Genomic DNA, 144179 nt, shown 5'->3' on the forward strand with positions numbered 1-144179 from the left:
TGTTGTTTCTTTTTTTTTTTTTTCATAATCTTTTTATTCGAAATTTACAAGCATACATTATATTTACAATACTTTCTTATAAAACATTTCTGTGTTCTGACCTCTCAAGGTCTGGACTTCCCTCAATCCTTCGTTCTGGTTTTCACAATATCGTTTCTTTGTTTTTATATTTATTCCATATATTATTGCTTTAATTTTCACAATCAACTTAATCTCTATTATATCATCATACAATAACATTCATTTTATGCTACAAAGCCTCCTGCTACAAACGTATTCAATTGTGTATATTTTCTCAAGTAATTAACAAATTTTTTCCAATCGTCGATAAATTTCTGATCTCGCTGTTCTCTGACTCTCCCTGTCATTTTGTCTAATTCCGCATAGTCTACACCATTTTCAAAATCCATTCCTCTTTCGTTGGTAATGTTCCTGTTTCCATTTTTGAGCCATTAATATTCTGGCTGCTGTAGCCATGTATTGGAAAAGTTTTATATCCTCTTTTTTAATTCCTGTATTAATGATGCCTAATAGTAAAGATTCTGGCTTTTTGACAAAATTATACCCTAATATTTTCTTCATTTCATTATATATTACATTCCAATAATTTTTAACTTTTTTACACTCCCACCACATGTGATAGAAAGTTCCCACGCTATCTTTACATTTCCAGCATTTGTTGTCTCCTTTGTGCATTTTTGCCAATTTTGCTGGGGTTATATACCATCTATATATCATTTTATAGATATTTTCTTTTAACGCATTACATGCTGTGAATTTTGTCCCTTCTCGCCACAACCTTTCCCAATCCGTCATCATAACATTGTAACCAAAATCTTTTGCCCAGCTTACCATAACCGACTTTACCTCCTCATCCTTCAGTTCCCACTCCCAAGGGTGTTGTTTCTATTACCAAGGATGTTGTTTCTATTCCAAGCCATTCCAATTTTAGATAAATTAGACTGTTTTAAGATTTGGCAAAAGGACTTGACGAAATTCATCTGGCAGGGGAAAAAGCCAAGAATTAATTCAAAATTTTAACGGACTCTAAAAAGAGAGGAGGCTTTGGCCTGCCAGATTTAAAGATCTATTTTGAAGCAGCAGCCTTTTGCTGGTTAAAGGACTGGTTTAAATCTAGAGAATACGGATGTGCTGGACTTGGAAGGTTTTGATAATATATTTGGATGGCACGCTTATCTTTGGTACGATAAGGTAAAGGCCCACAAAGCATTTAAGAACCATATAATTAGAAAAGCTCTTTATCAGGTTTGGATGAGAAACAAGGACTTGTTGGAGAGAAAGACTCCTAGATGGATTTCACCAGTTGAGGCCAAGGCTTACAAAAGACCTAATATGCCTGCAAAATGGCCAAGATATGTAGATATATTGCAGCAAGAAGGTGAGACATTTAAGCTGAAAAGCTATGATGAGATTGAAAAAGTCACTGACTGGCTGCAGTATCGTCAAATTTATGAAATTTTTAGAGCTGATAAAAAAAATGGTTTTCAAATTGAAAAGTCAAAGTTGGAAACAGAGTTAATTGAACCGAACTCTAAAAACCTTTCCAGGATGTATAATCTGTTGCTAGAGTGGCATACGAAAGATGAATTAGTTAAATCAGTAATGATTGATTGGGCAAAAGATGTGGGACATAATATTATGATGGAGGACTGGGAGAGGTTGTGGAAGGAAGGTGTTAAATTTACTGCTTGTAGTGTATTAAGAGAAACATTATGAAAATGATATACAGGTGGTATCTGACACCAGTTAAGATAGCTAAGATATATCCTGCAGCAAGCAATGTGTGTTGGAAATGCAAATCTGTGGAAGGGACCTTCCACCACATGTGGTGGACATGTCCAAAGGTAAAGGCCTTCTGGGAGAAGATTTAAATGAACTCAAGAAGGTAATGAAAGTTACCTTTATTAAGAAACCAGAGGCTTTTCTTTTGAGCATGGTTAATGGAGAGATACCCAGTCAGGACAGAGTGTTTTTGTATGCCACAACAGCCTAGAATTCTACTTGCAAGAAACTGGAAAGGTGAAGAGATCCCAGTGGAAGAATGGCAGATGAAGCTGATGGACTTTATGGAACTTGCTGAACTGACCGCGAGAATCTGAGACCAGAGGGAGGAGAAGGTGTACCAGGAATGGAAGAACTTTAAAGATTATTTAAAGAAGTGTGTAAAATTGAATATTTGAGCAGAATTAGCTAGATTAATTGGCTTTAGCTAGTTGACGTTAGATAAAATTGTGTATAAGAAGTATTGTTATGATCGATTTAATTGTTTAAGAATTTTAGAATATGTAGTATAAGTGATGAATATATGTGACTAATTGTTATAAGGATTTTAAGAAGTTTGGTTAATGTTTATGGGAAAAAGATACAAAGTTACCATAGTATATTGATATTAAATGCAGCCGAGTTTGCAGGGGAGGTCCCCGGTTAAAGAAGATCGAAACATGAAAGAGATAAGGATTAATGTAAGTTTGTGTTTATTTAGGTAGGTATAAGTTTTTTTTCCTTTGTTGATTGTGTTTTTCTGTTTAATTGTTTATCATGTTTTTCTTTATGTGTATTTGTGTATGTGTATTGTCTTTTTTTCCTTATACTGAAAAATAATTTTTTTATAAAAATAAAAAATAATAAAAATATATAAAAAAGTTTTTTTTATGAACCGCCCTAGTAGGGCAGTAATTGTTCCTTGATAATTTGTCACCCCCTCCATTATGGAACATGGGGTGGTCCGCCCCTACGCCCCCCTTGCTACGCCCCTGTTCCTGCTTCCATTTCTGTGCCAATAATACTCTTGCTGCCATTGTTATCTATCTATCTATCTATCTATCTATCTATCTATCTATCTATCTATCATCATCTATCATCATCATGATATGATATTTGGGGAGTCGTGATGGATGGTATGTATGTATGTATGTATAGTGTGGTTGTAAATGTATAAATGTTGTAAATGTATAAATGTGGCTGTGAATGTGGGATGGCATTCAATTTCATTGTACTACGTACAATAACAATAAAGTGTCTATATCTATCTATCTATCTATCTATCTATCTATCTATCTATTGTGGAGGCTTTAATAAGAAACATTCACTGAATGGCATTGGTAGAGTGCACTAACATCACAATGTGATTTTGTTGTTGTTTAGTTGTTTAGTCGTGTCCGACTCTTCGTGACCCCATGGACCAGAGCACGCCAGGCACACCTTCTTCCACTGCCTCCCGCAGTTTGGTCAGACTCATGTTGGTAGCTTCGAGAACACTGTCCAACCATCTCGTCCTCTGTCGTCCCCTTCTCCTTGTGCCCTCCATCTTTCCCAACATCAAGGTCTTTTCCAGGGAGTCTTCTCTTCTCATGAGGTGGCCAAAGTATTGGAGCCTCAGCTTCAGGATCTGTCCTTCCAGTGAACACTCAGGCCTGATTTCTTTAAGGATGGATAGGTTTGATCTTCTTGCTGTCCATGGGACTCTCAAGAGTCTCCTCCAGCACCATCTACATTACTCCATCAAAAAAGGAATCAGGTCTTCATAAAGAATCATTAGCAAAGCATCATCAGCATTGTCCACATGAGACAGACTCCCAGCCTCTGCTGTCTGCCTCCTCCATGAAAGTGCATCCTGACTGTACGAAATTGCAGTAAGGCTCTACCCTTCCACCTTCTGCCTGAAAATAGTGAACTCACGAAACTCAATAACTTACTTTTCCACTCACCAGATGTGTTTTTTCCAGCAACTGTGCCTAGTACCTACCTTTTGCCTTAGGCACAAGTTCAGAGATGTGATGGGGTGGGGGAGAGGGAAAGATCTTAGCTTCATGCCCTGCCCTGCCCTGGCTGGTCACTACTGGAAACAGTTGGAAGCAGAGTACTGGATTCGGTGGGGTCCTTTGGTCTGATGCACAAGGTTCCTCACATAGTGAATTCAGTTGCAACTGAAAACTAGATGCAATCAGACACCTATATTAGCCCTGCCACCACCCTAAAGTTGCAGCTGCTGCTAGCCTTGCCACCAAGGTGCCCTTCAGCATTCAGACTGTTTCTTGCTTAAATCTGTACTTCCTTGTCACCATTTTTGCACATAATATGCCTCGTTTCCATGAGTCTCCCCACTTTGCCTGGCTGTTCACAGCTCATTCCCCTGGGCACAATGTGTGTGTCACAGAGCCAGCTTGTTTGCTACACAATTGTTCATGTGCTGAGCTTTCCGTGCTCCCTTGAACCTGTCTATACAGCCAAGGCGGGAGATCCCTGGTCAAGTGCCACCAAGGTTCCTCCTCTCTCCCTCCCTCCCGCCCTAAGGGAAGAGCATCACTTTCTGCTTCGTTTCCTAGAAAGAGAACAGGACTCTTTTTACTCTTTTTTCTGTGTGCAAAAGTTGCTGTGACATTCATTACTGTGCCGGCTGGAACACAGCAAAGATGAACTGGAAGCAAGTGCTTTTTCGTTCCTGCCTCATGGCTTTCGTGGTTCTGATGGTATGTATGATTTGCAATAATAACTACAAGGAAAGGTTGAATTTCAGCAAGGAATAACAGGGCAACAAATGGCAGCATTTGTCAGTTTAATGAGATGAGAGAGACTGTAGTTTTCCCATCAAATCACCAAATGCTAAAATTTGCAGCTGCCACACCAGCAATACTGCTTTTAAGCTGTGTCCAGGATATAGACTGGACCTTAGTGCACTTGCTATCCAAGGCATGTTAAGAGGAACAATTACCTTTGCCCAGTTATAATATAAGGCTGGCATGGCTTTAGCAGGTAACAGTTTTTTAAAAATCACCTGTGACTTTCCCCAAGAATCTGCACTTACTCTCACTAAATCCAAACCTGGTTTTTATACTTCACCTTCTCTAGTTCTTGAAGAAGGTGGAACCGTGGCTGTGGAGTCCAAGAAAGCAGCAGCAGCTGGAGAACTCAGCAAGGAAAGTAAGTGGGGAGATTCAATATATGCATTAACTAGCTTTGGAAAGGGATAAGAGAATATAAACAAGACACATACTGACTTTAAACATTTTTGAAAATAAATAACCCTCATTTCTCACCAGTGGTCAGGCTCCCTTGTTTTTCTACTTCCAGGTGTTAAAAGAGAGTCTTCATGAAGGAATCAGATGCCTCCAACTTTTTCAAGAAAAGAGGCAAAGATCTACCAAGTCCAGAGATGAGCTCAATGGTGAGACTGTTTGGAAGCTGTTTACGGAAAGCTGTGATTTATTTAATGTTCCTTTAATCTCTTGTTTTTTGGGCACATTCCTAAATTGTCTGCCACGCTGTGAAAGATTTATTATCTGATCAGAGAAGATTAGAACAGGCTCCTTACTCTTCTGGTTTTCATATCGAACACACATGTATGCAGTGGTCACGACTATCCATTTATCTGATTGAATACGACTACTCTAGAGTAATAGGCAGAGGGATGTCAAAGACTGGCACATGGGTGCGGAGGAGTGATAGTAGAAGGCAGCAGGAAGGAAAAACAAGAGTTTGCTTGTGTAAGTCAGTATTTGAAAAACTCTCCGTAGCTGGGGTTTTCATTTAATTTAATATGCATATTTTTGGCTGCATTTCTAAATTAGCTAAGTTGTTGCTTTGGAAACTGAAATGTATTTGAAAGTATGAGATGTTTCTTAATTAGTTTAAAACACATGATGGTCCAGGGAGTGATTAGGAGGACGGAGTGGGAGGTGCAGGGCATCATGGTGAACTTCAGATACCTGAGTGCAATGCAGAGACCTGCTCTGTCTCCTTTTGCAGTTTAGGGAAGAAGCTGAACAAGACGCAGGTCTCAAGCACAGGCTTGGCCACATTCAGACGTTATTTAAGCTGTTAATCCTCTTTGCCCTCATTGGAATTAGACCAGAGTAGTCCACAGATAAAAGTATTTGAATTTGTATTTGAATATGGGGAGCAACTTTGGCCTTTTTGTGTTTGTCCCTGCCTTTTAATCTGTTGCCTTCTAAACTATTACGCCAGTTGAGTACCGACAGGGTGTGCGCAGATAGCTTTGCATGCCCCTTGCATTCTTAAGAAAAATCCTGACCCAAGTCGTATGCAAAACTATGCAGCCAGGCAATTGAAAATTTGCTTGTGCACTTTCCTGGTTCTGTAAAAATTGCAGGACCAATATATATATATAGACTAGACTCCATCATTCAGGAGTGTGCAGGAAATAGATACACACACATTCAGAAGTAGTGGGGTGTGGAAAGGGGAGTGACAGGAAATGACGATTGATCTACCCACTCAGGAATACAGAACAAACCATCTGCAAACATGAGTGGAGTGGTTTAGAGCCCAGTTCACCCCAATTTACTAGATTATCTCTGTTTTGGGAAAACCTGATTTTAAAGAGGGGGAAAGCACTGAGATTGGTGCTGTTTGATAGTCATGTGGACTATGCAAATTAAATGGGAACACAGCTGCAAGTACACAGGAAACTCTGGGGTGGGAAGACCCTGCAAGGCCCTCCTTGGTAGAACCGTAAACAGTGTTCATAGAAATGCACACCTGACTTAATTTAAAGTAATTATTTAAAAAGTATGGACTAAGATAATTTTTTATCTGTAGAGTACACTGGAAGCGGTACTGTCAGTTAGCGATGATTTTGCCTTCTAGCAACCAGGGCTGGCTCAAACTGTTTTGTCACCCCTGGGCAGGCAGCATTTGCACCCCTGCCACCTGCAATTTTTGTCATTAGCTTAATAACACAAAGTGAGTTGTGTGCAGCACTTTCCCAGGGCTAGCATGCGAAAACATGCCTAGAGTGCTTGGGGGCAAGCAGCCAGACTTGCACACAAAGGATATAGCTGGCACACACTCTGAGACACACACAGGCAGGATGGTACCTCCTGCATTTCATTTCCTCACCACTCCCAGGACATTTAACAGCTGGAAGTGACTGACCACCAAACATGACCCCTCTCAACATAAAACTTTACTGAGACAATAATAAAGACAATATTTCCTTGTGCATCACACTGATGGAGCACTTAAAATGCAGGAAACAAAAGCCAAACGTGGTGATCCAATGTGGCATGTCTTTCCAAAGCCAGAATTCCTTTATTGGCATCTCTCCACCACTGCTTGCTACCCTCAACTCAACAAAATATATTTTAATACTCTTAATACTTAAACTAAACAACAAAATACACAGGTTCCTTGCTTCTTGGCACCCATCAAGAGATAATGGAGTGTGTCCAGGGCTGAAACCAAACTGCTGGAAATCACAGCACCCTCTGTGGCTGCAGAGACAGGTACCTTGTAACTGCTGCCTCCCACATTGTTTTTGCTGCATTTGCAACACCCAAGTGACCTTCTGGGGTGCAAGCCTGGGCCGTGTGTATGGAGGTCCCGGGCTGCCCAGACAACAAAACCCCCCTTTCAGCCTCTCTGATGGGGTCCAAAGGAAAACAGAGCAAGTCTTTTGGTACCAGCTGGGCTGCAGGAGTTGCTGGAAGGAGCACACAAGGCGCCATCCAACCATCTTCCACAGGATCCCTGCAACCGTGTTAGTTCTCCTCTTGAATACTTTTGACTTTACAGTGCGATGCTCCTGGATTAAGGGGCAGCAGAGGGATGCAGCTGGGCGCAGTGCCTTGGACAGGTCAGAAATCCTCATCTAGTAGGATCTTCCTACAAGATAGGGCAGACTAGTAGCAAGAGAGGCAAGTTTCCATTCCTTCTTCTGAGAACCTCACTCAGAGCAGAGGCGAGTCTCTCCACTGGGCAGCTTACGCAATCTACCGAATCCAGTGTAAAGCTTTTTCTGGACTGTACTACTGCAGAATACAGGTATGGGTTTGCGTGTTTATTACTCCCCACCCTTTTTAATTAAAAACACAGCAAATGCTATCAGGGACTAGGGGAGAAGGTCAGGCTGGACTTTTCTCCCTGAGATGCTACTTTTCTACATATGGAGTTCTAACTCCCCAACTCAGAGTGGAACCACTCACACCCCGAACTCACTCACATTACCCCCCCTCACACGCCTAGAACAAATTATGTTGATATCAGAGCAGATGTGTACAGAAGATTTTGCACACCAAGAACCTCATGAAGATGAAAGTGAATAATGCAAACTAGCTGCTTGCTGCAAGCAAAATAAGGAGACTAATTTTGAGGCTATAAAACACCACCAGTTTGGATTCTTTTGCCTATTTAGTCTAAAAAACACATTAATTCTTGGTACTTCAAGGGGTGGGCTTTTGCACTCCTTTTTAGCTGGATTAACTCTTAAATAGTTGGGGTTAATCCAATAATGGATAGCATTAGTAAATGTTATTTTTCTGTTTTAAATAGAAAAGCATTTCGAGACTTGCAGGTGGCATGTGAGCTGGAGGCTTTCCATTCTTGGTCTATAGTTAAGCACTCAAAGGCTTTCAGTCAAGGGAGATTTATAGGATATTTCTATTGAGGTGACTCGGTGCAACAAGAGCAAACCATCCCTCAGTCCCTTTTCAGGCCTGCTGGCTAATACTCTGCTCATCTTTCAATACAGCCGAGACCCGCCAGATGCTGGCTGCTGACGAACAAAGGAGGGAATACTATGAGGAGCAGAGGAACGAGTTTGAGAACTTTGTTGAGGAAGAGCGTGATGGTAAGACCACAGGGTTTAGCAAAAGTGTCATGTGTTTTCCATGCTTTGAGTGCACACTTGATCACTGCAAGCGCCACACTCCACAGCGTAGAAAAACGCATGTGCTGATATCCTCACAATCTGCGGGGGACAATGGAGAAACAGCAAGGTTTGGGGAACTGCCACTGTACCCTTTAAAGCAGAGGTGGTGAACCTCTGGCCATGTCTGGATGGCTGCAGTTTAGCCACCTGTGCCCTAAATAAAACCTCATGGAGTCTTCCTTAGCTTGTGAATTCTGGCTTGCAGTGACGACAGAACTTGGTTCTTGAGAAATGCAAGAGATGTTAAGAAAGCTTTCTTTGCTTTCAGGATACTGTTGCAAAAGTCTCCATTTCATGAGATCTTATCTATAGTTTTGAAGAGAATTGTTTTTAACATGTGAGTTACTTAATACCACTAGGACACACACAACAAGCTCCTTCTTGTCTCAGGTTGCCAATTGTTCAGATTTTGTGAGCGTCGTTCAGTGAAGGACAATCATGTATTGAATGTTTTTTTTTAAAAAAACAAACAAACCCTGAAAGCATATTCAGAGGGAGGCAGAAACAGTTTGGAAAACATGTACTAAATATGGAAATTAACTTTCTAAACTATGGCACACTTGCTGCTCAAGAGCCGTTGGGTCCCTGGATCCTGTGCATAGGCTGGTAGCCTCTGTGGCAGCTCTGATTCCATTCCCTTTCAAAACAAGTATTTGGATGGAATTTTCCAATACTGTCATCTGAACGCAGCCTTTTTCAGGCCCCATAACAAAATGCTTTGCATTTCCTGCCCCCCCCGCATAGCACAAGCCCTCCAACATTCCCCTGATGAAAATAAGGACATTATTTCTACATCAGTACAACTGCTAGTTAGTTGTATTAGATTTGGGGTTTCCTTTCCCCTCTCAGGCTTCCCTAAATGCACTTCATAAGTTCAAAGATTTCTGTGCTTAAAATACTGCAGTCTTGTGTGTTTGCTCTGACCAGGAGAAAATGCTCAAGCAGTGGTTCTGATGTAGAACAGAATGCCCCTATTTTCATCTGAGAAATGTTGGAGGGTATGATAAAAATCATGCTATCAGTTCCATCTTGGTTGATGCTCAACACTGACTGAACGCCTCACAGTGGAACCTTCTGGTGGCTATATGAGGAGTCCCAGAGTAAATACAGTTGTTTTTAAATGCATAGGAAACCTAGTAGAAAAGCAAAACCCCCAAACCTGAGGCACTCAACAAATCAGGGATGCCTGTGTAGCTAAAACAGATCCTGGTGAAATCCCCAATGCGCCATCTAGTTCCCCCTTTTGAGATTGGTTTGAGGATGTGGACAGGACACATCTTAACCACAGTCCCTCTTGACCAGAGTTCTGTTGCGAGGGGACCCCCACTTCTTTGAAGGAGGCAAGCCCTCTCAGGGGGTATTCAGGGGGTATTCGCTAACTATCTCTCAATTGTGGAACTTCCCTTTTTTTTTGGGGGGGGGAGTAAGTTGCTTGAGAGGGAGGTGGGTGGACAACTGCCACTTGGATGAAGCTGAGTAGCCAGATACATTTAAGCTTCTCATTAAAATGGCAGAATTAAATTCAGCCGACTCACTCTTTTTAACAAAAGTCCAACATATGCATACCCAAGGGTGATTTCTGGCTGACTTCCTTTAAACGACCCAGTCCCATTATCTGCTTTGGAAACTTCCCTCTGTTTCAAAAATAATATGTTGTGCAGCATGTTGAGGAACGTAGTCCAAACCTTCTTCATTGCAAAGAACTTAGCAGGTCTGTGTGGTTTTTTGGATTCTGATTTAATTTAATGTAGTAACAGTTCCTCAAGAAATACACGTTACATCATGGGTTCTGGCATAACACGGAGGGGCTTCAGAAACCCTGAGAGAGTCTGAATTGTTGCCTTGTGCTGTTTGCTCGTCAGCCACAAATGAAAGTACTTCTTCCTATACATATTTTTTCCTACCTAGTAATCATGTTGCTTTTAACCATACCACCGCATCATTTCCTACCATACCACATTCGGCAGGGAATGCAAATATGGGAGGAAGTTTTCCATCAAATTTTGTTCTCTGGAATTTCAACTGCAGCCCCAACCAAATGCTGCTCTTTGCATCAAGTGTGTCTGCTGGTGTCAATAAACCCAGATATCTTTTCACAGGTGCCCTTTCCCTGTAACGGTGGACACTCCTGTCATATGCTGATACTGCCAGATTTCTAGATATTCTGAAGTTGGAAAAGGGGAGATTCATTTCACCCTCAGTTTTTACTTCTTAAACAGCACAATCCTATGCTTGTCTCCTCAGATGTAAGCTCCACTTGGTTCTGTGGGGCAGGAATTGGACATGCAAACCTTAGAACATGAAAGCATCTACATCAAATTGTAATGTCTGCTGTCCTTATTGAAAAGGATAGTTTGAACTTGGTATACAATAGTTAAAGATTATTAATAATTAGTGTAAAATCTCAAAATTGGAAGACCAGGAAATCATAAATAATCAAGAGCCTCATTGGTTTGAAGACCTACAAATAATGTATGTCAAAAAGCTGAAAGATTTCATTTAGAAAAAAAAACAAAATGTACCACTGGCATATTTTTGTATCTTTTTTCTTTTCTAATTAATATATTTCTATTAGAACTTTCAGTAAATGCAGTAAGTGAAGAATTTGTGATAAAACGAGTGCACATTTAGAGAGAAACCTATTTTGGGAATAACTTTGTACAGTATTAATTTGAAGGTAAATTTGCTACATATTATAGTAAGCTGATATAAAACACTTCACAGGTTGAGTACTGAAAGGATGCTAAATATTAGAGATCAGATATTCCATTTTAGTTAGAATAAAGATTAGGTCTATCTCTATTGGAAAAACAAACTATATCTTTGTAGACTATAAAAAGGCGCTGGATAAAATCCAGACAATGTCGGCTAAGAGAAGAGGTGTCGTTGGTATGGGAGGCAGCAGGCTTTGAGGCCTCCGCACTGCCGGAAATTTTCACGGATCCCCAACCGTTCTATCCCAGAGCTGAGATCACACCCCCCGACTCCTAATTTCCCCCCTCTACACCTCAAAAGTTGTAGTCTTCTCTGAAGTCGGAAACTTTTTCAGTGGAAGCTTGGTGGAGTAAAAATAGATCAAGTTTTTAAGTTCCAATATCTAGGGATTGTTTTTCGATATAACCTGAGCTGGAAATCCCAAGTTCAACATCTACTTAACAAGGGCAAAACTCTATCTCATGCACTTCTCCAGTTCTTTTTCTCAGACGGAGCCCTACACGTGCCCTCGGCTTTAAAGGTGTACAACGCAAAAGTTATTACCACTCTTACTTATGCTGCTCCGCTTTGGGCAGCTCTGGCAAATCCGGCCCCGCTGGAGGTGCTGCAAAATCAGTTTCTTCACCGGCTTTTAAAACTCCCTACGTGTGTTAGTAATGCAGCTATACGACTAGAATTGAAGATTCCTTCACTAGAGACTCTCTTATAGAAACGAATATTCACCTACTGGTTAACTCTTTGGCATAGATTACCCAGCCATTATCTCGTCCAATGTCTTTGGCGTGACGAATTTGCAAACCCTTGGACTGGGAAAATCCACGCCAAACTTCTGTCTTTTGGAATCTCTCCATCAGATTCGCTTAATTTAGACCCTGCTTTGGCAAAAGATTAATCAAACAAAGACTGGACGATATGGAGCTGCAGCGTAATCATATGCTGGGTGGGGGTGTCTGCTTGCCTCGGAACTTTGGAGTTACTCCAATACATCATGTCCCTCTATACCTATCCTCCCTCTCCACTGCTGGGCACCGATTCGCTTTCACCAAAGCGAGGTTTAATGTTTTTCCTTCTAATGTCCTGAGACATAGATTTTCCAAGGGCCTAGTTTCCGCCTTTTGTGATTGTGATAAAAAGTCGACGGAATCTCTCCATCATATAATCTTTATCTGTGCCTGCATAGTGAGGGCCTCGGGCAAAATTACTAAGACCAATAACTCCAGAAACTTACAGGTGCACCAGCTGAGTCACACCTGCCTTACTTCTGCAAGACAATGACTCCTATACAACCTTGCAGGTGGCAAGGTTCTAAAACTCTGTCATATCTCAAAAAAGGCGCTGTGGCCAACTACACGACCACTAATACTTTTGTTTTCTGCTCCTGGTTGCAATTTTAAAACTTGTATTGTGCTGTGGTTTGTTTCCCTATGACTCCAGGGTCTATGGTTGCTGTAACTTTATGTCATATATTCCATATTTATGTTTTTATGGGCTTATAGCCGCAATAAATTTGAATTTGAACCCCCTCATTGAATTGTCATGGATCCTCTCTTGTAGACGATCTTAGGAATATACAAAAGGAGTTTCCCCGAGGTGAACAAGCAACAAGCAACCCAAACCAAACCTGAACATGGGTCCTGTTTACCACCACTAATTGATTTAATTTTACTTCTCTTCCCTCTACAGAGCAGATGAGAGAAGCCGAGAGCAGATTGAGCAATGGCGCCAGTACCATTATGACGGTCTCTACCCACCGTACCTATATAACCGGCACATCGTCTAGAGCAGAGAGGGAGAGCGGAGAACACAAAACAATGGAAATGGGAAATCCCTGCTGAGCGTGCGATTGGCAGGACGGTCAGCAAGGCAATATAGATGAAGTCATGGAAACGTGACTGACCCCCTCTCCGTGGAACCTGTTTCACCAGGGCTTCAGCTAGTATCGAATTGGCTCATAGGTGCTGCTTTGCTTTGTATCATGAAGCGCTGGTACGCTGCCACCTCCAGTCCTTGGAGCAAAGGCCAAATCGCTGCAGGCAAAACGGGATCTTTCAGGACCTGTGCATATCTGAACAAGGGAGCAAAGGGAAGCTTAGTCCAGCACCTGCTTAGTCCAGCACCCTGGCAGGAAGACGAAACCACCTCCCTCAGTCATCAGTCTGATGCGTGGGGAGGCGATGATAACCCCTCCTCCCCTGCTGATCTGCATGGATCAGCTGCTGGGTGCTTTTGTGCTGGTTTGCGTGTGTGTCCTGAAAGTGTGTGCTAAGAATGTGGAGTGGGCACTGCTGATTGCAGCCCTGGGCTGGTCAAGGCTGCAGGTGGCCCTTGGTCCGAAAAAGGACGACCAAACTTTATATTAGAGCAAATGCATAAGCATTATTCTAAAATAAATCGTTGTATTTTGATATGAGCATTGAAAAAAAAAAACAATGCCAGCTTGTGCTGTATCTATTTCAAATGATTTTAGAATATGGAGCAAAGAACATTGTATTTGCTTATTAAAAATATATTAGCCTCTTGCAATCACTTTTCTTAGTTTTATATATTTAATTTACTATCACATTTATTTCCTGCCTTTCCTCAAGGTGGCCTGCATGGTTCTCCCCATCTTATCTTCACAGGCTAGGCTGAATTCCACGGTTCCCCAGGGTTTTCCCAGGTCCAACACTCCAGCTTACACCACTAGAGTTGCTGCCAGATAAGATTTTGCAAATAGGGTGTGAGGAATCTTTAGTTTTGCACTTCACATACTGGTGGCAGGATTAATTTAGGATGCAAATGAAGAATTTAAAGTGACTTATCACTTCTCCTAGGGGACGTGGGTGGCACTGTGGGTTAAACCACTGTGCCGCTTGGGTATGCCGATCAAAAGTTCGGCGGCTCGAATCCCCGCGACAGGGTGAGCTCCCGTTGTTCGGTCCCTTCTCCTGTTAACCTAGCAGTTCAAAAGCACACAGTGCAAGTAGATAAATAGGTACTGCTCCAGCAGGAAGGTAAACGGCGTTTCTGTGCGCTGCTCTGGTTTCACCAGAAGTGGCTGTCATGCTAGCCACATGACCTGTCTGCAGACAAACACCGGTTCCCTCGGCCTTTAAAGTGAAATGAGCGCCGCGACCCCAGAGTCATTCGTGATTGGACTTAATTGTCAGGGGTCCCTTTACGTTTACCTTTAGCACTTCTCCTACAAACTCTAGCCTAGCCTTCTCCCTGACACCCTCATTTTCTATATGCAGCGAGGTTCTCTGGATGGAGGTGCATTCTGTAACCTGCATCATAGTTCTGCAGAAAGAAAAATGTAAAAGCAGTTATCTTTGTTATACAAAATAGACACAGATTTGTTTTCAGTTGCATAATTTATGTCCTCCTCCTATGCAAGTCCCTGCAGGTCCCCAACCCCACCAAATGAGCTCGAGGGCAGCTTTGAAGTTTTGCAGGGCACATGTGAAAGCCTGTGTTTGCTGTCCTAAGGGCTGGAAAATGTCATTTATACCAAATCAAACACAAAACTCTCAGCTTAATGACTTCTGCAGCTAATGACAGAGTGCACCAATGCCTACCTAGGCCTGGGCACAGCCTGCTCAGGCCCCCAACAAAAATTGCTCCCAGCTATCCCACCCCGTCTTCAGCCATGGCTCTTTGAAAAACGAGAACCAAAAAACAGCTGACTTTAAGATGGCTGCACCATTTCAAGCAAGCAGACACAGAAGCATTCCATTTATTTCTGAAGGCAGTCTTTGATTAAGCAAACTGCTGTAGTGGAACTGCTGACAACAACCATGCGTAGGCCCCCCCAATGCCAGTGGTTTCACAGTGTCTCCTGCCAAACATCCCATCAACATGACTCACCAACAACAGCACCAGCCAAGCACGCAAAATTAGGCACTATTCAATGGGATATAGAACCGTCCTATGAAAATGTCCACCATTATGAATGCTTCAGTAGCTACATCACGAAGGTCCCACTTCAGTTAGTAATCAAAGCTGGCATGGTTTTCACACAGTGTTAGTTTTGCTACAGGTGCTTTTAGATGCTGTCTAGGCACATACCTACATTTTCAATAGACTTTTTATTATTATTTAACACTTATGAGACAGAGCAAGTGTGTGAAAAGTTAAGACTGTTAGGTGTTCCAAGAGCAACAGAAAGAAATCCACAAATCCAGGGCAACTGTGGAGCACAAATGAAAACAAAGTTGTTAATGGAAGGGTTAGGATTCATCTTTGCTTTCAATATGGGAGCTTGGCAGTTGGCGCCTGGAAAATAACCCAGTGGATAAGCAAACATTTCTTACCTAGGAATTCCATTAGCAGCTGGCCTGCTACTTCTTCCAGCAAGAAAACAACGCAGCCCCTTACAAAGCACATTTTTAACATGCTGCATCAAATTCCAGTCACGTTTATCCTAATGGTTTGAAAGAAATGCCAAGCCAGAAACTTCAAGGCCTTTCTATTACTCTCAAAAACAGGACATTGCTCTTCCTTCACTAGAACAATTCCCCCAGGCTTGAGGATCTCCACCTGCAATTCATCTCAGCACCTTGTTTTTCATGATCTCCACTCACAATCCTCTTAATCCCAGTGTCTTCTGCAGCAACATCCCTCAGGCAATTGCAACCACAAGAAGAAAATCAGAATCAATGGCTAGTGCTGAATCCTGCAAAGTGCATGACTAGACAGGCTGGAGAGCGATTTCGCCCACCTCCCAGGGCTAATTCAGTAGGTTGTTGTTGTTGTTTTTTTTTTAAATGGGTTGTAAAAGTATAGGAAGAGTCTCTCTCTCATCTCTGTATCTTCGGTGTGTGCATGAAAGGAATGGCTTTCTTCTTAGACACAAACCAAGCAGTTGCCTTAATGCTTCCTCACAGTATGATGATGTTGGATCTTGGAGAAAAGCCCTTTTTAATGATGGTGTTGCAGATTTCAGCAGATTTGCTCAGAGATCCCACCAAAAGAGATCTGACAGTCAATAAAAGATGCTAGTGGGAAACTTCTCAGCTGAAATCATTCTGCTGTGGTTATCCCTCCAAGCAGTGAATACAATTATGACTGCTGACATACATTGCCCATAAAACAACATAAAAACAAGGGCCATTCCTCCTTTCGCCTCTTCACGTTTGCTGAAGACTTGCTGCTTTTTAAAGCATGTTAAGAAGGATAATGTTATTAAATTCTGGGCAGTTAAATGTCAAACTATCAGCCAACAGACAAAAAAACCCACCCCAGTCTTCTAAAGCCATTGTGGTACTTGAGGGCAAAGCAAGTCATTTTGCCTTGTTCAAAACTTCCAAAGAAAGGGGGAGGGGAAATAAGAAACTCAAAGCACCTCAACACAGATTTTTATGAGTGTTTATTGTAAACAATGTATGTTGGGCTGTTTAGGCCCCCTTTGTACATTTTACAATGCTGCATATACACAAGGCTCCAGTACAACCTGGTGACATTTTCAATCACAGCACCGTAGTTAAAATATTTACAGTTTTCAAGAGATTCCAGTAACAATGACATGCCAAGAAATTGTACCCCAGTGGTTCACTGAACAAAATATACTAGTGATTGAAGGAAACTCTTTTGATATTCGCAGTACATATGGACACAAATGAAGGGAAGCAAATTAATTGGTGGTAACTGGTGAATAGATAAAAACGTTTCTAAGCCACATCTCAAAGTACCTATCTACATAATGTCACAAGGGAAGACAGAAGAGCCAAACTTGGCATACATTCAGAAAAAAGTCCTTTGTTTTATGAGTTTTAGCTCCATTTCACACAGCCGTATGTTCTAATTTTGGGGGATTCCATTGTTTCTTGCTGTGTTTAATAAGAAACCTTATAGCCATTTGGAAAGAAGAAATACAGGTTTTCTGACCGCTTCCAAAGAAGATCATGTTTTTGCAGCATACCATTCACAGTCTGAAACAGCCTGTACCCTCTAAACTATTGATAAAAGATTCCAGACCCAAATTTAGAAAAAAATTAAAATGGTAAGCTAGATAAAAAAGTTTTAAAAGCAAAGGCAATAAAAACAAGGTAACTTGCCTCATTAAAAATCACACAAACTACTTTCCCCTTAATAGGAAAATTATTCTAGGTGGGTATTTGGGGAAATACATTAGTGTGGAGAGCATATTACAAATATATAAACAGTCACACAGTTTGGTGTAAGTTCTAGAAAGAAAAAGGGCTATTTAATGCTGATATCACTCTCTGGACCTGGGCCTAGTCCTGGTCAATATTTCTTGTGGCACTTCTGAGGTAGTGTCAGATAATAGAGCTGAATTGGGCTACAGCTAGATTAGCAGAAACTGCAGTTTCAAAGAAGCACCCTCTAATCCCTTGAAAATGTATGTCTAACGCGCAGTCTAAGAAAATAGCTCTCTCTCTGACATCAAGTGACAAGCAAATCCTGAAGAATGACCGGGTTCACCCATTCCACATTACAGACTGAGCACAGCCAGCCAAAGCAAAGGATCGTTCAGACTCCATGAAGGAAAGATGGTTGGGGGTCTCTAGGGCTGAATCATACCACATCTGCCTCACTGAATTCAATGGGGCTTACTGCCAGGTAAGTGGGGTTACTACTGCTGCAGTCTGTGTCTTTCAGAAGGAACTCCTCATTCATTCTGAAACGCAGAGCTACTTGCACCTTACCAGATATGAGAGATAAATTCAAAAGGCAAGTGTAAAGGAGAGAAAGAACTTTTCATAGCTATTTTTATACTGCTGAGGAATCGAGGTTGTTCTTCCCCTCTTGGTAAAAGAGTTTCTGCACCAATCTTGGGACCTTTCTTCTCCTAGAAAGGAGAAACTTACAATGAGGTTGGTCCAATGTGGTAGAATAAAAGCCAGCTCAATATATAATTCTCAATAAATTATCAAGAAGCAAAACACAGGGATATAATCTTCTTCAGGTAAAAATCACCAGAAAGTTCACCTACTATGCAATCCTCATTCATTTCAGTGAGGCTCACACAGGAGAACATCCCATAAACCAATAAAGTCAAATAGCTAGTATAGGAGGACAATCCCAAAGATGGAACTCCGCTCCCAGCCTAGTCCCAATGCAGAGGACTATCAGGCTCTTCCTCACTCGCTTCCCCTCAGGCCTAATCGCTCTGCACATTCCAGGAGTTTTACTTGAAAAGCAATATATAAGATAAGTTTCTTAGGATGAGTTGCAGCCTGCAGGGGCCATTGGGGTGGGGCTATTTTCGGGAGGGTCCCAGCACACAGGGAGGCCTAATCCTTCCCTCCGCAGCTGCAATTAGGATTTCCCCCAGTGCCAATCAAGCTTGTAAAAGTTGAGCTCTCAGAAGCATCATTGGGTCCCAGGAGGCTTTTCTAAAAGCTCAGTTGCTCTGGAGCAGGAGCGAGGAGAAGAAACGCACGAGGGAAGGAGGGGAGGGAAAATGAAAAGGGAATGGATGGCCTGTGTGTGTGTGTGTGTGGTGGTGTGTGTGTGTGTGTTAGAGAGAGGGGGGTGACTGTCTCTGGCTCCAGCCTCACCCGCCACTGGTATGCCACCCCTAGGTATGTTCCTAGTGAGGGACCCTTGGGCTGATAAAAGGGACAAAGTGGGACCAAATGAAAAAAAATAAAAATAACCCACAGCTTCCTCAGCTTCTTAATGCAGGCAGACAGGCTTGGGGTTTATTCTTACCTTGAGCATTCCATCCCGTTCCCATTTAAAGAGACCACAATTGCTGAAAAGGGAAGACAGAAAAATCAGGGTTGCTTCAGTAGCTGTTGGTAGCAGTGCTGCACCAAACTGTTTTAAGGTTTCATTTCCTACATGAACGTTGCCATTTAAGTGTCCAAGAAAACCCCCCACATTCCACTGCTCTGGGCATTATCTTCATAGCCATTTCTCATTGGAAAGGACTGCCTAGACCACTGGTCTCAAACTTTTCTCTCTGGGCCACACTTTCAGAATAAAAATCTGCTCGCATCCCATCCCATGTTTTATTGACAAGAAAGACAGTTGGAAAACACAACTAGGATTGTCCCACGGTCTCACTTGAGGCTCTTGCTCTCATTTTAAAGGATATATATCCATATTCTGCATATTAAAAAAAATATTTTGATACTACACTATACTGCACTGAAATGTTAAAATGTTTCTTTTATTGTCCTTGAATCTTCCAGCCACTCTTGCCACCCTCTCCTGCCACACCAGGGTGGTATCCTGCACCCTTTGAGGGCCACTGCTCTAGACAAATGATGGAGTGAGCTCTTGCCACCAAACAAGAATAAACCACTATTATTTAGCAAGTCTTCAGAGTCTACAGTAAGGATGAGAGACGCACGTTGACAAACATTTGCAGATAAAATGCAGTAGGGCTTAGAGACTGTGCAACGGTCTGCTTGAGAAGGGGAAATGCAGCTCCTCTTACCTGCAGTGTTTTTTTGGCAGCTTGTCAAGAGATATGGCTCTATTTCCACACTGACACTTGAAAAATCGTTTTACACCATCATGCCAGTGATAGTCATGCTTTTGTTCCACACATGAATCCAGGAGCTTGAAATAGGTATACTTGCACTTGTGTAAAAGGAAGAGAGAGGGAAATAGAGTCACACACAAGTCACTGAGAGGACATCCCATTTGAACTCTCTGCTTCTGCTCCCCCGACACTGGTCCCTCTTCCTCTTCAAGACCACCTCTGCCGCCACAGTGTAAATCTTGGCAAAATGCAGATTGCACAATAGCTATCTGCATCAATGGTGAAACTCACCAAAGGATCAGGGCAGTTTAATGATGGAAAAGAGGCCCATCTTCTGCAAGTCTTAAATACAAATATGCAGCCACATCGCCAGCAATTAATACAATGAAATGCTGTTTGATGGGTTTGTTCTTGTTCTTATGGTGTATTTTGTTTTTATATTGTGTTTTCATGCTGTGAACGGGGGAGCTACAGATGAAGGGTGATATACAAATTTAATAAACAACAACATGCTACACTTGGACAGGGATGAGTTGGCCACTAAAAAGTTTGCTCTCTCACTCTAGCCTACCTCAAAAGGTTTCACTATTCTGGGTTATTTGGAAGGACAGGATACCAGTGTGAAAAATACAACCTGAATCTGCTTATCATTGTATTCAACAGGACTTGGCTACAAAGTTTTAGATGGTTATAAGACTGGAAATGCTGGACTGGGACCTAGGAGACCAAGTTTCAAAGTCCCCTCTGCCATGAAGTTCACTGGGTGGCCCTGGGCCAGGAATTATGAAAATGTAATAATAAATAAGTAAGAGTGAATATTTCTTTTTGGAGAGCAAACTGGCCTGTGCATAAGACCACAATTGGTCTTGTTGGTGGATCCAACAAGGACATTCTCCCTCCCTGGAACTTCATGTACTATCAGAGGCACAGGAAAGCTAAAGCTTGTTTCTTGGCACCAAGCCACCCCTCTAATGCTATTATTTTTTCAAATGCTATGGCAACTCATGGGAGGATCACTTTCCACTGACCTGGGGCTGCCTTCAAAACTCAGGTCATGTCATGATATGCTTGGTAGGTAATTTTAAGCCCCTAGCAGGATGCGCTGTGTTTTTGCAGGAGCGTGAGTACATGCAGTGCGGAGTGTGGAGTCCTTGACATGTCTTATTGGAATTAAGGATGGGGAGGATTGCAGTTCACTTCATATTTTGGAACATACCTACCTATTTTGCTTGCCCGTCAGACCCATGCATGGATCAGAATATAGATCTTCAGGTTAAGCCAAATAATCGATGTGACCTGTGACCCTTCAGACACTGCAGAAGTACAACTCCCATCAGCCCTGGCAAGCATGGCCAATGGTGGGGAGGATGGGAGTAAATGTCGTCCAATAATATCTGGAGAGCCACAGGTTGCTCATCCCTGGTCCATACTGCACTTATGAGATGGCCAGAAGGCTTCCTTCTCCTTTCTTTAAACATGTGGAAGCTGTAAAGAGTGCAAATACCTCCTCCGTGGCTGTGACAGAAGGGGGGGGATGGGAAGGGGAGAAGTGGTTTTAAAATGCTTGTAAGTCTACAAGGGACACTGCCATCTTTTTGACGGTACCATTTCCAGGAAAGGGACTGCATGTATGGTGCAGTCATTTCAAAGCAACCTTTTTTCTGTTCAGCCATGGAGGATGGTATTAGCTGTTCTAAGCAGCTGTAATCATTAAAGGAAAAAGGCAGCCCTGGACCCCCTCAGGAGCAGATTTCTCTAGTAAAGGTTCCTGAGGGTCAAAACGAATTTTTCACCCAACGCTGATCAAGCTGGACTCTGAGCCATCTTCAAGCGGCTGCTTCACTCACCGACTTGCATGTTGCAACACGGCATTTCACTTCTCGGATGCTCCGCATTTTATCTTCCATTTGCTCCTTCTTCACCAGAGGCTCAAAATAGCGTTCCTGCTGCTCAGCCTCAAACTGCGGCAGGAGGAGAGATGAAAGTTTAATCTAGATGTGTAAACAGCTAATATAAAACTTGTGAACACTGTAAATGAAACTTTAAAAAACCCACATATCTGAAAAAATGATTTTCAGAAGCAATAAGCAATTAATTTCAATTGAATCCTCATCCTGAAATTATAAAGAGAATAAACAAAATCAAACACACAGTTGTATTTTTTTTAGCTTGTTCAGACCCCTTCTTGAACTAACAGATTCTGATAGGCTGCTTGGAAACATTTTCAGTCGCTCTTAGAGTCAGTTCAAATATATTATGTAAAACCACTTGATCTTTCATCACTCAAAAGCCCAACATCTGACAATTTGTAGCTGAACTGTTCTCCCTCAAAAGGCATTGCACCTGAGCAAATCCGAAAGCTCTAACTGTGGTAACTAACTAACTAACTAACTATGCAATGTCTCATTTGGAGGCAGGTTGTAAGGACGCGGACACACAAAAGACCGCAGAGAATTTCCTGATGAAGGCAACTGCATTAATATACTTAAACAGGAAAACTGCAGAGTCCTGGGCTGTTAGGACTCTGCTGGATGATGCCTAAGGCAGCGTGCATTTCCAAAAGAACAGAAGGGAACTGATTCAGTGCTGACTCAGAGGAAGAGTGCCATCTACTGAACAAACAGCAAAACCAGAGGCCTTGTGAAAAGACAAGGTTCGGTTGTTCAAGATGAAAAGCATATATTGGGATATTTACTGGTACTCAAAGCTGAATAAAACAAATAATAAAATAAATCAGGCACCCGCTCCTCCCACTGCAAACATCAACAAATATGGTGAATGTCTGATAACAAAAAATGAAGTTGTGTAATCACGTTACAGTGGGGGTGGGGAACCTTCTTCAGCCTGTGGGTCTGGGAAGGGCCCCAAGGGCCAGAAAGAGCCCAGGGCCCCCCTTTGACCCCCTGGGTCTGAGCCCCCACCCCTGCTTTGCAGACTTATGAAGAACTCATATTTTTGCCTCTGTCAGAAAAATGTTTCGCTGCATTCAGACTCTTCTTTGGTCAGCAACTACATTTCCCAGAAGTCTGCTTGCCTTTTCAATGCTTGCCACATTCTTAAAGCAGACTTATGGGAAACGCAGTTGTGGGGTCAGATTTGAAGCCCACTGCAGTCTCTTCTCCTGCACTGAAAATGGTCAATGCTGAATTTCTGGTAGTGAATTCTGACACACAATGCAGGCCAGCAGATCAGATCAGAGTAATGGCTCTCTTGCAAAACTGTTAGGCATGTCTCTTGAAGGTGACACAGACCTACTTTCTGCTGCTGAGCAGGATCCTTTCCGCTTTACACGCTCCCAATAGCAGCCACATGCAGGCATTCCCAGCCAGCTCCCTTGTATGTGGGAGATCCTTACCTCCTTAAGGACACCTGTGTGTTTGGATCTAGCATTCAAGATCTCTTGAAATTCATCAGACTCCAAGTACGCAAGCTGCTGGCGTAGTTTCTTTCCGGCAGGTTCTGCACCATCAACATCTAAAGAAACAGAGGAGAAACATATACATGCTTAGCCATTATTTCCAAAGGATATTTTGCTTCAACAGAAACTAAGGTAATGCACCCCGCTGACAGGAGGTGTTGCACATAGATAGTGTGCCATACAAACTGAGATCTTTTACCTGTGCTTCTCTAAAATGTACAGAATTTCGATTTGCTTGGGTCACCCCAGACAAAAAATAGGGCACGTCTTTCTCCATCATGCCCTACCTACCAGATTCCTCAGGGTCATCTGGCTGGAAACTTCTGGAGACAAGGGCTACCCCAGATGGGCATTTGGTCAGATCCAACAGGGAAATTATTTCGAAATATACAGTGAACCTATTACATAACCTGCCAAGGTCCTTCATTTCCCCAGTCATTCCAAGGAGCAAACTCTTGCTGCTGTGGGGGTTTTTTGGGTCATGCATCTCAGCTGCAACTCTCAGGGTAAACTCAAGAGGCTTGCCACTTGACAGCCAATGACTGACAACAGAGGAAAAGGGAACGGGATCTGCTCAGAGGTAAATGGGTCTGTCAGCTAGTGGTGGGAAATGAATTTCTAAAAATGGATGAGGAAGAGAGAATTCAAAATTTGTATACTGAATATTGTATGTACAGGAATATTGAAGCCACGGAAGTTAGCAAATTATCTTGAGGGACGTTATACAAACGTTATGAATCAAGCCAGGAGAAGCCAGGAGAGCTCTTCTCTTTTGCTACCTCAATTCTGCTCGTATAGAAACCAGTTATTTCCAGCACAGAAATCTCAGGGATTTCCACAGAGCAGGCATGTAGCCCGTAACCACACATTTAAGTGAGAAAGGAAAGATGGAATCTTGCTGCCTGTAGTCTGCGCTGTTTTCTGCCCATTGTCTCAGGCAGCAACCTCAAGCCAAACCATTCAGCTTGACACCAGCTGGTTGCAACACTGGGTTGGACCCAAGCGACTTAATTGCGATCCAAGTCTGTGGTTATCTTTGTTTTGTTTTTTCCCCTTTTTATATTAAATTTTATTTACTTTATTACATCTATACAAAAGAAAAAAAGAACATTGAATAAAAAACAAACGATAACCAAAGAATAACAATGTTAAAAGTTTACATGTTGAATTCCGGTTAGGTGCCGGTCAATGGCGGACGGGAGCCTGACAGCTCCGTCCTCCATAAGGCTATAGGGACTACCGTGCCTGCGCCGCGGGTCCCTTAAAGCCACGGGAAGAGCGTCCCGTGGACCGCCTGCCTCGTGGGTCCCAGACGCGCCGTCTTTGCTCCTGATCGACCCTCGTAAGGGGGTAAATCAGGCGAGCGAAGCGCCGGTGCGGGGCTGAAGAGGTGACTGCCTTTGGAGGAACAAAGCAGCGATCCCGCCAGACTTGAGCATCCGACACTTCCGAAGAAGAAGTTTTAAAAGGAACTCTGTAAGTAGTACTTTGGAACTGATTTAAAACTTTTAAAGAATAATAACTTACAGAGGAAAGATTAAAGGAAGCCTGCTCCCTTTGAACTGTTTACCGGAGCTAGATAGCGCTAAAAGATCAAAGCCGCGACTAACGGAAAAGTTTTGCGAACTCTGCTAAACTTTTTAAAAGTGGATTAAAAGTTGTTTTAAGGATGTTTAAAGACTTAAAAATGAGAAATATGGCAAAAGAAGACACCGCTCTCCCTCAGGATTAGGATTCCGGGTCGGTAGCGGGCTGCAGTAATTTGTTGCCATTTTTTTTTTTTTTGTTACTGTGTCAGTGACTGTTTACCAGTGGAGACTTTTTAGCTATTTTGTGGCCAGTTACAACGTAAAATAAAGTCTTGGTGGTAACACTGCAAGGGAAATATAATTTCTGACTTGGATTACAAAAGGACTAACTTCTTTTTGACTGAAGACTAAGGACTTTTAAAAAATTGTGAACTCTGTGCCTAAAAGTTAAACTGCTGGATTTGTGTGGAACTCCTGGCTCAGCAGTCTCTTTGTTCTCAGGAGAGAATTGCTGGCCACCTGGTGTTTATTTTTAAGACTGTTGGCTTTCTGCTGTGAATGTCTGGGACGGTTACCACAGCAACCACAGCAACTGGAGTGACCTTGAGATTACAACTGCAGAGCTCACAGGATATGCATGAGAGCACTAGATCAAAAACATCTAGCTCTGCACAAAGAAAAGGCTCTATTTCCCTAACTTTACAAGAGCAAATGGAGAAATTAACTGCTACTGTAGCAGAAATAGCAGAAGGACTTAAATGTGTGACTGAGGGGTTGAAGCAAACACAGGCCTCAGTTAATACAATTACTACATCGGTTAATGCCTCAGTTAACTCTGCAATAGAGAAACTCCAAGTAGACCTAAAAGCAGATATAAAAAATTCTACAGATACCTTGGAGAGATCAATTGGCCAAATTGAAGAAAATGTAAGAAAGAACAGAGATGAAATAAATAAATTGGCACAGGAGGTAACAACGTTAAAAAAAGACTCTGAGGAATTTAAAGTGGTCAAAGAAAAAATTAAGAAAGTGGAACAGAAATTGGACAATATTGACTTGGAGAATTTGGAGGGAATTGGCACACGACAAAGAACTGTAGAAGAATCTCTTGCTTTTCTTCAACTCCACCAGAGGGAGGGGAACCTTCGCATCAGGGGTCTTCCAGAATTGGAAGGAGAAGACCTAAAAGCCTTTATTATACAGCAATTTTCGTCATATTGGGAATTGGAAGAAGTAAACGTCGCAGCACGCATAGTGAAAGCCTTCAGATTTGGGCCTAGAGGGTCCAGAGGGAAGAAAAGCAGCAAAACAGTCAGTGACTGCTTGCTGGTACTGCACGATAGAAACGACAGAGATTTCTTTCTGGACCTACACTATAGAAACAACCTGGTGGTGCAGTGGAGCAAAGTCATTTTTTATAAGGATATCCCCAGATTTTTTTTAGACAAAAGAATTCCATACAACGACTTGGTTGCAGAACTAAGGAGGAACAACATCTCCTTCAGTTGGGAGTTTCCAGAAGGTCTTGCATTTACATTCGAAGGAAAAAAGACAAGAATTAAATCTCTGGCTGACAAGCAGAAATTTCTAGACAAACACTTGGAAAAACTCAAGGCAGGGCTGCCTGACCCATCTGTACATAGACGTCCAGGAGTATTCCCACCTCCGGGGGTACCAGGACCAAGCGATAAAGACCCAGAAGAAGACAAGAAAGCACAAGCAACTGGAGGAGAGGACTAAAACAAAGGAATATGGCGTTGAAGCTACTGACATGGAATGTACGGGGATTGAACCAGAGACCAAAGAGACGCAGAGTATTCCATGGATTGGAAAAGAAGGATTTGGACATTATATGTTTACAGGAGACCCACATAGTTCGGCGACACAGAAGATTACTACAAAACAAAAAGTTAGGCCAAGAGTTCATCTCATCTGATAAGGTCAAAAAGAGAGGTGTGGTAATATACGCAAAGGAGAAATATAATCCAAGACAGCTATTTAAAGATGAAGAAGGGAGATACATCGCAATTGAGATTAAAACACAAGGCGAAAAATTCTTGATTCTGGGACTTTATGCACCAAATGATGGAAAGTCAATTTTTTACAAAAAAATACATGACTTGCTGTTGGACTATTTGGACTACAAACTGATTTGCCTGGGAGACTTTAATGGGGCTGTTTCCACTTTAATGGACAGATCCCAAAGAACAAAATTAACAAATGATGGGAAACTGCCCAAGACTTTCTTTGAAATGGTGGACAATTTAAATTTGGAGGATGCCTGGAGGTTGAAAAACCCCACCGAGACAGAGGCAACTTACTACAGTGAATCCCAGCAGTCATGGTCGAGGATAGACTATATTTGGATATCGAATGAATTGACATCTAAAATATATAAAGCAGAAATCGGCCCAAAGACATATTCGGACCATAATCCTGTACAGGTAACCCTTAAAATGGTTTCCAAGGGATCCTTTAGATGGAGAATGGATGACGCGTTGATGAGAGATACCAAGCTGGTAGAAAGAGCTGCGAAAAAGATGAAGGAGTACTTTCAAATCAATTGGAACTCGGAAGTAGAAAAAAGAATTGCATGGGATGCAAGTAAAGCGGTAATGAGAGGATTCCTCATAAGTGAAAAAGCGAAAAAGAAAAAACTACAAAATGCAGAAATGGAAAGGCTGTTGAAATCAATTAAAGTTAAAGAAAAGGAGTTAAGAGGTCATCCCAAATCTTCAAGAATTCAAAAGGAAATTAAATACTTGCAATCCCAGTACGCTAAAATTATGAATCAAGATCTAGAATGGAAATTGAAAATGATGAAACAAAGATCATTTGAATCAGCGAATAAATGTGGAAAACTATTAGCTTGGCAATTGAAGAAAAGACAAAAGGCCAACGTCATCGGTAATTTGGCAGTAAATGGGAAAATAGTGGAAAACCCGGAGGAAATCAGAAAGTGCTTTCAAAAATTTTACAAGCAACTGTACAAGGAGGAGAGGATAAAAGAAGAAGAGATAGACCGGTTTTTGCAACAACATGGTCTGCAGAAAGTCCCAGAGGACAGACTAACAACTCTCAACCACCCGATATCGATCCAAGAAATTGAGGAGGCAATTAAGAACATGCAATTAGGAAAGGCCCCAGGACCAGATGGACTAACTGCAAAGTTCTATAAGACTCTTAAAGACTGGCTTTCACAGCCATTGAAGGAAGTATGCAACAAAATATTGGAAGGAGATAGGGCACCAGAGACGTGGAAAGAAGCCTTTATCACGCTGATTCCAAAACCAGATACAGATAGAATGCAAATGAAAAATTATCGTCCAATTTCCCTATTGAATGTGGATTATAAAATTTTTGCAAATGTTATGGCTACAAGACTGAAAAGAGTGCTGAAGGATTATATACACAAAGAACAGGCGGGTTTCCTTCCAGGAAGACAAATAAGCAATAATACGAGAATTATTGTGGACATTTTAGAAAAACTGGAAAGAAACATAAATACCGAGGCAGCACTATTGTTTATTGATGCGGAGAAAGCTTTTGATAAAATATCTTGGATGTTTATGAAAAAGAATTTGGAAAAGATGGGAGTTGGAGAAAGATTTTTAAATGGTATTAAAGCCATTTATTCAGAACAAAGAGCTAAAATAATAATAAATGGCGTGATATCGGAGGAAATTGAAGTTGAAAAAGGAACAAGACAAGGGTGCCCTATCTCCCCTTTATTATTTATTACGGTCCTGGAGGTCCTTTTAAACATGCTACGAAAAGAGAAACAGGTAAATGGAATCAGAGTGGGAGAGAAAGAATACAAATTACGCGCCTTTGCAGATGACCTGATGCTATCCCTACAAGAACCGGAAAGCAGTGTCCCCAAAGCCTTAGAATTAATTGAACAATTTGGACGTGTAGCTGGCTTCAAACTAAACAAACAGAAAACCAAAGTTTTAAGTAAAAATATGAGTGCAGAACAGATACAAAGATTACAGGAGGGCACCGGCCTCAACTTTGTCAAATCGGTAAAATATCTAGGTATCAATCTCACAGCAAAAAATGTGAATCTGTACAAAGACAATTATGAAAAACTGTGGATAGAGATAAAAAAAGACTTGGAGATATGGACAAGATTGAAATTGTCGTTAATGGGAAGAATAGCCGCCATTAAAATGAATGTTCTACCAAGGATGCTGTTTTTATTCCAAGCCATACCAATTTTGGATAAGATGGATTGCTTCAAGATTTGGCAAAGGGATCTATCGAAGTTTATATGGCAGGGCAAAAAGCCGAGAATTAAGTTTAAGGTGTTAACAGACTCCAAAGAGAGAGGAGGCTTTGCCCTGCCGGATTTAAGACTTTATTTTGAAGCAGCTGCCTTTTGCTGGCTAAAAGATTGGTTCAAATTAGAGAATGTAGATGTGTTGGACTTGGAGGGATATGATAACATGTTCGGTTGGCATGCATACCTTTGGTATGACAAAGTTAAAATTCACAGAACTTTTAAGAGTCATATAATTAGGAAATCTTTGTACCAGGTCTGGATTAGGTATAAAGACTTACTGGAGAGAAAGACTCCTAGATGGATATCGCCAGTGGAGGCTAAGGCCTATAAGAGACCAAATATGTCTGCTAGATGGTTGCGATATATGGACATATTGCAACAGGAAGGGGACTCATTTAAGCTGAAAAGCTATGATCAAGTTAAAAGTCAAGTCCCTGACTGGTTGCAATATCATCAGGTACATGAAACTTTTAAACTAGATAAAAAAGTTGGTTTTCAGGTGGAGAAATCAAAACTGGAAACAGAACTGATCGAATCGAACTCAAAAAACCTTTCCAAGATGTACAATTTGTTGCTAGAGTGGCATACTAAAGATGAGTTGGTCAAATCAACAATGATAGATTGGGCAAAAGATGTTGGTCATAATATTATGATGGATGACTGGGAGAGATTGTGGAGGAAAGATATTAATTTTACTGCTTGCAATAGTTTAAGAGAAAATGTAATGAAAATGCTATATAGATGGTATCTGACACCAGTCAAGCTAGCTAGAATGAACTCTAAAATGTCGGATGTGTGTTGGAAATGTAAATCGTCAAAAGGTACTTTTTATCACATGTGGTGGTCGTGTTCAGGGGTAAGGGCCTTCTGGGACAAGATTTATAATGAGCTTAAGAAGGTAATGAAAATTACCTTTTGCAAGAAACCAGAGGCTCTTCTCTTGAGCATGACCAATGATGAGATACCCAGTCAGGATAGAGTGTTTTTTATGTATGCCACAACAGCTGCTAGAATTTTATTGGCAAGAACTTGGAAGGGCGAAGAGATACCGACAATTGAAGAATGGCAGATGAAACTGATGGAGTACATGGAGCTTGCAGACCTCACCGCCAGAGTCCGAAACCAGAGGGAGGAGAAGGTGTCACAAGATTGGAAGAAATTTAAAGACTATTTAGTTAATCATGTTAAAATGAATGTTTGAATGTTTGTGCAGGAATATATAAAAGAATCGGCTTTAGAAGCATAAGTAGAGTTATAATTGTTTAAGAAGATATTATTTGATTGGATAGATCTATTTGTATAAGAAGATGATAAGATATAGAATATAGGTTAAGGAATATTTTGGTTTAGATAAATTTAAAAAATATTAGAATATTGAGTACAAGTGAATGACAAAAGAAATGAAGCTACCTTAAAAGTATATATGTTTTTGAAGACAGAGGAGGGACCAGGGGAAGTCCCCCCAAGAAGTTAAAACAAGTTTAGAAACAGAGAGAAGTATTTAGCAAGGTTTGTATAAGTTTGTTTTGTTGTATGGTTTTGTTGTATTTTTGTATTGTTGATTGTTTATTATGTTTTTTTTTGGTGTTTATGCATGTAGGTTTAATGTTGTTTTGTCTTGTTTCATGGAAAAAATAATAAAATCTTATAAAAAAAAAAAAAAAGTTTACATGTTGAATTCTTCCTAAAAAACCACAAAATGCATTCAATTAATGCCTTCCTATATTCCCAATAATTCAGTTGTAAAAAGGTTCTACACTTTTAAAAAGGTTTTATCTTTGTAAAAAGGTTCTACACTTTTCATACCTTGGGACAGAGCGATGTCTTTCTCAGCTCTCTCAGAAATCTCCAGAATGTCAAGACTGGATCGTTTTCTTTTTATGCTGTTTGGGTCCACTTTGGCAAGGATCCGGCCTTTTGCACGTAGTTTATTTATAGCTGCCATCTAAAAGCAACAAAAGAAAGACCCAAAAGTCGGTGATTAAAACCAGTATGAAAAGCCAGCAAGGATCATGGGAGCTGAATGTTTGCATTTCTTAGTGCAGAAAGTATTGCTCTGATGTGTGATTAATTCAAGAGCATTCTGGAAGCCTCTGGAAGCATCTCTGTGTGAAAGAAACACGCACAAGATTCACGATGTTTGGGTTATTCCTTCAGAGAAGCCGAGTACAGCTGCTTTAAACTGGTCCTGTTATCTCTTTCTCTCAAGGTCATGCTGACTATAATAACAGGCCAGAAGGAGCCTGGGTTTCACTTTCTCTTTCTATCTCTTTTCCTTCTATACATAGTATGCTTCGTGTTAAGGTTTAGTCTTATTATATTGTAATTTTAAGTAAAGTCTGCTGAAACTGGATTTCTTATGGACGGTTCAAATCCTGAATGTATTGAATTTGTGACCATTATGCTCCATTATACTGCCTTCAGTAGCAGTAAAGCTCTGCTAGATGAAATAGAATTGCCTCCGGTCTATTTTTTTTTTGAATCCTGCAACGTGTTTAATTTTATACTCTGTTAACTATACACTGGAATCTGCTCTGGATCAATACTTTAAATGACACTGAAGACCATATAACCCCTTCTCACAACTCTACTGTGCTTGTGGAAACTAGGCCAATGATTGTTCTCTGTCACACACAAATATCAGTTACAGGTAGGTAGCCGTGTTGGTCTGCCATAGTCAAAACAAAATAAAAAAAATAAAAATTTTTCCTTCCAGTAGCACCTTAGAGACCAACTAAATTTGTTCTTGGTATGAGCTTTCGTGTGCATGCACACTTCTTCAGATACCCACAATATCATATACCCACAAACACGCCATTGCACAGATCAGACACCCCCCTCTCCAATCCTGGGAACTGTACTTTGTTAAGGCTGCTGTGACAAGTTACACAACTCACAGAATTACTTTCCTGTTTATCAACTAAATTGGCTAAAAGTCTATTACAACTGAACATACAAGTTAAAAGTTACAATCAAAATAATTAGTTTTTTTTAAATAATAAAACCCATCCTGTTATTGTCTTTTAGCACAGTGTATGTCCAGTCCTGAAAACTCCCATCTTTGTGCTGGGCTAAAAATCTGGCAACCTTGTCACAAATCTTTGACAACCCAATGGTTGGTCTCCAAGCCAATCTGGAATGATGAAGTTACAAGCTAATAGCAGCTTGACTGATCCTACAGACTGACTCTATATCCATGGGGCAGCAGTTAGGGAGAATCTGAGGAGCTGATACCTTTTTAGCTTCTGCCAAGCCATTCAGTTTGGGCACTGGAGGAGGCAAACTATCGAAGAAGAGAACATCGTCTCCTTCAGAGAAGCCTGTGCCAAGTCTCGGAATTTGGGGGCTCGACAGTTTGGCAGCTTTGGGAAACTCTGCCCCGGGAGTTGGAGAGCGCAGCACCGCTGGTCCTGAGGAAGGTGGCATTGCCGCCACAGTTGCATGACTTGTGTTTTGAAGAAACCTTAAACAAAAGGACAAAATCCATTATCATCTTGCTTGGGGAGGTGGTGCAGGAAAATAGGATTCTCTGAGCCAAAAATCCTGTTAAGACTCAGCTAGAGCAGGGGCTTTTCAGACTGTTGTGGTGAAACCAGGAGCCCTTCAGAAGCTCATCAGGGTTTCTCAGTGAGAAAACCAGTAATGACAGACAAGCTTTCCTGAAAGACAGCTGTGCCACTTGCGCAAGGAGCACCTGCACTATTAGGTGTGCTGAGTTTGGAGGCCACGCTCTTTTAATTCACACATGCTACTGAGTGCTTTGCAATGCATGGAGGTTTCATGGAAGGTGAGCAGAATATAGAAAAGGTTCAGTAAAAGCAGAAAGTTTGGAAACCACTATACTAGAGGAAGAGGTTTAAATACTCAAGGTCAAGAGACATCTTGCTTTCATACAGCCAAGGAATCTTTTGGCTTAGCCTTTTCCCAACACATGTCTATGGGGGGGGGAGTGTCAACCAAGTAGCGCATAAGCCTCAGGCCAGCTTCTATGTTCATGGCATGTAGGCAGAAAGCGACAAGACGCCCTGCCTTCCTCCTGAGCTGAAGATGACATGGTGAGAAACAGGCCTTTCCACCTCCACCACCAACTGTACACTCTTCTCTCCAAAGAATTTCATCTGCAATAATTAACAATTGACTCTAAGTAGGGAAACTTTTCCATAGCTTAGGGTCCTGATTCCCCCTCCCTCATTCTGTTTAGCTACACAAGTCTGCTGGAGCTAGCAGAGTAGTAAAAGCACAATTAGTGGTTGGCAAGCTCGCACAGCCAGGATTAAGAAAAAGCCCAGATCATGTTTGGATGGCTGTGGAATGGGCCTGGCAGTGTGCCAAGCGCCCCCAAGTGCCACTTGCAAGCCCACCCACTTCCACACCCAAACCTGAGTTTGCCAGCAGGTTTCCCTGGGCCCTGGTACTGTTTGGGGATGCCAGGAATCATGGGAGATAAACGTAGCTCCCTTTCCCCCCTGTGTACCAGACTCTGTGGATTTGTATCAGACTAGTAACTTCTGCAGACTGATCTGCAAAATATAGAACCACTGACTCTATTGCATTGTCCACAGTTTTCAGAAGCAAACAAAAATTATTCACTAAAGCACAGAGGTTTGGGATGAGGTGTGTCTTTTTAAAGCTTTCTACCAGAAGTTTTTCTTTGAGGGTTTTTTACAGATGGTAAAATGGTAAAGGTAAAGGTACCCCTGACAGTTAAGTCCAATCGCGAATGACTCTGGGGTTGCAGCGCTCATCTTGCTTTACAGGCTGAGGGAGCCAGTTTGTCCACATGACTAAGCTGCTTCTGGCGAACCACAGCAGCGCATGGAAATGCCATTTACCTTCCCACCGGAGTGGTACCTATTTATCTACTTGCACTTTGACGTGCTTTTGAACTGCTAGGTTGGCAGGAGCTGGGACCGAGCAACGGGAGCTCACCCCGTCACAGGGCCTCAAACTGCTAACCTTCCGATCGGCAAGTCCAAGCAGTGCAGTGGTTTAAACCACAGTGCCACCTGCGTCCCTTTACAGATGGTACTTGAATACAAAAAGATTGAACAGAATCCATGATGCTAAACGGGGTTGTTGAGAGAGCATCAGTCTGAATGCTGATGTTTTGCCTTCTTGAGGATCATGCCCCAAAATCAAATTGAGCAGGATAAATGTTAGAGACTCACTAAGTAAAATTATAGGGTACAGTCTATCATTAGTGCCACTGGCCTTTCTGCTTGGTAAAGGCTCTTTACTCAAGGAGGAAGTTGAACTGGTGTCAAGAATCATTGCTTTGGTAAATGCAGATTGCTTAGAGATGAAAGATGTCAGATCCTCCAACCAAAGTGGAAGTTCTCTGAGCTATGGATTGTCGGAGTTCACAAACTGAAGACAAAGTGTGATCTCCAGCTAAGTCTACGGATTTCACTGGGTCGATTCCAAGTATGACTTTGCTTGATGCCAGTGTTAAATGTAAATGGAAGTAACACAATCACTTTAGCAGGGATCCTGATTAGGGATTTTTCTCAGCACGGTAAGTTTACATCATATTCAGGTAGGGATGGAAAAGACTCAAGAGTAGCCATGCGATGTCACCTTGTCCCATCCTAGGCCTCTCTCCAAAATGTTGGATCTTGGGCCACACGCCTGAAATGTGGAAATTCCCAAGAGCAGTTGTAGACTGGGGTGGGGAACTGAATCTGGCTGCTGGGCTGGATCCTGCGTTTCCCACCCGCAACACCATTAGATCATCAGGTGTGACCCACCTTTCCATAGCCATGTGCCCAACTAGGCGGGTCCTGAAGTTCTTGACCATCAGCTCACCAGCGCTGACTTCCAGGCCCTGCTGCCTGCAGGTGCAGCTGCGCCAGAGGTCTCCATGGGGAGTCTACGCTGTGGCCCATCCCAGAGGGCTTGAGGTCAGAGCCAATCAGCCGATTGGGGGCGCCAGCAAGGCTCCCTTGCCAAAGACCCCCGAGAGCACATCTTAAGGCTCCCAATTGTGCCCTGGCTACATGTGACGACAGGTGTGGGGCAGGCAGGCAGGCAGGCGTGGTTTGGGTAAACGGCCTTGCGGGCCAAACTGGGACACGTGTTGGGTCTTATTAACCCCAATCCCTGTGATATACAATAAAGGGCCAGATGGACAATAGATCCGGCTTGATAGAAGGCAGATTCCTATGATTCAGTTCAGATTTTACTGGAGGCTTTCCCTCTTTTTGTTCATGATATGCCAACTTCAACTTTCCTTGGTATGTTTCCTTAACATGTTAGTTAGTTTGGACAATGGAAGGATATTTTTTAATGGTTTTATGAGCTTCTGCGCTGGCTCTTTTAAAAATTGGATTGTATTTTATTCTGTAAGTCATCTTGAGACATCTGCATAAAGGGACCAACAAGTTGAACAGTAAAAATAAATAAAAATGTATTATATATGCTAGATATTTAATACTGGATTTGAAATAGCATGGGGTGAGATCCACCTAAGTCTTACTCAGAGCTGACTCACTTAAATTAATAGATGCTGGATAGCTTAGTTGGTAGAGCATGAGTCTCTTGAATGTCAGGGCTGTGCGTTCAAGCCCCACATTGGAGAAAAGATTCCTGCATTGCAGAGGGTTGGGCTACATGGCTCACATGGTCCCTTCCAACTCTACAGTTCTGTGATTCTAAGTTACTCAGTGTATCACACCTACAGTGAATAACACCAAAAAAGAGGCAGTTTGGACTACTGAACCATGTCCTCACATGACCATCACGGCGTTACCTCTTCTGCATCTCTTCAGACTTCCTTTTCCTGGCTTCCAGCATTTGCTGCTTCTGTTGCTTAATCAGTGCTGAAGCAGAGATGGACTGGAATGCTGGATTTTGATTCCCAACAGATACTGGGGAGGACATAAATGAAGTTGTAGGTGAGTCAGATGTTGCTCAGCAGGAGGCAAATAGGTTGCTCCCCCCCCCCCCCCCCGCAGACATACCTGATGCACTGGCTTTGGCCAGGTGTTTATTCAGGTTCCTTGCTCCAAAAGAGGGCATTGACAATAGTTCTTTGAATTCCTCTGAACATGGCAAAGGTTGTTTTGGCAAACCTGAAACAGAACATGCAATGTAACAATGCAGCAGACTCGCAGGCTAGTCACAGGTGGTTGATGACGCCGAGTCCTGCTTGCCCCGCAAAGGAAATTCAAAACGAATTTCTAGCCCTTAGGAGGTATTTAAAACTGGACAAGTGAACAATCCCTACTAAAACTGCAGAAGCCTGTGAGACAGCTAAATAAATCTCCACTGGTTGGCAACTCTAAGGCAATGCAGCCTCAAGGAACACAACTTGTGTGTTGTGACTAGTCAAAATTATACTACTCGAAGCACACACAAAGAAGCCTAAACCTGGGATGAAAGCAGCGCACAGACTAAGAACAGCCTAGGCCAGTGGTGGCGAACCTATGGCACGTGTGTCAGAAGGTACTCAGAGCCCTCTCTGTGGGCACGCGCGCAGCCACCCAGGAGCTCCTGGCCACTTCCGCGTGGGGGGGGGGAGAGAGAGAGAGGAGGAACAGAGGAAGGCTCCCGCGACCAGCTGTTCCGCGGGGGTGGGAGGAGGAGAGGAGGGCTTGCAGGGTGCTCCATCCAAAGCCTGCGGCACCGCAACCAAACCTGACAAGCGCCTCTGGACTGGCTCCGCCTCCCTGTCATCAAGTCTGTTTGTGCCCAACCCGCCTTCCTGCTCTGCTCTTGGGCGCATTTAGAGTCGTGTGACACTGGCATGCGAGCGAAGTGCCGAGCGGGTGTGACTTTTGATGCTCCATGGCTTCTCTCCAGTCTGTTCCTACTCAGGAGTAAGCCACCTTGAGTTCAACAGGGTTTAACTCCCAGGTCAGCCATATAAAGAGAGCAGCCTAAGACAGGACTGCTAGGTTTACATGTTCGCTGGGCTTTCCCGCAGAAGCCAACAAAGAAATTCATTCTGTGGAGGCTGCGATCAAACGGCAGCTGAAGAAGTGGCAAAAGTAAAATAATAATAATAATAATAATAATAATAATAATAATAATAATACATTATTTTTAACCCAGCAGTCTGGCTGGGTTTCCCCAGCCACTTGGGGCAGCTTCCAACAGGATGTTAAAAACAGAGGAAAAACTTCAAATGTAAAATACTTCCCTGAACAGGGCTGCCTTCAGATGTCTTCTCAAAGTCAGATAGTTGTTTATTTCTTTGACATCTGATGCAAAGACAGGGCTCGAGCCTTTCTTCAGGGGAATATTTATTTATTTGTGTGTGTGCACACGCACACACACACACACATTTGTATGTGCACGCACAGACAATCATTATTATTCCAAATTAACAACTGGGAGAGGGTGGCTTTTAGTACAGCCCTCCAGTGTACACTAGTGTAGTGGCCAAAATGGTGGAACCTTCTGGAAAAAGTATATTTCCGAGGTTTGATGGCTCATACCACCACTTTTTTTGGAATAATACCAGTGCTTTTTTCTGTGGGGACACATACCCCTAAACGTTTTGTGAATTTAACAGGAGAAGAAATTCACTGTATTTATTTTTACCAATTTGAACTGTATTTTTCCCAATGGTGATTTTCTTGAGTCAAAATTAGAGTATTCCTAAACATTTTTAAAGGAAAAAGCACTGAGTTATACCATAAAATTATGTATGAATTTAAAGATAATTTAATGAAGAATGTAATGTAATAACTTTATGAAGGATTCTTTATTACTACTGTCAGGGATCCTCTTCCCTTTGGGGTTGCTCATGAGAAACGACCAGCTCTCCGGTGAGCTATAAAACTATTTATTGTTCATTAAGAATTACAGAGTCTTGAAGCATGACTGCTTAATCAGTTTCAGTTTCCCGGACTGCCGAGTTCTCCCGCGCGCGCCAACAGAGCCAACTGCTCGGCACTCTGAGATGACGTCTGCGCCTCCTCCTCCTCCCCCTCGTCTCACTCACTTGTCTGCTACTGACAATGTTTGACATCACCCCCTCCTCCGGAGACAATTCCTGATGGGGGCTGGGGGAGGAAGATGAATCTGTTTAAATTATAGGCAACTGCTCTCTATATCCCAGCAACCCCCCTTTACTGGAAGAATCGCTATCTTTTCTCCCAGCTGCAGCTTGCCCCTTTCTCTCCCCCTGCTCCTCCCGAGCAATCCCTCTTTCCCTGACAACTACAGCAGTCATAAAGAAGAAACGTGAAACACACAGAAAAAATGAGATACGTATACAGGTTAAATTGCCATCTTGGCACTTTGCGATAAATAAGTGGGTTTTGGGTTGCAGTTTGGGCACTCGGTCTCTAAAAGGTTCACCACCACTGGCCTAGGCATACTTTGGAAATTGGGAGCCTGCCTTGGAAATATACTTGTTCTTCCTTAGTCAGTCTCTGGAACATCTCCTCCCTCTCTCTTCCCTGAAGTATTAACCATGGTATCTTGCTACCTGTGAACCAAAAGTAACCGTCATCATCACCAGCCAAGTTTCATTCATGAGCCACAATTTGAAACAGGTTACGAGGAAACATGGTTAGGGTTGGCCATGGTTTGTACCAGCCTTCAAGTAACACAAAACCCTGAAGCTGACAGAGAAAGGGAGAGGGTGAAAGATTATACATTCCCAAGGCTGGCTCCCAACTGCAAACCATGGTTCACAGAGTCTTCTGCGCAACTATCCATGTTTGACGGATGCTAAAGACATTTTAAGAAAACAGAAGAGAGCATGTTACCCAGTTTCTGCTTGGTCTCCTGCAGAATTGCATCAACTCCCCTTACAACCAAATTGGACAGAGTTGTTTGGATTTTCTTCTTTGGAGCGGCTGCTGCTGCGCTGAAGAGGTAAAGCGGAGTGCAACTCAACAGAGGGAATGACATCACCCATATAAGTACTGGGGGAGGGGGAATTGCCCTGGTTGTGATTGCAGTAGTAGGGTAGTTAAAAACTGTGTCTCATTATCTGTTTTTTACTATCCAATTGCGTTCTGTGGGCCATTCACAGCATGTAGAAACCAATAAACCAACCACTAAAAACCTAAGCCACACAAAACATTTAACACAATGTGGAATAGCAGTTGAACATTTTGCACCAGCACAAGTCCACGGAGTCTTCCATACAAAGGGAAAATTTACTTTTGCCTCAGGCCTTGCTCACTGCCAATCTGTGGCCCCAGAAGGTTGCCCAAGTGAGAATGTGGTCCTCTGGCTGAAAAGGTCCCCTGCCCCCGTTTTAAACTGATCTAATAAAGTTAAATTCAGAAAAAAATGCAAGTGAACAACGTTCACAATCATCAGGAAGGGAACTTCCACAGAAGGACACTGAGATGTAGATTCTCTTACGCTGAAGCTGCATAAGCAGCTGAGGAAACCCCGCCGTAGTAAAAGCCATCCTGACAAAGCCTCTCTTTCAAGCCAAGGCTCTTCTTTGCTCTCCTTTTTGGAGCTCGGGAATCTGAGAAGGTAGACTGCAGGTCCGCCCGCTTTGAACTGAGCCGCCGGTACTGGGACTGGACATGATACTGGCAATATTCACATTCATTCTGAAGAAAGAGAAAGACAAGGGAGACGTCCTTGTGTAGTTGTCACCACAGAGCAAAGCATGAGAAAAGGAAACCTGCTTCTGTTTGCATTGGGCTCTAGCGGGAAAACCGGGAAATCAGAAGTTACCAGCAAACACTAAGCTTAGAAAAGTAAGGCACCAGTTGTCTCTGAGATGCCTTGCGGGAAACAACTAACAAAAATAATTATAATGAGGGTATTAAAATACGAAAAACTATAGCCCTTTATGGCAGACAGGAGTACACAAGGTGGCTTAAATCTCCTCCATGAGAAAAGCTTTGATCAAGTTAAAGTCAGTCATCTCTAGCGTGTGCCACTCCAAACCTGTAGCTACTTTCTGCAATCTCTCAGGTTCCCGATAGTACTCTTACCCCCAGCCTTCAAAATCTGGGTTGATGAGGTGTTTGGCTGACAAAAGGGCTATCCTACAAGCAACACATGCCTCAATACCAGCACTGCCCCAACCTTCATTAAGTTAGCAGAACTGGTATCCACGTGTGCAGAACCGGGCTGTCAGGGCAGGCGGCCTGGAGGATATATTTGGCATATCTGGGGAGACACTTGGAATGGAGATGCAGGAGGCAGGAAATGCCAAACCCACGTATTTGTACATGCAAATGGAAAAAGAGAAGAACCGCAACTGGGAGGAGTGGTATTGATCAAGGGATTTTGGCAGGCAAAATATGGAAGGGGACACATTAGGACTGAGCAGGGAAGAGTAGCTTTAGAAATCCTGTAACTGTCTTCCCCTGCCCTTTCCCATCAAAACCTGGTAAATTTTCAGTGGGGAGAAAAATAACAGGTGTGACTTTTGGCCATTTGCTGGGTGGACAGTTTGGCCCTCCAACACATGTGAGGTCAACATCTCTGCTCTAATATAAAGGGCTGCCAATATGGTGGCTGTGGGCACGTACGGTATGTGCCAATAGAGCCTTTCCTGGTGACCACAGGGTCCCCTCCCCGCTCTGAAATCAAGCTTGGAAGTAGCATTGGACTCTAGGCAACACAGTAGGTGTGGTGCCCACGTCAGCTTGCAAATGTGCCCATCAGCCCCCAAAGTCAGCAACCTCTGCTATAAATTGTGACTAGCACAATCACAAAACTAAACCGTAAGCCCTCAGGTGACACTGCACAAGCTCACACTAAAGCACAGTGTAATGTCAGATGAGCTATACATACCAGGTTAACCATCTGTGCACAGGGCTCGCCATTTTTCTTCCTCGCTTTACAGGTTCCCAAGTCCATGGCCTCACCCAGAAGTAAGATCTTCTGGGGATGATCGACAGACACACACACCTAACCAGAAGAAGTACAACACACTTCAGTATACAGAGAGACGATGGGACTCATCTCAGTCCAGGGGCATTAGCTTTCACTGGAGGTAGTGCTTTAAGTGCCATTATCAAGTGAAAATTTGTGTCTCTGTGAGAAGTCAGCAGGGGTCCACAGATTTTGACTCTGCTCAGTCACCAGTTGTTTCTAGCAGACACCAAGGCTTGGCTTTCCCATTTCCTGCTCCGAAAAGATACAGGAAAATGTGTGTTCCTTTTGTTTGCTCCCCAGCAAAGTTTTTATTTATTTATTAAAAAGATAGATAGATAGATAGATAGATAGATAGGGGAGAATGGTAGATAGGCTGTTTATATTTGTAGCAATGCATCTCCTCTTCAAGCCATGAAGAGTCCGAGCCAAGATGCCGCCTGGTGCTATTTTGAAACAGGGACTCTCTGCCCCTTTTCATTGCTAGCAAGGGTATCTAAAAATTATTTCTGTCAAAAAACACAATATTACTCCAATAGTGGACTATACTGGCAGGCACTTGCATTTTCTCCACCTCCACGCCCTTCGCCCCTGGCTTGATAGCTGCCACCAGGTGAAAAGAATGCAGCATTTCCTCAGCCTTGAATAGGATCTCATTCAACAGGGCACCTGGATGTGACTGGGATGCTCTGCCAGTAACCATATGAGATTTAGTCCGAGGACAAACACCATTTTTTTCTTTTTCATCAATGTTATCCTTTTCATACACAGCATTCTTTTGAACTGAAAATTGCCAAGGATTCCGTCCAGGGCTCGAATTAACATCATGCTATGCCAAGGGTTCTGTGCCACTTCTTCCTTAAAACCTTGAGAAGTGGTGGGAGGACTTTCCACACACAGGTGCACAATCCTTCCTCTGTGGGTCTATGACATCTGCATCCCTCCCACTGCCTCATTGCTACACATCATGGTCAGGACAACCGCCATTTCCTAACAAACCCCATACCCTGCTTAACAAAAACCTCAGCAATGAGGCTAGATCAGGTCAGGTCAGATGAGTGAGAGATCCAATAAAAGCAGAGAGTGAAAGCAACCTCTGGATCTGTTGGGCGAGGCATCTGCAAGTAAAGAGAACTGCTTTATATGATAACTGTTTGCAAATCAAAGCCTTCTGCAAACTTGTTACAGCTCTATTTTCTCTTAGTCAATCTCACCAACTTCTTCCCTCAGCTAACTGCCACCAGGCCTCATCTCCCGAACAAAATCTGAACTTGAAGCCAGCCAATGTGATCAGAGCTGCAGTGTTCAGCTACGCTATTTGCCTTTACAGAGGTTTCCAGTGATATGTACCCTCTGCAAAGGGGATACAAAGACAGAGCCCTTGCTTCCCTCATAGTCAGAGGCCCTCCATGCACTGAGCAGCCATCAAGAGAGGCAAGGGTTTGCTACTTCAAGGTGTAGTTAAAGAGAAGCCTCCAAAGACTTCCTGTGTGACAGACACAACTGTGGCCAAGGAGCAGGAATACTTATATGGGGAGACAGAGAAAACGAAGGATTTCCTCATCTTTTCTACACTGGTGTCTATGCAAAGCATGTTATGCAATATGCTTGCTAGAGTTCCCTATGGGGAAATCAAGAAACTGTATGTCAAAAAAACCAAAATCACCTGTTTTTAAATATATGTTTTATATAGAGACAGATGTACACACACCTCGTCTGATCCTTCTCTTGGTTTCATGAGATTAGCATTGAGTAGTCCTATGACCGTGCCTTGCTCTGTCTTCCAGTGATCTTTGTGAACATCACCAAACAGAAACAATGAGACGCAGCGGCTGAAGTCACGCAGGTCATTCAAGCGCCAGATGCTGAAGGTTCTACCCTGGATATGCAGAGCAAATAGAAAGAACAAAATAACTACAATCCTTCAAGTCAGCCTTAAAATAATCACCATCACCAGAGAAGTTGTTATATACACAGCAAGATGTCTGCTGCAAAGGTGTTTAATAGCACAATCCTATGCATATTTACGCAGAAGTCCCACTGTCTTCAATGGAGCTTGCTCCCTAGTAAGCGTTTAAATTGTCCCAGGAAGTGTTGATCCAATTCTACAGAGGCATCACTGAAACTGTTCTCTGTAATTCTATAACAGCTTGGTATGGTACAGCCTCCAAGAGAGACAAGAAAAGGCTCCAACGAGCTGTAAGAATTGCAGAAAGGGTAATTGGTGTTAGCTTGCCTTCAATAGAGACAATTTATACTACCCGAGTTAGGAAGAGAGCAGAGAGAATTGTAGCAGATCCTTTACATCCCGGTCATCATCTGCTTGATTTACTTCCATCTGGACGTCGCTACAGGACTTCATATACAAAATCGGCCAAGCACAATAATAGTTTTTTCCCTTGTGCCATTAAATTGTTAAATTCATAGTTGTATAGCTGAAGGGGAGGTAAAATATGGGTGGGGTTTCTTTGCTTCTTTGTATTGTGAGAGGAACAGTGTCTGTATGTTTACATTGCAATGTAGCCGAAACAAACTCCAAGTATGTTGGAAAATGTACTTGGCCAATAATAAATTATTCCTTATTCCTTATTATTACGATGACCTGCTTTGGGAAGCAGCTACTTTGAATGCTTTAACCATAGCAGCCGCTATGGTTTGTTTTCAGCCAAGCACTGTCTATACTCCATATACTGACCAATCACTATGTGCTGCATGAATAAGTACTTCCTTTTATCTGCCAACGTTCAGCTTCATCAGGAATGTGGCGAGGACAGCCACACCTGTGATGGTATTTACAGCACCAGTACTGCAAGAGGGCAGAGGGCAACATTCAAGGTGCCCAAGAGGACTGTAGGCTTATTCATACATTAAACAAAACAAGAATTTTGAGGTGGTAACCAATTTTTCACTTCAACAAAATGTCGTACTTGGGAGGACATAATATCATAAAACCATTTACATTATTGGAGCTCTGAGGCGTGGCTTTCTTTATGATGACTCCAAACGTTACCCAGTCTGTTTCCTCAAGGTTTAATGAAGCAAGCTTGTCTTGCAATTGAGAAAGTCTAATAAACTTTCGGCCTGTCATTTTTCTTTCCATCTCAACAGAGGATACACGGGGTTTTCTGCAATGAAAACAAGGAGGAAACTATTAGAATGACAAAGGGATAGGGAAACGTCCATCAAACCTACAAGGTGGAGCTCAACCAAATACCCTGGACTCAGGGCAACAAGAGGGGGCTCATCACTAGTCTGTTTCCAGCCCAGGGAAAGCAGGAGTGTGGAGTTTCAAAAATACACAGAGCTCAGGACTTCCGTTGGCGCCATTACCGATCGGCAGGGTCCCTTCCCAGTCCGGGAAGGTGCCGACGTTGCCAGGGGCGATTCGGCCCCTTAAAAACCTCAGATTGAGAGTTCTGAGGACTTGGGGATTCGGCAGATGCCCTTTGTGCCTCCTTCGCCCCCCCCCCCCGGTAAGCTCTAGTAAGAGCTGCCGAGAGCGGGCGAGGTGGTAGGCGCGGGCGCTTGAATCGACCGCTTGCCTGACACCGTGCTGCAGCATTGCCGGCGGATTAAGAGCGCTTCATCCTTCCTTTAATTGGATTGAAAGATTGGACACTGTAAGTAAAGAGCATCATTTATAAAAAATTTCAGAAGATTTGGTCCGGAGGGAGATGTAAAAATGGAGTCCGTCTCCCCCTGTTTACGATAGGACTGTAGTAACGGGACTATTAGTACAGCCGAGAACTTTTCAGAAGTTTTTAAAAGTTTAAAATTTGGAAGAAGCAAGCCCCCTGAAGGGTAAAACCTTGTGGGGGGGGCAAGAAAGTGGGACTTTAAAGTGTTTTAGAAGATCTAATTTAAAAAAGGAAGTCCTGCGCGCCCTCTGGATTACGGAAACCGGGTCAGTCTGCAGGCAACCATTGTGACATAAAGAACTGAAAGTACTGTTTGATACATTGTTTCCGACTTGAATTTACTGCTACTTTGAAACCTGTGGAAACCCTGGGAAGACTTTGAAGGGTCAGAAGGAGCAGAAAGCCACTTTGAAACAGTTTGGATTTGTACAAAAACTTTTGGTTACTGTTTTGACTTTGCCTGAAAGTGAAACAGTACTCTTTTGTGGTTAGCTACTGGAATTACAGACTGAGTGGAGAAGGTCCCTCTAGTGGCCATAAATAAATAGCACTCTGGACAGTTTAAAGTGACTTTTGGAATTCCCAGAGCCCAGAAGTACATCTGCAGCTGGGTGACCTTGAGAATGGATGATGATAAAACTACACCAGCACAAACTGTGAAGAGGAGAGATCAAAGAAAAGGCTCTATGAAAACATTTGAGGAGCAAATTTTAGCACAGTTGGCCGTCTTGCAAGCAGGTCAGAACTCTATTTCAGAACAACTGAAGCAAAATACTCAGGAGGTGCGCCAGAATACAGAGACGCTTGATAGATTGGGCAAGGAGGAGGGTTTGATGAAGGCAGAAATAAAGCAAAATAAGGAACAACTTACAGAAGTGCAAACACAAATGAATGCTATTGAAAACGTCAGACTGAGGGTGGTGGACCAACAGCAGGAGGATCTACTGATTCAGTTGGCAATGGTAGAATTGAGAGAGAGACAGACCAACTTGAGAATCAGAGCGCTACCAGAACTGGAAAAAGAAGACCGTAAAACATTTTTGATTGAGAAGTTGGCAGAATTTTGGGATTTACAGGAGGAGGAGTTGAACAAAATAGTGGTGAGAGCATTCAAATTTGGAGGCAAAAGTAAGAAAAGGAAAACAGTTAATGATTGTATGATTGAATTTCGGACCAGAGAAGACAGAGATAAAATATTGGAACTTCACTACGCAAGAAACTTGGAGATTGGTAACCAGAAGATCATATTGTTTAAAGACATTCCTCAATACCTCCTCGATCTTAGGAAGAAATATATTGACGTGACTACAGTTTTAAAGAAGAAAGGAATCTTTTTCCGGTGGGAGTTTCCACAAGGTCTCTCTTTCAAGTATAAAGAGCGGAAGGTAAGAATAAGATCGGTTGAGGAGAAGCAAAAGTTCCTGGATAAACATTCAGAGGACTTTGATGAAGGAAAACAACAAGAGAAGCTTCTGGGAAGGTTGGGAATACCATCTTCAAGACTACCAGCTAGGCCGGAACAGGACGACGACGACGTCGATTCATTAGGAGCAGCAGCACCGATACCCGACAAAGAGTAAAAATGGCGTTAAGATTTTTGACGTGGAACATAAGAGGCCTTAACTCAAAGGCCAAGAGGAACCGGGTAAACCATATATTGAACAAACAGAATCTGGATGTAATTTGTTTACAAGAGACTCATGTAACGAGAACACACAGAAGAGTGCTACAGAATAAAAAATTAGGACAAGATTTTATTTCATCAGACAGTTAAAAAGAGGAGTGGTGATATATGCAAAGGAAAAGTACAATCCAAAGCTACTTTTTAAGGATAATGAAGGAAGATATGTGGCAATAGAAATGAATGTGCAAGGAGAAAATTTTTTAATTCTGGGAATCTACGCACCAAATGATGCCAAAGTGGAATTTTACAAAAGAATCCACAACATATTATTGGACTATTTGGACTACAAAATTATCTGTATGGGAGATTTGAATGGTGTGGTCTCCACACTGATGGATAGGTCACAAAGAACTAAGTTTTCTAACAAAGGAAGATTACCAAAATCCTTCTTTGAGATGACGGACAATCTGGATTTAATTGACACATGGAGACTGCGCAATCCTCTGGAAAGGGAGGCAACTTTCTTTTCAGAGGCGGTGTTAGCTTGGAGCAGGCTCAATTATATTTGGATTACAAAAGACTTGGCACCAAGAATCACTAAGGTACAGATAGACCCAAAAACATGTTCGGATCACAACTCAGTTCAACTGGAATTAAAATTGACTTTGCAAGGTTCATTCAGATGGAAGATGAATGATTTGCTTCTAAGAAATGAAAAAATTATTGAAAAGGCCCAAAGAACCCTAAAAGACTATTTTGAAATTAATTTGAAAACGAATTTGGAAAAGAGGGTGATTTGGGACGCAAGCAAAGCGGTAATGAGAGGTTTTCTGATCCAGCAAAATGCAATTAGAAGGAAAGAGCAAAATGAGAAGAAAAATGTTTAGAAAAGATTAAGGAAAAAGAGGAGAAATTGAGATGCAAACCAAAAGATCAACAGATACAAAAAGAAATCAAAGTGTTACAAGTACAGTTTTCAAATTTGATAAATCAAGAAATAGAGTGGAAAATTAAATGGCTGAGACAGAGAACCTTTGAATCGGCAAATAAGTGTGGGAAGTTATTGGCTTGGCAATTGAAGAAGCGTCAGAAACAGAATAACATTACAAATCTAATGGATGAGGGAAAAAGTATTGAAGATCCTAAGGATATTAGGAAATGCTTTCAGAAATTCTATAAGCAATTATATAAGAGAGAAAAACAGGACAGTGATTTGATCCAACAGTTTTTGGAGAAAAATGGAATGCGTAAGATACCAGAGGAGAAAAAAACTATGCTCAATCTCCCTATTACAAAGCAAGATATAGAAGAAGCAATTAAAGCTATGCAATTGGATAAGGCTCCAGGACCGGACGGCTTAACAGCGAAATACCGGTACTACAAAGTCTTAAAAGACTGGATGATTCAACAAATGATGTATGTATGTAACGAAATACTACAGGGGAAGAGGGCACCAGAGTCTTGATTACTCTGATACCGAAACCGGATACAGAAAAAACACAAGTCAAGAATTACCGACCAATCTCATTATTGAATGTGGATTACAAAATATTTGCAAATATTTTGGCCAAGAGACTGAAGGGCGTGTTGAAGGAGTACATTCACAATGATCAAGCAGGTTTTTTGCCGGAAAGGCACCTGAATGGAAATATAAGGAATATAGTGGATGTGCTGGAAAGATTAGAAAAGAGAAGTAATACAAGAGCAATTTTAATGTTTGTTGATGTGGAGAAGGCCTTTGATAATATTTCTTGGAACTTTATGAAACAAAATTTCTACAAGATGGAGATGGGAGGTAATTTTATGAACGGAATAAATGCAATATATCAAGAACAGAAAGCAAAAATTATTGTTAACAATGTGGTTTCAGAGGAAATAAGAATTGAGAAGGGAACAAGACAAGGGTGCCCTCTATCCCCATTACTTTTCATTTCGGTCCTGGAAGTCCTACTAAATATGATTAGGCAAAATGAGGACATTAAAGGAATAAGAGTGGGAGAAAGAGAATACAAAGTGAGAGCGTTTGCGGACGACTTGGTTTTAACCCTACAGGATCCAGAAAACAGTGCAGTATGTGCACTGGAAACAATTCAACATTTCGGGCAGGTCGCAGGTTTCAAGTTAAATAAGACTAAAACTAAAGTTCTAATCAAAAATATGAGTAAAGAGGAGAGCACAAGATTGGAAAGACAAACAGGGCTTAGCTTTGTGAAGAAAGTAAAATATTTGGGTGTTAACATGACTGCAAATAATTTAAACCTATATAGAGACAACTATGAGAAAGTATGGAATGAGATAAAGAGAGATTTAGAAATGTGGACTAGATTGAAATTGTCATTATTAGGTAGAATTTCTGTGATAAAAATGAATGTTTTGCCAAAAATGTTATTCTTGTTTCAGTCGTTGCCAATTATTGATAAGATGGACTGTTTTAAAAGATGGCAGAAAGATTTAACGAAATTTATCTGGCAGGGAAAGAAGCCCAGGATTAAATATAAGATTTTAATAGATGCAAAAAATAGAGGGGGATTCTCCCTGCCAGATTTAAGAACCTATTATGAGGCAGCAGCTTTCTGCTGGTTGAAAGATTGGTTTCTGTTAGATAATGCTGATGTATTAGATTTAGAAGGACACAACAATGTTTTTGGTTGGCATGCTTATTTATGGTATGATAAATGTAAAGTACACAGTGGGTTTAAGAAACATATAATTAGAAATTCTCTGTTTAAAATTTGGATGAAATATAAGGTTTTTATAGAAAGCAAAACACCCAGATGGTTATCACCTTTGGAAGCCAAGGCACATAAAAGTACAAACTTGGATCGACTATGGCCGAAATATAAAGACATTTTAACACAAGAAGGACAGAGTTTTAAGTTAAAAACTTACGAAGAACTGAAAGATCAAGTTACAAACTGGCTACAATATCATCAGATTAATGAAACATTTAAAGAAGATAGGAAAGTTGGTTTTCAGATAGAAAAATCCAAGTTGGAGACAGAATTATTAGAACCGAAAAGTAAAAATCTTTCCAGAATGTATAATTTGTTACTGGGGTGGCACACACAAGATGAGTTAGTGAAATCGGCAATGATTGAGTGGGCAAAAGACTTGGGGCACAACATTATGATGGAGGATTGGGAGAGACTGTGGAATCAAAATATTAAATTCACAGCATGCAGCTTACTAAGGGAGAACTTTATGAAGATGATTTACAGGTGGTATTTGACCCCTGTTAAACTGGCAAAAATGCATCATGGTTTAAGTAATAAGTGTTGGAGATGTAAGCAATCTGAAGGAACTTTTTTTTCATATGTGGTGGACGTGCCCTAAGGTGAAGGACTTTTGGGAAAAGGTTTATAATGAATTGAAAAAAATTCTCGACATACTTTTAAGAAAAAACCTGAAGCCTTTTTGTTAGGCATTTTAGGTAAGGACATTCCGAAATGTGATAGAAATTTAGTTTGGTATGCCACAACAGCAGCAAGAGTTTTAATAGCAAAGAACTGGAAATTGGAAGAGTTACCTACTATTGAACAATGGCAGATGAAGATGCTGGAGTATATGGAACCTGCGGAAATGACTGGGAGAATCCGTAATCTGAGAGACGACGCGGTGGAGAAAGAATGGGGAAAATTTAAATTGTATTAAAAAAAGTATTGTAATATTTAAAATTTTTGTTTTTAGAAGAAGGATAGGCTGTCATATGTACAATTTGAAGTAAATAATGGAAATTTTAGGAGATTATAGATACAGAAATAGATTTGGTAATGGTTTTAGATATAAATGGTTTTAGATTTAAAATGTTTTAATTTTAAGATTGAATAGTATTCATAAAACATGTGATAATGGTTAAATTCGGAAGTTACGTGAAATATTCTTAAGGGACGTAAATAAGGGGAAACAGGAGGAAGTCTGTAAAAGATGATAAGAAAATGGAGTTTTTTAGTATGATGAAGTATTTTTTGGTGTTATTTTTGGATGTTTTTCTTTATTGTTTTGTATTTTGTCTTTTGTTTTTTTTTGTTAAGTTTGTATTGGTTGTTGTTTTTGGAAAATACAATAAATATTATTTGGAAAAAAAAATACACAGAGCTCAGAATTGGGTATGGGATGCAAAAATCAGCTTCCTGAGCATCTCCACTTTCATTTTTTTTTAAAAAAAGACACAAAGACATGTTTCTACCTATTAAGACTAAAAAAAATATATGCATGAAGACAATTCAGTCTCAGAAACTAACATCTAAGCTTTTCAATTGCTGAAATCTGTGCTCTAAACAGTCCTTTGCCATGATAAAAAGATGTAAAAGGGACGATGGGAACAAGTTTCATTTGCTGTTGCTATTATGTAATCCTGTTTAAGTTTGAATTCAATAAAGTATGTTTTTAAAAAAAATATTCAAAAGAAATGATGCACTTAATTTGCAGCTTTCATGCAGAAATAAAAATCCATAAATTCGTGGTGCAGATTTTTTAAAAAAATTAATATTAGCAGTTTTAGGTCACAAGCTATACTCAAGGAACAAACTCAACATTTCCCCCATAAGCTTGTTGACCTTAGCCTCAGTCCAGAGAAGGTTTCAAAGGAGACTTCTTGACTATTCACACCGGCATTCTTTGGCCCTTGCGATCTCTGACTGGTGCCCAAATCAGGTGTGTTCCCAGTCATGGTCTTCAGAGGCTGAGGCGACAAACCTGAAGCTGGTTTTGCAGCATGTCTTTTATTCTCTGTAAGAGGAACAGGGGGAAAAAGAAACAGTCACACCTTGTGAAAGGCACAGTTGAACTTTTTTCAGAAAAAGAATATTTGGCAAAAACTAATTTTGCAATAATATGTTTTTACCTTCCCGTCCCGCTGCCAAAAGCTAGCCGTTTTGAGCTAGAAGCAGTGGCTGACACAGTAAGTCCTGGTGGCTGTGTGCTACCAGGAACCTCTGAGTACCAGTTGCTGGGAAGCCCAAGAAGGGAGGGCTGCTGTGCTCATCTCCTCTGTGCAATTTCCCATAAGTACCCGGTTGGTGAGAACTGGATGCTGGACTAGTTGGGCCTTAGGTCTGATCCAGCAGGGCTCTCCGGTGTAAACACCATCTCCCTCAGCATCAGTCCCTCTTCAGCACACATGCCTGTAATTCACACATGTACAGGCTTCCCATGCTCAACACATTTCAAACTCTGCAGGCAGAATTATATCCAGCCTGCCTGGTACATTCTTGCTGCAGAATTCACAAGGTAGTAAGCCCATTTTCTTTAGGGGTGATCTGGGATTATGTGTGACCTTCTTCATTATAGCTCTATTCCAGAGTAAGTGGTACTAAGCACCCAGTGTAAGATTCGGGGTTGTTTTCCACTGAGTTGCAATTACTAGTCATGCTGCCAAGACAATACATAAGATCAATTCTTTTGACAAAGTATCTACATTGGCAGCATCAAAAATATTCAGCAACATTAATTTTTGAAAACAAGCAAAGTAATAATTATCATTTTTGTGAAAATGAAATTCAAAACATCGTGCACCAACTGACGTGACTGAGAACAAATATTGACTACTATACCTGACAGCAAAGGTTTCAGCTTCTGGCCCTGGCCTGTGTTTGGGGTCAATGCAGGACAGCTGAGCTGGGCTGAGAAACAAGGTGACTCATGAAGCTTTCTTTGCTTTAAGGGGGCAGCAGGAGACGTACCTGGTTAAGAAATGAAAGAATATTTAAAAGACTTACATTGCACTCTTGCACATATTTACAATATGTAATGGGGTTACTCCCTAGTTAAGTGCATTTTAAAGACTGCAGCCCTAATGGCTTCCTTGATAATAAATTATGAACTGACCCAGATGGTGAAACAGAGTGTGCAAACTCAAGTTAGGGTCAGGGGTGGGCAGCCGGTGACCTTCCAGCAGTTTTTGGGACTCCAGCTTCCATCACTCCACTCCCAGCCAGCATGGTCAATGGTCAGGGATGATGGTAGCTGGTGTCCAGCAACATCTGAAAGACCTCATGGTCCTCATGGTTGAGTTAAGACACAGCTTTATGTTGCCCAGGCATCTGAGCTAGAGCAACAGAGAAGAAACAAGCCTCTTAAATAAAACATCCTGTATATTAATAGCAAACTCAGTTCTACTCCTTATGCAGCCAAAGCAGCAGTACCTATGGAGGGATTAGCATGCAAGATTTGCTGGCGTACAAAAATGGAGATGGTACGTCCTTCATTTTGAGGGACGAGAAGCATATGTTTCCATATTTTTCAGTCGGGATTTTTTGGACCATCAATGCACCAACCTTCAAGTTCATGGGTAATCAGGCTGGTTTTTATAAAAATCCACACAATCAAATAGAATCCTTTGATACTACTAAGGATTACCACAATAACCTAGCAATAAGCTTGAGTTTAGATGATGAACAGCTACATAAGACAAATAATCCAGTTACCAGAACTTTTCTTGCTAGGGGCCATGTTAGCAGGCTGCCCTATTGCTGTCTTTTGCAGTTGCTCCTGGAGTGTCTTCATCTGTTCCTGCAATTTCCTCAGTTCATCTAAGATGAAAAGAATAAAAGGACATTTAAAAAGTATATCCTATTTAAATTCATGGTTAATTAAACAGTCATTTTTCATCAATAAAAATAACTTAGGTGAAAAGTAAAGTGCATAAACAAAAGTGGAATTTTCTCCGTGTTCCCTGTAAATTGCCCAGCTCTCACTCCCCAAGAGCCAGGCTTTGATAGGTGATCACCTGTGATACAGTTGGCTCCATTTAACACCGCACCATACTGGATTTCTCTCTGATCCCAAACCATCATTTCTGCCGCCTTGAATAATGTGAAATGCTTAACACAGTGATGTCCAAATTTTTTTCTAAGAGGGCCAGATTTGATGAAGTGAAGGGCCGTGAGGGCAGCCAAAGTTGTTGACTTTTTTAGGATTGTAGTTGTTGAGCTTTTTTGGGGATTTTACCCCAGGAAATAAACTGCCACAGGGGAGGGATTGGGCCCCCGAAATGGACTTTGGACATGCCTGGCTTAACAAGTGTCACTACAACCTCTACACTGTCCCTAGTTCTATCCTTCCTAATCTGTGCCATGAGAGAACACAGGGGTGTTTGAGTCTAGAGGCCCTTGAGTATTTCCCTATCCTCCCACTTGCTTTCAAATCGAAACCTTCAGCTTGAAGGCACAGAAGGAAATCTTCCGAGAACAAAGGAGCCTAGAGCACAGCACAGAGGTACTTCACATGATCCAAGCGTATCATCTCTAGGGCAGCTCTGAACAGATCCCACTGCGCCACGCTTGTGGAGTCCTGTAAAATCCATTATTTCTTCCATAGCCACAATTTGGTCAGTTAAAAATCCATATGAACCTAAGCACTGAAATCGGCACAAACCTAAGAATCCACTTTCCAAATCCAAGGAAAAAGCCAGTGGTGAGGGAGGATTCGGCTAGATTAGATTGTGCGTTGAAAAATCTTTTGCATTAATAGGTATGGTTAAGACAAAAGCCTCAGGTTTGCAAGCTGAGCAACTTTAAAACATCCAAAATGAAAGAATGATTTTTACCTTGCAGATGTTGATTGGTCTTCTCCTTTTCAGCTAGAGAATGAGACGTTTCCTGCACAGTTTTCTCCTCCTCTTCCTCCGACAGGTCACCCACATCTCCAAACAACTCAGACAGATTTTCTTTGCAGCTACTGGACTCTCCCTCATCAGCTTCCACTTCCTCGGTATAGGATTCATCATCTTCTGCATCAAACAGCTCATTATAATAATCTGGTTCTCCATCTGCAGCCACATTAACACCATTCTCCTCACACTCCAGCCCCACGCCTGCCTCATTCTCCTCTAACAGGGAGGCTAGCAGGTCCAAGTTATCATCACCTGGAAGAAAATAAAAAGGACCAACTTACCAGGGCTCAGATGACACACAACCCCCAGCCCCAATACAATGCAAGTGTGCATCTAATGAGAGCCCCGATTAGAAAACAGACAGTGCTTAATTTAGTTCCAGTATTCAAGCCAGCTCAGAAATGATGTTCCGAAAAGAAAAAGGGATGCAGTTCAGCAGCAGAGCACATCAAATAATTCTGCACAGGAATTCACAAAGTTCAAGTTCTTCAAGCATCCCTCCACATGCCACAGCGCTGCCATTTGTCTGGCTGAAAAGAACAGAATGGGACTGCCTCCAAATCAACTGGCAACAACCTTCTCTTCCTGGCTGGTTGCATATGGAGCAGTGACAACAAACTGAATGGCTTTAGAAGATTAGACAAATTCAAAACTCACCATCCATATTTTTTCCAGCAGAGACTTAACTGAAGAATTCATGTACCCTAGAGACACAAAAGAACAACAATATAAACATGTAATGCCTAATAAATGAAGCTAATTTCTGTGGAGTGCCATAAATTTAAAAGGCTAGCAGAAGGTTAATGTATCACTAACATTCAAAGCCGCAGAGAAGCCATGTAGAACTAAGACCTGAGTGGAGAAGCAGACGAGAGGTGTATAATCAATAAATGCTAGGGCTCTCATCGGCCTTGCATGGACCAAGATAACAACCCTTTTCAGTAGAATACACCCCAACAGTCCAATCCCTAGTATTACTTATTCACAGAAAGTATGAGTAAGTACTCTGACTCCACAGCTGGAGGCAGCAATGCTTCTTAATTCCAGTTACTGGAAACCTCAGGAGGGGAGAGATGCTCTTGTGCTCTGATCCTGCTCCTAGGTTTCCCATAACAGGCATCTGGTTGGCTGCTTTGACAGTGATCTTTCTCTTGCCTTGAATAGTCCAGCTGATCACAGAATCCTAGAGCCGGAAGGGACCCCCCCCAGGGTCATCTAGCCCAACCCCGTGGTGCAGTGGTTTCAACTAAACCCTAGGGGCGGCAGGTCACCCAACCTCTGGATCCAGAAAGAACGCTGCTCAACGGCAAAAAGCATTACTGCTACCGACCCGATAGATCCAGATGCCACTGGGGCCTCGCTTTTATTTCTCGCAACGGCAGGAAAGAATCACACCTGACCCTTTGTGGATTTGCGATGCTGCTTTGCCTTGTGGTTATTTGGTGTTTGTGAGCCGCTTTGGTTTTTGAATGAGATTCCCTCGCCCGCCAAGAAGAGACACGCGAGATCCTCGGGGAGGCGGGCCAGGCGCCTTCGCTCTCTCGCCCGGGCCGCCCACGGGCGCCTCTTTTCCGGCTCTCGGGCGCCTTTCGCCTTTCTGCGCGTGGCCCTTGGGGGCCGCCTCACCTTTTCCCTCCGGGGCTCCTACCCTGCCTCACCTCCTTCCTCCGGCGCCGCTCTTCTTCGCCTCCCTCTTCGCCGCGCTCCCGCCAGAATTCCAACTCGACGGCCCGCCCGACGCTCCGCCCCGAACCCACGTGGTCCGACCCGGAAAACTAAAACCTGCGGCCCCGCCCTCTCTCTTCCGAGCTCTCTCGTTAACGCGCATGCCCAAGAAAGGAGGCTTCCTCGTCCGCTGCGTGGGTCACGGAATCCTAGAGCTATGAAGGGGGCGAAATAAGAAGAGTCGCTCTTCAGGTTTCTAGAGAGAAACCTTCCTGGCTCCTTAGGGAGCGTTTTAAAAGAATAGTAATGGTTTTCCCAAAAAAAAAAAAAAAATACTCCCCATGGCGTAAGTGCCCACAGAAAACAATGTTCTCCAGGATTTTTACAGAGCGTGTCTCACATACTGCAAGGGAGAAGGGCTGGCCCTGCGCTGGAAACACTGTTAGGACAGCTCTGCAAACTAGTCCATTTTGTATTTCTAGTTACAGGCAGTGCTTTTTTTTCTAGCGCTACTCAAGGGCAGTGTTTTTCAACCTTTTTTGGGCGAAGGCACACTTGTTTCATGAAAAAAATAACGAGGCACACCACCATTAGAAAATGTTAAAAAAATTAACTCCGTGCCTATATTGACTATATATAAAAGAAATTTTTCACTTTTTCCCACGGCACACCAGGCAACATCTCACGGCACACTAATGTGCCGCGGAACAGTGGTTGAAAAACACTGCTCAAGGGTACACAATAGCAGCATCTCTTTTTCCCCAGATGGCACTCGCTGTAACAACTTGCTTTGAGAAACCTGCTCTGACTCTTCAGAGTCTCTTGCATAAATGTTCCTGCTGGCAAATGTAATGGAAAAAACCCCCCATACAAACCAGTTTTTGCAACGTAATTTTATTTTTGTTGGATTGCTGTTAATTATGAGAACTAATTGATTATCTCTTCTTCAAGCATAAAATTGCCTCTTTTTCAAGGTTAGGTGAATTTTTAAAAACATTTATTTTTATATTAAACCAGGTTTAACAACATATCAACATGATAATGTTTTTAGGAACAATTAATATTAGTCTATAGTTTAAAAGAGCAAGATCAACAAGCACCTGAAAACTTTGCATCATTAAGGTGCCTTTGGAGGGACAACAGGATTTCCTCTTCAAGTATTCAATTACTAAAATATACTGTATTATTAAACCAACAATTTAGTTTCCCTGAATAGAATTAAGTGAAACAGCAAATGAAGTCAGATGCACTTTTGCCTCCTTGATATTTACTAACATAGTTCTCAATTCCATTCCAAAGCTACACAGGCAATAGCCTTTATCCTCTTGAAAAGGGATGGGCATGTGCTGCCAATGGTCCAGACCAAGAACAGCCACATTTGAGCATGTAGCAAGCATGTGTTTTATAAATGGGACCTTCATAGCTGTTGAACTCAAGAACCAAGTTCTTCACCAAGAACTTAAGAACCAATTTCTCTAGACCCATCTTTCTTCCCGCCTGTGAGAAGAAAAACCCATCACTTTCATTCACATTCTGTATGTATATACATATAAGCACAGCTCTTACTATCAGGAAGTTCTTCCTAATGTTTAGGTGGAATCTTCTTTCTTGTAGTTTGAATCCATTGCTCCGTGTCCGCTTCTCTGGAGCAGCAGAAAACAACCTTTCTCCCTCCTCTATATGACATCCTTTGATATATTTGAACATGGCTATCATATCACCCCTTAACCTTCTCTTCTCCAGGCTAAACATACCCAGCTCCCTAAGCCGTTCCTCATAAGGCATCGTTTCCAGGCCTTTGACCATTTTGGTTGCCCTCCTCTGGAACTAAAAATTCCTGTTGAAATAAATAGAAAAAGACTATTAAATTTCAAAAATCAGGCTCTTTGCTAAGGAGTGTGAATTGACATATTCTGTTTTAAAAGTGCATTTCTCATCTTTGAGAATTTTTGAGGCCAGTGCTTAGATGATACAGTCCATGACATGAATCTGAAGTGTGTCCATATCAGGAAGAATCATTCCACACTTCGGACAAGAATGTATTGGGACACTCCTTTGTTGCTGCTGCCAAACCCGATCTTCTGTTCCTGCAAAGACAAATTTCATTTTTGAGAATGAAAGGAAGAGATATAATATTAACTAACATCAAGATGGTCAGGTCCTCTTGTTGAAAAGTACAGTGGTACCCCGCAAGACGAATGCCTCGCACAACGAAAAACTCGCAAAACGAAAGGGTTTTGCGAGTATTTAGTTGACTCGCGAGACGAATTCGTCTATGCCTGTTTTTCGCAAGACGAATTCGCCTGGCGAGGTACCAATGTAAGCCGGCACCGGAGCCGCGCGTCGCCGCGCGGCTCCGGTGCCGGTCGGGAGGGGGCCGTGGGATCGTGCCTGCCATCGGGCACGATCCCACGGCCCCCTCCCGACCGGCAACGAAGCTCCCCGGCGCCGCGTTTGTGCTGTAAAGGCTTACCTTTTCGCTCCGGTCGGGAGGGGGGTTGTCCGCGTTCGCCATTTTGGATCGACTGCGCATGTCTGGACTCCCTCCCTCCCTCCCGGTGCCGCGTTTTAAGACTGCAGCGAGCGAACAGCAGCGCAGCTGTTCGCTCACTGCAGTCTTAAAACGCGGCGCGCTGTGGCTCCGGTGCCGGTCGGGAGGGGCCCCTGGACTTTTCCCCCATAGGAACGCATTAATTAAATTTTAATGCGTTCCTATGGGGAAAGGTGCCTTGCAAGACGAAATTTCCGCAAGACGAAGAATTGAAATGGATCCTCTTGAACTTGCATGATTTTACATCATATCCTCCCCCCAAAAAACACCACAATAACAGTGACCTATGGCATGAGTCCTCATGATTCCCCCCCACCCCGAATGACAATAAAGCAACGAACAAATTGCAGAAGACATTTGTAGATAAATAAGCGGCCCAAGTGGGTTCTCAGGTGGATTTCAAAGCCAATCCCTATGCCCATGGAATTCTGGAGACAGTTCGCAAGAGAAAATATGGGCCATCTAACAACTGCAGCACCCTTAACAAACTACAGTTCCCAGGATCCTTTGGGGGAGCCCGTAACTGCTTACCGGTAGTTGTATGATGCTACTTTAAATGCAATAGTGCAGATGGGACCCGAATGCTGTACCATGCAAAAGTCCTTGCATATAGAAATGATCTCCCATATGTATTCTGAAGCCACACAGCCCAGGAGTAGATTTATCTCTTAACCCAGGCTTCCTCAAACTTTGGCCCTCCAGATGTTTTGAGACTACAGTTCCCATCATCCCTGACCACTGGTCCTGCTAGCTAGGGATCATGGGAGTTGTAGGCCAAAAACATCTGGAGGGTCGAGTTTGAGGAAGCCTGTCTTAAACTGTTGTGTGAGAACTGGACTTTTGGAAATTTCAACAGTTATGTTACATGAGGAACTATTTTTTGGATATGTCTAATAATCCACATGGTAGTCCTCTGACCTCCTGCAAGGAGGCATAGTCAACGAGCAATTACAGTCTATCCACAGCTGCTGGAATACGTAGGTTTGCAAAAAGTAAGTTCTATGGCAAAAATCTGAGGGTGGCATTCAATTAAGTTTTACTCAGAGTTGATCCACTGAAGTTAATGAACCTAACTGAGTCACAGTCCTCTATTTCACTGGGTCTACTACTTGGAGTAAAAGTTAGTTGGATGCCACCCTGAGTTTGTTGTGTGAACAAAGAGCTGTGGCGTGGCAAGTTTCTCAGTTTGCCCTTTTAATTTTACCTCCTTGAGAAAAGTGAGACTGGCCTTGATCTGATGGGAGTCTGTGCCGAGTTTGCATTTCTGCCAGCATATTCCTGGAGAGAGAGAAAAAGATTGCTAATGCCATACCCTCATTTTCTATGGCTTTTTCTTTCTTTTCAAATCAGCATGGCAGTGAAGAACTGAAAATGGAGAGAAAAGATGCAGCCCAATAAACTTAATTTTTAAACATAGTCACACTGTTCTCTCCTCTCACAAAATATTGAAAAGGTTTCAGCGTCTAAACATTTCCTCTGATCAATTTCTTACCTCCCAAGATCTTCATGGTCTTGCTTCTCTGTCAGCAAGTATGCCAGCTGGGCAGCTAATTGCTCCTTTTCCTCGTGGATCTTCTCCCGTGCTGCTCGTTCAGCGTGGAAGTCAGAACAATAGAGCTCCATCTAATCAGGGAACACACAGGAATAAAGATCACAACATGCTTTAAAAACAGATAAATGAGTCAGTCTGAGTTAATATGCTGCCCTAATCCTGGTCCAAATCAATGGTGGCTGTACTAGCAAAGGATCCTGCCTCACCAAGCTTCCTCAGCCACCACCTGCCATGAACCACCATTGGCAGCAAAAGGTGCAGGTAGGTTCTATGCTTATGATAATATTTTATCCTCTTGCAAGTTGTGCTGTTTTAAGTGTGCATTTTATATTCGACTTCCTCGAGTAATGTTTTCTCTTGAAATCTTTTAAGATAATATTTTACTTTCTTGTTAATTATGTAGCTGTGAATGTAAACTTGTCTGTCTTCAGTATTGTTTTATTCTGGATTGTTTTATTTGATCCTTTAATGTAGGTTGTAAACTGGTTTGAGATTTTTTCCTTAAAAAATAAAGCAGTATAGAAATGAAAATTAACAACAATAACAACTCATTTCTTTACACAATCAAGACTTCAGAATTTGAATTACAATCCTAGCAGAAAGACTGAATAATCTTAGCACTAATCAGTTGGATTTATTAAAAAGCAGAAAATTGCAATCGACATCAAATGCATAATTAATTGCATAAAAATATTACAGTCAAACCAAGAACAATAAGCAGTTATTTTCCCCAATTTGTAAAAAGCTTTGGACCATGTAAAATGCTATTTCTTATATAATACTCTTGAATCGTTGCCTTGATAAGTATAATATAGGATCACAGTTTTAAAAACTGGATTACTTCAATGTACTACAAACCCTCAAACAACAGTCTATTTAAATGGTTCACTCTCCTTCCAATTTAATTTACAAAGTGATATACGCCAAGGGTGTCCATCCTTATGTACTGAATTATTTCATTTAGTGGCACACATACACACATGCATATGAGTTTATATTAGCATTTTTTTATTTAAGCTTATCTATGTATCTAAAGTTTCTAAGATCAATTCTAGTATGCCTGTGATAATAAATAAAACCTTTTAAAGGGAAATAATAATAATAACAGTAACCATCTGGCTAGGTTTCCCCAGCCACTCTGGGCAGCTTACAAAATAAATGGATTATCTTCAATGTTAGTAATACTTAAGAGCAGACCCATTCAAATCAATGGGCTCAAGTATTTTAAGTCAATTGATTTCATTCTCTCTGCTTAAGAGTGGAGCAGGATTTCACCCAGCCACCACATGACAGGTGTCCTTACCATACCTGAGTTCGGAGGATAGCCACGGTTTCCAGTTCTTCCTCCTGCCTGGCAACGGTCTGCTTCATTTCATCTAGCTGGAACTGTTTGGCAGCTAGGGCTTGCTCTGCCATATCCAGTCTGTGAATGAGTTCCTCGGCTGTAGCCTTATTGACCCTTTCAGTCTGCAGCAGGGGGAACAAAGTGCAATCAGAAACATCTTATGGCTTCTGGTGGCCTGGCAGTCTAAACCCGTGAATGAGCTGCATCGCAGTGCAAGCAGCTGCTCCCAGTGCAAAAAACACGAGGGGGGAAACACTATGGTCACAGTTTGGTTATGTGGGGCTCTGCATCCAGTTCTACTTCCCCTGTCTGGAAAACAGTGTACTAAAGAATGGAAAAGTATGGCTGCACTACTGTTGCAGGTGAAGGAGACCACGATCTCTGCTTAGGATGCCATCATCCTAAGTGCAGTCACCCCTCCCAACTTTCTGCTCCCATACCAATAAATGCTCTAAAGCATAAATGCACATGCCATGACCTACCTCTCCCACAATTATCTTTTATCAATTGCAGGGACGTTTCTAGCCCCTTGGCTGCCGGGGGCGGGCAGCCAAGAGGCACCCCTGGGGGCGGGGCATCGCGGGGGGTGCGTCATGACTCCCAAAGCCAGCACCCGGCGGGGGCACCCCTTTGTGCCGCGGCTGCTCGTGCCTGCGCAAGCAGCCGCCGCACAAAGGGGTGCTGGGCGGCGGATTCGGGAATCTGCGGGCTGCGTGCCCGGGCTCCCTTTGGGGTGCGCAAGTTGGGGCAAGGAGAGGGGTCTCTCCCTGCCCCTTGTGCTCCGCAAAGGGAGCCCAGGCTCCGCAAGCCAGCCAGCGGCGGAGCTCGGCATAGAGGGAAGGGGCGGGCCAGCGAGGAGGGGGTGGCACCCCTTATCGCTGGCCCGCCCCTTGCCTCCATGCCAAGCTCCGCCGCTGGAAGGGGGGGACTATTTTCGGCTCTGCCGGGGTGGAGCCGCAGGGGCGCCCAGCGAGGGGGGGTGACACCCCTCCTGGCTGGCCATCCCTGCGGCTCTACCCCGGCAGAGCCGAAAATAGCTTTTAATTTTTTTTAAGCCCAGGGGGCGGGGCCACCACCCAAAGTGTCACCCTCAGCAGGGTGCTGCTGGGGCCCCCCCGCCCCCCCTGGCTACGCCCCTGATCAATTGCATTTCCTCTTTAGTCTTCTTTCTTTTTTCTCTTCTACACTGCTTAATCAGGGAAGTCTTTATTAAAGCTGGGCGAAACCTCAGTACTGTCTAATGTTGCCATTTTTAGTCATTTTTGCTGTTGCATTTTATTATTAAAAATGCAAATGGAAAAAAGCAGCTTGTGCAACACAGCTGGAACCATGCAGAGCAACTGGGAGATGTGGGCACCTCCTGCGTGTTCTGAATCTATTGAACCCCGAATAAACTTTCACAAAGGGGGGGGGGATGCTATTCATTCCACTTCCTTACATAGCGAGGCTTACCTCTTTGTCTTTTAGTTCTTCAACTGTCTGCTTTGCTTTGGTCAGTTCAGGTAAAAGCTTGCTATAAGCATCCTGCAATGTGTTAAATTTCTGTCTGTTGGAAGACAAGTAAGACAGATATGAAAATAAGCCTTTATTCCTAAAATTGCTTATTTGGTGACTTTCTGCTTTGTTCACTTGTGTCCTTCAATGATTTCACAGTTCCTCAATAAAACAGAGATAATTTCTTGGTGTACTAATTTCAACAACAAAATACATATAGACTGTGTGCCAGCCTTAGGACCGTTTCACATATTGCACTTCAACAAACAGAACGCACACCAGAACAGGGATCTATAGCAAATCCTCTGATAAGTGTATCATTTTATCATATTCACATTTTCTCTACATATATTGGGGGAGAGGGGAGAAACTGAATGTATACTTGTAAAATGCAATGCACGAAGAGGCCCTATAACTTTTCTTCACACAATGAATAACCACAGTAGGGCAATTTCAGCTGGAAACCTAATCTGCACCACAGCTTTCCCTAAAGAGTAGGATTTTTTTGTCAGATTCTTCTTTGCAAGCTCAGTTTAGCTGATCAGTAGTGATCAACATGGAGGCGGAAATAGAAGGCGTGCATCACAGCCACATTTTGAGTATCACTTTCTCACCACCCGCTCCTAAGCCCATACTCACTGCTCTTCGTTTGCTCTGGCTTCCTCCAGCTTGATTTCCGACTGCATGCTCTCCACTTGAAGCTCCAGCTTCTTAATGGTGTATAGCAGCTGCTGCTTCTCATCCAAGTCTCCAGCGCTTTCACCCTGTTGCTGTCTCTCAAGAGCCTGGCACCTGTGAAGGAGATTATGGGGAACTTCACCAAGGAGTGAATGGAGGGAGAGAAATGCTCCACCGGAAACCGGTTGCACCCCTTGAGGGATGCTCTGCCTCAAGAAAATACAAATGCCTGTTCTGATATGTAATTTAACAGCACTCTTACTTTTCTTGCAGCTTCTTCTGGATTATCTCAGCATCTTTTAATTTAGCATGCGTCTCCTGAAGTTCTTTGAACAGGGCAGACACTTGCAGGTTTAGAGTCTCTACTTCATCACCCACCTGCAAGAAACAGGCAAAACCACTTAAAAACACAGGTCAAGTCCATAGACTTACTCCAGACTGAATTAACAATACAGCCCTGCTATTATGCTTCTAGTTTTTTGCATAACTAGTCAGAAAAGCATGTCACTAGTAGCAGATTTGAGTTTAAATAGTCTGAACATACGCTTAAAAAAGAGCCTATTGTCTGCAGATGAATCTCTTTGAGGAGGCCACACAGAACCTGAGCTGCAAGGGATCCACGCAGACTCCCCTGACCTCCCTCATTTGGTATCTACATGGGTAAGGCCAAACCATTGGTGAAATACTGTATTTTTCCGCTCCATAGGACGCACCGGACCACAGGGCACACCTCATTTTTAGAGGAGGAAACAAGAAAAAAATTTTTTTCTGGTTTTCCTCCTCTAAAAGCCCTGGTTTTTTGAGGATCAGCTAAAAGTTTTGCAGCTTTTTTTTTGCAAAGGGGGAAAAGCAAAGCTCCTTTTGCAAAGGGGGAAAAGCAAAGAGGAAAAGCCCCATTTTTATGGGGTTCAACTCACATTTCTGAAAAATCTTAAGGAAAGGGAGCCCTTTCTACTGTTTCCAGAGAGATAATCTAATCAGCCAGTCACATGTCCTGGGGAAACAAACAACCTCCCTCTGCAGCACATTCAACAAAGGAGGGCGGGGCTGAAAGGGAGCCGGGACTCTTATCTCTCTCCCGATCTCTTGCTGATCAGCTGCTGAGCGGGGTCCTTTCAAACCCCCTTTTTTCTTTGTGAAATAAAAAGCACAATCTGCTTTTGACCCCTGGGCAATTCAGTTCCAGGGACCACCATTCGTTCCATAAGACGCACAGGTATTTCCCCTTATCTTTTAAGAGGAAAGAGGTGCATCTTATGGAGCGAAAAATACGGTACAGTGGTACCTCGGGTTAAGAACTTAATTCATTCTGGAGGTCCATTCTTCACCTGAAACTGTTCTTAACCTGAGGTACCACTTTAGCTAACGGGGCCTCCTGCTGCCGCTGCGCTGCCACCGCACGATTTCTGTTCTCATCCTGAAGCAAAGTTCTTAACCTGAGGTACTATTTCTGGGTTAGCAGAGTCTGTAACCCAAGGTACCACTGTATAGGTGGTGTCATCTCCAGTTCAATGAGGCCGTGGAACTCTGCCTGTCAAGTTTCCCAGCGAAAAGTTTACAGCATCACCCAGAATGTGTGAGATATTCTGAGACACAATGGTCCAGATCAGCATCTGCATTAGTGGGCAGTTGTGTGTAAATGAAGGCATGAGAAACTTTAGAGCAGAGCTGCCAACCTTCCTTTTTTTTTTTTTTTGCTTTGGGAAATGGCCATAGCTGTCAACTTCCCCTTTTTTTGCAATGGGAAACGGCGCTGGAATAAGGGAATTTCCCGCAAAAAAAGGGAAAGTTGACAGCTATGCTTTAGAAAGTTCACTCTGAGCATTCTAGAACCCATCTGTAGGAAGGACAATTCTACCCAAAAGCTACCAACAAGCATGTCTGGCATGGTGCATTAATAAATCAGCCACAACACTTACGCTTTCTGCTCTCTCTTTTACTTCCTCTTCCTCATGTTCCACCTGAGTGCCTTTCTCTGCAGTTTTATTTTCTAACAGAAGTCTGTGAAACACAAGAATCCAATCCCAATTTAAACATATTAGTACGTTAGTCATATTGCTATAGATTTGATGGGAAAGGGATGAGAACATGTGACAGTCAATGGTATTTTCCAGAAGCCCTTCTCCACTCCCAAAGCAAGTGGGATTCATTGTAGAATCTGTTCACTGTCAACACAAGAATTCAAGATTGCTGCATTTGGGGGAATGTGCAAGTAGCACAGGTCAAAACCTCTCCAGCTACAGGGCATTCTCTCTTGCAGAGTAGAACAAACAGTTGCCAGTGAACTAAGAGCAATAATTGTTTTGTCATGCTACTAAAGCATTTAAAAGTTTTTTTTAAAAAAAGATTGTAAGTAGTATAATGGGGGACGTGGGTGGCGCTGTGTTCTAAACCACTGAGCCTCTTGGGCTTGCTGATCAGAAGGTCAGCAGTTCGAATCCCCGTGACGGGGTGAGCTCCCGTTGTTTGGTCCCAGCTCCTGCCAACCTAGCAGTTCAAAAGTATGCCAAAAAGTGCAAGTAGATAAATAGGTACCGCTCTGGCAGGAAGGCAAACGGCATTTCCGTGCGCTGCCCTTGTTTTGCCAGAAACAACTCAGTCATGCTGGCCACATGACCCGGAAAAACTGTCTGTGGACAAATGCCGGCTCCCTCGGCCTGTAAAGTGAGATGAGTGCCACAACCCCAGAGTCGTCTGCGACTGGACTTAACTGTCAGGGGTCCTTTACCTTTACCTTGCCTTTTTAGGTAGTATAATAGTTAGAGTGTTGGACTAGGAACAATGGCAATTAAATGAGGAGAGGGAGATCGATGCACACCACAATTTGAGCTCCTTGGAGAAAAAGGCAGGATATAAATGCCATAAATATAAATATTAAAATCCCTAACACTTTAGATGCAACTTAGGTTATTAGGGGCTTACAAAATCAGCATTAATTGCCTTACAGTGTAGCTGAACAGATGACAGGAAGAACGTGTGTGAAATGCTTAGGAGAAACACTCAGAAATACGATTGTAAATTCAGGACTTAACAGCGTTGTTTGAGATCATGTCTATACATCAAAACACTGCAAAATGGATTGTATTCAACATTAGCAGTGCTTAGAGCAGACCCATTGAAATGAATGGACATGACCACCTGAGGTCCATTAACCTCAATAGGTCTCCTCTGAGTATGACTAATGTTGGATTCAACCCAATAACTATAAGCTATAGATGGGTGCCACCTTTCCTTCTGCTCCTGGAGCTCCTTTTCCAAGACTTCTCTCTTCTGGATCTCGCTCCTGAGGGAATGAAGAAGCTGGCTGACAGTCAACTCTTCGGTTTCCAACTTTTTTTTTGCTTCATCCAGAGATCTGCTCCTGTTTTGACAAAATAGAAGAGAGCAGTGCAGTGGCTGGAGTGTTGCACCGGACTCTTCTTGTGTTAAATCCCTTTCTCCAACAGAAGACTAGGAAGAGCAGCAGAAATCAAAACCTACCATTAGGAGCAGCCCAGGAATTCTACTTACACATAGGTAGCTGCATCCCTCGTTGTTTTGCCATGGAGGTCTTGAATTTCTTTCACACCTCCGTTTAATTCTCCTTCCTGTAGAAAATTGGAAGGGGAGAACATGACAACTCTGAATCTGACATGTTGCAGTTATGTGATGCAATGCATGGCATTAATCTCCCTCTAACATCATCCAAGAAAATACACACGGAAGACACTAGGTCAATAATACTAATATGAACCAACGAAGCCCAATCTACAACTCAGTTAAGCCAGAGTGCTGAGATTTCTAGACAGTGGTGATCAAAAGCTCAGCTGGATGAGCGGGATTCTCCCCCCTCCAACACCAGTGGGCTGACTTCCCACATTTTGAAATACGTGAATAATGAACATTAGCATCTAAAGTGGGAGGGGGGCACACCGTAAGACTGTGAAGAAGCCCAGAGATTGCCCAACTGCACACTTGGCCCCAGGCCCACCTCATCATGAGAAAGACCAACTGACAGCCCCTCCCATGTCTTTTCTTCTCTGCGGAAGGGACAGCTCTTGCTTACGTGCACCCTGATCTCCACAAACGAGTCGTCAGTTCCGACGTTGAGTTTAAGCTGCAGCTCTGAAATGATGGCAACCAGATCGGCCTTCTCAGCCTGCAGCTTCACCACTTGCGCCCTCAGCTGCTCTAGCTCCTGGGCCAGCTCCTTTTTGGAAACCGTGCATCCCTAGGGGGAAGCAGTTTAGACGGAGAGGGTTAGAGAAGCCAGGAGACACAGGAGGAGAGTGTGAAGGACGTGCCACATATTAACTATGCCCTTTTAAAATGTGGTTCTTTTTTTGGGGGGGGTTGTTGTTGTTATTTTGATTATATATATTGTGGTTTTATATTTCGATTTTGTTCTGTGAACTGCCCTGAGACCACCGGGTATAGGGCAGCATATAAATGTAATAAACAACAACAACAGGACATTGAGTTCATATAAGCCCAAGCTCTCTGCTCCTGCCGCCTTATTTATTTGTATTAAAATCCCTATTCCAGCCATCTAGTGCCTATGTGTTTATCTTCCCTTTTTATAATATTGCAGATTGTAAATCTTATTGTTTTATTCCTTTGATCTGTTTTAAACCTTTGGCATATACAGTTGTACCTTGGTTCTCAAATGCCTTGGCTCCCAAACACCGAAAACCCAGAAAGAAGTAAGTGTTCCAGTTTATGACTGTTTTTCAGAAGCAGTGGCTTCCAGTTGAGTGCAGGAAGCTCCTGCAGCCAATTGGAAGCTGCACCTTGGCTTTTGAACATTTCGGAAGTCAAGCAGACTTCCAGAACTGATTACGTTCGAGAACCAAGGTATGACTATATATATGTATGTGTGTATGTGTGTGTGTACACAAAACTGCACGTCATTTCGAAGCATTTTATGTAGTTAGTGACAAATCAATGTAATAAAGAATATGAACTGGACTTACGGCTGCGGCCTTGGACAGTTAGCTATTCACAGTATCTCTGTTGTTGTTTTTCCGGCAATAAAAAAAGTTTCTCTAGCTGTGTCAGTTTTTATAGATGTGCCCCATGCATGCATGCACACACGCTCCTAGTTTCATTTACCTTTGTGGACCCTTCCTCTCTCTCTTCTAGGGCCTGGAGTTGCTTCTTCAGGGCTTCATTCTCTACACATTTGGTTGCCAAGCACTGCCTGGCTTCCTTGAATTTAGTTTCATAGAACTCCCGCTCTTCTTTCAGCTTCTCTCTCCATGTAGAAAGCTCCTCAAAGCGATCCTTCATAGCTTGATTACGCTGCCTCATGGCTTCTGTTGGGACACGCCAAAATACTGCATCAGCAAGTATCAATAATAATAACAATAATATTATTATAATTTATTATTTGTGGCCCCGCCCATCTGGCCGGGTCTCCCCAGCCACTCTGGGCGGCTTCCAACAAATATTAAAATACATTAAAATCTACTCCAGCTACTCTCCCTCCCCAAACCTGAACTTGGATATAGGCAAAATACATCGAAGAGGGCAGGGCTTGCCCAAGACATTTTGGCACCTGAGGCAAAACACAAACGGGCTCACCCCTGTCACCACCAGGGAAGGAGGAGAGAGTGAAGATCTACATCAGGAACAAGTGGGGAGTAAAGCTCTACATCGGGATCTGCTGCCCCTGTGAATCCTGCCACCTGAGGCGGTTGCCTCACCTTGCCTCATGGGTGGGCTGGCCCTGGAAAGTTTCATGGATGGAACTGTACTTTTTGCAGTGCTGCCTGGCCCACTAGGGCGAAAGGGGCACTGCTCTGCCAACCTCAGTCTACCTTTCACCAGCCCCCATTGGCCTGCTTTCTTACTTACAACCTATCCAGGGGGTGGCACTGCCTGTCAGCTCCTAACTCGAGTTTCAGTGATGCCTTTGTAGAACTCAGCAGGTGGGGAGGACAACTGGAATTGGAAAAGAGAGTGCCTCTGAGCGCTCACACAGTGCTTTGCTAGTGAGTAACTACAGTTGACGGTCTAAGCATCAAGAACTAAGGGAACACAGACTCATAAGCTAAGACTCCCTAGATCCTTTTCACATGTACTACTAGCAAGTCAAGTGTCCCCATCTTCCTGCCTAAGTGTAGAAGCTTACATCTGACCCTACTGAAATACATATTGTTAGTTTTGGCCCAGTTCTCCAACCCCGATTCTGTCTTCTGCAGCACTGGCTACCCCTCCCAGTTTGGTGTCATCTGCAAATTTGATGAGCACCCCCTCAAGACCGTCATCCAAGTCATTTATAAAGATGGGCTGTTTGTGATGTGGGAAGGAAGCACATTGTTCAGGCCACCTTAAGCCCCACATATATTAACATTCACATCATGCATCTCTCCAATTATGCCACCATAGAAGCAGGCAGTCTCCACTGACCAGACCCAGATCTGCTTAGCTTCACCAAAGCAGCTGCCTCACGTGCCTCATGCCCCAAGCTGAGCACTCAGTACTCAGTCAGAGGTCAATTGGCTCAAGTAAGCCGAGCATTCAAGGCCACAGCAAGTTTACTTCAAGGCCATCTCTGTGAAGCCATGTGGAAGTGCATGCAATGTAAATAGTTTACCTTTAAGCTCATTGTTCTCAGTAATGAGCTCTTTCATCTGCTGGACCATCTCCTCAACCGTGGATGTGCCAAGTGGGGGAGGCGACACACTTGGGTGCCCATTTTCCACCTCAGTCTTGCTACACTGCCCATTATCAGCAAGACAATTTAATGGCTTCTTGGACATTGCTACACTTACTTTGCAAAGAAAGAAAAAATAGATAATTATAATAATACACCTTCCAATGGGCTGTGGTTTATATACACAAGGAGGAGTTATCTGGACTAAGAAATTTTGATGAATGAAAACATTTTACTAATTAGTACACATAGTTCTCTTCAGCACTTCCGTAGACATTGGTCAGAACGATGTTCAGAAGTTTCTGGACAGGTGTACCAAGGGGAGGGGAGGAGAGCAGGATCACACCGACTGCCCATGCCCCACCAATGCAGGTATTGGGTGTTAATGAGAAAGGGCTGCATATACTGGGTGTTGTTTTTTTTACTGCAATTGGGAGCCCTGATTGGCGCAGGCTTTGTAACCGCATAGAAGATTTCTCATTAACGTTGTACACACAACCACTGGAGAGGCACAGCCAACAATGGAGTGTGCCTCTGGGGGTGAAGTCTAACCACTGATAGCAGCACCAAAGTGATCTCACTGGGGCGCCAGCCTGGGCAGTGTGCCTGGAGGTCCTGACAAGACCCCCCTCTCAGCCTCACTGATGTGGTCCAAGGAAAGCAGAGCAAGACGTTTGGCACCAGCTGGGCTGCAGGCGCCATCCAACTGTCTTAAGGACTCCTCCACTCTGAATTTGTTCCTCCTGAAGTTCTCCCGCAAGGCAGTGAAGGTGAGGATCAGCGCTCTCCCGGATGGGCCCGCGACGGGTCTGCCCTGCTCCCCCCGCCCGAGGCCGCGTCATGGCAGAAGGGGGCGGGGCTGCGCCTTTGCCGCCCCCCCCCCCTGCGCGCGTCTCCCTCGGCCCGCTCCCCTCCTGCCCCTTCCGCGCAGGGAGCGGGGGTCCCTCGAGCCCCCCAGGGCAGGCGGCGCTCGCGCGGGACGCAGGACGGGCGCCCCCCCCCGCCTCCCGCAAGGACGAAGGACCCGCCCTGGGCTCGGCGGCCTCTGCTGCCCCTCGGGAGGTCGCTCGCTGCGCCTTTTCCCCGCGACCGAGGGGCTCCGGCGCTCCTCTGCCCCTTCTCAGCGCCTCCTGGGACCCCCGGGGCCCCGCCCTCTTGGCGGCCAGCCAGGCCCCCCCCCCTCCGGCCCACTCACCGAGCGAGGCACCAGCCCCCCCGGCAGCTTCTCTTGCCCGGGGGGGGGGGGGGCGTCGGGGTTCCGCTTCTCGGGCGCCGGCTGTGGATTTCCGCAGCTGCCGGCGCTCCTGCTCCGTCCGCGAGCGAGGGAGCGAGCAGCGGCGCGGAAGAGGCGGCGAGGCGGCGCCCGCTCGGCTGGGAAGGCCGCCCTTTCCCCCCCCCCCGGCCAGTCAGCTGGCGGAAGCGGCGGCGGCCTGCGCCTTTGGGGAATGTCCCCTGCCTGCGCAAGGGCGAAGCGCCCGCTGTCGCGTTTCTCCCTTGCATTGCTGTGTGACCTGCGGGCGGCTCCGTTTAAAACGTTTCCACCGTTTTAAGGAAACGCGCCTGTGCTCTTCTTCGGTGCTTTCATTCCTACTTTGCAAATCCATCTCCCCCTACCCGTAACTGGCTGGCAGCATTTTTCATGCCAAATGCGCCCACTCTCGGCGCCCCCTGTCACCATTCCTGACTCTCGGCTAAGTGGGAGTCGGGCTGTCCAACGGGTTTAAAGCCCGTTTCTTCCCCCAAAGAATCCGGGGAAGTTACGCCACCCCCGAGCCAGGGAGATAAGTAACTCGGCAACATCTAGAACACATCTGAAGGCGGCCCTGGAGAGGGAAGGTTTTTTTTAAATGTTTGATGCTTTATTATGTTTTTATATATGTTGGGAGCCGCCCAGGATGGCTGGAGCAACCAAGTCAGGGAGCCACGACTGCATAATGTAGGCTGATTCTTCCGCAAAGGGGGAAATGGGGCCTGAGTGTTTGGACTAGGACAATAGCCTCCTGGGGAGCAGTGTTGCACCCACACAGACTATGGCACCTTGAGCTCCTTGGAAGGAAGGTGGATATAAATACATATAATAAACGGGTAAAGGAGCCTCTGCAAAGCAAGGCAAATTAGGCACCTCTCCCCTTCAGCCAAGATGGCCTCTGATGATGCCCAGAGCAGGGTGGAGCTGAGAAAAAGTGAATGGCAATAAATTAGCCTATATTTGGTCTCTATTGTTATGGGTCCTGCCTTCCTTCAAGCCTTTGCAACGCAAAACTGTCTGTTTTCGTCTTTAGGTTAATGCAGCCATTTCTCTGGCTTCTGCAATTTCGGCAGGCATCGCTGCACTGTCAAGCCTACATTTTAAACAGTAAAAACATGCTGTTAAAAAAGAAAACAGAAACTAATTTTGTGGCAAGCGCTTCATCCAACATCATGCCACCTGCAGCCCCAGCTGGAAGGCATGACTGGCCTTATACTTCAATGAGTAAACAAACAAACAAACAAACAAACAAACAAACCCCCGTGTTGCAAAATGTGAGTCAGCAATATAAAAAGCAACACGATGACCAGAAACAAATACCATATGAAAAACTTTATGGAATGATTCAAAACATCAAAACTAACAAACCGAAGTCTCTGAAAGTCCTTAAATGAATCACGGTGCCAGACTTTACAAGCCGTGAAGCTTTGTATAATCAGCAAATGTCCAATGCTGATGTTCAACTCTGAGCGGTGTTTCCAGATAACAACTACTGTTTCGTTGAATTCTTCATCAGCGAATTAGTTCAACACTCGTTAGTAGAAAGATATGTAATTTCTTCATTAACCAATCTTTTTTCAAATAGATATACATGAAAATGAAAAATACTCTGGAACACTGCTCATGCAATTAAGGACTTTCAGAGACTTTCAGAAACTTAAGTTTGTTAGTTTTGATGTTTTGAATCATTGGGCAAACTTAGCTCTGCATCTATGTCGGCCTCCACCAACCGTGTTTTGGACCACAACTCCCATCCGTCTCGGCCACTATTCCATAACATTGGAGGGCACCAGGTTGGTGAAGGCAGAGCTGTGTGATTATTAGCTTTGTTCTTCTGTTAAAATGGAACAATGTTAGGAATTGTATAACATGGAGGATGTTTCCTTGCCGCAAACTGAATGTCATCCAGCTTACACAATCCCTTCCTCCAGCTCTGCAGTGCTATGATTCTTTGTTTGACACAGGGAGCTGTCGCACACTTTTTGGGAGCCTTTACTTAAGGCTATTATTTATCTCCGCTGCAGTCTTCCTCTACTACTTCTAGTTTTTGGTCCAATGCCATGACCTCTAATCGTCAACATCAGTGCTGCAGTAAATTGCAAATTAATTTTAACAATTTCTGAGAAATGCATCACTTTTCTAGCAGCCTACATAATACTGCAGAGAAACGGGCACAGTTAAATATCTTTGTCTTCTTGCCAAGATAAGAGAATGCTGTGCATTCAGACTGTCTGAGCTTTTCTTCCAAGCAGCAGGGAACTTAAAGCACCATGAAGAGCTGCCCCTTCCAAACTGAAGTATAATTTTGAAAGTTGGGTGCTTTCCCCAGCAATATCACAGACTGAATGTCACAACATCATATGGGGTGGTGGCATAATTAATGCATTAAAAATCATTGTCAACTGCTGTTCAGCTAGTGGAATGAGCTAGGACCTATTCTTTGGTTTTTAAAGGACAAGTCTAAATGTTAGGAATCTTTTTTTTTTTTAAAAAAGATATGTGTTCATTGACCACGGGGAAGGACCATAGCTCAGAATCCCAAGACTAGCATAAGTACAAAAACACTTTAGGGGGGGGACAAATCTGGGAGTGGGGAAAGGACGCAAAAACAGCTTGGTGATGAATGAGCATAAAGGTAAAGGGACCCCTGACCATTGGGTCCAGTCGCGGACGACTCTGGGGTTGTGGCGCTCATCTCGCTTTATTGGCTGAGGGAGCTGGCATACATCTTCCGGGTCATGTGGCCAGCATGTCTTCTCTTCTCATGAGGTAGCCAAAGTACTGGAGCCTCAGCTTCAGGATCTGTCCTTCCAGTGAACACTCAGGGCTGATTTCCTTAAGAATGGATAGGTTTGATCTTCTTGCAGTCCATGGGACTCTCAAGAGTCTCCTCCAGCACCATAATTCAAAAGCATCAATTCTTCGGCGGCCAGCCTTCTTTATGGTCCAGCTCTCACTTCCATACATTACTACTGGGAAAACCATAACTTTAACTATACGGACCTTTGTCGAGTCATGTTTGCAAGTCTCCAGCAGATGGCACTGATTAGCTAGATCAAGCACATAGGTTGGATTACACAGGTTGACAATATTGAATATACAGTGGTACCTTGGTTTATGACCTAATCCGTTCTGGAAGTCCGTTCTTAAACCAAAGCATTCTTTAACCAAGGCGTGCTTTCCCATAGCAGCGGGGGATTCAATTTACAAATGGAATACACTCAACAGGAAGCAAAACATGTTCTTATTCCAAGGCAGATTTCACAAACCAAAACACCTACTTCCGGGTTTGCAGTGTTCTTAATCCAAGTTGTTCATACGCTAAGCTGTTCTTAAACCAAGGTAGCACTGTATTAAGATGACTTGTTCAGGGCTGTTCAAAACGTTTGGAGGGCACCACACTGGCAAATGCTGCATTAGACAATATAGATCAGCTGGAGCAGTTGCCATCATTAAGTTAATATACTTTATGTGTGTTGGTCCCAGCAGAATTTCCCAGCCAAATCTACAGTTTGCTCTGTTAGATAAAGTATGTAATGTTCTTCCAGGTTCTCCCTAATGGGGCAAATTCAATGGGAAAACTGTTCTCCACATCTCATCTGAATTGCCCACTGCCTCCCATGGCTGCTATTTCTGAACATTCAAAGAAATGATCTTAGCACAGATCTCAGTTTTCTGTTAAGGCCTTGGCATGGATGTGTGAAAATTCTCTAAATCGAACACAGTCCAGGCTAAGGAACAAACAACCCATATGGTGAGAGGTATGTGACAGGCTAGCCTATAATCTAAACAACAGAAACAACTTTAAAACCAAAGCATATGAGGAACGGTTGAGGGAATTTGATATGTTTTAGCCTGGCAAACAGGAAACTCAGAGGAGATATGATAGCCATCGTCAAATATCTCAAGGGCTGTCATGTGAAGGATGCAGCAAGCTTGTTTTCTCCTGCTCTGGAAGGTAGGATTTGAACCAGTGGCTTCAAGTTGCAGGAAAGGAGATTTCGAGTAGACATACGGGGAAAAAACTTTCTGACAGAGCTGTTCCACAGTGGAAGAGTCTCCCTTGGGAGGTGGTGGACTCTCCTTCCTTGGAGGTTTTTAAGCAGAGGTTGGATGGTGATCTGTCATGAATGATCTAGTTGAGATTCCTGAATTGCAGGGGGTTGGACTAGATGACCCCTGGGGTTCCCTCCAACTCTACAGCTTTACTATTCTCCAATTCTAAAACATCTAGTTGGTGAGACTCTGGCTTTGATCAGAGCAGTGGTGCTGAAGGAGAGGGCATTCTGAATTCTTTCCCACTTTCTAAGAAGACTTCCACCTTAAGCTGCTATTTATTAAGCCTGTTGGGCAGGAAATACATGCATGACATATAGCCCTACTGGAGCTAATAGCCACAGAGAGAGAGAAGGGGTCAATTTAGATTAAGGGGGAAATGATTCAATCTTCCCACACACAGTACAGCAGCTCCAATTAAAACCAGCCCCCTTCCTCACTGACCCTCTGGTGCTTTAAAGTAAATCAAAACAAGATCATGGGTGTCTGATCACAGTTCTGTGTTGCATGTTGTTTGACCCTCTCAGATACACACTGAAAAAGAAATAAATATAGGAGAAACAGTTTGAAGTTTGAAAGCAGGACTCAGTAAAACCAACGTTAAAGAAGCCACACGGGTGAAGCTAAGAAGACGAAAGAGCAAATGCTGCTTTTCTAGAGCTACTTTGTCAGTTACCCTGAACCATAATGCTGAAGCTCCTTTCTAGCTGCCCATTCCTGATGACAGCATGACATGACCTAGTCAAAACTCATTCATCCTCCTGCAGATCAGAGGCAACACTTTTCACAACATCACTTTATGGTCCCTTATTCCTTTGATGCTTTCTCGAGTTTAGCTGGCAGATTCATTTAAATGTAGTTTGCAGTTGTCTCCTTGTTTTGCCTCTTCCTATGCTTGGCCGTTGAGAGCAGGCAATAAGTACTAATGAGCAGTTGGCTATTTGAAACACCAGGAACTTGAGATTTGTAGAACCCGGCTGGCAATTCTTTTTCAGGTGTCTGTAGGCCATTCTGACCAGTGCTTGATAATTGCTCTTTAATTTTCTGATATTTCACAACAAAGCATCATATAAGATCTTTGTAAGGAACTTTTAGAGCATCACATATCAGTGTTTCATATATAAATGGCAGAATAATGGCAATTTGGCCGGCTTTTAGCTTTTGTAGCTGGGCTGAGCTTTTTCGGAATGCTTGCTGAGGTTTTGTGTCTGTTTATGTTGCATTTTATAGCAGAATTTGGGGTTGGTTTTATTAAGTTGTTGTATGGGCTGTTTTAATATTGTCTGTCAAATATAGTTTGATTAGGAAACTCATGAATTGAATAATGATTTTTAAGTTTATAATTATTAATGATTTTTATAAGATTGTCTGTTTTGTGTGTGTGTGTGTGTGTGTGTCCATTTCACTAGCTTCAGACCAATGCTGTTGATCTGAAATTACTACAGTACTTAAAAAGGATCTAACTAGTAGAACCTGTCATGGCCTATGGCTAGTGCAATAAAAAGTTTAATTAAAAAAACAAACTAGTAGAACATTTCTTCCTGCTTCCTGTGGATAATAGGATTAATCTAATTATAAAAAGAAAAAAAATAATTTTCATATTTGGTTTAGCACATAGTGGTACTAATAGGGCTGCAGTCTTTTCCTTTCAGACCACACTTTTAGGTTTTGTCAAGAGCTCATTCCTAACAATTAAAGATGCAGGCGCTCTTGGGTCCTTCCTCCCCCTGGAGATTGCTCCAAAGACAAATGCTGGGTTATATTAGGCTTGCTAAATTCATGGCAGTACAACTCTTCAAATACGGATATTAAATGCATTTAAATGCTTGCAAATAAACATGTTTATTTGGGTTGGGGGACCAGAAGGAATTTTTTGTCTCTTTCCCTCCAGGGGTAAAAAGCAGATGGAGGGTATTTTTAAGGTGCGGGTTCGGGTGGAAGGGAAAGGGTGAAGTAGCAGCACAGCTCTTGGTATCCCATCCTTCTCATCCTTTCATTTGCTGCTTTTGGTTAAAAAAATAAAAGTGGATGGAAAGACAACCACAACTGCATGCCTTTTCTCAGGCTGAGACAAACAGCATGTAAATGGAACAAATTCAGTGCTAGTGTCTGAGAACAACCGGAAGTTTGTGCATGGCGGATTCCGCGTCCGAAGAGCCCTGCTGGAGACCCACCTGGTCCACTATCCTTTTCTCACAGTGGCAAATCAGATGTCTATGGGAAGCCTACAAGCAGCACCTGAGTGCCACAGTGCTCCCCCTGTTGTGACACATAACAACAGCTTCCAACTGTGTCCCATACCAAGATAGACTGTGCCCATGTTCCCAGGATGCTGAATGTATGGAACACATTTTATTGTCTGTATAAATAGTTTAGACAGCATCTAATCAATCCACTACTAACAGAACAACCTGGAATTGCTGACTCTTTTCATGTCAAGGTTCTCCTTGAGGATAAGTTTCATGCTATTACACTGGCTGTAGCAAAATTCCTCTCGGAGGCAGTAAAAATCAGAAATCAGTATGTACAGGCTAAAGTTCCTCTGTTGGCTAGCAAGGCCGATCTTGCTCCTTAATAATAACTCTTGATATTTACTATTGTTCTACTGTGTATTTTGGGTCTATGGACCGCAATAAAGTTCTGTACTATGGTGTGTGGCTGTGCGCCTATTTCACTTAGAAAAGGATCAATCCAGCTTTTGTGGCTGAGGTGCCCCTCTGCCCAATTCTGTCGAGCTTCACTGGGTCCATTGCTGCTGAGATCCCTGCTGCACCTGCCAATACCACAGCTGGAAACCAATGCTGGTAGTATTACTGCCAGCAGACCTGCCCACCACCCGCAATGAGATATTGTGTGTGTGTGTGTGTGTGTGTGTGTGTGTAGCTGCTGTGGGCAAGGATCTGCTGGATCCTAAGATGACTCAGCTATGGAGGATGGACCTGATCTTGGTTTCACTGCTGAGGTAGCCTGAAGTGGATGCAACAAAAGCTGAGACAAACTTTCCCCTCCAAGCTTTCTGCCATAGCAGGGCTTCAGGCCTGCTGCTCCCGCTTGGGACTCAGGATTGCTTCTTAAGATTGCCGCCCGTCCTATATACTCAGTGGGACTTTATTCCAAGTAGACATGCATAGGATTGTGCTCATGAGCATGTGAGAGATGCAGGTTCTGGAAATGCTTTATAAAATAATGAATGCTGCAAAGAGAGTAGGCAGAAACATGCCTCTCTAACACTTTGTAAGTGCCACCAACAAAATTAACTGGTGGCAGAATCAAGACAGATTAAAAAGTTGTTCATACAGTGAATTTATGGGATTCGCTGTCACAAGGAAACTTTAGAAGGGTATCAGCCAAATTTATGAAGGGTGTGTATTTCTGTGTTCACACCATTCCTGGTGTCCCTTGCAATCCAGATTTTCCATTCCTACCCCACAAGTCATACTCAGTCCTCACTGGGCTGTGTTAGGAATCACTTACCCTAGCTTCTCCCTGTCTGCCCAAATATTTTTCATGCTTCTGCAAACAAATGTGCCCAGTTCTGGGGCTATCTCCATTTTGCCTCTGGGTGGTTTTGGCTGCATAAACAACAGCATTCACAACCTGAGCAATGGAAATATAGAGAATGTTCGATGAAAGGCTTCTCCATTTTCAAAGGAGGTGGCATTGCTTTTGAAGACCAGTTGATAGGGAGCAAACTATTAAGAGGGAGAGCTTCATACCTGCTTGAACATCTGGGAAGGCTTTTCTTTTCTTTAGCGATGGTAATATTTATCTACAAAGCTTAAACAAAGCCTAAATAGAGACATGTCCTATGAGTGTTTGCTCATAGCAGTGTCTCCTACCGTGTTAATAGGGCTTGCTCTCTAGTAATTGTGTTTAGGGTTGTAGCCTAAATGCTTTGCATGCTTTAAAAAAATCTATAAAAGACCAAAATTAGGCAAGGTGTCTATGACACATGGAAGGTAAGAGAATGCAGGAGCTGATGACTAGGGGGGAAAGTGCCTGAGAATAATAGTGGGTGTGCAGCCACTGTTTAAATCTAGACACAGATTTTCATGGTGGGAGCAGTGCTATTTTTCTAGAAATAGAGGTGCTGGAGCTCATCATGAATTACTCTCTTAGAATGGCAATGGTGCCCACCTAAGAGGTGTTGGAACGGAGTCCCTGCAAGTTCTGGCTGGAAAAAAAGCCCTGGATGGGAGGCAAGTGTTCCACAGGGATGGAGAAGAGAGAACATTAGGGTGGAGATGGGAAATGGAAGAAAAGTAGACTTAGAAGGGAGGCAGCGATGAAAAACCAACATGGAACAAGACAGCAGGCCATGGATTAAGAAACCAGAATTGCTGCTTTCCAACTCTCACCAGCCCAATGACCAAGGGTGACAGGAGCTGTAGATTTAACAACATCTTGAGGGCCACAAGTCCCTCGTCCCTCATTTAAGCACCTGAAATAAAGGAGCAGATGTTGCTATGGTATTTCAACGCCACAGTTTTTGCTGTGCGCTGCATGCATCAGAGGCACTGTATACTGGGAACAAATAGCTGGGACATTTGTGTGGTGTTCAGGAAATCAAATGCAGCTTGGACTGCTTCATGTGGGTCTTGAGATGGGGTTGTTGCAGTGGGCTGTGCAAGCAGGGACCATATTAATAAAATCCAATGTGAAAATTACCCACCCATTAAGACGCTCATTGGCCTGCTTCATAGGCATCTGTCAGGTCTTTTATGATACGTTCATGGTCTGAAAGAAGGTGAAGAAATCCAGCCAATTCTCCCCATTTTCAAAGATTTCCCTTCCTGATTACCTGTGAATGCCATTTGCTCACCATGGATGACCTGGCAAGCAACTGTTTACCGTAATACTTGCTTGCTGATCTTCACATTCCTAGACTGGATTCCAATATATCAGCATGCCCAGTTGTGGTATGTGATCTGTCAAACAATTTCCACCAATACCTGTGGGGAGGTGTTATTAGCCATGTTTCTAGTACCACAAATTGAGGCTGACCCCACTAAAGGGTCTTTCACAACAGTGGCGCCAGCTTGCCCCCACGGCTGTGGGTGCCCGGGGCCATACTTTGTGGGTGCCCTGCCCCCTCATTCAAAATGTGGGAGCCACGGCATTCAGGGCCCCTGGGACCTGTGTTTTATACTAAAATGTCTCCCATTGCGAATGTGGCCTCTTGGCTCCTTCCTTGGACAGTCCTGCTGTCAACCCCTCACTGCACACGCTGCTTGCTTACATGCTGCAATACACGCCACCTTTGAATTTGCAGGCTCTCAATGGCCCAGCATGCCGGAGGCTTTTCAAAGCAGGAGGAAACTGAGTTAACGGAGCCGTTGGTGAGCTGGAATGCATTAATGTTCTGGAAAGACAGGGCAACATATGGGGAGCCTTGTGCGTAATGAAGGGTGTCACAGCGGGTGACAGAAAGCAAGATTCTGAAAGCTTCAGTGGGAATGGTTTGTCTCTTGCAGAGAGGTAACAGGATCCCCCTGGGAGATGTGGGAGTTAAATTTTCTCAAATTAAAGAAGCATTTTTTAAAAGCTTTTAAACCTGACAAAAGGAAGGCAACCATATCGATTTCATTTTATGTGACAAAAAAAGTCAGCATACTGAGCATTAGTTTGAGAATATCAGGAATATTTTTTATTCTAATAGCATACCTAACAACAGCTGTGGCTATACAATTCTACAAGTTTCTAAAATCTGTAGGGATCTTTGGAGTCAGCCACATATTTGCAGTTTGCCTTTCTCCACTTTTTTTGGAGAGCACAATGCTTGCCCCTCTTAAATTGCCCCTCTTAAATTGGCTGCAGTTGCCGCAGAGCAACAATCTGCAGCATAATGTGGGGATCCTGACCCAGTCCGCCCCTTTTCTTGGGAAGAGGAGGGCCTCATGCCTTCATGGTGCTGGGAAGGATAGCCTCCCTGCTCAGCACCAGAGACTTTAAGAGATGTAAACCACAGCAATATTTTGGAGGCTCTCACCTGATCTTCCTACTTCCAATTCTAGATGCTTCTCTTAAAATCAGGTTTGGTGTCCTGAAGTTAATAAAGCCCATTTATTTTATCTCAATCATATGTATTGGAAAAAATGGATATGAAGCATTCCGTTAGGCACTGCTTATCTGCGTTTCTTATCAAAGAGCATATCCTTCCTTTCCTGTGCAGCAGATGGCAGTGTGGAAAAGCCCAGGAGCTTATGGTCTGTAGCCATGTAGAATGATCCCAGGAAGACTATTTGTTTAGTTATTGTGTTCAGTCGTTCAGTCGTGTCCGACTCTTTGTGACCCCATGGACCAGAGCACGCCAGGCACTCCTGTCTTCCACTGCCTCCCGAAGTTTGGTCAGATTCATGTTGGTAGCTTTGAGAACACTGTCCAACCATCTCATCCTCTGTCGTCCCCTTCTCTTTGTGCCCTCCATCTTTCCCAACATCAGGGTCTTTTCCAGGGAGTCTTCTCTTCTCATGAGGTGGCCAGAGTATTGGAGCCTCAGCTTCAGGATCTGTCCTTCCAGTGAGCACTCAGGGCTGATTTCTTTAAGGATGGATAAGTTTGATCTTTTTGCAGTCCATAGGAGACTCAAGTAAGGCAAGGATTGCGCCCCCTAACCTCTTTGTGAGTGGCAACAGGTGGACCTCACTGTTCCCCTGCGGTGGCCACTCCTCACAGACGTCACCTGCCAGTTGCTCCACTGGCATAGTTGGCCAAAGATTCCTGCATTGCAGCGAGTTGGACTAGATGACCCTCGTAGTCCCTTCCGATTCTATGATACTATGAAATAGCAACGCAAAGAACAAATGCAGATCAGTGTCAAACTCACTGGTCAGTAGTTACCTGGTTCTTGCTCCCCCCCTCTTTTGAAGATGGGGACAACATTTGCCTGTCTCCAGTCTGCAGGGACCTCACCTGTTCTTCAAGTATTCTTAAAGATCATAGACAAAGGCTCTGATATTACACCCACAAGCTCCTTTAGTACCCTTGGGTGCAGCTCATCTAGCCCTGGAGATTTTAATTCATTTAAAGTAGCCAGGTGTTCCCTTACAACCTCTTTTCCTGTTTTGGTCTGCAGCTCCCTCCTTCTGCAATCAGCAGGTGGGGCATCACTTTGCTTTTGGGTGAAGACAAAGGCAAACCTTCTCTTTGTCACCCAATATCATTTCTCCATCTTTTCCACGCAGAAGACCTACCACTTGCTTGCTCTTCTCTTGCTTTGGACATAGCTGAAGAACCCCTTAAAAATTATTTTTAACCTTTCTTGCAAGTCTGAGCTCATTCTGAGGTTTAGCCAGCCTGACCTTCACCCCGCAGCTGTTGACTACTTGTGTATACTTCTCCTTTGTGGTTTCCCCTTTATTCAATTTCTTATACCTGCCCTTCTTATGTCACATAAGAAGGCGTCATATATCCCACCATTAGTAATAGTAAAAGGTTTCCAGAATGGTTGTCAGGAGTGAGCCCACCGTAAATCACACAGAGTAAGGTGGGTTAATTCTTTATTATAAAAACAGGACATGCACAAGGATGCTGGGCCTAATGAGCATAGCAACTCTTCTTTGGTGGGTCTTGCTCCTATGAGGTTCCCGCCTCCCCACAGTTGCCTATGTCCCTTCCTCTCCAGGGTTTTTCCCAAGCAATCGGAGACTGTGCCTGTATGCCTGCCTTTGCTCCTCCTGTTTCATGGCTCTCCTTGTCCTAGAAGACCAGGAGGGAGGGGAACTTGCCGCAGCAGGGGGGAGAGACAGCTTTGCCTCTTCACCTGCCTGACCCATCTCTGCTTCTTCGCCTCCTTCATCCGCCTCTCCTGCTTCATCTCTCTCCCCCCCCCCCCCGATTCTGGACTTCTCTCTGCCACAGACTCTCCCTTCTAACTAAGCCCTGTTACCTCTTCAGCTTCCGACTCCCCTCCTTCCAGTTCTTCTCCCTCTGATGACTCCTTGTTGTCCCACCACCAGTCCCCTGGCTCTGAGCCTTCTTCCCTTGGGGGTTCCCCAGCTGGTTCCTCCCACCCTGCCTCTTTCTCCAACCAGTCCATGACAATGGGTTATGTTTCTCATGATTGAAGCTTGAGAATGTGCAGGTGCCGCTAAAAGAGAAAGAAAGAGGCGGTATGTTTAAAAAACAAAACAAAACAACTTATTGGTGATGTTTACACAGCAGATACATAAAGGCTAATACTTTTTAGGGAGGCATAGTATGTTGGGAAAATCTGCTGGGGTTTTCAAAGAGAGTTAGCAACAATTAAGTACGTTTCTCAGTATTTTGTGTGCAGCTGATTTATTGAAAGCATTAAGGATTCTGGGGAAGGACTGACTTCAGTTTTCCTTCCTAGAATATTGATCTATGAACAACAGAAATCATTGTGTAAAAGGTCTGACGCAATGCACTGTGCGTGAAGAGCCTTGGATAACTCAGAGTCGTGAGTTTGAGCCCCACATTGGGCAAAAGATTCCTGCATTGCAGGGGTTGGACTAGATCAGTGTTTTTCAACCACTGTTCCGCGGCACACTAGTGTGCCGCGAGATGTTGCCTGGTGTGCCGTGGGAAAAATTGAAAAATTCAAGAGAATTACTTTATATATAGTCAATATAGGCACAGAGTTAATTTTTTTAACATTTTCTAATGGTGGTGTGCCTCGTGATTTTTTTCATGAAACAAGTGTGCCTTTGCCCAAAAAAGGTTGAAAAACACTGGACTAGATGACCCCATGGTCCCTTCCAACTCTACAATTCTATTATTCTAAGAGTTGGAGGAGGCAAGGATGTAACAGACAGATGGACAACTGATCCCTTGTGTGAGATGCATTTAATGTGAGGGTGCCAGAATGTTTGGACACAAAAATGTTTACAGCCCTAATTGCCCATGGGAAATCCTGAAGTGTATATATGCAGCATTGCAGTTTCAGTGGTACTGTACATGAGATAATCCTCAGCTTTGGACTGTCTTCAAGAATGTGATTTAACCCATTCATTTATAGGGAGTTCTATGAATTTCCCATGGAGATCTCTCTCTCTCATTTAATTTCCATGCTAATTATCTAAAACACATTAATTTTGTTTGACTTCTCTTTGAGCTTTGGCCTTTTAGCTCTTCCCTCCTATATTCCTTACTTAAGCAACTTGGAGGGATGAGGGAAGATGACCTTCTGGGCCAGACTACTTCTGCAGTGTTATTATTTCTATATATAAACATGAGAACATTCTTCATCTTGATCAAGAAAAAAATATGTTGGCATATTCTGGAGTCTGAGATAGAAGTTTCTGTATAAAGAGGCTGCCAAACAGCCAATATATTTTGGAGGCTTACAGTGCCTGATGTCAAAATGTTGGTTGCTTGGCAGCCTCTTTATACAGAGGTATGTCATTCACATTGACGGAGGTGAGCTCCATTCCTCTCTCTCTCTCTCTCTCTCTCTCTCTCTCTCTCTCTCTCTCTCTCTCAGACCAGCTAAGAGCTGGCTTTGCATTTTGGCACCTGAGGCAAACCACCAAATGATGCTCCCCCTGCTGCCAGGGAATATCTACATCTGGAACAAGGGAGGAAGGAATAAAGCTCTACGTTGGCCCTGCTGGCTTGGGTACTGTATTTGCCCTGTGAGTGCTGTGGTAAAGTTTACTTTCTCTTCTTTCCACTCATAACATTTGCTTATTTTAAACAGTTGTTCTTTGTTAAAATACAACCTGAATACATAGAAGCTGCCATTTTTAATTATCAGTTCCAAATGTGTTCACTGTCTCCCTGAATTTGCCATCAGTAATGTGATCCTGTTACCAAGGCCATGACTGGTGAGAAACATTCATGTGACTAATCTGGGACGAAGCAGCAGTGATTAGGAAGGGGAAAGGCCTTAAATTTCCACTATCACCTTTAGTCAATGAGCGTTTGCAGGTTTTAAAAAAACAATCATATTGTACTCAAAATTCCTCCCATCCCTTCCCCCGCCACCTCCCATTCTCTCTGCTGAAATTTAGATGGTAAATTCCTTAAGGTGGATACTCCCCTTTCTTCCTTGCTTAAAGGGGAAAAAGTATCTCATTGAAGCAGAGGCGCTGACTTGGTCTCAGGCCGTGGGTGCCCAGTGGCACACGCACATGAAGCGATGTCATGATGTCACAGCGGCTTGTGCTGCTGCCACTGGTCTCTGGTGCTGCTTCCATGCTTCTGCAGTGGTGGGGGTGGGGCAGCGGAACAGGGGTGCACGTCTCTGGCCCCAGCTGGCCCCAACAGAGGCCCTGCGGTGGAGGTGGAGGCCCCAGCCCAGTTGCCGCCACAGGGCCAGAGAGCCAGAGGTAAGGGCCAGGTATAAATAAATAAATAAATAAAATATTTATTATTTATTATAAGACAGAAAAATACCACTGAGCCTCCTTTTTCAAAAAACAACAGCCACCCATGGATGCTTTTACATTTATGGCATAGCTGCATTCTGTATCCACTTTATATAGGTTCAACAGCCATGAATTATTCCCCCAAAGATTTCTGGGAATTGTAGTTTAGTAAGGATTCTAAGGACTCTCTGTTAGATACCCTTACCTCCTACGACCAAGCTATGGTTTCCAGGATTCCTGAGAGAGAGCATAGAACTATTAAGTCCGTCTAAGCCTATGGTGTTAATGTGCCCTTAGAAAGGCTGTCATGAAAGTTTTAAAACATAGCAGCAGCCACACCCCACGTACAATTTGCTCTGTGATGATGTTGCTTCTGTCGTGTATTAACCAAAGCTTGCCTCTGACACGGCAGGATTAATGAAGCCCGAAGTGGCCATGTACCCAGGGCTATGCTGAACAGATTTTGAAAAGGGGGCGGGGGCGGCGGGGAGTGCACCTGCAATTGCCCAAATATGCTATTTTTCAGGTTTCTTGTAGTTGTTGGGGAATCAAAATGACAGATTTATGCAGAGTTGTAGTTTAGAGGAATATGTGACCCTGGGGAGTACTTTTAGCAAATGCTTCCCACTCCACACTTAGTAACTCTGAGGCAAAACTGAAAAAGTGTGTGTGTGTGTGGTATGTTAATTTCAGTGTTTTCTCCTACAACATACAACACTTTGCTCTGAGAAGAGAAACCGTGAGTAGGATTCAGAAGACTAGACTGACTGTTCAGGGATCAAGATCTACTAGTGAAAACATTTCTTGGTGTGGCCACAGCATCATCACTGGGAGAGAGAGAGAGAGAGAAGAAAACACTTTTCTTGTGATAAATAACTGACAGTCAAATGTACATAAAAACATGTGTCATGGCAAGTGAAATCTGAATGAATAAATATAGCAGGCATGCCACAAAAGCTACTTCAAATGAGGGCTGTCCATTTTTATTATCAACTTTTCTTCAAGAGATACAAAACACAGGAGCAGTACAGAGGTGGTGTTTTCCAAATAAATGCAGAGCAGATAATATAGAAGAATAAAAGCAGCAAAACACTTCATGAAAACCAAACTTCATGATTTGGTGGGGAAAGAGAGTTTTGTATATCTGAATTTGACACATAAGAAATGAAACCCCACCAAACAGTGCAGAAATGTTTCTGGTTTCCCTTACCCTTAGAAGTGTGTAAGCTGTGAGTTATTTTCTCTGCAATTGCCAGAGACCATATATTCTTGTACAAGAGTATCAAGTCCTGTCGGTTCTTCCATTTCTGAGTCATAGAAGCTCTCATTGTAGCCAGCATCCACATAAAACATTCCTTAGTTCGGAAAATGGCCGTCTGAACACCCTAAAAATTCAAAAGGGCAAGTAGGGAGGCTTGGATGGGGCATTTAAATTTTATTTCATACTTTTTTTTTGAAAAATCTATCCAAGATTTTGATGCCCATGGGCTCAGGCTTCAAGTGACTATTTAAATTAAGGGGGAAAGTTTGCCTTTGGGCTAAATGAGATGTGTCATTAAATATGTATTTGCATTTAGCATGCAGTTAAAAGAGAGTGAAAAGTACCCGGCACATTGCAATTCCAATAATCACCACTCCACTCCACTATATTTAAGAAACCTCTACATGTTAAATGCAAATATGTGCTTAACATCCTGTCTGCTTTGGCCATCAGATTTTTGAATGGTTGAAGAACACTAGTCTTGTGAAGGCTGGAAGAAGAAGAAGAAGAAGAGTTTGGATTTGATATCCCGCTTTTCACTACCCGAAGGAGTCTCAAAGCGGCTAACATTCTCCTTTCCCTTCCTCCCTTACAACAAACACTCTGTGAGGTGAGTGGGCCTAAGAGACTTCAAAAAAGTGTGACTAGCCCAAGGTCACCCAGCAGCTGCATGTGGAGGAGTGGAGACACGAACCCGGTTCCCCAGATTACGAGTCTACCACTCTTAACCACTACACCACACTGGGACCTCTTTCTGCAAAGGTGTCCTCTGCCACTGTGCTCCATAGCTCTTCCTTATCTGTCAGTGGTATATAATAAACTCTCCTCTTGTCATACAACATACCTCCTTTCGCCTCCCTGACAGTAGGGTGGTCTTGTAGAGTTTTTTTTTTTAAAAAAAGTGAACTTTTTATTCACTCTTTTCAAAATTCATTGGCTTACAATCTTTCCCAAGTCGCTGAAGTGTTTCTCAAGATTTTTGATTACCTCAGTGTAGAAAGAAGGGGGGAGGGGGAACCAGACATATTTATTTCTCATTATTTATATTCTCATTATCACATACCTATGCATATACAATGACATCTCCTGAGGGACAGACCTGGCAACAATATCTGCCTTCAGAGACTGACACTTTGTCTGTTGGTCAAGGGGCATTGCGGACCATGGCACTGAGGAGTTCGTGGCCTCAATAGCCAGAGGAGCACCATTTTTATAAAAATCAAGTAGGCGAAACAGATTATGCGATTTCCAGAGCTCAACATTGCATGCCATATTCTTGTTTTTGAAAACAAGAACATCCCAGGTGCCAGGACTGCCACCCATTTAATCCAGATTTTGCACAACACTAATGAAAAACAATTTTCCAAGCAGCACAGAGGGTGGAATATATTCACAAAAGGAAAGGGCACTTAAAGGACTGCTGCTTAGGTCAAAATTCTCCATTTTCACCCACTGTGGATTCTCATTCTCTGTAATAAGACAGACCGTGTGACTGAGTTGGCATTCATTAAACTATAATGCAAGATTTGGTGGCTGGATTTTCTTGACATGAGCCAAAGAAGTGAGCATTGGGAATTTCCACTCCTGTTTCTGTTTTGCCAGAATTCTCTGACATCCCTACTTGCAACCCACCAACCTGAGCATGGTCCACCCCTCCTGTACTGTGGCCTGTCCATTGCTTGATGACCCTCTGCCACATCCATTCCAGGCAGGCACCTGTAGCAGGCGATGGTGAGCTTCCCGACATGACTGGTGGAGCCTCTTCAGTCTAGTGAGTCACACGCTGGGCATTCCTTTTCTACATGGTGCTTTGAAGGATTCTTTGGTAGAGCTGAAGAAGCAAGGTGTTGGCTATAAACATAATCCTGAAGTATGACAAGTGAATATACTTTTTTTGTTCAGTGAAAGGTGCAGTAATTCCATAAGCATGTTGGGAGGACTGGTAATTCTAGTTTCAGCAGGGAGCCAGACAAGTGAAAAGGGACATAAAAGAGAATCAAACAAGGATCTGGTTGTGAAACCTGAGCACATTTCTAGTTCAGTCATACAGAGTTCTGCCAAAACTGCCTTTAATCAACACTTCTTTGCAGTGTTTAACAATTCTCTGCCAAAACGCACAAGGAGATAACTGGCTCATGTAATAATTCACAAAGTCACTCAAACCATATTAAAGAATTTATGAAACCCTTTCATAAATGGTAGGGATTGTCAGGTCTAGAAACCAGAAGGCTTCTTTGTCTTTAAACAAGAGGCAGAGAACCTGTGGTCCACTAGATATTGATGGACAGCAATTCGCAACACCTCTGACTGTTGACTGTGCTGGCTGGGACTTATGGGAGCTGGTTTCCATCAACATCTGGAGAGACACAGGCTCCCAATCCCTGCTTCACGAGTTGCACTGCAGAGTGCAGTGATGGGAGAAGCCACGCCAGGTGAAATTTTCCTCCTTCTGGTCCAGGTGTGCCGGGTTCTGCCCAACATTTGGTGTGTGTGTGTGTGTGTGTGTGTGTGTTATGTCAGTTGTGACTTCGCACAGTGAGAGGGAGCCCAGCACACACTCCAAAAGGCCCAATGGAGCCTGCCACAGCTGTGGCTAGGCCCGACGGGAGGACCCAACAGGGCCTGCCCAGCTGTGGAATATTGAGGGGGCCCAGCCCCCTCACTGAAAATTTGGGGGCCTTGGCCCCCATGGCCCCACATAGATGGCACACCTGTCCTGGTCTCAATTGTACTACCACAGAGCAGGGTACATTCAGATGGAACTATATTCTGTTTCAATAAAGACCTTAAGTCTATGAATTCACAAGTTCAGAATTGCTAGTTTACGCATATTTGGGAAAGTTAAAAAAATCAAGTTTGTTATGCTTCTGCCAAGGAAAACAGGATGTTAGAAAGTCACACACATAGAATGCTCTACGTATCTCCCTGGGGTTGGGGTTGCTGCCCTGTGGGTCCTTGGCAAAGGAACACATATTTCGCTACAGAGGTTATCAAAGGGAAATTAATTAGATTTAGCTTCCTGTGGATGATGAAGGTAAGTATTTATCACTTTGCTTCACAACTTTCTTGAATGCCAAGAAGTTCCGGGGAACTTAGTTTGTTTTGGATTAAAGCCAGCCCTGGAGACTCATGATGTCTTCCTTTCTCCCCACTTTCCTCTGCTTGCATACTTGTAAATAAGCAGCTGTACACCAAGTAGCACAACTAGAAATCCTGAATCACATTCCTAAAGAACTTACACTCTGAGGGCACTCCAATTTTAGCCAACTTTGAGCTAAAATTCTGACCAAACTGAGAGTGCAAAGTCCCTCCAGCTGATTCTCCGTCACTCCTGCAAACTGATGGGTATGATATCCCAAGAACTGGAAAAAGATCTCAGACCATTAAATTTATTTTGTTAGGCTCACTGACCTTTTAAAATATCTTCCATCAGATTAGCCGGGCAAAACCATCGTGATAGGCCCATTCACAATCATCAAGACAGCCAAACTCATAACAGGGCAGACAAAAAGTTGACAGTGCTCCCTGTTCTTAAAGTACCGTGAAATAAATAATATTGCTTGCTAGGTGGCGACTTCCGGCGAGGACACCATCGCAGGCGGTTGTGGGTCACTTCGGCAGCGAAGCGACTCAGGCCGGCCCGGTGGTAGGAGCCCCGCTACCGCAAAGCGGGGCTCCGCTAAACCGCGGGTCGAGCGTCCCGCGGCATGGGCTCTCCGGCGAGCCCGCTATGGTTCCGAACCCTTCCCCCGTTCCCCCTGTAAAGGGGGAGTGGGGGTGAAGGGACCACGGAGCCGGGCTGTGGAGGCATGCCCCAACCGGACCGACGAAGCGGCGGCCGCCGCTCGCGATGAGCGAGATCGTTCTACCTGGCAGAAGCAAAAAAAAAAGAAGCCCGTTGGCCGTGAGTACGAGAACAATTGAATTTATCTTTGACATTTGGCGCTCCGGGAGATACGACGGAAAGGAAGCCCGTTTTTCTCCCTTTGGTGGAAAGAAAGTAACTGCTTTGATGGCGACTGCTGTTGCAGTGATGGATATAATGTTTCGAATTTGACAAGTGAGACTGATTGAATTCCCTTCGGGGGACTTAAGTTGGTGGGAATATTTCTTCTTGAAGTGGACAGAATGCGGTCTTTTCGCCCTGACTTCAGGGAAAATGGCTGCGGAGTTTTGTGACTGAGATGGAAAAGTACTGTGACTAAGATGGAAAAATATTGAAACCTGATACCCTATGCCCACTTCTACCATGTTGGGTTTCGTTTTCAAGCTGGCTTTGGACTCTGGTCTGACTTATGAACAAAGGATTATCTTTCTGATATTAGAATTGTTGAACCAGAAATTAACTTTGCTGAACCAGGATGTCGCAAGACAGTTATATCCCACAAAACAGACCCTTCTGAACATGGCTAAAATGGAAGAGAACCTTGGCAGGGAGCTTAAGGGAATTATTGAAGTACAAAGTACAATGTTTTTGCAACTCCGAGAAGGTGAAAGGTCCTGTGGGGGTGAGAGACCCAGGATCGGAAGACAATTTATATCCAATTTCTGGGGTGAGAGTCCAGGAATGATGGGGAAAAGATTTATTTATCTACAATCAAAAGATGAACGGAATTTTGAAGCGGAGATGCTGGAATGTGATGATTTGTGTACCCTGATGCTCCCTGCAAGGACTGTTGTAGACTACGTCTGGAACTGTGGACTTATAAGAAAAGAGGACACTCTGAAAAATGGTTTTGGTATAAGATGGAGGAATGTCTGGGGGGAAACCCCGAGATGGCGAGAGAAAATGGTCAGAAAAGGGATAGGGTGAAATATACTAAGGATAAAATTAGGATGATTTATTATGGTACCCTGAAGCCGGTGTGTTAAGATTTTAAGTTTTTTGAACTAGAGAAGAGATATTTGAATTTTTTTTATTAGCAGCAGTCTGAGTGAAAGAAGATGTTTGATATGATTTGATACAAGAAGTAATATGTTGTGTTATGAAGCTGTATTATTAATTATTATGAAGTAATATTTGGAATAGATTTGATAAGATAAGAAGTGATAGATTATTTTGGAGTAAAAATTAGATTTTAAGAAGTATGTCTAGTTTTGAATTTTGAATGATTTAATTTTAGAGATGAGAAGTTATTAAAGTAAAATTAGAATTGGAACCAAAGGAGAGAAAGCGGGGGAAGTCACCGAGTAATGATTCGAACAAGAAAAGTTTTTTTTTGTGCAAACAAGAAAAAGAATTATTGGTGTGATTTGTTTTATTATGTTTAATTGTGGGGTTTGTGTTTGGGTTTGTGTTGATGTATGTGTTATGTGTTATGTTGTTCTTTGTTTTATAAAAACCAATAAATTCCTTATTAAAAAAAATATTGCTTGCTAGGTGGCAAAAGGTCTTAGACATGGATACTTTGCCAAAGGCAAAAATTAAGACCTGTCTGATTTTACACCCTCCAACCTTCATTGTCTCAAGACACATAATGGGGGGAGGGGTGTTCCTTTGGTAACTCCAGCATAATTTGCACCTGTGTTCTCTGTGCTGAATGCTACATCAATGCAAGGGGGAGAGGGCTGGCCATATGAGAGTAGTTAAGGCTGCAGCTCACTTCACGACTCCTCTACCCCTTTCATCACCCACTTCTATGATGAATAAGGCTTTGGGTTTTATAGCCAGCACAATTGTGTAGCCCAGAACCTTTGTGTTGACAGCATCAAAGCCCTTATTTTGTGCTGACTGTGTTGTATGACACGTATGCCGAATCCTGGAGAAGCTGAGCCCACAGAAGTGTTGGAAGAACACATTTTCACAAGTTATCTGAGGCAGCTGGGGAGGCTACTGACCAGCAATGTTCAGTTGTGGGTCAAGAAATCAGGAAACAAGGGCAATCAGTACCCTGGACAGATCTCACAGAGTAGACAACTTGTTCCAACAACTACCGGTAGTTTCATCTGAGTTCTTATATGTCATAAACTCCACCCCTTTTCTGAAGAGTAGAACTGAAAACACCATTCCATTAGACACATGCTAATTTTCACTGGGTATGTGATCTGCACTCATGTATGAACCTTGATCATTGTGAGACTTTGGGGTGTGTATGTTGCAGTCTTGGGAGGTTATAGCAGCTGGATTTGGCATCAGAGTCCATGTCCAGAGCATATCCAGTCTCTGCCACTGTCTCTTCTAGCTCAAATGACCTCTCTCTCTCTCTCTCTCTCTCTCTCTCTCTCTCTCTCTCTCTCTCTCTCTCTCTGTATGTGTGTGTGTGTGTCAGTGGCCAGGTTGCTCCTCAAGGTGAGGGGCCCTGAAACAGCCCTATCCAATTCAGGGTTTCTGGAGAACAGGCTTACACCCTTCTAAATCACACTTGAGAGTTGTATGTTACTATTCATATCCTGATATTTATTCTGAGGTCCTTTGTATATTTTCTCAAAGTAAAGAACTCTTTACAAGAATGGGCTGTTTGCTCCAATAAGGAAGTACCACCAGAAATGGATAATATGAGAATATTGAAGTACATGCAATAAAAATATTAGGAGATGACTTCTAAAAAAAATTGCTTTCAAACCCAGCTTTGTAGATTCTCAGGTTTAAAGCTGTTGGGGTGGGGAAATTTGTGCTTGATATCTTGTGCTCCAGGCTACAAAGGAATGGGTGCGGATATGGAAATGAAAGACAGCTGGATCACAGTTTCAGGTCACCTATGCCCATCAACAAGTTCCTGAATACTGTACTTCTTTTGTTTGGTACCTGGTCCTAGTGGTCAACATCAGGAAGGCATCACAGGCAAAGTGGCATTCACATTCTGAAATCACCCGCATTATCATAGAAACAGGGAAGGAAATGTCAAATCCCACCTGGGGAAAAGAATTTTTAGTTTACATGTCTATAAAGAAGTGGAAGTGAAAGATGGTTCATGCCTGAGGGTTTGGGGGTGGGGGTGGGGTCTATTTCCCACTTATCTGAGAAAAGGAAGTCAAGGCAGGTGGGGGGGGGACCCACATGCATGAATGGCTAAGAGCATGGGCCCAGCAGTAATGGGCTCTATTGAGTTTATTCTGATTAGCTAGTTTTGGCTACAGCTGCTTTGTCAGATCCATGCTGAGTTCAGATGTGGGGGAAGGATTTTATGCAAACTACTCAGAAGAATGTTTCAGATCAACCTTCAGATCCCCTGTGAAGAAAAAGCAAACACAGGATTTGAAAAATGTCAGCTTCTTAGCTGGGTTTTTAAAACCGCCACTTTATATTACGGATACCTTGTTGTCCAGAGTTAGAAGACAGTGAAAAGAATCCAATGAAGCTGAATGCTGGAGGATAAAGGACAGAAAGCAGTTCTTCTCCTCACTTAGCAGAGGAGCTGAACATCAGCTTCGCTCGCTATGAGGTAAAAAGATCAGGTATCGTAGCTCCTGCCTGCCAGCCTATAAACTCTCCGCCACTTATTCTATATGACCATCAAGTGAAAGCTGCATTGTGGGCGGTGAATCCCAGTAAAGCTGCTGGACCAGATGGGGTGCTGGAGATAGTGGTAAAAAACCGTGCTGATCAACTAGCAGGGGTCCTGACAAGGATTTTAAACATCTCCCTGCAGACTACTTGTGTACCATCATGTTTGAAAGCAGCCACCATTGTCCCAGTCCCAAAGAAAACAGCAATTAACTGCTTAAATGACTACAGACCCATTGCATTAACATCTGTAGTGATGAAATGCTTTGAGAGACTGGTTCTTCAACACCTTAGGACACGTTTTCCACCGGAATTTGATGAACACCAGTTCGCTTATAGGAGAAATAAGTCAACAGATGATGCCATAGCCACAGCTTATCACCTTGCAGCGAGTCATCTGGAGAGACCGGGGAATTATGTCAGAATGCTGTTTATTGATTATAGCTCGGCCTTTAATACCATCCTTCCGGACATTCTTATTAAAAAGCTGATGGACCTGGACCTTTCTTCTACCATCTGTGATTGGATTAAAGACTTTCTGAGGGATTGCACACAAATAGTGAGGATTGAGCCTGTTACATCTACCTCTCTGAAGCTCAGCACTGGCACTCCACAGGGATGTGTGCTGAGTCCCTACCTGTACTCGTGGTATACATATATTTCATCCGATCTATCCACTGTAATTATTAAGTTTGCAGATGATACCACTATAATGGGTCTAATTACAGGTGGAGATGAATCAGTGTATAGGGAGGAGGTTCAAAAACTCTTGACATGGTGCCTAGAGAACAACTTGCACCTAAATATCAGTAAGACAAAGGAGATGGTGTCGGACTTTCAGAGGAAGAGAGGGGAACTAGCCCCATTGTATATCGGGGGGGGGGGCTGTGTGGAGAGAGTCTCTTCCTTCAAATTCCTGGGAGTTTCCAAGACCTCACTTGGAAAATCAATACAACCCAGGTGGTTAGGAAGGCCCAACAGAGACTCCATTTCCTTAGGGTCTTGTGTAAGAACAATGTCAAACAAAAATTGATGATCTCTTTCTACCGGTCCACAATAGTAAGTGTCCTTTCAGTGTGGTACGCTGGTTTGACAGCTACGGACAGGAAGTCCCTACAGAGGGTGGTGAATACAGCACATGATATCAGGGGCTGTCCCTTGAGTTCACTAGACGACATCACAGGAGACCGCTGCCTCAGGAGAGCGAGGAAAATTCTCAGGGATGACTCACACCCCGGTCAGCACCTCTTTAATCGCCTACCTTCGGGCAGGAGATATAGAAGTATACTGTTAGCCGCACCAACAGGTTAAAGAACAGTTTTTATCCGTGGGCTGATGGGCTGCTGAATGGGAAAAAATAGTGGTGCAGTTGACTTCCGACAAGCACGCAGAGTGCGAACAAGACGGAGTATATGGGGGGGGGTGTCATTTAATTTCACCGCACACAGGTGGTGTAGTGACAATAAAGGTTTATTTTATTATTATTATTACTTTGCAAAGTGCACCAACCACTGAATTCACTCCCACAGGAAGTAACCTTGGCCACCAGCAAGCATGACTTCAAAAGAGGATCAGGCCAATTCATTCAGGATCAGGCCTTCAGTGGCTTCTAGGCAGGATATTTCTGCTCTGCCTCTGCTGTTGGAGTCACTGTGCCTCTGAAGGGCACTCTCTGGGAATCACAAGAGGGGAGAGTGCTGTGGTGCTCATCTCCTGCTTCTGGGCTTCCCACAAGAGTGGCTGGATGGTAGCCCCCCCTTGAGGTTACGAGGTCTGCATAGTCTTTGCAAGACCTCTTTTCCCCTTTGCGCTGCTCAAAACTCCAGGAGGAGTATTCGTGCTCCTTATGATGGCCGCAGCTTCCACCGGAAGTTGTTTTCAATATTGTATTTTTAAATAGTTGCAACCCACTGTCAGTTCCAGCTAGCCAGCATGGCCAGTGGTTAGGACTGACAGCCGTCATAATTAAAAAAACAACATCTGAAGGGAATCACTGAACCATCAAACCTTGGACTCTACTCATCCCCAATTCTGGCAACGTTTTGCTCATGAAATTTGTGACATGGTTGGGCATCAACTTAATTCCATCTCCCTTGCTGACTCCTAACTGTGCATCATCACCCTGCCTCTTCCGTTTTTAAAGCAGTGTCTGAAACAGCATCTTTGTCCAAATGGCTTTCCCTAGCCTCCCTCTCTTTCTGTTTTTCATCCATCCCTGTCACTCTGACAGCCTGTCAGCAGGTCCTAACTTTTTTTCACGGTTGTACGGTGCTTAGAGCTTAAGTGCTACAAGATGGTGATGAATATATAAATAGGATGGTGATGAAGAAATACAGCGCCCAACAAGCAGCTTAAGATGCTCTTCTGCTGTTTGAAACTTCCCTTTCTTTTCAGCTGCACAAGCAGGGCAGAATTCTTTCCCAGCCCTTGGCTCTGGGAGTTTACAATATTAAGTTTGGTCATGCAGATGCCCTGCACCTCTGGCTCTGCTGCAGCTACTGCAGCTCAAGTGAGAGTGTATGTACAGCAGAACTCTCCTTTCTCTGGTTACTGCTCCTCCTCCCTTTGAAGAACTGCTCCTATTGGGCAAAAGCTGAGCCACTGATGAGCCTTAGGCCCCAGCTTCTTGCCAATCAGTTGATTCATTTCATAGGGATCTTGTTTCACAAACCTAGCCTCAGGTTTTGTGAGTGTGCTGTGTTTTTTTAAGAAGGCACTGGGGAAACTTTTAGCATCCAGCGTGCAAAGCCTGCATCCTCCTCCTCCTCCTTTCTAATCCATCATGCTGCAAACCCGGCTGCTCTTGCTCCTGTGCCTTGTGAATCAGCTCAGTCCCAGCCTGGGCTGTCAGCTGCCGTCAGAGTGGAGACCTCTGAGCGAAAGCTGCAGGGCTGAGCTGGCAGAAATCATTGTCTATGCCAAAGTCTTGGCACTGCACCAGGATATGTACAGCATGTTCAACTATTTGCCCTGGCAATATGAAGCCCCAGAAGGGGGGCTCTTTTACTCAGCCGAGATTGAGATGCTCTGTGATCAGGCCTGGGGAAGCATGCTGGAAGTCCCTGCGGGATCCCGGCTCAACCTGACGGGACTGGGGTATTTCTCCTGCCACTCTCACACAGTCATGCAGGATTACTCCTACTTCTTCTTCCTCAGGTCAGTACCTCTAGAAAACTCACCAATACCTAACAATAATTAATAGTAATAATAATGTTAAAAAGATAACATTGCCTAATGTTGCTAAATGATGCATGGATTTAATATTACTAATGCTGGGCATTTTGGTAGCGCTCTAGAATGTTAAAAACACTTCACATACTTTGTTTCAGTAGTCCTTACAACAACCCTGTAAGGCGGTCAATATCATCTCTGCGTTGAAGATGGGAGGCTGAGAGAGTGGCTTGATGGGGCGGGGGAGAACAGATGCATGGTGAGTTAGAACTATGAAGTTTTACTACAGGTAGTGAGGCGGTTTTTTTTTTTTTGGTTTTTTTTACATAATGGAGCATTCCAAAATAGGATATGCACAACTGTCCTCTCAAGTGTGACAAACTTTGCTTCTAGCACTTCAGTCTGCTCTTCATGCCGTGTGAGATGCAGAGCCGATCTCTCCATGGATCTCCATGTCCAGCCACCATTTTGTTTATTTATGGATGTACTTACATATGGATACAGATATCCCACTTTTCCTCCAAAGAGATCAAGGTGGCATCCTCCCCTCAACCCTGTGAGATAGGCCAGGCTGAGATATTGGGTCTGGCTCACGTTTACCCGGTGAGCTTCCCGGGGGAGGGGGCAGTAGGAACCCTGGGTGTGCCGACTGCTTCACCCACAATGGTTGCATATGGCACTTGCTTACTCTCAGCCTCACCTAACTCCCTGGCTTGCTGGGATGATAAAATGGGATTATAGATTTATACTGCAAATTTTATAGGATATAAATGAGATTCACATGAATTCACCATTTTGCTCTCCTAACCTAACTTGCCTATAGAAACAATTAAAAAAAAAATAGGTCAGAAGATTAGGAAGATTTAACTGTCAGGACCAGTCTAGGCAAGTCACTAAGCCTTAGACTTAGTGTGAGTAAATTGGGTGCCTTTGAACATGAGTGTTTTTCTGTCACCAAGGAATAACAATAATTGTTTTATGAAACTCTGTCAAATGAGGTGATCAGCTGCAAAGGAGGCGGCTCCTGTCTCTTTGCTAACTGTGCTGAATTTGACACCACCATCGTAGTTCCACACCATTACAATAAGGATTTCCAGAGCTTAAGGCTGACAAAAAGCAGGCTTGGCACACTAGACTTCTCCAGTTATAAATTCATTTCAGTGTTATCATTGGGCGAGAGAGTATTTAATAAATACAACTTATTAAAGTTTGTTTAGTACAGTTGTAGTTTTTTTGTGTCTGGGAAACTTTTTAAAATGGCCAGTCTCTCTCAAAAAGTTGTTTTATTCATCATATATTTCACTTCAGATTTAAGCTCAGTATACTTCTTGTTCTCCTAGGAAGATTGTATATTTAGAACCAGTTCTGGTTAAAATTTAGATTCTTGTGTATTTATTATGTATTCATTAAACTTATTATAACCCGCCACCCTTCTTCCCAAAGGAGCCCAAGGTGGCAAACTTTGCTAATTTTAATTTCCTTATCCTGCGTTTATTAATGGGCCAGTTGAGATGCAGTATTTCAATACGTAAGATGACTCTGGGAAATGGTTCTGTGACTGCCAGCACATGGCAGATGCTATGTCACAATTGGTCAACCCATGCAGGTTTTTTATTGGTTTGGAAAGGAATGCAGGACCCCATGGCTGGGCTTGTCCTTCAGCAAGCTACGTGAATAGCAACTTCCTACCAAACAATTTCTACTGATCAGCTGCAAAGGAAGACAGGACTCCTGTCTCTCTGATGGTTGTGTAAAAGGATGAATTCAAACAGGTGCTGGTTGGTTTTCTTTTCTTTTTTCACCTGCTGAGCTCCATCTGTCCAAACCCTCTCTCCTACGCAACTGTTGCAAGAGCCCCGTTTTGCAGTTAGCCAACAGATCAGTGGACGAAAACACAATTCCTCATATTCTTATAGACTGCAGTGAAAGGAAGAGACAATAACTAGATAGTTATCCATGTAAACCAGCTTTATATGTGGCTCTCTTGCTTACGCATGGAATTCTATGTTTAAGTGTTTGTGAAGCCTGGTGACTCAACAGTGGCATTTTATTTTAAAGATTACCTGAGGTGATGAATGTGTTCTTTAATTGTAGTTTGAGAAGTTCCATGACAGAGTTTTGCAACTGTGCATCTAAAAACAGTAAGCCTCCACTGGCTGATCCCAGACTGCCTGTTTATTGGACCATCATCCTTATTTCATATAATCAGAGAATTGTAGACTTAGAAGGGACCTCCGAGGGTCATCTAGTCCAACCACTGCAATGCAGGAATCTCAACTAGATAATACATGACAGATTTCTTTGCGGAGAGATTCATGTTGGCTAATGAATATTCACTCTGATTTCATATACACATACATACATACATATCCTTTATTCGACCGATAGTCAGAAAGAAAGAAAAAAACATTTCTCAATACAAAATTATAGAACTAATAAAAAAAACATCAGAGGGATACACAATTAAAATAGGACAGCACTAGTAAACCTCATACAGATAACCCACATCGAGACATTCGATTTTGCGCTTTCGACACTTGAGCGCCAGGAAGAGGAATTTAGCCACAGATAAGGCTATTTTCCCAGTGGGCTTATTCAGCAGATATGCTACCTGCCTTTCTCTTAATCGAGAGCTAAACTGAGATAAATACAGGGCTATGAGATATTGCCTTAAATCGTTATAAAAGGGACAGCTCAGTAGAATGTGTTCTGTGGATTCTACCTCTCCTAAAGCACAATGGCACGTTCTCTGATCATATGGAATTCCTCTAAATCTTCCCCTCAAAAACCACCGAGTCAAGAACGTTCAGTCTGGCCGCAGTGAGAAGTCTGCGGTATTCCACATAGTGGATATCTGCCAGGTAACGGGCTGGTGCAGCCCAATACACCTGCTCCCCCAGAAACATCCCAGGTTTCACGCGGGCTATGTCCTCGTGTCTGGCGATATCCCCCAACCTCTGAGTGATCATCGCTTTAGCATGTCGATACGTCATGGACTCTATATAAAGGGAGGACAGTCCGCACTTCTGCACTTCCTCCACCACCTCCCCTTCCCATGGTGATTTAAAATGATCCCTCAGTATCAGGGGGGCCAAACCCACCAGTCTAAAGCATAACTTGAGCCATAGCCATAATTTCGCTTTCAGGGCCACATACCTAAAGGCTTGGCAGCCGGTCTCTAGTCTCATGACCGCACCCGCAATGGAAGGGGGGACCCTGAGAATGGCCCTGAGGAATTGCGACTGGATAGATTCCAGTCTTACAAAATCTCTATGTGAACCCAAAGCTGTTTCTTTGTGGGTGTTGTGCTCTTAGGGAGGTCCTCGCCTGGTGGCAGAGTTCATATGCAAGGTCCAGTCTAGTCCAAAGGTCAGGAGTATCTCAGTTCATGTAGTCAGACGATCTGGGGGTCAAGAAAGCTGAGGGTGCAAGGTTATGAGAAGCAAGAAGCAGCAAGGTCTGGCCAGGAAGAACGAAAGTTGTTTCCAGCAACTGACTGAGGCTAGAAACCCTGCTTAAGAAAGATGGAGCCAGCTGGTTCTCATCAGGAGCAAGAAGGCTGCAGCTGATCAGCAGCAGGTGGAGTTACTTTGCCTTCTGCTCCTTCAGGCTGCTGCTTAGCAGCTGAAGGTGACTCCTGGCCCATCACACTATCCTCTGCCCCAAAGTGCCCCCCCAACCTGCCGGCTGCGTATCAGCTTATGGGGAACCGAGGGTGGAACTGTCAGACCAACCGGGGAGCATGGACACGCGAGGCATCTTCCCATGAACGTTCCTCAGGGCCGTAGCCCCCCCAGTCCACCAAATACTGCAAGAGACATTGGCATTGACAGGAGTCCAAAATTTGTGCCACTTCAAATTCCGGCTCCCTTTCCACAAAGACAGGCGGCAGAGGGGGAACCTCTGGTCGGTGCATACAGGAAAGAGACTGAAGAATTGGGGTTCCAGTGTGCATGAAGGGTTCTGGACAGGCACATGCTGGGTGGAGAGCCAGACCAAGTCCCCCACTGCCAGGGGGCCCCCAGTTTGCTGATGTCGGTCCACAAAATGCTTGTAATCCTCCTTTGCCCATTGGAGCTGCTTGCGGAGAACCCAATGAATGGCCCGCAGCTCCTGCAAAAACTGGTCTTCTGCCGGTAGCACAGAAGGAGATGACAGCAGGGAAAAGAAGCGGGGGAACCCACCGTTGGCAAAGAATGGGGAGAGGCGTGTCAAAGTGTGGAGAGCATTGCTATAGGAGATTTCAGCAGCCGCCAGGAGTGAGTATAGAATCATAGAACCATAGAACTGTAGAGTTGGAAGGGACCCTGAGGATCATCTAGTCCAACCCCCTGCAATGCAGGAATATGCAAGTGTCCCATATTGGAATCAAACCCGCAACAGCACCACACTGTAACCAACTGAGCTATCCACACAGTTGATGAAAAGTTATGTTCCACTGAGATTTGAACTCGCATCTCTGGATTCAGAGTCCAGAGTGCTAACCGTTACACCATGGAGCCACGGTAATTATAATAAAAACAGAAATATAATGGCAAGAGGGAAGAAATGTTGAGACAAAGATGGGAATAGTTTTTACGTGCAGATATTAACAGGTGACACTGCTTATTCCCAAACAGTGAAAATAAGCATTCCAAGCTGTTGTTGAAGCCACAGATATGGGTCAGGCCCCTTTTTCTCTGCCCAATTGGCCCATATGCCTCTCCCCCCCCATGTGATTATTCTTCATGTCACTCACTCTGATCTACCAATGCCAGGCCCATGTAGGAAACGGAAACACAACTAGCTTTAATACTATAACCTATCGGGAAAGCAGTATGAAAGAGTTCAAATGCACAGAACCTTTCAGCAGGTTTCTCAGAATGCGTCAATGGAGCACAATGGGCAAGATGCAAGCTGTTTTCCTCGTGCCCCCCCCCCCCCAATGGACCAGCCCAACATTTCCTTGCTAAACATAGGAATTGTGAGCAAACACTCCTGTATTAGCACTATCCTTCCCATGTGATTACTGATGCCAGTCTAGGAAGTACTATTGCAGCTAAGGGAAACCAACCCGATGTCATCTTATAATTACCGAGAAAGCCTTAAACAGCTCAGGACCACAAGGACTGCCTCTCCCCATTTCATATGGATGAACTAGGGTTGCCACCTTTGGTCGGGCAAAATAAAGGACAAGTCAGGCAAAATACGGAGGGCTAAAAATTACCTGTACTTTACCTGGTACAGAAATGGCATTTAAGTGCAAGATAGAAAAAGGGTGGGGGGGGGAGGCATGTCCTGCTGAGCCGTAGTTTTGTGGCTTCTCCCACTTCTCACCTGAACCTGGACCATCTTGTGTTAGTTTCAAGCAAACCACCAGGTACAAAACAGAAAGAAATCAGGAAGAAAACACTTTGGGTTGGGTGACACAGCAGACCATGGTATGGCTCGTTTGAGCTGTCCAGACCCTGCACAGGACAGGAGCGGGAGATACATATTCACAATAAACCATGGTTTCAGTCATAATGGCTTGTCATGATGTGTCAACCAGGGCAGTGTGGGCCTTGCTGAAAGTCAATCTCTTGAAGAAAAGTGCTCATTAGAGACGGATGACTTGTGCTGCAAGTTACTTAATGTTTATCCCTGGTTTTCTTCTTCAGAATGGATGAGAATTATAACCTCCTTCCACATGGAGTAAATTTCCAGGATGCAATATTTCCAGATACCCAAGAAAACAGGCGGATGTTTTCGAGCCTCTTCCAGTTTTCCAACTGCACTCAAGGACAGCATTCCATGGCCTTCTCTAGTGACTGGGAGTTACAAGAGGACAGCAGGGTAAGCTGCTTTTGGTGTTGTGTTCTCCCAGGAGGAGACTATGATCAGTTGAGCTGCCTTTGCTTTTAGTCCTGTGTTTGAAAGGAACATCTTATTAGTCAAATTCCACACCATCTTATGACAGGGAGCTTGAACACTGGCCCAATGTACACCATGCATTTTAGGCAGTGTCATACTACTTTAAACAATCATGACTTTCCCCAAAGCATCATGGGAAGTGTAGTTTGTTAAAGGTACTGAGACGACACCCCTCCCCTCACAGAGCTACAATTTGCAGAGTTACCTGGGAAAAGGAATTGAGAATTGTAGCTCTGTGAGGGGAATGGGGTCTTCTCGTAACAAACCTCAGCAGCCTTAACAAACAGTTCCCACACCTACTTAACTTGGTATGATACTGGTTGAAATGTAGAGTGCAGGTGGCGCCACTGGCGGAGGAAGGGGGATGCGGTAGGTATGGCCTGACACGGGTGTCATCCCTGAGGGGTGTGTGTGACATTGCCGCGCCCCCCTGGGATGCTCGCCCCGCTCCTGCGGGCAGCTAGCCCCGCCCCCGGGTGCACAGCATGTGTGCCGCTCCGGGTACTGGAGCAGCTAGCTCTGCCTCTGGGTGGTGCCTCAGTCTAACCACTACATCGTACTATTGTTACAGCGGCCTTAACTCCTACTTTCAGAATGCTTGGGGGGACATGACTTGGGAAGAGGTGGAGCTTTTGGATTTCATTCAAGGCTGCCTTGCTTTGATCACTAATTCAGCATCATTTATTTTGTTTGTTACATTTGTTGTTGTTGTTGTTGTTGTTGTTGTTGTTGTATTTATTAACTTTGTATAGTGCCCTTCATCTGTAGATCTCAGGGTGGTTCACAAGATAAAAATACAAAATAAAAGCACAATTAATGAAGCTTCTGTTTTTGCTTGTCATGGCTGGGAAGGGGCAAGGAGTTCTGTAGGGCCATCCTCAGCAGCAAGAAAGCTTATGTAGCCACTTCTCTGGTTTGTGAGATTTCAATATACATTGCCTCATTGCCAAGCCTTCCTTTTAAACTGTAAAAACACGCTGTAAAAAAACCAACAATGATGAGAAAAGAAAATGGAGACTAATTCTGCTTTAACATGTGTTGTGCAGATAGGGCCACAGTGAGTCTTCCCTTTTATCATCTCCCCCTTATTGTGGCTGCTACCCGAGGCTGCAACCTTGAGGGTTGCAGACATCTGACGTATTTTTTTCATCAACATGTTTTTGGAACAGATACCAGTTGTGTATGCCATCAAATGCCAACAGTGCCCTTCAGCTCTCTATATTGGACAAACAGGCCAAACCCTACGCCAAAGGATAAATGGACATAAATCTGATATCAGGAATCACAAGACAGAGAAACCACTAGGAGAACACTTCAGTCTCGCAGGACATTCTATACAAGATCTCAAAGTAGCTGTCTTACTACAAAGGAACTTCAGAAACAGACTGGAAAGAGAAGTTGCTGAATTGCAACTCATTACCAAACTTAAAACCATGGAGAGACCTGGTCTGAACAAAGACACTGGATTCTTATCTCATTATACATGACAAAGCTATCTTTAGCCATCACACCCCTTGCTTTTTCCTGTAAGACCAATTGCAGTCGTTAACAGTTGCCAACAGCTTTCCCACACCCATCAGCCGATCACCCATTCCCACCACCCTTCTGAGTAATACACCTCCCCACTCCCTCACTCTATATAAGGGTCTGGTGACTTCTGTTTCAGGGTATCTGAAGAAGTGTGCATGCTCACGAAAGCTCATACCAAGAACAAACTTGGTTGGTCTCTAAGGTGCTACTGGAAGGAATTTATTATTATTATTATTCAGTTGTGGGAATGTTTATGCCCTCTGATTTCAATATACTCCCCTCTCCCCCTAAATCAGGGAAACCAAGTGTTCAGAGAAATAGGGAGAAACACTTGGAATTTTAGTGGAAGAACTGTTGTGGTATGCTTATTTGTAAAACTGCCTCTGTTCTAGTGAGCATGTTCTTATTTTTATAGAGCGCCATTTGTGCAGAAGGCACTTCAGCAGCAAAAAAGACATGTCAGGTTCCTTGCAGTCTAAACATTTAGACAAGGTGTGTAGCGGGGAAGAAGAGAACATTGTTCGCCTTCACAATTTATAATGAATCTTAGAATTAATGAATCCAGGTCTGCTCATTATTTGTCACCTGCTGTCCTCCCAAGCTCTCCTGGGGGAATCGTTCCATAAGGACTGCTATGGCTCTGTACTAGTCATGAATCAGGCACACTAACTCTCCTAATAGTAGGGACACATGTCAACACTCCCAATGGCAACCTTGGAAACTGAGTAACAAATGTGTTACAAGCTGAATCGCAGCTGCCTTGCTCCCTGACCTCTTGCAGCTGTGAGCAGATTATAGAGCAGGGAAACGGCTGTTTGAATTGATATTTAAATAGTGGGTTTGAGGCACATACTTGTAGTTCTTAAAGCACGTTGGCCATGCTCCTTTCTTCCTTTTGCAAATATTTTCCTTGAATAATGAAAACATTGGATGGATATTAGTGCTCACTTCTAAATGTGTTATGTCCTGCACAAGAATATTTTTGCGCAGACATTTAAAAAGTGGATTCAGTGTATGACTTACCATAAGAAGTACCTACATCATATTTCCCAGGGGCAGATTCCAGGGTAGGGTTGGTAGCACACGGAGAACAGTAATTTAAGGGTGCTGGGAACTGTAGCTCTGTGAGGGGTAAACTACAGTTCTAAGGATTCCTTTTTCAGCAGAGGAGAAATGTGCTTCAGATGTATGGTTCCCAGCCCAAAACTCCTGTCAACCACAAAGGAACTTCATCAGAGAGGCAACAGTTTTTTTTCAGCCAAAGCATTCCACCCGCAGTATTAGGAATAATTGTACTTTACAAGGCTATTGTAAGAATTACTGGTACTGTACTTAGAATTGTAACACCCACCCACCCCAAGTGGGACCTGCCACAAAATGCTGCAGTGTGGAGTGTTTCTTTTTATGTTCCAGCCACTCAGCCAGCCAAACATTCTTCCTGGATTGTCCATTCCATCTGCCCCATGGTTTTCTACAACCTAGAAACTGTCAGTCAGCATCTGAGCATGATCAGTCCTCATGGTGGCTGCTTTTGGTACTTTAGGGTGAGAAACCTAAACATCCTTTTTGCAGTACTGCAAACTTCGGGGTTCCCCTCAAGCTGGCTGATACCTCCTTTTTGTGCATGGTGCTGCTGTTTTTGATACATAAGCCACGACACTCATAGAATCATAGAGTTGGAAGAGACCACCAGGGCCATCCAGTCTAACCCCCTGCCAAGCAGGAAACACCATCAAAGCATTCTTGACAGATGGCTGACAGATGACTCAGAAAGCCCAGTTCAGTATTGGAATATAGTCAACCTGACTTCCTCGAGATGGTTTGGACTACAGCTCCCAGGACTCACTGCTGTATAGGAAGATATAGCTGACTTCTGTGCCGTCCCTTGTCAGACTGCAAGGGGGGACGGGGACAGGAGAGAGAGATATGTGTATATTCTTTAATTTTTAAAACATGATTTAAAAAAAAAGCAAGATTCCTTCCATGTAGTCTAGCAGCAAATGTTTTGTTAAACAAAGGTTTTGTTAAACACTTGAGTTTCCCTCGTAGTAAGCATTTCCTTAGTATATGGTACGAATATTCATGTTGCCTGTGAAAAGAAAGCAGCAGCAAGCGCAAACACAACAAGGCCTTCCTAACAGCACCACCCATCACACTATGGAAAAGGCTAAGGAAAAAGCTGCTCCTTTGGTTCCACAAATTTATGCCTCTGGAAGGAATCATCAGAAATGAGCACTTTCCCTTTTCTGCGTTTTGCAATTGGCAGAATTTAGAACCTGTTTCATTTTAAGTTTGGTAGTTTGTTCTGAGATTGCCTGTAACAATGAAGGGTAGGTGGCAAGTATTTTAAAATAAGTCAGTATAACAAAAACCAGCCAACTCATTCTTTTTGGAATGAGTTTGCTGGTTGGGAGTTTGTTGCCTAGATATTTTAGGGACCCTGTTATTCTCCTGAGGCATGGAGTATATTGATGGGTTCCTGGTAGTCATCCATCACTGCATAGTAAACACCTTAAGTGTTAGCAGTTGGACTCTTTTTGAGCGATCAAGTTAGAGGGCAAAATTAATCCATCATCTCGTTTGCAGCTGACAGGGTAAAAGGGGATGGGTGTCCATAAGGGTCAATCGAAGCATGCGTCAAAATAACATGTTGCAGGGCTTTTGTTTTTTCTGGCTGCAGTGCTGGGGAACCCTGTATTTGTGTTGTTTTTTAAAAAAATAATTTTTATTAAATTTTACATGCATTCTTTTAAATATCCAATAATTTTCATCTATTATACATATTTTTGACTTCCATCAACCACTTCTCAAGATTTTCAAATTTCCTAATTTCTTCTTGTATTTCCAACTTCATTATTACTTTTTATCACAATAATTAATTATTACCTTCCAAAGTTATCTCCGTAATATTCCCTAAAATTAACCTTACAAAACTTCTTGTAAACCTACTAGCGTAATTTGTTGTTTACAATTGTCTTTCAAATATTTCTCAAATTTAATCCAGTCCTTCAGGAATTCCTGGTCCCGTCGTTTTCGAATTCTTCCTGTCATCTTATCTAATTCTGCATAGTCTATTAACTTCATCTGCCATTCTTCAATTGTTGGTAATTCTTCTTGCTTCCATTTCTGTGCCAGTAACATTCTTGCTGCCGTTGTTGCATATAGGAACAGTTTTTTATCTTGTCTGTTAATCTCTTTTCCTACAATTCCAAGCAGAAATGCTTCTGGTTTCTTTATAAATTTATATTTCCACATTATTTTCATCTCATTATATATCATTTCCCAGAAGCCTTTCACCTTCTTACATTCCCACCACATATGATAAAACGTTCCCTTGGGGAACCCTGTATGTGATTGCTGTTAATATTTCTGTCCTGGACATAGAAACTGGCTCCCCAGGCTAGTCTTCATACCCTCCAACATGCTGCAGAGGAGAGCTGGGATGCATGTCTTTCAGGGCCATGCTGTCATGGGAGCCAAAATGAGACATCCTGGGATCCAGTCAGAAACCAGGATGTCTTCCGTAATTCCAGGATGTCCTGCTCCAATCAGGACAGTTGACGGATATGCTATTATTACATCCATGTCCCACTTTTCCTTCAAGGAGATTCCTCCCCCTATTTTATCCTCCTAACAACTCTGTGAGGCAGGTTAGACTGAGAGGCAGTTACTCCCTACTAGTAGGTCCATGGGGACTCCACACCCTCGAGGGCACACAAACATGAGACTCCTTTCCAGCAGGTTGAAGTGGTAGCATGTGATTTTGCTGCATGGACCAATTGGTTCTTAATTACAGACTGTGTACACACTATGCTTTAAAGCACATTTGAAGCACATTTCCCCCTCAAAGAATTCTGGGTATTGTAGTTTTTCACACACACACACACACACACACACACAAACAAATAGCATTTATCTCTATGCTAGAAACTTCAGGTGACCTTTCTGCATAATATAAAACCTTTTGGCTGGTTTGATTCCAGATGTTGTGCTGTTTTTATTTTATTGTATTAGATCAGGCATGTCCAACAGGTAGATCGTGATCTACTGGTAGCTCACTGGTAGCTCACTGGCTTTCCTCCTCCCTAAAAACAGCTACACAATTTAGACATGAACCCCTAAAAAATGGGCCTTCCTCTTCCCTAAAAGAAAGCTCAACAACTTCAACCCGAAGCCCCCAAAAGGGGGTAGATCACTGCCAGCTTTTAACACTGAGAGTAGATCGCAGTCTCTTGGGAGTTGGCCACCCCTGTATTAGATAATCTGCTACATTACATGGCTTTAATCTGTGCTGTATCATAGCTAAGGGGTGGCAAGTTTCTTTTGATATATAAATGTTGTTTATCCTGTAAGAAGTAAAGCAATAAAAACAAATTGTTAAAAAAAAAACATTGAAACTTCAGCCAATTTAACTCCTTTAATATTCTTCAACTCCCATGGTTTTCTGCTGGGGAGCCTTGGGAATTATAGTTCTGCAAAATGTACAAAAGATTCCATAGTGGGAAGTTGTAATTAAAGTGGCTGCTTTTTCTCAGCACTTTTCAAGAGGCTGCAGCAGTTAAATGGGTCGGGGTTTATGGTATGCCCAAAGACATGTGGACAAATCTTCCCAAAGTTAATGAAAACACACAGCTAATTTTAGCGCACACTTTCTCCCAGCCCTGGAGGCAGACAGATCACAAGAGAGATTGAGGCCAGTTGGCACCTACAGCATTCTTTAAGGGTCTCAAGGAAGACACTCCAGGGCACTAAGCAATCAATTAAAAATACAGGCTTGCTCCATTGGTTTTTAGCACTGTCAGTCAAATTATGTTGTCGAACAGTTGCTTATGCTGATTGAAAGTTCAGGAGATATTCTGACCCAACCAGGGAGTGAGTGAGTGAGTGTGTGGAAGTGTGAGGACCTTCATGTTTTCTCTAGCAACTTCTTGTGGTTTTTTTATGCTAGTTCCACTTTCACATCTCCTGTCAAGAACTACAGCTACACAGTGGCTGCTTATTATTTGTAAATTATTTGTGATGAATGCCCAATCCTTTAAAAACAAGCAAACCCTTATTTGTGTGAACAGTGGGTTGTGTGTTGTTTTTTTAAGATAAGTGTGCTGCTGAGCTTTTGAAACTGGATTTGTCCATGATCTGCTGTTCTTTTATAGACTCCCTTGTGCAATTGATTGTGTTTGAAGACCTCTTTGTCCATTTAGTTGTGGTTCTCTTCAGGAGAGTTGCTTGCTGGCCTTTCTCCAAAATGGATTTGAGAAAGAGATAACATTCAAGAAAAGTGTTGCTGTGTTGCTTTCCTTAGTTATTGTGCCTTAAAATGGTTGGCTTCACTGTTTTCTCCAGGAACTGAAGTGTGTGCCTATGTGTCTTGTATTGGGGGCGGGGGGGGGGGGCGGAGGCGGCAGGGAGAGAGTAGGGCTGTGAAAATCTTTTGACAATCACGATCATTTCAGGTTTAACTTAAGTTTTACTTGAAGTTAGCTACATTTGTATTCCTTCTCATTTTCCTTTTTGAGATTTTGCACGAGTCATTTAATGGACTTCTCGAACACAGGGCATTCATTTTCAGTCACTAGGATAATCCAGTAGAAATACTTATTTGTTAATACACAGCATCAGACAGGCAACTTCTTTCAGAATATGAAATTCTATTAAGTGATGAAAAAGAAAACTGCTCTGTAGCTGTGTTTGGAAGCAGCCACCAGTGAATTCCTACTTTCTTCATTCCAGGAAAAATAGCCCCAAGAAAATGGGATCAAACTTATTTCCCCTCCCAACTAGAAAACGACTACATTATCTGACAAGTGATCTTGACAGGCAAGGAGAGCATGTTCAGAGAATTCAGGGGACGTGGCAGGCAATATTTTGGTGGTTATAAACTGCTCTGAGAGCTTCTGGGGGAACATATTGATAGAATTTGTAGTTAGTCAGTGAATGAAAGAATGAATGTGTCAAAATGCCTCTGTAAATTTTAAAGCAGAGTTGTTAGTGTGCAGTACTAAAAACTTTTTGTGTTACTATTTATCTCCCTTAAAAACAATGCCTGACTGATCCCCAAACCATATACCCGGTAAACCTGGTAAAATGTGGCAGCTATGCTCTGATTCAACTCTAGTTTATATTAAGCTACATTCCTATACCCACTTATGTGTGAGTAAGTCCTATTTATTTCTAAGTAAATATGTATTGGATTTCAATGCTGGTCACAAAGAGCCAATATGGTCTTTAAAAAAAAGTAGTTTGCACAGAAAAAAGTCTAGTGAATTCATGGGACTTCCATTGAGGGTCTTCTCCCTGACCTTTTTTCTGGTGGAAGTGAGTTTTTGATGGGGACATATTCAAACATATGATTCCCTATTCTGAAGTAATACAGTCTCAAGAGAGCTGTAGTGTGATTTATACAGTGTGTGTGTGTGTGTGTGTGTGTGTGTGTATTCTAACAAGTAGATCAGCCCTCAGTGTTGAGGTTTGGAAAGTCTCTGGAGGAATGGCACTTCTTGGTGCTTCTTGATGAATTTAGTGAGGGATGACTCAGTTAATTTATCTCAGTTTCCCATTTCACTAGTTCTCTACATTTCTGCATCAGTTTGTGAATTTTTTGTTTAAAGAAAAGTCTTCATAAACATTCATCAGTATTTTAATGCGATTTTCTCCTTATAGACATTATTGTAAGCAATTTTGCTCATATACATATTCATAAATGTACTTTTGGGAAGCAATTTCTCCTTTACAATACATTTTTATGTTATTTTAACCAATATATGCATTTTATGCATACATTTGCCCAATATACACATTTGTGTACATGCTGTTTGATTGGAAAACTGCATCACAAAATTTGGAGATGTGCTCATGATTGCTGTGTTTTAGTTTGTGCAGTGTTTTGAAAAGTTGGAAGTAGACAGGGTTGCATCAGAATCTGCACAGAAGCAAAAAAAAGTGTCCCTGTTCTTAGGTGAGATGTCTTGTTAGAAGATCCAGCTGGAGAGAACTGGAAGCGATTGGTTTGGTAGAAGTAACCTTGAAATGAAATAAATTAGAAGTCAGACTGCACCACCAGCCCTGCTGGGAGAAACCTTACTGGTTCTTGGAAGGAAGGTTTGGTGAGAGCTCTTTTAACAAGCTCCAGCTGAACAGTTGAGGCAATGGTTGGCTTGGTGGGAATATTCCTGCAGTGGAAATCCCTTTGGGCATTACGACTTCCGGGGGAAGCATGAGGATGATTTACTTCCCTGTAGCCCCAGCCTGGCTAGATGTATGTTTTTTGGTAGGTGTGGAAGGAAAGGTTATTAGCCACTGTAGTGGGCATAAGGTTGAGGGCACCTCTGGGTGGGAGGGCCTGCATTGCCCCAGGTGGGAGAGGGGGTGGGGTCCTTGGATGCTGAATACTGAGTCTGGAACCAAAGCACTGGACACAGATGCATCGTCTGCAACAGGGCGATGTTTTGCATGCTGTTCTTCCATTTTTGCTTTGATATTTTCTCATATTATCAGGTAGCCCAAATCAGGTGCTCTCTCCTGTTCTCTCTCTCCTCTCCTTTCTCTCTCTCTCCCTCTCTGAGAAACAAACACACACAATCCTTTAGTGCAGTGGTTTTCAACCAGTGTGGTGTGGCACCCTGGGGTGCCTTGAATAATGGTCAGGGGTGCCGTGGGCAACTCTGGCCTCTGTCCCTCTTTCCTCCCCTCCCTCCTCTGATGCCCCCTGGCATCTCTGCCTCCCAAAGGCTTGCACAGATGTTTGTTGCAGCTACCCTGGCTACAAGCTCCTCGGGGGGAATGGTGCCTCTGGGGCTGGCCAGGGAGTGCTGGTTGCCAGGAGCTGAGGCGGCCTCGGAGTAAGCAAGCAAGCAAGCAAGTGGGTGAGGGAACCCAGCCAGTCTGCCAGAGCTTGCTGTTGGGAAGGGACAGATTAGTGGGAGGCCGGGCAGGCAGCCCCCCTGGTCTTTCTTGTGCTTGCTATGTGCAAGGCCTGCCTGGGAGTCGAGTGTGTGGTGCTGAAGGGGAGGGAGCCTTTCCACCTTGCAAGCCCAGCGGTGCCCACTGCTGCCTCAAGGGTGGGTAAGGTGCTGACCTCATGTTCACCTTTGGTCAGTCTCTGTTTGGGCCATATTATTATTATTATTATTAATAATAATACCCCGCCCATCTGGCGGGGTTTCCCCAGCCACTCTGTGTGGCTCCCAACAGAATTAAAAGCACAATAAATCATCAAACATTAAAAACCTCCCTAATGCTCTTTAGTGTCCTCTTCCAGGGCACCTGTGGGGCAGTGTGAGGAGACACTTCTCTTTGGAGCAGGGCAGGGCCAGGAGACCAGGGGTGGCAGCAGTGGCTGCTTGGAGGACTCCCAAGGAGAGGGGAGAGGAGAGGAGGCTGAGGGAACACTTCTCACTCGAAAAAGGGTGAGAGGCTGCCAGCTCTGCAGGCAAGGGGTGACGTAACTGGGCTCCTGAGCCTCCCAGGGGTGCTGCAGACAGGGGCGTAGCAAGCCGCTGGGCTGCTGGGGGCGGCAAGCCAAGCGGCACCCCTGGGGGGCAGGGCATCGCTCCGTGCGCATGATGCCATGACGCATGCACACAGAGCGATGCCTCTGCCCGGGCCAGCTGGCCCGCCCTCTCCATTCCCCGCTGGCTCCGCTTTTTTTGCCGCTGCACTCCCTGAGCGGAGCCGGCCCCGGGGCATGGAGAGGGGCGGGCCAGCAAGGGGGGGGTGACATTTCCCGCCGCCACACGCAGCACAGCGGTGAAAAAAGCTGCTGAAAGGCTCTGCCCCGAGTGTCACCCCCCCAGGGGGCTACCCCCTTGCTCCGCCCCTGGCTGCAGAAAGAATGTAGTTGGGCAAGGGAGCCATGGACTCAAAAAAGTTGAAAACCTCTGCTATAATGAATCCAGCCTTGAAACATTTATGCACCTCTCAGCTCTCTCATGAGCTCACAGATCTCTATTCCTTAATGAGCTCTGTAAATGGCCCCATGAGCTTCACTGACCAGGCTGCTAATCCTTTGCCATTTCCCTTGACCTGTAGCTTATATTGCTGCTCCTAATGGTTGCTGTTTCCAACCACAATATTGCTTTTCGGTACTGCACATACATGTAATTGGAGAAAGTGTCTTTTCCAGGGGTAGGCAAACTAAGGCCTTCTCCATCCGGCCCACAGACAGTCCAGGAATCAGCGTGCTTTTACATGAGTAGAATGTGTCCCTTTGTATTTACAATGCATCTCTGGGTTATTTGTGGGGCATAGGAATTTGTTCACCCCCCACTTCAAAATATATGGTAGTCCAGCCCACCACATGGTCTGAGGGACGGTGGACCGGCCCACGGCTGAAAAATGTTGCTGACCCCTGGCCTTTTCCATTGCACTCTGAACCCCTGACCTACCTTGCCTGTCCTCTACCTCTGCCTAACACCACTGCTCCAGCATTAAGCCTCCCCTTTTGTCTGCCCGTTCCCACAGTCAGTATCCTGCTGAAAGTCTAAAAATGGGGAGTTCTGTTGCAGGGCTGAGGCAGCCCCACTGTCATTATTTGAGGGGATCAGGCTGGTATAGCATAAAGCAGGGTTTACCTGCTCCCCCCGACTGGTGGGAGCAGATATGGGGGTGGATGTGCTGCTCCACTACGCCCCCCCTCCTGACCAGCTGGGGTTGGGATTGCTCTGTCAGATGTTGTTCTGAATGGAAAGAGAGGGCATCTCTAAAGTGCAGCATTTGCTTCAGTAGCAGAGGCTAGGCTTGGTCTTTCCAGATGCTTGGGCAATACCCTGTTGGCCAAACCACCAGGCAAAGCCTGAAAACCTTTTTCTCTCTCTTCATAGCAGACATGCTGAGAGTTAAGCCCATTTCATAAATATGCTAATGGTCTTACTGATGTTCTTTTGTCTTCTTAACTAAACAAACTTGGCATATGTGCTGTGCAAAAGATCAAGGGCCAGTGCATTCATGCGGCAGTTCCAGGGAGACCTCAGCTTTCACAAAAGTAAAAACAGCTAGCGTGGAAAGCCAAAAGCACTGCAATGATGTAGTATTAGCAAAATTGCTGGCATTAGCTCTGTGTCTACCGCCATTATTCTTCTGATATGACTTGGACTCGATGCAGTATCCAAAATGCTTCTGTTGTATTTTTCAGTAAGAAACACCCCCTTCATTTAATTTTGGTTAGATTAACTAAAAGCATTCATTACCTTGTCCATGCAGTGCCCCCTTTCACGAAGCTTCTGTCCATGCATTCTATAGCATGAATGAGACTTCAACACTGTGGCTGCATAGACCCACCAATCAGTGAGATATCATGCAACAAAATCCTGTGCATGATTATTCAGAAGTTAGTCTCAGTGAGTTCCTACCAGGTAAGTTGGTACAGTATTGCCTAAGTGTGCCATCCTGTACATGTCTCTTTAACAGTTCAATGGGACTTGATCCCATGCAAGTATGATTAGGACTGCAGCTTAAGTTAACATTTGCAATGATATAAAAGATTGCCAAATATACTGTTGCATAACACAGGAATGTTGTGCTACCCCTGTTGATTGAGCTATGCCAGCATTTGGGTCTGCTCTGTGTCCAAACCTCTTAGATTCCTGCCAAGCTTCTTTGCATTGCTGCCTTGCCCTTCATTGCCCCTGCCACCTGTGTGTGTAGCAGGCATTTCCTCTTGGGCTCCTGCTTTGAAAGAGATGCAGAGAGATCTTATTCCAAAGCTTGGCTCTCTCTGTGGCTTAAAATGAACCGGACTGGACTCCTAGAGAGGAAGGGGATTGGGGCAGATGGGGAGGGGTCCTCCGGAGCAAAAACAACTCCCTGCAAAGCCCCTTCCTATCTGGATTCTCACATGGATGGGGAAAAGGCATTGAGCTGAATTGGTGATGCCTTCTGAAATCTGATGAGTCTCCCCATTTTGTGCATTTGGGTGAAGGGGAGTCCCAGGGCAGCTGGGGGAGAGGGTGCCTGGGAGGGGGGGTCTGTGCAGCTGATTCATCCAGGATTCACCACAGCACCAGGATGCTGCAGTTGTTTGCACATTCCTAATTTGCTCAGAAGTTTGAAACTCAAAAAGGGAAATTTAACAATAATTGAATGACATAAGAGAGGAGGGATGTGTATGTTTGGCTCATGCCTATATGCAGCACCAACCCACACCCCTGGGGTTCAGTGGCAGTTAGGGACCATGTCTGTAGCAGCGTAGCTTAACTGACAACTCAACCTTTCCTTTGCCCTTTTCACGCCTCTTCTGGCTCTGGGAGACTGGGGGGGGGGGTAGAGCTTGTTGCAACACACTCACGACTCTTCACCAGCCCGACTCATCTCTGTCTGTTGGCCTCCCTCCTCCCACTTGCCTGCTTCAGTTTGTGCCTCTGATTCTGGACTTTTCTCTGCCACAGACTCCCTGTCCACTAAGTCCTGTTTCCCCTTCAGCTTCTAATACCTCCTCTTCCCAGTCTTCTCCCTCTGACCACTCATTGTTTTCCCACCACCACTCCCATACCTTCCAACATTTCTCAGATGAAAATAGGGACATCCCATTCCATAATGATAATTTTACTATTTATACCCCACCCACCTGATTGGGTTGTCCCAGCCATGCAGGGCAGCTTCCAACACACACACAAACTTAATAAAACATTAAGCATAAAATAATAACAATCCCTATACAGGATTGCCTTCAGATGGCTCTGGGGTCAGAAAACTCCATACCCTGCAACATTTCTCCAATGAAAATGGAACATCTTAAGGAAAAGTGAGACATTTCAGGATCAAATCAGAAACCGGGATGGTTCCTCTAAATCAGGGACACTTGGAGAATTTGCACTTCCTGGGCTCTTAGCCACCTTCCCACCATTCCTCTGCATCCAAGCAGCCCATGGCATATGGGGACATGGCAGTGGGTGTGCACAGCTACAGTCTCCTGCCTCATGAGATGATGATGATGCCATGTCTTCAACATGCGAACAGGGTTAGCTCTGCATAGGACCCCAGAAAAGGTTTTCAAAACCTCCGGCAGAAATGTCTGGAGAATCTAACCATGCAAGAAGAGCCCTGCTGCATGGAATCAAAGACCTGTCTGGTCCAGCATTCGGTTTCCCATAGTGGCCCAGCAGGTGCCCATGGGAAGCCCAAAGCAGGACCTGAAGGCAAGAGCTCTCTTTCATAGCAAGGTCCTTGACATGTGTTTGCTCATTCATTACACATCTTCTCACATATGGGTACTGATAATTGGTAGAGATGCACTAGACAAGGGACCTTTTATATTGTGAAAGCCATAATTACTGACAGCTGAATCATTTGGTGAGGAAGTTCTTAGATGTATTGAAAACCAACTGGGAGTCAACTTTGGAATGCAAGGAAGGGACAAAGGACAGCCATCGAAAAGCCAGTGGCAAGGTAGCAGATTTTGTGTAAATGGATAGCCAGAATCAAATCTGGCATGAGTATAAAGAATATGGAGAATACATGATGTTAGTGTCTTCCAGAAGGCTCAGAAACCACAAGGCAAATAAAAGCTCCTCACATTTATTACATTTTATAGCTTGTTATGCTTTCAAAACCACCACCATCAATCCGAACTCTTAAGAAGTGGCAATACCAGTAGAGGAAGAGATTTACGGAGATGATTACCTCCTCCTCAGAAAATAAAATGCTACATATCCTAATTCTATTTCTTTCTTTTTTATTTAAAGGTCTGGGATTATGTGCATTACTCTGCAATAATTTCTGTTCTAGATCTTAAAGGTTACTATTTTCATTTTATTTCTCTTTAAATCAAATTGTGTGTGCAAATTACATGTCGTGGTGCAGAAGAGGAGCCCAGGGCTACATAAGATATAATAATAATAATAATAATAATAATAATAATAATAATAATAATAATAATTTCTTTGTACCCCACCCATCTGGCTGGCTCTCCCCAGCCACTCTGGGCGGCTCCAACAAATATTAAAATACATTAAAATATCACAGATTAAAAACTTCCCTAAACAGGGCTGCCTTCAGGTATTTTCTGAATGTCAGGTAGTTGTTTATCTCTCTGACCCCTGATGGGAGGGCGTTCCACAGGGCGGGCGCCACTACCGAGAAGGCCCTCTGCCTGGTTCCCTGTAGTTTTGCTTCTCGCAGTGAGGGAACCGCCAGAAGGCCCTCGGCGCTGGATCTCAGTGTCTGGGCTGAATGATGGGGGTGGAGATGCTCCTTCAGGTATACTGGACCAAGGCCGTTTAGGGCTTTAAAGGTCAGCACCAACACTTTGAATTGTACTCGGAAATTGTCACCAGTCTAGCTGCCACATTCTGGATTAATTGCAGTTTCCAGGTCACCTTCAAGGGTAACCCCACGTAGAGCGCATTGCAGTAGTCCAAGCGGGTGATAACTAGAGCATGCACCACTCTGGCGAGACAGTTCACGGGCAGGTAGGGTCTTAGCCTGCGTACCAGATGGAGCTGGTAGACAGCTGCCCTGGACACAGAATTAACCTGCGCTTCCATGGACAGTTGTGAGTCCAGAATGACTCCCAGGCTACGCACCTGGTCCTTCAGGAGGCACAGTTACCCCGTTCAGGACCAGGGAGTCCCACACACCCGCCCGCCCCCTGGCCCCCCAAAACAGTGCTTCTGTCTTGTCGATCGCTTGCAGCACCATGATCCAGTGCCTTTCCTCCTCTTCATTTTCGGATACGTACATCTATATTTTGTTTATTAGTTTGTTGCTAGGATACGTAATTACATGATTGTTAATAGCATAATACATTTTTAATTGCAAGACTGCAAAAAATCCTGTTTTACATTGCCAAATTCTGCTTAGAACCTCTTTGATTCCCTGAGGGTACTGTGGATCACTTACACAAAATTCCCAAAAGCACCCCAAACAAACACCATGTAATTCCCAGGGAACCCATGAAAGTTAAGATGACACAACATCCCTTTAAACTGGTTGTGTAAATGTATTATATTACTGGAGTGTGCTTGCCCTTTCTTCCATAATTAAAATAACCTGCTTTTCCTGAGCTATGCTTAACTTTAGAAATATATCCACTTAACATTAGCAAAAATGGATGCCTTCTGATGAATGTTTGGAATCTGTGTCAACCCCCAAAGTAGACCACATATGAGTTATATAGATGGATGTTTCCTTTTGTGGATGCTGCAGCATTTATTTATATCTCCATCTGCATTCACAGATGGAGATAATTAAAATTTATGGGATTGCCCAAGCTGATTCTTCCCACACAATGTTGCTGTTTTCAGAGAAGGCTTTGAAATGCTCTCGTCACCTTGTAATACAAATGCAAAGCCTCTGTTGACCAGAATGCTAATTTGCATTACAAATGCCTTCCACACACTTTCTATCCTGCATGTGTTCATGTATTATTAATTAGAATTGTATCCCACTTTTTCCTCTAAGGAGGTGCTCAGAATGGGCCTGTTTGACAGCGGCACCACTCTATCCTCCCAGCAGTTCAGGGAGATAGGGCTGGCTAGCCTTTCCCAACCTTCGCTGCTCTGTGCTGGCTGTGGAATTGTAGCCCCAAAAAATATGGAGGAGACCAGGTTGGGGAGGGATGCGTGCGATGCCATTTCAATCAGTTTCATGGTCAAGTTGGGATTCAAACCTATCTGTCTGTCTCCTTATCTACCATGCCACTTTGGCATGAACTGTGATCAGACATTTATCTAAATAGTACAACAGAAGCTCAAATGCACCTTTGTGTGTGACGATACTCAGGCTGTCTCAATATTACCACTTGCTCTGCCTCCAGGTGTTTGAAGCCAAGCGCACGTGACATTGGCCTGTACCCACTTGCACCCTGTAGCTTCTTGAGACGCTTTCCCTCAAACCAGCCTCAATCCAATTGGAAAACAAGAAGCCATGGTTAAGCTGAAGTGTGTACATTTCAGGCAGTTGTTGAGCATGTGCAGATGGCAACTGGAGTTCAGGGCTGGGAAGCAAATGAGGTAATGGGCATTGGCTGAAAACACCCTCTTCCATTCTCTGGTGTAAGAAAGTGACTTGAAATGTACTGGTGGGGTGGACAACCTCACTGCATTGCAAGCCGCTAATGTGTACACAGCCTCAGACAGGAAAACTAATTATTAATGGTTGTCAGATATTATTCATGTCCATTTTTGCTACCACTCCTTGCATTTGCAATGCCAACCAGACTCAAGTGGCATCTGGCAGCAAAGAGCTAACTGAGGAACTGGAACGTTGGGATCTCCAATTTGTGCCCTTCATTCCTCATGGTTCAACCAACATGGTTGCAAGCGGTGCTATATTATTCCTGAAATATAAATATATGGATAATGATATTGTGCAAACATAGTAGCTGTTTATTCAGTGTTGGGATGTGCTTCCTATTCCCTGGACTTCAAAATGCAGGACAGTCAGATCATAGTCAACCAGATCACCTCTTACTTATATGCCTCTTGACACTCTCAGAGATCTCAAACAGGTTTGTGAGAACATGAAGTAAATGCAATTTGAATTTTAATAAACGTTTCTTAAGTGAAAGGCACTAAGAACACTGCTATTCACTTCTCAAGTGTGGCTGAGCAAAAAATCTGCAGCCTCCTTAGAAGTTAGCCTGCAGGCACAGCACACGAAACAATGCTTCGCTTCTGGAATGTGTGCAATTTGCAGACCCAGCAGCCAAAGAGATAACATTGTGCAAATGTTAGGCACTCAAATGCACGTACCAGTGCAGCAGCTCCAAAGGGTTAACTGGGAACTCTTTCATAAGCCAGGGGTGACTGGAGACACTTTGCTTCTTTGCTTAAGGCTGCTGGTAATTATACAGAGCTGCAGTTTAAACACATCCTGCCAAATGCGCACTATGTCACCCAAGGATTTGCTGTATCTGTTCTCCCCAGAAGGCTTCAGGAATGTCACCAGGGCTTGCATATCTCATTCACACAGAGCAGGCTTCCTTTTCACAACCACAATAGTTGGGGTAGCTAAGTTGCAGATGGCAAGGGAGTGATTTGTTGTTCCAGGATGTTCATACTTTAGTTTCTAAACATTAGTTATCACCCCACATTTAAACAGAGACCAAAAGTTATTCTCCAACAGTAGCTAACCAGATAACCTAGGGAAGCTGACAAGGAAAAGCAGGGAATCTCAGATCCAGGGGCCAAGGCCACCAGTCAATCTTCTTTATCCAGCCCTTGAGACTGGATACTGGATTGTAGTTTGAATCCATTGCCCCGTGTCCGCTTCTCTGGAGCAGCAGAAAACAACCTTTCACCCTCCTCTATATGACATCCTTTTATATATTTGAACATGGCTATCATATCACCCCTTATTAACCTTCTCTTCTCCAGGCTAAACATACCCAGCTCCCTAAGCCGTTCCTCATAAGGCATCGTTTCCAGGCCTTTGACCATTGGTTGCCCTCTTCTGGACACGTTCCAGCTTGTCAGTATCCTTCTTGAACTGTGGTGCCCAGAACTGGACACAGTATTCCAGGTGCGGTCTTACCAGAGCAGAATATAGTGGTACTATTACTTCCCTTGATCTAGACGCTATACTCCTATTGATGCAGACCAGAATTGCATTGGCTTTTTTAGCTGCTGCATCACACTGTTGACTCATGTCAAGTTTGTGGTCTACCAAGACTCCTAGATCCTTTTCACATGTGCTGCTCTCAAGCCAGGTGTCACCCATCCTGTATTTGTGCCTTTCATTTTTTTTGCCCAAGTGTAGTACTTTACATTTAAATTCATCTTGTTTGCTTTGGCCCAGTTGTCTAATCTGTTAAGGTCATTTCGAAGTGTATCATGTCCTCTGGGGTATTAGCCACCCCTCCCAATTTGGTGTCATCTGCAAACTTGATCAGGTAGCATAACTCCATACCATCCAACATTCCTCCAGTGAAAATAGGGACATCCTAAGGAAAAATGCGGGTGGCGCTGTGGGTTAAACCACAGAGCCTAGGGCTTGCTGTCGGCGGTTCGAATCCCCGCAATGGGGTGAGTTCCCCTTGCTTGGTCCCAGCTCCTGCCCACCTTGCAGTTCGAAAGCACGTCAAAGTGCAAGTAGATAAATAGGTATCACTCCAGTGGGAAGGTAAACGGCGTTTCCGTGCGCTGCTCTGGTTCACCAGAAGCAGCTTTGTCATGCTGGCCACATGACTGTATGCCGACTCCCTCGGCCAGTAACGTGAGATGAGCGCTCAACCCCAGAGTTGGACACGACTGGACCTAATGGTCAGGGGTCCCTTTACCTTTAAGGAAAAATGGGACATTCTGGGATCAAATCAGAAAGTGAGATGGCTTCTGTCAATCCAGGACTGTCCCTAGAAAGCAGGGACACTTGGAGGGTCTGTAAACAGGCTTGGTGTATTGCAATATATCTGTGCACCAACACCCCACCTGGTTGTGGTGGTGCCTCTGTGCCTGAAACCACAGACCGTATTCCACATTATCAGAAGGATACAGGGCAGCAGGCCACCACTCAGACTGTGCTGGTTGGACAAGCATCCATTTTGGCACTGGGCTATGGAAATGTGAGTTGCATGATCCAGTCATAGGTTCAGTCAAACTTATACAAGCCTGGTTCTCATTTTATTTTGTATAGTTTCGCATAGATTTATGTAAGAAGAAGAAGCTCCTCATGATATGTCTATTTAAAGAAAAGAATGTGCTTATTTATTCTTTTAACAGATTGTTAGGAAATAATAGACATCTTGAAAAACAAGATTGGCGCAAGAGGCAAGCAGAAACACACATATCCCACTATTCCAGATGTGAAAATAAACTGGGGTTCCACTAGACTTAATATCCCAATTACCACAATGCCTTCTGTCCTACTTTGTCATATTTTTCCATGATTTGCTTTGCCCTTTTTAATGTGCTGAGAATTTGGAGACGCAAAGAATGCAGCCAAGATCACGGAGTTATGCGCCTTGCTTCTATCTGAGGACATTAGGAAAAGGAAATTACTTTGGGTGAATTTGGAGCCATTGTCCTCCAGTGAAGTGTGCTCCAGGTTTTTAAGAGGTTCCGTCTGTATCTTCCATTAGCCATTTCACATGTTTGCCAAACTGGATTGCGAGAGGTTTATATAAATGTCAAAATACATAGAGCAGGATAAAATATGTCTGGGATTGAGAGATTGCATCTCCCTGAAGCCACAGGAAAATGGTTGGGTTACAGGCGACACGGCAGGTCTTGTTTACCAGCAACTGGCAGAATTTCAGGAGTTTTCAGAGACACAGTGTCCTGCTGGTTCTTGTGTGCTTCAGCAGATGCTGTGATGCAGGCAGAAAGGACAAAACAAATACTTGAACTGAAGGACAGCAACCGCAAGAATCAAGCACCAACATTTGTGCATAGGGAAGCATACTTTGCCATGTCACTGAGACATTGGGGGCTTTTTACTTAGAAAAAAAGGCAATTGAGTGAGCGTAGCTGAGTCCTAGGTCTTCAGTGCCATAGGATTTCATGACTCTATGGAGATGGCTGACTGTGTAACTCAGCTACATTGCATTGTTGTGTGCTGACCAACTTCTCCTTTTAGTAAAAGGGTGAAGGAAATCACTTACAATGGCAAGTACAAAATTGTAATGAGATCAGGCAGACCACTTCCCTGCTTTGGATGGCTTTTGTAACATAAGAAAAATGGTTATTAAACAATACTGTCATCCTTCTAGGCTGCCATCTTAAAGCCAAAAAAGTTTTTGACATATGGTTAGTTATCCACCTCCTACGCACTCATTGTTTTCATGTTGCAATGAGCCATAACAATAATGTTGACTGGCTGGGGATGTTTCGTTAGAGAGAAATAAACCACAATCCCAGTGTGGACATAACAACAATGCTGGGCATCATGGCTTAGAATCATAGAATGGCAGAATGGGAAGGGACCCCGAGGGTCATCTAGTCCCACCCCCTGCAGTGCAGGAATCTTTTGCCCAAGGTGGGGCTCAAACCCACAACCCTGGGATTAAGAGTCTCATGCTCTACCAACCGAGACTTCTTGATCCTGACTGCACTGGGGGAGAATGAAGTGGGAGGGGAGGGAGTGGCTGAGCCATGCGTATTAGCAAGCTCCCCAATCCTGCTAATGGAATGAACCATAACTTGTCATTCCATGCAAACTGGCTTCAGGCCAAATGAGTTTGTACTAGGAAGCGAAGGTTATATTAATTATACCCCCGCTTCTGAAGTTGCAGGAAGTCGGAGGGGTATCTTCCTGCCCCTCCTATAATTTTGCTTTGCTCCCCTTCCACCAGACTTGAAGATTATACTTAAAACTGCAGAGAACGTGGTTATAGGACATTTTTCCATAAAGAAAAAATATACTTTTTCTTAATGCTTTGCTACATTTCAAGACTGGGGCTAGATATTAGATATATCCACAGAACAGAGTTTTATATTCCCTCTTTCCTGCTTTTAAAAATGTTCAAAGTAATGCTCCCTAACAAAACCCCTTCTATATTAAACTAAACTGCTGACATATGAACATGTCAAGCCTCCATTCCATCCAAGTCAGTGGCATTCTTTCGCCACCAGAATGCATCTCCCCCATTATAAATTATCTCTGCTTTTGAAAACACTTAACAGATGTGAAGGAGATGAAGAAGTAAAGTGCCCTCCACCATTGTACTCATGATAGTTATAGAAAAATCCCCCAAGGCATTCTTACAGCTCTACAAAGATGATTTCTGCTTTAGGTTTTTCAAACACAACTCACTTTCTAACTAGCAAAATGCCTGTCATTAATATGACAGGCTGCGTGTCTGCACATCTGATTAGCGCCTGAGATGAAAACACATTTTATTTCGTTATGGGAACTGTGTTAGCAAGGACAAGCCAACTAGTCAGGGGAGCAAGGCATTGTGTCAGAAGACAATAGTGTCGGAATGCAGCACCTTCATGTTTCCATTAGAGTGAGTGGACAGCCTGTGCCGGGGAGGGGGGGGGGGAGGCACATGGGCACAGCAGCAGCCCTGCGCACCCACATGCCTCTTCCCCAGCTCAGGCTGGCAGCGGCTTGGGATGCCCTCTTCAAGATAAGGCGACTCTATAGTAGAGAATCTAACACTAGTTGTTTTTTGGTGGTGATCTTGCTAAGGATAAATAAAAAAAGATTGGCTGATGTTTTCTCAACAGGACATAATAGGTGGGGGAAGCTTCCTAAATGGGGTCTCAGATCCACTATGTAGCAGGGGAAAGTAGCTTCCCACCCCCATCCACCGCAGTTGGAACATAAGCCAGCAGGAGAAAGAAAGAGGATTGCAGCTGACTTAAAAGCAAGACCTTTCGTACCGGAGGGTTTCCAAAGCCATGCTGTTTGCTCTGGAGATGGTGTGCCTGCTTTTCTATGCTCAGCTGGTAGACACAGATATACAGAAGGCCTCCTAAGTCCTAGTGCTTCGCAAGGAAACAAGCCCTTTGGAAGGGAAGGAGTACCCCACTTCTTGGGGAAATGGGGTGAGCACCCCTGCTGCCAACTACTTTATCTTAATCTACATCCATCCAGTTAAGTCTTCTTTTGCAGGTTAACCTCTTCTCCACAGGTACGCAGGTGCTGCTACGTCAGGGTCACTGTTGAAGGGCCGGAAAGGAATTTTCCTGCATTGGCAGGTTTTGCCTTTCCTGTAGCAAAACGTTACAACTTTGGCGGTTTCAGGTCTTGGGTGGAATCCTTTAGTCTATCTTCCTAAATGGGGGGGGGGCGTGAAGCGGTGACCCACGCCCCGCTTGTGGCGGTGATACCAGGGTTCCCCGTTAAAGGGGCCTTGGGGGGAGGCATTGGCCATACGCCGAGAGGTTGTCATTGCTCTCCCCTCCAGCGGTGGTGAAACAGAGGGCAGGCTCTCTGCTTGAACATATGTTCTCCAGAGCCAGCCCAATCTTCACACATTCTGGATAACCCTGAAGTCTCCCAGATTCCCGGCTGGGGACTGGGAAGGATAAATGCCCAATGCCTGAGCCAAGTTCTCCCTACATCTGAAACTGAATAAAGTTGTGGCCAATTTTAATCCCATAGCACGTTGTCTTGGGGGTCACCTGGGGTTGGGGGGACTCCGCCTGTCCACGCGATATAGGCCGTTAGATCTTTCAAATATGCCCCTGTACATTCTAAAAATTTCCTGTTACACATTGGGTAAGTTAAAAATGGTTTTCTTACAGAGTCTCCAAAGGTCAGATCCAGCTTTTCTGTATAGCATGCAAAAAAGTTTCACAGGCAGTAAAACTTGTCTTAGTTACAGTACTTGGTTTAGGAACTCAAGAGTGGCTTGTAAGAGCCATGTGCTTAAGCAGGTAGATTGAAAAGGGAACAAAGGCTTGAATCCTCAGTCCCTCCCAAGGTGAGCTAAGCCTGGCAGGACAGCTTGCTCTATGGCCTTAACCCCTTCATGCATTGATTAGACTTAAGAATGTTGTTTATATACGTCTGATTATTCCACATTTAGGTCATCTTGCTTTAGGGATTTTCTATCTAAAAGTGACTTCAAAGACAAAAAGGTTATTCTCAAAAGAAAGCTGCAAATCCTGAACAACAGCATCAGAAATCTGGAACATACTTTTAAATATATATTATATTATTAAAGGTTGAAAATGCTTTCGAGGCTGAATACGACATACGGCAATTCAAAAACATAGTATTAACCATTACAATTACAAATAACCAAAAATTCAAAAATTCCCTTGAGTTCCATGCCAAGGTTTTGTTCCATTCTAGCAATATTCTGAACAGTCTTTCTTGAGATGTATAAATTATCATCCTGGGTCAGCAAAGTTAATTTCTGGTTCAGCAATTCTAAGTTCAAAAGAATAGTCCTTTGTTCGTGGGTTAATCCAGAGTCCAAGGCCAACTTGAAAGCGAAACCCAACATGGTAGAAGTGGGTATAGGTGGGTATAGTTTCAATGTTTTCCCAACTTAGACACAGTGTTTTTCCATCTCCACCACAGATTCCGTAGCCATTTTCCCTGGAGTCAGGGCGAAAAGATTACTTTCTTTCCACTTTAGGAAGAGATATTTCCACCAACTTAAGTCCCTCAAAAGGGATCTAATCAGTCTCACTTGTCAAAATTCGAAACATTGTATCCAGCACTGCAACAGCAGCCTTCAGAAACCGTTACTTTCACTCACACAAAGGGAGATAAACAGGCTTCCTTTCTATAGTAGCTCCCGGAGCGCCAAATTTCAGTAATTAATCCAAATTGAACGTACTCACGGCCAACGGGCTTCCTCTTTTTTCCTTTTTTTGACAGGCAGAACGAACTCGCTCATCGCGAGCGGCGGCCGCCGCTTCGCCGGACCGGTTGGGGCATGCCTCCACAGCCCAGCTCCGTGGTCCCTTCACCCCTGCTCCCCCTTTACAGGGGGAACGAGGGAAGGGTTCAGAGCCATAGCGGGCTCGCCGGAGAGCCCAAGCCGCGGGACGCTCTTCCCGCGGCTTATCGGAGCCCCGCTTTGCGGTAGCGGGGCTCCTACCCCCGGCCGGCCTGGGTCGCTTCAGCAACGAAGCGACCCACGACCGTCCGCGATGGCGTCCTCGCCGGAAGTCACAAATAACCAAAGTGTCAATGTGTTAAATGACAACAAGAATATCAATCCATACAACTTTCTATAAAATATTAGAAATAAAATGACCTAATCCAACAGTTTGAAACCAAGCAGGAGAGTGAACACAACCTAATATGTACAAGACCAAACAAATCTTCATTCCATTCTACAAAGGCAGCACATTCAGTTGTCATAATTATTGCAAAACTGTTATTTTTCTGTTTGCAAGCATCTTAACTTCACATATTTTCTGAGAACTAGCTATAGTGGTCCATTGGAGCAAGATATAGGAAATGCTGCAAAATTGCTTTTAAAAACCCCTTAGATTTTTAAAAACCAGATATTACAAACATTAACATGCAGAAAACACCACCATTCTGAGAGACAATATTCATTTTTTTCTTGAAAAATGTTTTGCAAAGAAACCTCCAAATGGAATAAGCTTCTCCTGGAGGAACATAGAATATGAAAACACACACACACACACACACGGCAAGAGTGATATGCTATAACAATTTTTAGGTCTAACTAATAAAGTTGTTCACCTGGGAAGTGGGGGGGTGAGTTTAACAAAACTACTCTGTCTCACTGCAAGATGGATATTGAATGTTTCCAGGTGCTAATTTTTATTGTGGAGGGGGATGTACCTCAATGATATAGCACCTGGTTTGCAAACAGAAAGTCACACTTTCAAATGTTGGCTATACTACATTAAATGATTTTGGGTAGCAGAGGATGGGAAAAACCTATTCCTAGACAGATCCATTGGTAGTCAGAGTACCAGCCTTTCTCAGCCTTGGGCCCTTGGATGTTGTTGAGCTCCAGCTCCCATTATCTCTGACGCCCGGCCTTTCTAGCTAGGGAGTGGTCGATACTGGGCTAAAACCCCAGAGTTGTTCACGACTGGATCTAACGGTCAGGGGTACCTTTACCTTTACCTTTAAGTCAGCTTCACCCATTCATATTTTTCGGGGGAGGGGATCATATATGACACATCACAATTGTAAAGGAGAAGTAAGCATAAACTTAAAAGGTCATTCAAGTTCAGAAGGACTGGGGAAAATAGACTTGATCACTGGAGCAGAGAGAGAGAGCATGTCTCCAATATATTCTTGGAGCACATTGTCTTTTGCTGGGTTTGCAATTGAAAACAAATGCACTTGCCGAGTGAGGTGAGCCATCAAAATTATGCCTCATAAATTCCACTTGCAGAAAGCAGGCTAAGTACCCAATCTGGCATTTGCTCCCCCCCCCCTTAAGCTAAAGGGAAAATGTATCTCAAGGCCATTTTGCATGATAAATGTGCAGTTGTTATTTTAGTTATCCCAGGTGATACAGATGTTTTCCTTTGAGAAAATGCTTCTAGAGTGGGTAGATCAGATTTCCCCAGCATTTAAAGACATAATATTTTTTGTCAGCATGCTCTTTGGATATGCAAAATTACCTGCTTTCAAATTTGCTACCAGCCAGCTATGACATATGTAGCATATACCTTGTCCAGTCTGCTTGGCTGGCAGCTGAACTGAGCAGTTTGTTTTGAGATTGCAAGAGAAGCACACTGAGTTAGCAACTGGATGGAAAGCAGCAGTCTTGGCTTGCTGAGCTGTCTTATGCTGTTGCTGGGGGGTGGAATGGATGCCATTATATGACTCTCACTCCGTGTGGGGTTTATGGGGTGTTAAGGGAGGAGGAGTAGTACCTCTGGTACAAGCTGTGCTCCTTCTGGGGTAGTTTGTCCACCTTTGGACCCCACCCAGCACTCAGCTCTCACCTGTGGCTCCTAGAAGCTGTCAGCATGTGACAGCAGCCACACCCCAGGAACGGTTTCGACTGGCCAGCTAAACCAGGTGAGGATAGCCAATGAGTCTCAACCCCCAGTGAGTTACGGGCTTCTCTTGCATGCGAACATAGGCTCTGGCAGATGGAGTGGGCGAGACCAAGAATGGGCCCAACAGTCAAGAAGGCAGTTCCTGCACGTGCTGTAGATGGAAGTGAGGGGCAAACGGGTCTCGTCAACTTGGGAAGGGAGCCCATCTGGGAGAAGGAAAACTCTGATAATAACCCTTGTCACGGCAACCTTTGCCTTTGGATGTTGCTGTGAGGAAAAGCCGGCTCAGGTTTCGAGCTTTAAAAGCATTTTATTTCACTTGCTAATTACAGAGCTATAAATCATGTCTGCGCTCCTGGCCGACAAAAATCCTAACTGCTGTCTTCGTGCGTTTTCCAGCATAGGAATTTCCGGGTCGCTCTAAAGTGACGTCTATATTTCTTTTTTCCTGCCTGGCTCTCCTCCCCCTGTCTATTACTGACGTGAGTGCTCCCTCTTTCTTCTGGCGACGTCGGCATGGGGGGGCTGCTTGACGGGGACGTATCTGTTGTGATTATTGGCCCCTTTTCTCTATATGCAGCCTCCTCCCCCTGACGGGCTGCTTTCCAACTTTCTCTCCCTTTTTCCTCTACGCTGCTTTCTCGAGCCATGTTTGGCTCCGTGACAACCCTCTGCTGCCTTGAAGGATATCTTGGGGAGAAGAAGGAAAGACTCAGGAGTAAACCCTCTACAAATCCAGAGCGGAGTCCCTAAGACCATTGGATGGCACCTTGTCTGCCTCCTTCTGGCAACTCCTGCAGCCAAGCTTGGGCCAAATGTATTGCTCTGCTTTCCTTTGGACCACATCAGTGAGGCCGAGAGAGGGGTCTTGTCATTTGGGCAGCCCAGGATCTCCAGACACACTGCCTAGGCTTGTTCCCTGGGAAGGTCACTTCGGTGCTGCTCATGTACCAGTTTGACTTCATCCCTGTCTCGAGACAGATGCCAGCAACAACTACCTGTTCTCTCTTCTCACACCACCTTGCATTTTTTTTCTCCGAACAATGTTATAAAATGCCACAGATTTCAAGTGTGCTCCAGTTGCACCAGTGATTCTATCTATCTATCTATCTATCTATCTATCTATCTATCTATCTATCTATCTATCATCTATCATCTATAATATTCTATCTTCAGAGACTATAATTGGCAAGGCTGCCCCTCCCTCAAACCATACTCTTCCACTTTATGGTTCTCATTTTTGACTGTCCCATTCTGTTCTTTGCTGGGAATTCTCTTTCTCTAAAGCTGGAGCCCGCAATGGCTGTACTTCTAAAGGAAGAAAGAAGGCAGTATGGCATAACCAGCATGACACAATGGTTAGAGTGTTGGACCTGGGAGACCGGGGTTGGAATTCTCACTCAGCCAAGAAACTCACTGGGTGACCTTGGACCAATCACTATCTCATAGCCTACCCCACCTCACAGGGTTGCCATGAGGATGAAATGGGGAGGAGAACCAGGTGGTCCTTGAGCTCCTTGGAAGATAAAGGTGGCCTATAGTTGTAATAAATCAAATAAGTATTCACTGTTAATTGGCCAAGACTATTGTGGAAGAGCTCTGCCCCTCCACCTTGCTGCTTCCTGGCTGGGATCTGGATTGTCCTATTAGTCTGATCCAGCAGGACTCCTCTTACAGTCTTACTTCTATTTTTAAAAGGTAGGCATGAAGACACCCAGTTACGCTGGTGTATGTGCATCAGGAGGAGACAGAGATCAGCATTACCTGGGCTACAGACACTTACTAGTTTGGAATATTAGTACATTACAGGGCGCCATAAAGGAGAAAAACCCCTCAGCTTATCCTCTTTTGCGCTTCCAGCACCAAAGGCTAATTTATTTCCACTCAAGAACAAGAGTAGTGGGGGAGCAAGGTGCACTTAAACTTCAATATCAAAGGGGGAAATTGAAAGCACTGCCGTAGCTGACCTCTGTGACGGCCCGGAGGGAGCACAGAAAGGAGAGCCAAGGAAAGAGAAACACACATCCGTTTCCTCTTTGGGGGTTGGAGGCCATGATCACCTATAGAAGTTTATCTGGTAGGAACCTTGATCATGGCATCCAAACACAACAGAACCCCAATTTTTATGCATGTGGTGGTATTATTTATTTATAAAATATTTATATACCTTGTTGGCATCTGCTTGTCTCGAGAGACAATGGAGTGCACCACTGGGGGTGAAGTTAAACTGCTGTGTGAGCAGCACTGATGTGATCTCCTTGGGGCGAAAGCCTGGGCAGGGTGTCTGGAGGCTCTGGGCTGCCCAGACAACATGGCCTTGCTGACATGGCCCCAAGAACAGCAGAGCAAGACACTTGGCTGCAGGAGTTGCCAGAAGGAGGTGTACAGGGAGCCTTCCAACCATCTTACAGATTCTGCTCCGGATTTATTTAAGGTTCACTCCTTAGCTTTTTCTTCTCCCAAAGAGTTTTCCTTCTCCTAGATGGTCTCCCTTCCCAGGTTGAAGAGCCCCACCTGCCCCTCAATTCCCTCCGAAGCACGTGCAGAAACCTCCTTCTTGACCGTTGCGCCTGCCATGCATTCATGCCCCAAAGACCCCCGGGGCATGTCTGCTCGGTTGTTAGCAGAGTAGCAGCTCCGAAAAGACGTGTCGCTCCAAAGAGGACTCAGGACGTCAGTAAAGGTTTACTAAGGCAAAAATAAACTTAACAGTTCAATACCAGATCCCTGGATTGGCAGTTTCTTAATAATCCAGTTGCAGCAAAATACAACAGTAAAATAAAACATAAACATACTATATACAGTGGGCAAGTAAAAATCAGTACAGAATGAGAGAGTGAAAGAACTGGAAGAGAGAGAGTAACATGAGTTGGACTACAATTATAGACAATCCTGGGGCAGTTCGGCCTTGAGGGAAGCAGATAACAAAGTGATCTCATTGCAGCTGCATTTCTGTTCCCTTGGGAACTTTCCAAACACACTAGAATAGGCCTACTCCTGTTAGCTTCTGTACACTCTACGGTCCCTGTACCTCAGAAATGCCATCATATCTGACAGGACCTACTATTGATCTCATCCACTCAATCTGCTGGAGCCTATCTTCACATGCAGGGGAAGCCCCTTACTCACTGGGGGTTTGAGATGCATCAGCTCCTCTCACCTGGCTTAGCCGGCCAGTGGAAGCCGTTCCTGGGGTTGCTGGCTGACGGCTTCTAGGAGCCACAGGTGAGAGCTGAGTGCACTGTGGGAATGAATGGTGGACAAACCTTTCTGGGGAGACACATTTATATATCACTACATTATAAAAGCACAAAGCAGTTTACAATAATATAATAAAACACATAAAATGTAAAATCAGACCATCAACTAACTGTTATGGAAATAGGTATTCTTAATTGCTTGCATCAGGCGTTTAAAGGTTGAAAAAGAAAGTGCACACTGAATCTCCATTGGCAGAGTATACCAGAGGAGGACTGGGCTGGTCACACTAAAGCCTCTGATTCTTTTCCATCTCAAATGAACTTTGCCAACTTAGGGGGACAACCAACGACACTCCTTCAGATGATCTCAGTGATGCTACCTGTAGTATCCTGGACCAAAGTTGCTCAGGGCTGTGTAAATTAATACAAGGACTTTGAACTGGGGTCAGCAGTAGATAAGTAGGCAGTGCAGATTTTCAAACAATGGTGCCACCATTGGCAGTCTGGCTGCCACATACTGCTCCTGCTGGTGCTTCTGAACCAGACCCAGAGGCAGCCCCACATAGAGTGCATTGCAGTAATCCAGCCTCGAGGTTACCAGTGCATGGACTACAGCAGCCAGGCAATCCCTGTCCAGAAACACCCAGCTGTCAACTTTCCTTTTTTTTTTGCAGTGGGAAACGGCGCTGGAATAAGGGAATTTCCCGCAAAAAAGGGAAAGTTGACAGCTATGCCCATAGCCTGTTGTCTTTGTCCATGGAGTTTTCTTGGCAGGGATACTGGTGTGGTTTGCCAGTTCCTTCTCCAGGTGGAATTAATCCCAAACTGGAATTAAGATTGCCGGAAGAAATATCAACAACCTGAGATATGCTGATGACACAACCTTAATGGCAGAAAGTGAGGAGGAATTAAAGAACCTTCTAATGAGGGTGAAAGAGGAGAGCACAAAATATGGTCTGAAGCTCAACACTAAAGGCTGGACTGGATGAATCCCAAACCGGAATTAAGATTGCCGGAAAAAATATCAACAACCTCAGATATGCTGATGATACTACCTCGATGGCAGAAAGTGAGGAGGAATTAAAGAACCTTTTAATGAGGGTGAAAGAGGAGAGCGCAAAATATGGTCTGAAGCTCAACATAAAAAAAAACTAAGATCATGGCCACTGGTCCCATCACCTCCTGGCAAATAGAAGGGGAAGAAATGGAGGCAGTGAGAGATTTCACTTTCTTGGGTTCCATGATCAATGCAGATGGTGACAGCAGTCACGAAATTAGAAGACACCTGCTTCTTGGGAGAAAAGCAATGACAAACCTAGACAGCATCTTAAAAAGCAAAGACATCACCTTGCCGACAAAGGTCCGTATAGTTAAAGCTATGGTTTTCCCAGTAGTAATGTACGGAAGTGAGAGCTGGACCATAAAGAAGGCTGATCGCCGAAGAATTGATGCTCTTGAATTATGGTGCTGGAGGAGACTCTTGAGAGTCCCATGGACTGCAAGATCAAACCTATCCATTCTCAAAGAAATCAGCCCTGAGTGCTCACTAGAAGGACAGATCCTAAAGTTGAGGCTCCAGTACTTTGGCCACCTCATGAGAAGAGAAGACTCCCTTGAAAAGACCCTGATGTTGGGAAAGATGGAGGGCACAAGGAGAAGGGGACGACAGAGGATGAGATGGTTGGACAGTGTTCTCGAAGCTACTAACATGAGTTTGGCCAAACTGCGGGAGGCAGTGAAGGATAGGCGTGCCTGGCGTGCTCTGGTCCATGGTGTCACACAGAGTCAGACACGACTGAACGACAACAATGCCCATAGCTGGTGAACCAGACAAAACTGGTAAAAGCAGTGCTTTTTTCTGGGGGGACGCCAGGGGGATGCATACCCCATAACATTTTGTGAACCTAAGTTTGGCCTCATTGAGGGGCAGTATTTCAATATGAGTAGGAAAATGAAAGTACCCCTAAACATATTTTTTTTAAGAAAAAAAGTGCTGGGCAAAAGGCACTCCTAGCTGCAGAGGACATGGGCCTCTAGTGACAAAGATGTATCCAGGAATAGCCCCAAACTTCTGTGTGAGGAGCACGTCAGCAATTACTTACATAGCATTGATGAAGTTATCTCTTTATTCAAAGAAATAAGATAGCTCGGGAGGCCAGTCGATCGTCCCAGTAGATCTTACTCCAATGTGGCAGCTATGAGGACTGAAGGTCAGTGCCTCCCCACAGCTCTCTAAGTCTCCTCCTCCCCGGAGTCCATTCCAAGCAACCTGAGACCTTGCCTGCCTTTGCTTCATCCCCTTTTCATTCTGGGAGACCAGGTGGGAAGGGAACTGGTTGCAGCAGGAGGGAGAGACCCCTGGCTTCTTCAGCCACCTGCCTTATCTCTGTCTCTTAGCCCCCTCCTCTCCAGCCTCTCTTCTGCCCGATTCTGAACTGCTCTCTGCCACAGACTGTGCCAGTTCACTAAGCTCTGTTACCTCTTCAGCTACCATCACCTCCTCCTCCCAGTCTGCCCCCTCTGCTCCCTCCAACCATTCATTGTCATCCCACCACTCTCCTGGCTCTGAGCTGTCTTGCCTTGGGGGTTCCCCAGCCTCCCACCACTCCTCTGCATCCAGCGAGTCCAGGACAGCTGCTCCTTCAGAGGGAATGTGATGCCACCCAGAACAATCTCCTGGACACAGAAGCCACCCACTCAAAGAGCCTTCATCTTCTTGGGATTCAATAACAGTTTGCTGGAGCTCATCCAGCCCAGCGCAAATCAGTACAGCAGAAATACAGTGCGTTTCACCATAGTTGAGAATGCACCATCTGGCTTGTGGGTCAGCTTTGTCTGCTGACCAGGTGCTGCTATCTGTTGGATGGGCAAATTCATTGCCCAAAAATGGAAAGAAGAAGAAGTCCCAGCAAAAGAAGAATGGATACAAAAACTTAGGGAATGTGCAGAAATGGCAAAAACTTACCAGAAAAATAAGAAATCAAGATAACAAACCTTTTAAATAAAAGAATGAAAAAAGCCTGCTCTCATGCTGCCACCCTCTAGGTTTCTTATGGAGGAGGGACACAAAGAAGGGCCTCAGAGAACGATGGGTCAGTTCATATGGGGAAAGACAGTCCCTGAGATATTGCTGTCCTGAGCCATTTAATGCTTTATAGGTCAAAAACAGCACTTTGAATTGGGCCTGGAAACTAATTGGCAGCTAGTGCAGTCAGGCTAGGATTGATGTTAGATGCTCAACCTGTCTTGCCCTGGTGAGCAATGAGGCCACTGAATTTTGCACAAGCTGAAGTTTCTGAGCTGTCTTCAGATGCCCCACATATAACGTGTTGCAGTAATCTAACCTAGAGGTTACCAGAGCAAAGAAAACAGAAGTTAGGCTATCCCTTTCCAGCTGAATCTTATGTAAGGCACTCAATGCCAATGCTATACATGTCCACTCGGAGAAAAATGCGTAGAGAATTGCAGCCTAAAGATTCTCTGGAAGTTGAAATTCTGTGTCCTTTATCACATTTTGCACATACACAGCCCAACACTTGCTGAAATTGCAGAATACAAACAACCCTGATTATTTTACTGGCCATGACTACTATTGGATATTGCAATAGTCCTCATGGTGCGTAAACATTGGATTCCAGGAACCTGCCTATTTTGCTTTTAATCAGAACCAAGAAGCACTCTTTTACACGCAAGACTGAGCACAACCCAACCAGAAATGCTATTTATTTACAATGTGAGTCTATGATATTACAAAGCATTATGACACTTTTAACTGTGCTGTGGCCAATGCAAGTTGCCAGGGGAGACACATCTTGAAAATCTGTCTTGCATTAACACCTGTCAAAGACAATACTAACCCATCACCAGATTTTCTTAATGGATTCCACATTATTCCACTGAATGGTTAAATACACCCACCCTGACATGTATTGCGGTGGAGAGGGGAATGGCAGCAGTGAGGTTGGCATGGTGCAAACATGTCAGCAGAGCCAATTCATGATCCTGCTGCGGTGTTTGTATTTCTCCACCACTGCAGCCCTCTCCATCCCAGGGTGCTGCCACCATTCAGCCACATGAAGGTCAGTGAGTGGTACAGGCATGTCATGCCATCCCCTACTGGGGTTCCCAGATGTTATCCCAACAAGGTACTGACCAGTCCCAGATGCGCTTAGCTTCAGCAAGTTGGTGGCCTCAGGTGCCTTTGAACCATACACCAGAATGGTAAACAATAAGTACAAGTAGGATTCTGAGTCAGAGCCCTGGGAATGGTGTTTGTGGGTGTGTGGGTATTATATATAATTATAGCAGTGCTTTATTACAGTAGTTATTACAATTATTTGCTTGGTTTTTTTTTAATTTTGTATTCTAGTTACATGTCTTATACCAGGGGTGGCCAACTCCCAGGAAACTGTGATCTACTTTCAGCAGTGATCTACCCCCGTTTTTGGGGGTCCAGCTCAAAGTTGTTTTGGGGGGGTGGTGGGTGGGAGAGAGGGCTTCCCCCTCTAAGATAGGTTGGCAAGCGAACTAAGAAAGAAAGAAAAAGGGGGAATTTGGTTTAGAAAGGGAGAGGGAGGGACACAAAGGGAAAGAGAGAAAGGAAGAGATGGGGTAGAAAACAGATGGGGGTGGGAATGGAAAAGTGGGGTGGAAAAATATAAATTGGGGGTGGGGTGGGGTGGGGAGAATATCTATTAAAAATATGTAGTAGTTTAAAAAATAAAAATAAAGGGGGGAAATCTTTTTCTTCATTTTCCTTTTTTTGAAAACAAAAACAAAAGGGGAAGAGAAAAGAAAAAGAATCATAGAATCATAGAGTTGGAAGAGACCACAAGGGCCATCCAGGCCAACCCCCTGCCAAGGGGGGATAGAGGGAGAAAAGGGTAATCTTTGGTGGCATAGTTGAAGTCAACATTGTGGAAGTGAACCAACATGACAACGGCAGGTTTAAAAACCATGGTGTCCACAATATCCTCTCTCCTGGGCCCTACTGCCTGGTCAGGTACCATCCTGTGCACAGCATCCACAGCAAGCTCGAACTTGGAGCTCAAGGTTTTAAAAATCCCCTCAAATGTGTTTCCATTTTTCACCTTCACATCACATGTGGACCCCACAACTGCTGTCAGGAAGTGCAGCATTCGGGAATTCTTATAGACACCCTCAAAAACGGGAGACTGCGGAGGTCCTTTGCCTGTGCTCTGGCCCCTTTTGCCGATTCCTCCCGGGGGGCCTCCCCCTCCGCTACCGGGGGTGCCACCGTCGCGGCTCTGGCTCCTCCCGTAGCCCCGGGGCTGAGGCTGCCGTTGGAGCTGGTGGGGGTCGGGTTGGCCTTGTGCGAGGCGGCGGCAGCGGCGTGGTGGGCGGCGAGGGAGCCGAGGGAGCCAGGTTGAGGAGAGGGCGGCGGGAGCGGCTGCTTCAACATGGCGGTGGCGCTTGGCAGCATCGAAAAAGGGCTGGACGCTGCAGGCTCAACCCACCCCCCCGTCAGAGCACGTGCTCGCGCGAGGCCGTTGAGCAAGAGAGGAGGAAGAGGAGAGTAAGCCGAGAGTCAAAGGGCCCCCTCCCTCCACGGCAAGCGCGAACGCGCACGCACTTCTCAGGGCGCCGCTTTGGCGCAGCCTGACGAGGGGAAAAGGAAAGGAAAAAAAGATTGGGGCAGGTGAAGAAAAGGGACACAAACCGGTCCACTGGCTGAGGCGAGGGAGGGAGGGTGGGCCTGCGTCCGCCTCAGAACTAAGCCGCCTCCGCCGCGCGCTCCTGTTGCTGGCCCGGAAGGGGAAACGGGCAGGCAGGGAGGCCTGCGGTCGCGGAAAGGGGGAGGGGTAAAAGACGCAGAAGGAGGTGGGAGAAGAGAGATGAAAAGGTCGGCGACGCCTTTCTCCCGTCAGCGCGGCTCGCCTCGAGTGCAGGAAAGCTTCCCGGAAAGCTTCCCGTAGGGTTGCTGGCAGTGCCTGGCGCGCGGGCCGGTTCTTGCCCCCTGCCAATAACCATTTAATTATTATTGAAAGGGGGCATGCCGGAGCCGGGGGAAACCTGTCAGAGAGCTGCATGCGGCTCCGGAGCCGCGGGTTGCCGACCCCTGATCTAGTCCAACCCCTTGCAATGCAGGAATCTTTTGCCCAACATGGGGCTCAAACTCATGACCCTGAAACTAAGAGTTTCATGCTCTACCAACAGGGCTAGTGTAGGTGTGTGAGAGAGAATCTTGCCACTCCTGAAAGCATTCTGGGATTGTGTTTTTTGTTTTGCAATTAAGAGCAATATTCACTGGTCAGCAAATAAGTTTTGCTTCCTCAGATTCCCATCGTTGTTTCCACTGAATGGTTTCAAGATAAGTGTAGGCCTCTAAGCACATGGTGTGGTTAAAGAAGAATGGCCAGGCTGTCCATAACGTCTTAATGCAGCGGCAGCAACGTTGCTCAGCTGCTGAGGCAGCTGGTAGCTACTAGAGCAAGGAATGGGATTGCAGGTGGGGAAGAAGCGAGAGCCAGTGTGGTGTAGTGGTTAAGACCGGTAGACTCATAATCTGGTGAACCGGGTTCGCGTCCCCACTCCTCCACATGCAGCTGCTGGGTGACCTTGGGCTAGTCACACTTCTCTGAAGTCTCTCAGCCCCACTCACCTCACAGAGTGTTTGTTGTGGGGGAGGAAGGGAAAGGAGAATGTGAGCCGCTTTGAGACTCCTTCGGGTAGTGAAAAGCGGGATATCAAATCCAAACTCCTCCTCCTCCTCCTCCTCCTCCTCCTCCTCCTCCTCCTCCTCCTCCTCCTCCTCTTCTTCTTCTTCTTCTTCTTCTTCTTCTTCTTCTTCTTCTTCTTCTTCTTCTTCTTCTCCTTCTGCCTCTTGTGGGCTAAAGGACTTTGGATCACTGAGTCGGAAAGTCAGGGAAACACGAGAGGAATTCCCTTGTTGTCCATTTGTCAATCCATAAGACAGCAGGGACCACTCTTTCTTTAAAAGAACACACACACAAACAACATATAAGAATATAAGTCACTTTTCAGAAACATTTTTTTAAAATGTAAAATAAATAGAATATTCCAAATATTCTATTTAGGGAATATGTTTAGGGAAGCTTTTAATGTTTAATAGATTATTGCATTTTAATGTTAAGCCAATGACTCCCACTGGATTTGGAACAAGCCAGAGGCTTCTCTGAGGAACAGTCTCGTCATTCTCAAATTCCCTCTGGGGTTACTTCTATACTAAAGAGTCAAATTAGGTGGTTAGTGAATGTGTTAGTTGAATCCAGCCCCAGTTTCTTTCTTTTTAAAAGTACATTAATGGAACATCTACAAAGGAAGTTGGAATACGAAACATGGAGACAGAATTTTAAGGCTTATTGACCAGATGCAGAGGAGCTGCTGTTGCTATAGTCACTTAGTCATTTAATCACTGTTCCCAAGCAATCAGAAGGAACGGATGTGAAACATTTCCTATATCTTCCCTGCTGAAGAGATTTGCTCTCTCCCAACAGGAGCAGCTTGCAGTAAGAAGTACAGGTACAGAAACAAAGTGAACGAGGCTTTGTCCTTTTAATAGACATTGCATGGAAACAGAATGTCACCCAATGACATTCTGTGGGTCATATATCGTATTATGAGTATGGGGGCCCTGTTTTACTTTTGGTCCCAACACTTCAGCACAGCAGCTTGTAACATTCTGAATATTTAAATTTATTTTACTTTTTTTTTTTTTTGCCAAGGATGAACTTTTGATGAATTAAAAGGTTCAGCTGGGTGAACTTGAATTGAACCAGATTGTTATGTAGAAAGGCAGGTGTGAACTGGAACTAGTTCATGTTTGGCAGGATGAACTTGAACTTGCCCTAGTTCCAATTTAGAATGAATTTCCCAAGCACTGCCCTGACCTGCTGGGAATATGTTTCATTGAATTCAGTAGAGGTTAGACATACTCCTCCATTGCAAGGGGTTGAACTAAATGGGGTCCCTTCTAACTCTGCAAGTCTGTGCAGGGGCGTAGCTAGCCGCTGGGCTGCCGGGGGCGGCAAGCCAAGCGGCACCCATGGGGGCAGGGCGTCGCTCCGTGCCTATGACGTCATGACGCATGTGAACATGTTGGGAATTCTACTTTGCCACAGCAAGCCTATTTCTCCTTTTCAGTGCATTGCCTTCTTTCCTGTTGCCATGCTGAAATGATGTTCTGTTGCAGAGAAAGGTTTCCAGGCACAGACCTTTCTGTTCCAAGCTTCCTCCAGAGTTCTTACTGTCTGACTGTGACCTTAATCCACAGCATGTCCGTTGCACCTTTGAGCCCTTTAGCAACGATCTAACAGATGGGGCTTCTCAGCAAGGATTTTTCTGGTATGGGGCTTATGTATTTCTGATTTCCAAGCACAGCATAATAGACATCTATTTCTTTACCGATAAATTTTCTAAGTATTGTATACATCTAACACAAGGCTAGGCAACCTAAGGTCCACGGGCCGGATGCGGCCCAATCACCTTCTCCATCCGGCCCACGGACGGTCCGGGAATCAGCATGTTTTTACATGAGTAGAATGTGTGCTTTTATTTAAAATGCACCTCTGGGTTATTTGTGGGGCATAGGAATTCATTCATCCCCCCCCTCAAATGTAGTCCAGCCCACCACATGGTCTGAGGGACGGTGGACTGGCCCACAGCTGAAAAAGGTTGCTGACCCCTGATCTAACCCCATTAGAATAAACAGTAGGTGACTCAATTTCAGTAAAGTGAAGTGGGTTTTTGTTACAGGTAGGTAGCCGTGTTGGTTTGCCATAGTCAAAACAAAATAAAAAATAAAAATAAAAAATCCTTCCAGTAGCACCTTAGAGACCAGTATAGGATTTTTTTTTTGTTTTTGTTTTGACTATGGGTTTTTGTTAACTGTGCTTGTTTGTTAGATCCCCAGCAAAAGCAAACAATTACTACCTATTCCCAGCACAAGACTTTTGTCCTTCCCTTGCAGAACACTCCACACTGCACCCTGTCTTTCTGTCTTTGACTCTCATTCTATACCTGCCCATGACTTCTGCCTTTCTCACTCTACCACCCTAAATGCCACAAGTCCTTTGCTCTACATCTTTGACCTCTTTGCATGGAACTCTTCCCTTGAACGTGCATCTCCCTTCTCAAAACCCACCTTTGGGATAAGGCTTTTGCTTAAGCTTTAAGCATAATAATAATAATAATAATAATAATAATAATAATATACCCCGCTCATCTGGCTGGAACTCCTCGACACAAGGGAAAGGCTGTGGCAAAGAATTTCCAAAGTTGGATAGATATCAATAGAAAATAATGTTAGTATTCTTTCCAGGCTTCTTTTTGAGGCTTCCCTCACTGGCAGCAGGTGCTTGGGAAGCCCAGAGGGGGAGAGGGCAAGTAAGCAGGCATCCCAGAGGAGCTGCAGAGGTTTAGTGAGATCTAACGGGAAGGAGCTCCTGTGCACCTAGCAGTTCGAAAGCACGTCAAAGTACCGCTCCAGTAGGAAGGTAAACGGCGTTTCCATGCGCTGCTCTGGTTCGCCAGAAGCAGCTTAGTCATGCTGGCCACATGACCCGGAAGCTGTACGCTGGCTTCCTCGGCCAGTAAAGCAAGATGAGCGCCGCAACCCCAGAGTCATCCGCGACTGGACCTAACGGTCAGGGGTCCCTTTACCTTTACCTTTAAGGGAAGGAGCAGCAGTTTTGGCAAGCCCTGGCAGGCAGCTTTGGTAAAAAGGAAGGGGAGGAAATGGTTTTGGTGAGGTGTAAAGGGAGGAGGGAGTTTGGTAAGGGGAGCTGGTGGGCTTGTGCGGTGCAGCCCCTGGTACAGAATGCCCTTGGAAGGGAGAATGAAGGAACTCCCGTGTTTCTGGTAAGTCAGGGCAGTCTGTTCTATAAGGATGTTTGTCATTGTAAGGTAATCCTTTTTTTATCTAGATGGACACTTTTCCACATGGAAAACCACACCAACTATCATTAGCGTAAACAGTTCTCTACTGAGGTTTATCTTTACTGAGCTTCCGGTATGTGCATTCCTCCTCCTGTACAGCGACAGAAAGAAACTATGGTGTGCACCTCTCCCTCCTTTTACAGTAAATGACATGGGAGAATTTGGTGCCAAACTATGAAATATGTGGGTGGTGCTGTGGGTTAAACGACAGAGCCTAGGGCTTGCCGATCAGAAGGTCGGCGGTTCCAATCCCCGCAACGGGGTAAGCTCCTGTTGCCCGGTCCCTGCTCCTGCCAACCTAGCAGTTCAAAAGCACGTCAAAGTGAAAGTAGATCAATAGGTACTGCTCCGGCGGGAAGGTAAACGCCGTTTCCATGCGCTGCTCTGGTTTGCCAGAAGCAGCTTAGTCATGCTGGCCACACGACCCGGAAGCTGTACGCCGGCTCCCTCGGCCAGTAACGCGAGATGAGTGCCGTAACCCCAAAGTCGTCCACGACTGGACCTAATAGTCAGGGGTCCCTTTATCTTTACCCTTATGAAATATGAACTGCCATGGGGCTGCTTGTCTGTGTGCAGCCAATGAAAAAATGGCACACTTCCCTTCCTTTTAATTCCTAGAGATCTTTCTGTCCTGATAATCACTTTTCCTTGTGTTCCTGCCTTCAGATATTGATTGCATAAACAAAATTCAGGACTGTAGCATGCTAATGGGTTGTTGAAACTCCTGGCAAAGCCCCTCTTCCCTCTCTCCGGGTTTCTTCATGATGTGATAATTGCAAAAACATGCACAAGTTGTGCAAAGCAATCATTCTAAGCAGAAGAGAAAGCATGCGCAAGTGCCAGCCTGCTCTCAAGGCAGCTTTACATGTCATAAACCATATATGCTCAAAGGACCATGGCAGCCACCTGGGGGGGGGGGGATATGTGCTTTGTACCTGCAGCAAATTAGACTAATATAGTACTTGAAAAAGTTTTTAGGGATGAAATTTGCTCTGCGAAATGGTGAGGCTGGGAAACTAAATTCTACCAACTTGAGATTAAATTCAAAATAGGCTCAAAGGGAATCCAGTTGGGCTCTGTGCAAATCAGATGACTTGCTTCCTTTCACACGGCTGCTGAACTATAAACTGGATTTTTTTTTAAAGCAGGGGGTAATCTTCTAATGTTGTGCTTTAAATAGTATATCATTTCACTCTGTACAAAGGCGCTTATTTCTTTTTGAAAGCATTTTTAAGAACAAAAGTTCACCCAGAGAATATACCTCTTGAAGAACTCTCCAGCATTCTGAAGACAACAGTAGCAACATATAATTGGGGGTGTCAGAAATACCCTGCATGCACATGCACACACTGAAAGCAAGCTTGAGGGGACTATGGAACCACACAGGCCTTCTGCCACCTGTGTGCTTTGTTAATGTGCTCTAAGCATGTGACACCCATCCACATGAGGGAGGATGACTGGCTCATTCAGAGCACCCCCCACCGGGCAAAAGAACTAGACATGCATAGAACCCTTTCATTTGCAGGCCACGTGTATGGAGGTCGCTGGGAGTTATTTCAATGTATATCTCTGTGTGGAGCGGGGTCACCAAACCCTCCCTCTCAGTACCCCCAAACCTGAGATTTGAGGAGGGCTGTTTCACCTTGCCTAATCATAGGACAATTGTAAAAACTCACCAAACTTGTGTCTGGTCTCCCTTTCTGCCAGGATCCGGGCAGAGGCAAAGACAAACTGGCTTTTCCAATGCCATTCTGATGGTGGTATTTATTATAATGTGTCTCCACAACACAGCTGTGTACAAATCACTGGCTTAAAGCACTGCAAGGTTATTCTTTTTTCCAATTTGGACCAAAGCTGGGTTGGGAAAAATGAATCAAAACATAGTATCTCATTTAAAACATGAAAGGATAGGTACAGAAAAATGTGGGTTGTGTTTATGTCATGTGACACTGCTTTCCAAAGCAGCATTTGGAGCACACTGGATTCAGAGTAAATGGGAGCATGAGCACAACCTAGGAACGGGAAATTCAACCCTGTAAAGTGGGGAGATAAATATCTGGTTTATGGCTGCTTTTTCTGAGGGAGAGACCGCCTGGGAGAGATCCCCAGAGAGAGTCA

General features: G+C 44.0%; 4 protein-coding genes across 4 annotated transcripts in view; 2 read left to right on the forward strand and 2 right to left on the reverse strand.

Moving 5' to 3' along the window:
- Positions 1 to 4314: 4314 nt before the first annotated feature.
- On the forward strand, positions 4315 to 13921 carry UCMA (upper zone of growth plate and cartilage matrix associated). Its single transcript, XM_033162427.1, has 5 exons — positions 4315 to 4490; positions 4870 to 4941; positions 5092 to 5185; positions 8510 to 8608; positions 13088 to 13921. The coding sequence occupies exons 1-5, from the start codon at positions 4434 to 4436 to the stop codon at positions 13237 to 13239; spliced, it is 474 nt and encodes a 157-aa protein (XP_033018318.1). The 5' UTR covers positions 4315 to 4433; the 3' UTR covers positions 13240 to 13921.
- A 2815-nt stretch (positions 13922 to 16736) lies between these two features.
- On the reverse strand, positions 16737 to 54475 carry MCM10 (minichromosome maintenance 10 replication initiation factor). The gene is made up of 19 exons (XM_033162139.1): positions 54410 to 54475; positions 53687 to 54004; positions 52566 to 52670; positions 51693 to 51821; positions 50697 to 50868; positions 43838 to 44003; positions 42590 to 42757; positions 40798 to 40914; positions 39400 to 39599; positions 38793 to 38893; positions 36033 to 36143; positions 35822 to 35939; positions 32308 to 32536; positions 30880 to 31018; positions 23197 to 23315; positions 21689 to 21802; positions 19794 to 19939; positions 19061 to 19103; positions 16737 to 18194 (listed from the first exon to the last, which is right to left on the reverse strand). The coding sequence occupies exons 1-19, from the start codon at positions 54414 to 54416 to the stop codon at positions 18048 to 18050; spliced, it is 2649 nt and encodes an 882-aa protein (XP_033018030.1). The 5' UTR covers positions 54417 to 54475; the 3' UTR covers positions 16737 to 18047.
- Positions 54476 to 57232: 2757 nt separating this feature from the next.
- OPTN (optineurin) lies at positions 57233 to 69837 on the reverse strand. The gene is made up of 13 exons (XM_033162587.1): positions 69615 to 69837; positions 68129 to 68331; positions 67083 to 67247; positions 66548 to 66624; positions 66264 to 66398; positions 64957 to 65038; positions 63300 to 63415; positions 62999 to 63151; positions 62318 to 62411; positions 60829 to 60987; positions 59461 to 59591; positions 59173 to 59246; positions 57233 to 57504 (listed from the first exon to the last, which is right to left on the reverse strand). The coding sequence occupies exons 1-13, from the start codon at positions 69778 to 69780 to the stop codon at positions 57380 to 57382; spliced, it is 1680 nt and encodes a 559-aa protein (XP_033018478.1). The 5' UTR covers positions 69781 to 69837; the 3' UTR covers positions 57233 to 57379.
- A 26960-nt stretch (positions 69838 to 96797) lies between these two features.
- The window catches only part of CCDC3 (coiled-coil domain containing 3), a 53583-nt gene continuing 6201 nt past the window's right edge, over positions 96798 to 144179 (forward strand). Inside the window, exons 1-2 of the mRNA XM_033163128.1 lie at positions 96798 to 97171; positions 102826 to 103000. Coding sequence (XP_033019019.1) covers positions 96798 to 97171; positions 102826 to 103000 — 549 coding nt within the window. The remainder of the gene's footprint in view (positions 97172 to 102825; positions 103001 to 144179) is intronic.

The sequence above is a fragment of the Lacerta agilis genome, chromosome 10 (genome assembly GCF_009819535.1).
Source record: "Lacerta agilis isolate rLacAgi1 chromosome 10, rLacAgi1.pri, whole genome shotgun sequence".
Lineage (NCBI taxonomy): Eukaryota > Metazoa > Chordata > Lepidosauria > Squamata > Lacertidae > Lacerta > Lacerta agilis.

What these genes read in the sequence shown, in the direction of transcription:
- UCMA (XM_033162427.1), top strand. Translation starts at nt 4,434, where the DNA reads ATGAACTGGAAGCAAGTGCTTTTTCGTTCCTGCCTCATGGCTTTCGTG. An exon ending in TGGCTTTCGTGGTTCTGATG is followed by an intron (nt 4,491 to 4,869) that starts GTATGTATGATT and finishes CACCTTCTCTAG; the next exon opens with TTCTTGAAGAAGGTGGAACC. An exon ending in GTCCAGAGATGAGCTCAATG is followed by an intron (nt 5,186 to 8,509) that starts GTGAGACTGTTT and finishes CTTTCAATACAG; the next exon opens with CCGAGACCCGCCAGATGCTG.
- MCM10 (XM_033162139.1), bottom strand. An exon ending in GGCCAAAGCCAGTGCATCAG is followed by an intron (nt 35,940 to 36,032) that starts GTATGTCTGCGG and finishes TGTCCTCCCCAG; the next exon opens with TATCTGTTGGGAATCAAAAT. An exon ending in ACACAGGTGTCCTTAAGGAG is followed by an intron (nt 21,803 to 23,196) that starts GTAAGGATCTCC and finishes CTCCTGCCGCAG; the next exon opens with TTTGAGGCTGAGCAGCAGGA.
- OPTN (XM_033162587.1), bottom strand. Translation starts at nt 69,780, where the DNA reads ATGTCCAAGAAGCCATTAAATTGTCTTGCTGATAATGGGCAGTGTAGC. An exon ending in TTGTGGAGATCAGGGTGCAC is followed by an intron (nt 66,625 to 67,082) that starts GTAAGCAAGAGC and finishes AATTTTCTACAG; the next exon opens with GAAGGAGAATTAAACGGAGG. An exon ending in AGGGATGCAGCTACCTATGT is followed by an intron (nt 66,399 to 66,547) that starts GTAAGTAGAATT and finishes TTGTCAAAACAG; the next exon opens with GAGCAGATCTCTGGATGAAG.